Below are 118,616 nucleotides of genomic sequence, written 5' to 3'. Positions count from 1 at the left end.
TTATTTTTTCACAAGCTCAACATTTCACGAATTCAGCCAAAGACCGAGATTCATAACGTTCAAGGCAATTTAATCTCGCGGATCAAAATTGGTAGTACCTTTAGTGCTTTCCGCTTTTCCGTGACGGTAGAAGTTTTAGGATGCAGAAAATGCAGAAATTCATCTCACCGCTTCATTATGCCTCTCTCTCACGGCACTGACCGCAGGACAAGCTTAGTGTAGATAACGAGAAATCATCTCAAGGACTTCTCTTTGTGAACAAAGACATTCTTAGAAGTCACGCAAACACTTCGCAATTTCCGCGGCCTCAGCCATTACTCTAAATTTTCTTTTTTTTTTCTTCTACGCATTCCGTACACGTGGAGAATTCTGATCTTTACTTACTTTTTTGCCCCAAGCTAGGAAAGATTCTGTGCTATTCGCTGTTTTCTACATCATTGCCACAGAGAAGGCCTGCTCATAAAGACGGAAATGGAGGTAAACGAACGCTCAGAAACGGCGGCATCGGTTGAGGAAGGTTACTTTTTGAGTTCTTCTCTTTCAGCCTACATTCAATGAACAAGTTGTTGGGAGTGAAGAGAACTGCTTCTAAAAATGATGACCTACTCTCTTTGTGAAAAGAACATGCCCACATAGTCTTAACTGCCGATTACTCCACTCGCCGAAAGCACTCGTATTTGCCAAAAAAAAAAACGAAAGGGAAATGAAGTTCCAAGGCGGAGTAAAAATTCGATCGATATGCCTGTGCAGGCGAAATATATGCAACAAAAGCTGCTGACGCACATTTGCAGTGTCATATAGTATGAGTGCCTGAAAGTTTTTTCTCTCGGCACGATATTACAAAAGCCGCCCGTGTTCAGCCCACTTCAGGAAGGGGAATGGCGGCAGGGGTTGCGCCTACGCGCGCCGTTTCTCTGTATTTCTGGTACAGCTTATCACACCGCCAAACTTGTTAGACGCCACTTACCAGCAGAACGTTTCGAAACAAGATATGGGAAACGCCAAACCAACATTTCTAAAACAAAATAGTTTTTTTTTAAATATGAGCTTAATAAGAACATGAATTATTTGAAAACGCAGCCTGTCGTTCACGATTCGCATTACAGCATATAAATTAGTGGCACAGCATCAATGAACCCGGAAAAATGTCAAAAGCCACAGCAGACGGTGGCGCTCTTATTCCTCCGCTGTCGGAGCAAGAAGAGAGCCCGAAAGTGTTTGCCCCTCCTTTGCAGGCTAGTCAGGTTCTGCAAATCAGACAAATTTTCCCAGCGGCCCAGATGTCGACAGGGCGCCTGTACATCTTTCCACGTTGGAGTTGTTGTTGTTAGCCTATCAAAAGATTGCACATACCCACACTGAGGACATTGTTGTTGTTAGCCTATCAAAAGATTGCACATACCCACACTGGGGACATTGTTGTTGTTGTTGTTGTTAGCCTATCAAAAGATAGGGACGTAGTCAAGGAAGCATCCTTTTCTTCCTTTTTTGTTTCAGTCTTTATTGATGCTGTTAAAGGTGTAAACGCAAAAAGGCTTTGTTCGTCCGTTTTTTTTTTCTTTTAAAAGAGGCCTCCGAGCTCAGTATTTATGAAAATGAGCTCGCATTGTTATTAATTATTTACACAGGATTTTTTTTGCATGCAGTTTTTGGCTTCTTCGGCAACAGCGCTGAAGTGCACCTTGACGTCACGGTCGACAGGTTAATTTGTACTACCACAATAATGATGACGTCGGCGTCTCCGGCTAGCACTGGTTGTTCATGAGGAACAACTGGATTTGCTGACTTCACAAAAAATTAGCAAGCGCACCTTGAACCTACTCGATGTGGGTGGAAATGCCGAGTGGCCCTTGGACAAAATTTAAAATGATTTTAAACTGTCACACAACGCCTCCGAATCAAACTTTCCAGAATGCATCTCTTTGCGCCCCTAAAACAAAACATATCGTTTGTTTGCGTTATATATTTTCTGTATCTATTACCTTAGAAACAAGAAGAGGAAACGAGGTTGCACTTTGCGAAGAAGCGTGTTCGGAACATAAAAAAAAGGCTGTGACTCTCCTGTAACACTCGTCCTATGGTTAGTGACGCATGAAGAGGATGACTGGCACTGGAATATTTTTTTTATTGCGTTAGCTGTACACTCCTTTCTCGACGAAAGCCGTTGTTACCTTCTTTTCGCGTGCGTGTGTTGGCGGATCTGGGCAACTGCAGGGCAGAAAGATGCATGATCCAAGCAAGCACGGGTAAAAATGTACATCTGACATAGAGGCACTCGTTCACCACTAACCAATTCTCTTTCACCCTCCTTTCTCCAGAACGCTTTAAGCGCACCTACCACACATATTCACACTCCAGGAGTCGTCCACCCGCCACTAACCAACAAGCCACCCTTCAGATGCTCCACCCACTCCATGCTCCAGAAGGTCTCCCCTCATGCCCACCTTCAATCCAGCAGCACCCATAACCCGTACCCGCCCTCCATAAGGCTCCACCTCCAGGTGCGCATTCGGCAGTGGAACGAACGAGAGACCACGATATCAAATTCGGAGACCCAGTGGAAGGCGACGAATGTAAAACCGAAACATGCAACCAACACTGCTAATGCAGATATTTCGCATCGTATTGTGTGATCGCATGTGCATTTTGCTTCATCGACTTGCTTCATTGGTCTCTTGCAGAATACTAGGGGTACGGTTTAGACACAGACGAGAGACGAGTGAATTAGGGAAGAAACGCGAGGCATTGACATCCTCGCTGAAATCAATTGCATGAAACGGGCGTGGACAAGACACGCAATGCAGGCAGCAGAAAATCAACGGTCACTTAACGTAATGGAGTGGATTCTAAGGATAGGCAAAAGTAGCAGGGGAGGACCGAAAATAAGGTCGGCTAATGTGTTTAGGAAGCCTGGAAAGAAAGGTTGGCGGCAGAATTCGTATGACAGAGTTAATGGATGCATTAGCAGAGGCCTTCATCTCGAACTGGTCGTAGACAGGCAGGTGATTGTTACTTCCATAATCGAGCGTTACATCCCCGATCCCTTTATCTGCTCTCCCCGGAGTTCGTCGCGGCCTTCGGTGCTGTTCTCTTCTAGAATCACTTTATTTAGTCCCTTAAGCTAGTTTCGTCGTTCCGTCTGTCCTTTTCCTGTGTTTGTCTCTAATCTGTTCTTTCATTTATGTTAACTCGCACATTATCAGGCATGTCCGCTTTGTTTAGCACAGCTCTCGAATATCCGAATTTTTGCCAAGAAGGACAGTAACCTGCTTTGAACCAGCTACCAGATACCGTGACGAAATAATATCGTCTCAAGAGCTAAGACCGATAGAATGTTGTTCGCATGCGGAATATCTTTAGCCGTGTTTTTTTTTATCGCTGCAAAAAACATGGAATTTTAGGATGTTAGTCGTATCCCCTTATGGACTCAAAATGAGCGGTAAGTGCATGTTACGAGTTGTCAGTTAGTAAAAAAAAAAAACAGATGATGGGCTGCAGCAATAGTGGGGCTGAATTCTGTCCAGAACTTATTTGGAACGGTGCCGATCCAATTCCATTGCACAGAAAAATATACGGTTGGTTTGGTTCCACGGGGAAAAAGATACAAGTTCTGTTCCGGTTCAATTTCCACATACAGGTTGAGACTTTTGCACTAGTTTTGGTCGCCTCTAGACAGCAATCAGCTGGTAATATACATGTGGGAACTTGCATTGTTGCATTTTCTTTATGCATGAGAATTTGAAAACTTTGTAATATTCAAGGCTATAGTCTTTTACGCAGTAACACGGCGAGTTGGTACATACTTGAACAAAACCAGCGCAGCAACAGCGACAAGAAAGACGGACAAGCGTTGACTAGGAACAGAAGGTTTATCGAAAATAAACACATAAAATATTCTCTCTTCACAACCAAGAGCGCGCATGAGCTGCACCAACAATACCGATAAGCTGACAACTTCAGTCATAGGGATGAGCGAGGACGGAACGAGGACTCGGAACGAGGGCGCGAAACGAGGAGGTCATTCTTAAGCACCCCATCCGTGGTCATTCATGACTGTGGACTATTTTATCTCGATCCCCATGACGGAAGTTGTCAGCTTATCATTGCTGTTGGTACAGCTCATGCGCGTTCTTGGTTGCAAAAAGAGAACATTTGACGTGTTCTTTTTCAATAAACCTTGCATTTCTAGTCAGCGCTTGCGCGTCTTCTTCTTTCTTGTCTCTGTTCCTGCGGTGGTTTTGTTCAAATATCCTTTACGTACCCGGAATATAGGACCAGGCAGAATACTCATTAGCAGCCCACCCTTCGCCTTGATGATGTTTTTTATTTATTTCCAACAGTACCCTACGTTGATTACGGTGAGACAGCAGTAAGAGAAGGGGAAAAGGACATCAACGAAAAGAGCGCGAATTGAAGTAAGATAATCGCAAGTGATCGAAATTTATCCCGAGAACTCCGCTGCCACGTCCCTTATAACCAACCTACGGCTTTAGGATATTAAACTGCACATACCATACAACGTTACTCAGCTGGAGAGACAGATATATGCACGGAAGCGTAGAAGAGAAGACAGAGGTTGTGTTGGGGTTTGTTCACCGTGCGCCAAGCCACAGCGCTGCTGCTGTAAGGTTGGCAAAAGCCTTGAGCGTTGGCTCGAGGCGCCGTCCTGGCTCATGTTCCCGTCCACGTGAGGCTTGCCTCGAAGGACGTCACGGGTGCGGCTGATGCTACCGGTGGGTTGACATCCTGTTGAACTCCTTGGTATTCGAACCACATGCTCCCTTTGTCAATGTAAGTGCTATCTTATTTGTTGTCTTATTGTGAATGCACTGGTACAAAGCGGTAACTTATAACATTTGGGCACTATTACTTACCACCTGTAACCAAGGGGTGTGTTTTTCAAGCCTTCATTTTATAGCCCATTTTATGTTGGATTTACGAACGCTTGGATTTGATAGCAATCGGTGTTACTTGCTGTGAGCTTGGACTCTAACTGGGACGTAAAGAAAAACGTTTGGATTGGCTCGCTTAACTCGTGAATTGAGGTAGCCGAAAATATGTTCAGGTTACACGGTAGATAGATAGATAAAGAGAAGGAGGGAAAGGCAGGGATGTTAACCAGAAAGGGGTTCCGGTTGGCTACCCTGCACTGGGGAAGAGGGATTAGGGGACTAAAAGGGTTAAAGAGAGAAGGGGAAAAAGGCATAACACACACACGCACAACGCTGTCACAATTTGTCACTCAATCCAGTCGCTCTCAAGTAGGCAAAGAGTGCCTTGTATGCCTTGAGGGCAGTCGACTGCTGTGGCCACGGACCGAGGATCTTTTGCTCTGTTAATGGGCGAGGATCGAGGCGGTCCGGAGCACAACACAGTGTATGTCTGGCACTCGCAAATGCAGGGCACTCACAGAGAAGATGAGTGATGGTCTCCTCACAACCACAGCTTTCACAGGCAGGACTGTCGGCTATCCCCATCCGGAAAGCATAGTGGTTGGTAAAAGGACACCGATCCATAAACGGCATAACAATGTTGCTTCGCGACGTGCTAATTTATTTGGAAGACGAAGGCGCAGTCTAGGGTCCAGTTCCTTAAGGCGGAGGTTGCAAAACTCTCCCGTGTTCCACGCTGAAAGCGTTACATGGTATTCTGCATTATATTATACTACATTAGCTGCGCAGAAGCAGCAACGCTTATGCCCCCCGAGTAATAGCCTTCGCGGTTAAAATGCCTAGGAGTACATGTGTTTGAGTACGGAATTGTTAGCGCCGCCCAATCGGTGCCTGTCGGGAGAGTCGATCCTGCTTTGCCGTTCGGCACGCTCGTATTTGCCCTGTTTGACTGATTGCTATATATCTAGAAAATTAAGAGCCGGGAGTATCTAATTAAAGGTTGCCGTAATGAATTTCTGCCTAAATCATTAATCGATTCATAAACGGTTGTACGAAGTACAAATATGGCCGGTCGTATTCGATCTTTGGAGTATGCGTATGCCGCAGAGGAAACGCTCTTAAAGCTCTACCGGTCCTACCTTCGTTCCCCACTCTCACGTAGTCGGTGTCGTCCTGTCAGTACGGCGATCTACCTGGATCATGTGACCCCTCCGTGCGCTATGCCCGCCCTTCCTGTTACTTTCATCGTCATCGTAGGCGCGCTGTAGAGGCCGCCGCAATGATGAAAACACGACCGGCGATGTAGAATGGGAGTTACATTGCGAGGATGAAAAGGACAGCAGCCAAACTCAAGGCTATTTGGAAAAAAAAGAGCGCACCTTCAGACAAGAAGTAACGAAGATATAACGACGCAGCGCTGCCTCAACTAGTTCCTTTATGGCAAAGCGAAACATAAGTATAGCAAAGGTGGGCGGGAAAACATGGGGAACGGCTGCTTGGTTTGCACGTAGCAGAAAGATAACTGAGAAGAGAAAGACACGAGATAACGATGCTGCCCCTGGGATTGGACTAAAATGTAAGGGCTGGTAAAGGATGGCTGCGATACGTAGTAACGGATTAACAAATGACGATATGCGATAACTACATGAAAACAAAATGGAATAAAGTAGCCAAAAGGCCGTTAAGAACAGAATGAAGATAAAACGCTATAAAAGATCGAAAAAAGTCGTTAAAAGCAGAATGAAAATAAAATACATTAAAAGAGACAGAAATACCTGTATGAGCAGAACGAAAAGACCGATGCGAAAAGGTTCATTAAAAGCTAATAGCCGACTTCAGAAACCCATCCATTAAAATATGGACAGCACATAAACTCAAGGCTATCTGAAAGAAAAAAACAGCGCACCTTCAGGCAAGAACTATGAAGATATAACGACCCAGCGCTGCCTTGAACTAGTTCTTTTACTGCAAAGGGAGACATAAATATAGGAAAGGTGGGCGGGAAAACATGGGGAGCAGCTGCTTGGTTTGCACGCGACAGAAAGATAACTGAGGTGAAAAAGACGCGAGATAACGATGCTGTCCCCGGGAATGGACTAGATTGTAAGGGCTGGTGAAGGATGGCGTCCATAGGCAGATACTGATTAACCAATGACGATATGAGATAACAACATGAAAACAAAATGGAATAAAGTAGCCAAAAGGCCGTGAAGAGTAGAGTGAAGATAAAATGCATTTAAAGATCGAAAAAAGCCGTTAAGAGCAGAATGAAAATAAGATCCATTAAAAGAGCCAGAAATACCTGTAAAAGCAGGACGAAAAGACCGATGCGAAAAGGTCCATTAAGAGCTAAACGCCGACTTCAGAAACTCGTCCATTAAAACATCGAAGTGAGGGTAGGACGACGTAACGCTAACGGAACCTGACTCAAATAATGTCATTTCGTTTCGTTACAGCTATCGATGGTGGGATTACAAAATCTTCGCCTAGCTTCACAATGTGGGCGGCTTCTTTCCATGTTTAAAGCCCACCTTTCCTCTCTCTCTCTCTCTCTCTCTCTCTCTCTCTCTATATATATATATATATATATATATATATATAAATATATATATATATATATTTATTGTCGCTCTGCAGTAAAAGAACTAGTTGAAGTGAGCCCCGTATTGTTATATCTTCCTGAGTCCTTGTCTTTAGGTGCGCTGTTTTTTTTCTAAATATGAACTGCAAAATAGCCCATTCGACCACCCTTGCAAAATCAAGGCGCAGCGTCATGCTCGTGACGCTGCACGCAAGCGCCACACAGGAGCCCACACACATGCATTCGGCGAGGTGTAGGGAGAATGTGCTCGGGACTCTCCCTGCGAATCCACTCCAAGCCAGAGACTGCCAGTGCGTCAACACTCATATCTGAGACCATAGGGTGTCCGTTCTAACTCCGGCATAACATAAACACAATCGTCGCCGTAAGATGCGCGGCGTGATCACTTCGACAATCGTTTCGCGAACGCGCCAGTGACGATCGCAACCCATTAATTTGTTTCTATTGGTTGGGAGGGGAATGGGAAGGGCTGTACGCGAAAGCATTTTCTTCTAACAGAAGACAGAAGAAACGGCAATAATATATATATATATATATATATATATATATATATATATATATATATATATATATATATATATATATATGTATATATATATATATATATTTGTGTGTGTGTGTGTGTGTGTGCGTGTGTGTGTGTGTGTAGTATTAAGGGAAAGCCTTTCATGGCTCATATTCGCTGTGTCCGTCTGTCTGTCCGTCTGTAACACTCTTCAACTATATAAGCAACTTCTTGCAAGATGGGATACGAACCACCATTCTTCCGTTCTGCAGCTGAGCGTGCTAACGCCTACGCTACTTCCTGTCGACGTATGCAGTTCTCCTTGACTCGGGCTAGAGAGAGTTTGCAGAAAGGCATCAGACCATTGCGTACTTAATTAACATCTTAACCACACCTCAGTGACACTAGCAGTAACACCACGCCAAAAGCTTTCGCTTCAGTGCACTTTAGGTCAACAAAGTGCCCCCTGAATTTTTACGATTCATTGTTGCTCTTCTATCTAAAAGGAAACGCTTTTGCGTATATTTATTTTATTGCGTTGCTGGCGAGCTGGAAGAATGTAAGCGCTTTTGCTAAGTACCTGGCATGCATTGCAAAAATTTTTTCAGGACATAACTTTAAATTTTATTGTAATTCTATTAAGAAATCGAAATTCGCGGCATCAAACACTACTCAAGTTACGGGCTAGTTCAGCATTAGTCCAGAAACAATAGGGTCCAGCCAGTGCATGCCTATGTTAAATATGCTCGAAGCCATCGCACTGACCTTGTAGAACATATAAAAGTGAAAGGAAAACCAGAGTCCTGACCATTATTCTCTTTCGATTCCTACACAAAGAAGAGTAAGGAAATCCAATATATGGGAGCCACCTTATTGCGAAAGCTGTTGCAATTCGTTTTCTTAATGTGTCTTCTGAGCCGGTGAGACACGCCCCAAAGGAAGGTAATAAAATTTTTGCGGCTCTGTTGGCGCCTCTTAGCTTCGTTCCTCCTAGACAAATTCGATCGTTAAGCAGGCGCGTGGCGACGATTGCCGCACAGGCAAACAGCCCGCAAACTGCCTCACTTAGAAATAAAAACAATACACAGACACACATAAACACGGCCCCAGTGGCACAGGCGATTGTTTGTCGCTCCCCAACCCCGTTTCCTTTCCTTCCCTTTCGGCCGTCGGGACGCGGTGTCTCTGACATGTCGCGGCTCTTCAGAGGCTCCAACAGTCAGACCCAGGGTACCAGTCAGGCGCCCAGATGGTTCTGTGAATGCTGGCTTGTGTGCGTGTCTTGGAAGGCCATAAATCTCACTCCGCTGGAAATAATAATAATAATAATTGGTTTTCGGTGGAAAGGAAATGGCACAGTATCTGTCTCATATATCGTTGGACACCTGAACCGCGCCTTAAGGGAAGGGTAAAGAAGGGAGTGAAAGAAGAAAGGAAGAGAGGTGCCGTAGTGGAGGGCTCCGGAATAATTTCGACCACCTGGGGATCTTTAACGTGCACTGACATCGCACAGCACACGGGCGCCTTAGCGTTTTTCCTCCATAAAAACGCAGCCGCCGCGGTCGGGTTCGAACCCGGGAACTCCGGATCAGTAGTCGAGCGCCCTAACCACTGAGCCACCGCGGCGGGGCTCCGCTGGAAAGCAAAACACAGAAACACACCCGTTCGTTTGCACTGAGAGGGAAGATCAAAAAGCATTCAAGCTCTTCGCCTACACATGGGATGACTCTAAAAGGCTGTAATCGTTACGGGGCTGACAGTTGCGAAGTTGATACTGTATTTGAAAGAACATTTGCTACAAAGACTGGAGATTAACCGCGTAACCACTGGCCTAAAAAGGTGGTCGTCCCTTGGTCGTCCTTTGAAGGTAGGAAGAACACAGCTAAATATTTTGTGAGCAAAGAATACGAAAAAGGAATGAGAAGAGGTGTGTAGCCGAAGCCTTCAAGTAGTTCTACTTTAAAATGTGGACACGCGGTAATGGAAAGAGACTAGAAAGCTTGCGACGGATTACGCAGGGAACAAGCAAAATGAAGTTACTATGAACGTAAAGAATATCGCGAAAATGAGACTGCTAATTGGAGGCCACACTAGTGGCGCGCATTAATCGCCACCGTTGTGATAAAACATCGATCGGTGGAACGTGAGTTCCATGAACTAGGGAAAAAGCACTCGGGACGCTGCCCTCAAGTCAACTGCGAGACAAGGTTCCCCATTTCATGCACACGTATTTTTTAGGCAATATTGGCCGCATTGTGAAACCACAATACACAAACGCAATCGTGCCGTCATCACTGCGTCAGTCACTTCGGGAATCAGCCGGTGCTGATGCATTTCGCTCATAAATAAAGAGCAAATAAAAACAGTGCTAAAATATATTTTTGCCCTATCTGAGCGGATTAAGAATATGTAAGCGCTTTTTCCACACGCACGCACACACACACACACACACACACACACACACACACACACACACACACACACACACACACACACACACACACACACACACACACACACACACACACACACACACACACACACACACACACACACACACACACACACACACACACACACACACACACACACACGCACGCACGCACGCACACACACACACACACACACACACACACACACACACACACACACACACACACACACACACACACACACACACACACACACACACACACACACACACACACACCCTTTTGCTTAAGAATCAATTCGTCTCCGGCTTCATCGAAAATCCAAATTGGCTTACTATTTATGCGTGTTGAGCATGGGTCCAGAAACAGGGGTGGGGGCAGCGAGTGCATTTCTCAGCAAATTTAGATTCGAAGAGTTTGGTCGAGGACAGTGCACTATTAAAATCAACAGAGCTGTTGATGTTCTGCCCCCCGCGTCCTAATCTACTCCTTGTGCAAGTAAATTAAAAACGAAGCTAGCTTGGAAAAAGAGTAAATATATCCGACCTTCTCGCGAACGTACGCTACCGCAATGCGTGTTATGAGTCGTGCTGGACAATATAAGCCCACTGGGCGCGCCTCAGAGGAAACTTGTGTAACCTGCCCAGCTGTAAAGGTGCGTGTCGCGAAACTTCCCAGGTAAACAGGTCCAGGCCAGTGGCTGGATGGAAGGGGCCTCGGGTAAACGACTGGTTTATTTTTCTCGAGCGAGCTGCACAGTGGAGACATATTTACTCTAGGGCAGTATCCATCGTAAAGAAAGCACGTTGCGACGATTGCTTTGTACGCAAACAGCTCAGCGCTTTGCCTCGGATTGTGTTCCGAAATATTGCTATATTTTGTGGGCGCTGAAACAACGCCTCTTCTCAATAACAGCCAGCCACATCGATTGCGTCGCATTATGATGCTTTTGGACGCCTCTATTCGTTTACCTCCCGCGATACAGCGCCAGTATTGGGAGGAGTGGTGGTCTGCGCAATACCGTAGGCAATGGATTGTCTGGCGGATGTTCCTCCATTAAAGGCCACCTTGGGAAGAAAAAAAGAAACGAAAGACTGTTGCTTCCTTTCCGGCGGGATGCCACTAATCGCAAGGCGCTCACTCCCGGTCATAATGGTTCCCTAGGAGGCAGAAACGCCTGCGAATGAGAGACCATAAAATACTGTTGAGCAAAGGGCTTGGTCTGTCGAAGCCGAATCTTGCTGTCATTGAAATTCATAAAGCGTTCTTTGTGTATAAATTATTTCACGAAAGAGACAAAGAGGACTAGCATTCTCTCAAGTAGGGAGAGATTGTCAAAAACTTGCACAGCCCAAAAATCTTCAAGCAATTACATGAAGTGAAAGTCGTTTAGAACCAGGGAGTAATTGCTATGCCACAGAATTGGCATCTGTCACGCGTCCGTGCTACAACTAACTTTGCTTTAAAAAACAGGCTTTAATGCTTACGGGAATGTAAAATAACAATAAAACTAGCAAAAGCGATAATTACTGAAAAAACGCAGAATGTAAAAGTGCCGCTATATTGGCCACCAACATATCTCGACGTCTACCACCAGCTGTTGAAGATTTCTCAGAAAAGCGTTAGGAAGGGTGGCTTATTTCGGTTATGATGTAAAGGACGGAGATAGCAGCAGGTGCATATTAATATTTATGAAATGTACACGATCTCAGTACTGCACAAAGTATGATATGTCAATGTGGCGGAGCGGAAGAAAGTCGTTTCAAGCTAATTGTTATTCGCAAAACAGTCTCCTTTGTGTCATCACATGGTCTCTTTTTCCAACTGCCTGCTTTTCAGTATGCTATTTGAACGCTGTTGCGCTAAATTTGTTGCAGAATGGCACCCACGTGACACCACGGTAGCAGCCCTTGGAAGCACCGCATTCTCGACCCCAACTCCCCTGACCTGTCGGCGCGCACATAAGCCGCACCCGTGGTCTAAATATGACGAGTTTTCCGCTCTCAAACATGAAAAAGACTGGGAACAAGGTGTACGTGCGACGCTACCGGCCGCCACCCAGCAGCAGCAGCAGCATATCATCCATCAGCGACTTCAGCTCCAGCGTGCAGGATGGCAAGAGGACAAAAGAGGAAAACAGGCAGGTTAGTGGTTGACAGGAATGCTGGCCTCTGGAAGCACAGCGATTTCATGACATGCAGCTTTTTACTTGAAGTTAACACCATAAGCGCATTTCAGAACTAGAATTTGGGCATGATAACAACAAAAAGAAAGTCATCAGAGACGCTTTAGAATACTTACGCGTGAGAAGGCGTAAGCCCACCCGCTCACTTTGTGAACGCCGTCGCCGCACGTTGCGGCATGATGCAACCCGATGCCACACAGCTGGCATTTCGAGCTCTGCATGGCTCTACATAGCCGTCGCGTTGACGACGCCCCTTCGATTCTGATGGGTTAATGCCCATATTTGCAGAATTAGACTTTCAATACTTGACATTCGTATGCCCCTGGGAGTCCTAATGCCGCTCCTGGAGTCATGCTGCAGGAATTTAGTGGGGCGCCACTGCCTTGGATCGGCAGGTGCTGCCGCCGGTTGGACTTGTGCAATCCAGGTTGTCCCGAGGAACATCGTGCGACCAATCATTATTTGACCGCCACCTACCAATTTGCTTGAGGACGCCATCTTATACGGGTACCGTCGAGTGTTGACACAGACGGACACACACAGACGGGTTTTCACTTTTTGGCTTAAGTAAGGCTTACGTCTTAAAAATATAATGTACTTGACTGACACATAAGCCGGGTATATATCGTGTTAGGAACGTGGCTTTGATGCGATAGGGGGCCTTTGGATTCGCAAGGCGTGTTAAATTGTAGGTGTGTGGGAGGAGTTTTGCGCAGAAGTGCACTTCACCATCTGGGACAGAATATGATAGTTGTCCTCATGGTGGTGATGATGCTATGGCTACGACGACGAAAGATGTCAAGTTTCTTGAGAGGTAAAAGGTATGCCCTGCGAAGCCAACGGCCGAATTAGAACAAAAGCTATCAAAGAATAAGCTCCGGCATTTACACCAAAATGATTAAAATGCCGACATGAACTATATTTCGAGTCAATTAAATTTGCCTGGCATGAAAACAGACACCGCTCTTCAGTTCAAAATTCTAAAATTTAATTGTGCATATGAGACAGCTATTAGTTTTACCGGAACCAGCCGAAAAAACAATGGGACTCGCAAGTCTCCTTAACAGTGGAATGCGTGAGTATTATATTACTCATTTTACTAAGATTCTATTGAAACTTCTGTGTTTGCGTCAGTTTCTTTGTAATGGTCAGTCCATCAGTCGCGATATTCGGACTGCTGGTGGAATTACTAGGCATCCTCTATGTTGTGATGATGCCTACATTTAAAAATATCGAAATATTGTTTTTTTTTTGTCTGATTTCTTACTCTGATTTTCTATTAAGTTAGTTTCTATTATGTTGAAAGCGGATTTTTCTTTGGCATTCACGCAAGCGCAGCCATACGGCTACAAAGAAAAGGTTTGGAGCTTATACATAAACGTTAGAGTTACATAGAAATTAGTTCTTGTCCGGTGTTTAAAACCGGTACCTCCACTTCATTGGAGCAGCCGCTCTACCAACGGACTTAGCGGGACGGCTAGCAAGTTTTAGGGCGCTCCTGTACTTAAACTTGGTTTCCGCACAAACCGCAGGGAAGATTGTGATTCGTGAAAAGATCATGGCACCTCCCTTGACCAAATAATTGCGTTTCCATTTATAGGTTCTTAGGTGTCCTATTTGAGGAAAACTTAAGCTGGACTTCTCATATAAATAAGGTTCACACAAATATCTCTAGATCTCTAGGCATTTTGTATAAAGTGAGATATTTGGTTCCCAGCTCTATTAAACGTCAGTTATATTTTGCTTTAGTACAGTCTCATTTACATTACTGTCTGTTAATCTGGGGCACCACTACCAAGACAAACTTGCGCAGGCTTGAGATATTGCAAAAACGAGCTCTGCGTTGCATAGAAGATGTAGGTCCGCTAGAACATACATACCCATTATTCTTAAAACATAATTTACTCAAGATAAACGGACTATTTCAACTAAAGCTTGCATATCATATATATCATGAAGTCACCCGTGACCCTGTTTCCTTTTTTGCATTATACTTCCCTAACAATAAACCTTATGATTTCAGGTATAGTCACTTTCAAATGCCTCTGATGAGAACGAATTATAGTATGCAGCACATTGATTACTTAATTCCTGATTTACTTAATAAACACCCACGTATTATGGAACTTCTGCAGCAGCCTCGTTCCCCCCGTAACTTCAAGAACAATGTTAAAATGTACCTTCTGTCCCTGTCTCCTCCATAAAGTGACCAGTTTCTAGTTTTTTTTTTTTTACTCGCTGGGTGTATGTCCAGGTTCGCTATTTTTGGTCTTGTTGTCCTAAAGACGTAGGAGATATGCGATGCGGTTTTCATTGTTTTTGGTTTGCGTGCTATTTCTCCCCTTGCCTGTATGTTAATTCTGTGTATCTCATTGTTTGCTATGTCAATTTTTTTGTTTTGTCCTAGAGACATTTTAGCTATGCGTTGTTGTTTCCTTCATTTTTCATTGCATTTGTGTTAATTATGTGTAACTCATTGATCCTTACATATAATTCATGTAGTACGTATGCGATGTTGTTACTTTTCTTGTTTTGCTTTGTGTATTTTGCTGTATAATTTGCCACCCCCCTGAGCAATGTAACGGGTGACGGGGCCACGTCAGGCAAAAAATGAATTGCCTTTTGTCCCGTCACCTTTGACAAATCGATGTCAAATAAACTTCAAACTTCAAACTTCAAACTGCCACTGCCGTTAATGGACAGGCCTTCATGACGGCACCAGGTTTGTGACCCCTCTGAATAAAGATAGTCCGTCAGGGCACGTTGTGAAGATTTCACTATTTCACGTCACCTCTCTCAACCAACCAGCGAATTTTGTGACACCAGACATTGGCTGAGTTTTAGCAGGTTGCTCACTCCCGGTGGCCAGGTGGCCACCTGTCACTCTCGGTCAGCTCTGATGACGTCACAATGTCATGTAACCTCTCTCAACCAATGAGGCTGGCCCATCAGGCAAGATTGTGATGATGCAAGAGAATAACGGTACTTCGTTTGCCCAATCAGTGATTTGGTGACACTCGACGCCGGCGGGGTTTCTTTGCGACGACAACTCTAATGCTACGACATGAAAGTCACAGTCATCCTGAAAACAATGCATATTGTTTACTAGATTTTCTCCTGGTTTTATCAAAATGTGTGTTGCGCTTCGTTGTCATTTAAAACTCGTCAAGTCGTGATAGCCGGCCTAAAAATTGTTAGTGCGATAAAAATAGTGCCCAGCGCATGCCATTGTAAAATTATGAACAGCAAGATAGTGGCTACCAGAATTTGATAACACCCCTCGTGAAATTTTCTAGAATAACGCTGTTGGGTTAGCGCGAAACGCAGTTGAACTGAGAGAGGATTTTGTGGTGCAGATACCTCATCTTGGCTTCGCATGGTGGTGGTAAGTATCTTTAGTGTATAACCCGATAGCCCATTTCTAGTTAGCAGAAATAGGACGAACTACCGTTGTTGGCCGTGGCTGGGATAAATTGTATCTAGCCAAAGCGCAGTGCCAAAATAGGGTAGTCAGAATCGCACCAGAGACCACGTAATGTAACGATTAATTTTATTCTTCCCGCAGCGCTCTCAGTGCTACCTCCTCCCAACATCCATAAGCGGCCCCTTAGAAAAATTTCCTTACAAAGTATATGCTGCCCATAGACTTTTCCCTATTAAGTCCATTGAAGTTCTATGGGCAAATCTTGTAACCTTGCATTTGGCCAGTACCAATCGTGCAGACGATCTGTTGATTTATATATATATATATATATATATATATATATATATATATATATATATATATATATATATATATATATATATATATATTGTTGACTCTGTTCTTGGAAAGGTTGTTCTTTAGAATTGAGCACTTCGAACTCGTGTCAACAGCTCGGGGTAAGAAGGCATCAGTCCGTTCACATAACTATCGCCATGTCCGGACAAAGAAACGAACGGAGACATCGAAACGAGCCATCCCACTGCGACTCCAGCAGAGGGAATAATATTGATATAGAGGAGGATTTCATTCACGGATTCAAGACTCTTCGCAGCCTTTCACTGTATGCCGGTATTTATACTATCTTTCAAATATGGGAACGGTTTGAAACCGTCGAATGGCGCGATCGAATTGGGACTGAATTTTTAAAGATATTCTCACGTCACAAGCAGCGTGACACTGCTCGGAACCGGGCTTTATGATGATGCTCATTTAACCACACAGCTTATCTTCCGTGAAAAATGAAACAAAATATGTCAAATTTTTCTCAATGATTTAATGCAAAAGCCAGTGTTCTGCTTCTTTACAATTCGCGGCTGCGGCCTCTTACGTCAGTGCTGAAAACCAGTAAGCGTTATTGTTTGGAAGCTCTGACGAGGAAGGAGGGGCTCACCAGTGGCAATAACGAGCCAGAAGAATGGAACGAAAAAAGAAGTTTGAAATATACGGCTGCGATTTTGACCTGCAAATTAGTTAAACACGTCGACTAGCAACCTGCCTTCAAAACATTAGTGAGCGTAGAGTGGTCTCGGGCTAGTATTTAGTGTTCCGCCACACGATTTGCACAAGTATAAATGACGATAACAAGAAAAAAACAGCCATCTCACTTCGCCTATACCGTTAATAACGTGCCTCTTTCGAAGGTCGATCAACATAAATACTTAGGCATAACATTTACATCTCACCTCAAATGGGAAACACACATAACTAACATTACAACTACTGCACTGCGAAAGCTGTTTTATCTAAAAAGACGCCTAAAGCTCGCTCCAATGAATATTAAGCTTCTGGCGTACAAAACCTTTGTGAGACATATTTTAGAATACGCTAACACAGTTTGGTTTCCTTAAGGGCCTGTCACACTAGGCCAACAGTCGGCCGACTCGGTCTGCCAAAACCATGTCGTCGTGATGTCTGGCTCTATGTCACACTGCGCCGACGAAAACAGTCGGCCGACTGTCGGCGTCGGCGCCATGTCTCCCACAAGACGGCAGTTGGCCGATGGTCCGCCAACTCCCATGTCACACTAGCGAGACCGCGTGCGAGACCTCCCACCGACTTGACCCTTTCTCGTTCTCACTCTTTTGTCATTTCCTGCTATGCGAAATTCATGGGCCGGGACGCTCTATTTTTAACTCTTTTAAATAAATCCCACCATAGTAAAACACTCTTTAACAATCGTGATTATGAACCTAGGCTGAGGGCAGCCCAGTACTGAGCGGCACTTATTTCTGGGTTAGAAAGGCATGGCTCGAAAAAAAAAAAATCCAGTCGCTCGCGGGTAAACAGGACGGGAGAGATTATTTAAGGCTAAAATAATAAAAAGAAAAAAAAGAAATTCTCGTTGACGCGGATTCGAACTAGGTACCTCTGGAATCTACTGCCATACCCACGACGCCATGGAGAACAGAGCAATTTTCGTCCTTCAGAGGCGCTGATAATAAGCACTCCGCAGTGTTGCACTCGCGACAGAAGTAAAGCCGGCGACCCGTGTGCGAAAACTCAGGCGGCGCGATGCACCGGTCGCTGCTTGCGCATTGCAGCCCCACTGCAAGCAGGGACACACGGAGCAGCAAGTATCGTTGCGCCGCTCGACTCAAGCACTCGAGCTCAAAGTGTACGCTTTGCCACCCGCAGCGGTCTGATTACTGCGTGTTGAAGTTCGCACCAGAAAAGACAAAATAGCCATGTTATCGGAAAGACCGCCTGCTATACACGAGCAGCGACAAAGCATGCTTGCGCTAGTAGCGAGCTTTCGGCAACGGCACCGCCCGCGGTCCCGCCAGGCGACGAACTGTGCTGCTGCCTGGCGCAGCGGACGCCGCTTCGCAAGTAGCCTGCGCTATATCTCTCAATATCGGTTGGCTGTTAACAGTATAATCGCACCATGAACTAAAATTATGGTCAATTTCCGCGACACCTTCGGCTGCGGAGCTAGCGGACCGCTGCGGGCGACAGGCGAGCCGGACCACAACGGCGGGCCAGCGGCAGCTTGCGGGGCGATTCTGGTGAGAAATTTTGCTCTTATCAAAGTTGTTGCTTTTACCAGCAACTCGGTGTTGATCAACGATCCTCAGAAATGATACATTTGTCACATTTTTCAGTCTCAGCGTTTATTGCTTACGTCAAAAACAATCTTAAGCTGATTTTTATAACGGCGGCGGACGGGATCCATGCTGGCCTGCCGGCGAGCAGTCTCGGTTTACTTCACGTTCGCACAAGAAAAAAAAACGAAACAGCCATGCTATCAGAAAGGCCGCATGCTATATTCGAGCAACGACACCATGCCTGCGCAACAGCCGCGCTATCGGCAACGACGACGCCTGCGGGAGCGCCAGGGCGACGAACTGCGCTGCTTCCCGGCTGCCGTACTCGTCGCTAAGCCTAGCTGGTTTCGCATCGATGCCGCAGCTCAGGGAGCTTTGGAACTAGCCAGCGCAGTAATAAAGGAACTCCTCTAGTCACACCAACCTGTCCGATAATAAAATAAAGTTATGCTCGATTTCCGCGACGGCTTCAGCAGCGGATCTAGCAGACGTCAGGCGAGCCGCACGAAGCAGCAGCAGCAGCAGCAGCAGGCGGCTATAGGATGAAATTTGCTTGTATCGTAGTTATCACTTCAACCAGCACCTTTGCATTGGCCAACGATCCTCAGTAATGATACCTTTTTGGACATTCATCTATCCCAGAGCTTGTTATGAACATAAACAAACAGTACTATAGCGAAATCGTGTTCGTGTCTCGTGAATGTTTTTGCTCAGCGACCGATCTCGCGACACGGTCGGCAGACCGGTTTTGTCGGCGTCGCGGGCGTCAAAGCATGTCACACTACGAAGACATCTGGTCGTCGGACGAGTTGGTGTCGTTGTCGGCCTAGTGTGACAGCTTGGTCTGCCACAGACAAGGTCGGCCGACAGGGTTGGCCGATCTTTGGTGTCTTTGTCGGGTCGGCGTCGGCGGCGTGTCGGGCTAGTGTGACAGGGCCCTTACACATCAGCTAACATAGCTAGACTTGAACGCGTACAAAGAAAAGCCGTATGGTTCATTCACAGCAAATACCGTCCTACTGACTCACCCTCGCGTCTCTTAGCTTGTTCTGGCCTTAACACACTATTGACGAGAGCAAAACAAGCTAGACATAAGTTCCTTTTTCAAATTCTTCATCGTCAGTATAAAATGGATACCACCCAGTACATTTCATATTCGCAAGCTAGAAAAACACGGTATCAACACGAGCATACGCTAACTGAGTAGTCTTTCTCTAACGACACATTCAGGTACTCATTTTTTCCTCGCGTGATCAGAAAATGGAATGAACTTAGCTCATCATTAACAACGACAAATTCATTATCTGGGTTTGTCTCACAGTTAGAGTTAATCACAAAAGATAATTAAGATCTTCTAACGTTTGTTCGCGATTCTATTTTAGGTAGCACTCTCAATAAGTAGAATTGAAATGCAGTTGCTTCTTTAAACTTTCTCGTTTTTGCTTATGACTATGACGTGCACAGTTGTTGTCATTATATACTACGTTGTTTTCTATTGTATGCTTCTATTACCTTGTCGCTTGTATTTTGATGAATTATGTTGTTTCTTCGTGATTTGTGTCACTCACACGTATACTTGTAGGCGTACAAGAAATCATTTTTTATGCCCTTCTGCTAGGCTATCGGCTGAGAGCGGCAGTATTGTAAAATAATAATAATAATCTAAATCCGTAATGCTAAATCCGTAAACACTTTTGTGAAGTATATATGCGCTCTGAAGCAAAAAAAAAACAGAAGCGTTGTCAGCGCACATTCTCAATTTATAAGTGCCTTTTCCCCGCATCACAAAAATATAATGCATGATCTCTGTGGCAGAGCGCATGGTGAACTTTGCTGCCTTCTCGAGCAGAATTGGTTTAAAAGCTTCACGGGTAATGAGATTGTGTAAAAGCAGTTTCCTTAGAGTTTTCTTTATATGTTGAGTTAAAGCAAGTCGTTTAGATGCCAAGCTCTTAGAACCGCTTCGGATGACTGCTTCTTGATGGTCGCATTCTTTACCCATTTTCCGAGGGACCTCAACTCCGCCAACGACAGGCATTACAAGATTTGTAGCCTTTAAACTGCACATAACTCTGCGCTGCTGTTTTTTTGCGTGTTATTCGCTTTTTAATATCCACGACGGATTTTACGTAGGGTTATCTTATTGGTCCTCTTGAAAGGACGCGCGATTTCTGCCGCTGAAATACAATTTAAAATCGACTTACTTGCTGCGCTACCGTGCAGTTACTGTTTAGATACTGAAGGGCCAAAGTGGGACGCTTCCAGGACTGCGCTGTTTCAGGAAGGCTGCTCTGACAGCCCTAGTGGTGCCCGCGGCGGCCAGGAAGTACCGAAATCTTATTTTCTAGACGAAAGTTAACTAACGAAATTTTAGTTTGCATTAGACTGCACGTTATGAAATGTCACTGTCAATTTTTGAAAGTATTGAGAACGATGAAGTAAAACACGCAGACAAATCACACATGAAATTTATGGACGCATGCTCTGGCCGAAGTTTTGGCCTTTATTCTCAGAAAATCCAGCCTCACAAAAATATTATTTATGCCGCGAAATTTATATATTGGTAATTGTAGAGATGACATTCACGCCAATTGTGTTTTATTTCGCACGAAAAAGCTTCATAAGTGCTGATGTATCCTGCTTCCTCTTCAGGCCGGTTTGAAGCAAAAAATAAACATCTGCTCACTTGCCGGCTTCCCGCCAAATGCGGACCTTGCATCTTGGGGTTTGGACCCGGACGCAGAAAAGAAATCCAGAAAAAAGAAGAAGAAGAGGACGAGAGAGAAAGAAAATCGGCGGGGTTCGAACTCTCCCGGAGGTATTAGTCCCGCCGGCGAGTTGGGGGGCACCGAGACTCTCTCGCCGTTCAGCACGCCGTCCGGTCCGGCATCGGCAGCGCCTGGCTGGGCCGCGTACGTTTACCGACTTTGTATTGTGCTCCTTGACTTTGTGCGTTTCTTCATGCTACCGAACATCTTTCAGCGGCCCCAACACTTTCTTCTCCCCTAGTCTAATTCGAGCCTTCAAAGCAAAACGATTTCCCTGGAAAGGACGTGAACGTTCGAATATGGCGTTCGTTTGTTCATTCGATGATGATGATGATTATGGTTTTTTTATGACGCAAGGTATTTCAGACTTCTCAAGGGGGGAGGTTGGTGTCAAAGACGCATTTCCCAAGCATTCCATCCTAAACAAGCCGAACACAAGACCAAGGGAAAGCTCGTACCCACTGTATCACCGGTGGGTACCCGGTGGCACTGGGGATCCAGCCCCGCACCGCCCGCATGCGAGGCGGATGCTCAACTACTCGGCCATCGCTGCGGTTTCGATTTGTCGCCGTCAATATTTTTAACCGCAGACGAGGTGGCTCGGCGACAGACATACAGACGGAGAGACGGGAAGACAGGCAGACTGATAAACGCAGAGAAAGAGGGACAGACAGACCTACAGAGAGCGGAAGGCAGGGGCAGGCAGGCAGGCAGGGGCATGCGGGCAGGCAGCATTATTATAACTATGTTTTAAAATGCTACCTCATCCCGACTAAATTGCCCTCTCGCGCTTATCCACCAGATTTCTAATTACCTTTTATTCCATTCTACAAAACTTTAAAATTGAACTTACCCGTTGATCCCATGGCTTGCAAATCTAACGGCGGATTTGGTCAGTGGAGAAAAAAGCCCGCTTTCCCTTTAAGTTGCGTTTAAGGTGGTCTTTACACTTTGACATCAAGGAAAGGGGCGATTAGCATTAAGAGCGGATCTGCGTGAAGCAGCGATGAACGGAACCGAATTGCTTGTGGCACTGTGGCTACTTCGACCCTGTGGCGGAAATTGTCTCGTTAGAAAACTTGATAGCATTACACAGTAGGGCGTGAGATTGTGCGCTCGTTCCAGCTGTTGCTTTGCAACGATATTGACAATAATTTTACTGCTGACAAACACATAGTTCGCGCAGAAGAGTAAACCTACACCTAGTGGGCATTGGCAGAAAAGAAACATTGACGCAATACAACCTCATTCGCAACTCATTACCTAGATCAAAGAGATTACCAAGTTGCAGGAGAGTCCTCAACTGGCTGGTTAGTGCATGTTGACGGAAAAGATGAAACAGCGCTAAGAGGTGAAAAGGACCGACATATGCTCAAGTGTGTGCCTCGCTTCATTTTGCACCTAAGACGCCAATACTACTCGAGCTCAGTAAAACACTTAGCGGGACAAGTTGGAGCATAGCTTCCTGAATTCAAGCGCAAGAAAGACAGCACAAAGAAAGAAGTGCGGTGCGACATGCGCAAAGGTGTTGGAAGAAGCGCATGTCCTTGTCGTGCTCCTTTCTTTGTGTTGTCGACGTTGTGTTGGAATTCAAAAAGTACTACAGCTCCTTTCTTTGTTGACAAAATGCACTTAGTGCGCCTGTCGGCGCCTTGTAGGCGTACCTTTGTATTGCTTTGGTCAGTGTTTTTAGGTTAGGTAAAAAAATGAAGAAAAATACTTGATAAAAGTTTTCCTTTCGTCTGCCAGAATATGCCCTGGCAAAACGATACTATACACGTAGCAAAGCAGATGGTAGAAGCGAAAAATAAAATATAGCGCGGAAATAATGCTTCAAGGCATACACGAAAGGCCTGCCCCAAGACTGAGGATTGTACATTTTTGCTTTTTGTTGTTGTAGCAGGCTTTTGCAGGGATAAATTGCAATCCGTGGGTGGTTATTATAAAAAAAAAACAAATCATTTGGTCTTACTGTTTTGGCTACATGCGTTTTACGACATGCTCAGGACAAGCTTTGAGCTACGCCCCTATGTTTCTGAGTAGTTTCTCAGTACTGTTATTGCGCTTAATTAGACCAGCAGCGCCTCCTGATTATTACTCGCTTAGATTTCGGCTTTACAGGAAACCGAGGCGGCGCCATAAGAAGGATTAAATTCGCAAAAACATTCAAAATATTCTTTTCTTTTCCTGTGTCCCTAAAATGGTTTCCAGCACCAACAGGACGCACTGCGTTGTGTCACGAGGTCGTATTACATCCTGTGTTTGAGTATGCTTGATTGAACATAAATGAAACAGCACTAACAGCTGTCCAGACATACTGACATGTAATTAAAGCCGCGAACAGCGCGCAGCCGTTTTTTCACAATTTAACACCTTATAGAATAAGCAGGACAGGGTTAATCAAGAGATATGGGAGAGGCCTTTGTACTGCAGTGGGCGTGCACAGGTTGTTGATGATGAAAATAAGCATTAAACCGTATCATATGAATGGCCATAGCGTCTGGGATTATATGAATGGAGTTTGCGGACAATGCCCCTGGCACGAAGAAAGAAGTGTAGTATTGTTAGTCGAGCGCGTAAAGGGCTTGTCGGGCCATTTGGTGGTCTTACTGTCTTGTCTGACAAGTGCTTAGGTCGTCGCTGATGATGTCGCATATGATAGCTGCCTCAATTACGTGTGATACGTAGCCATGACAAGCGTGTCATGTCATGATACTTAAGGACTGATCGAGTGGGACGTCAAAAACCCCTTAACGTCACCAAACTGGAAGTGACGGCTAAAATGATGCTACCGAGCCGGCAGTGTTCGGGCAAGAACTGCACATGCTCCTTGAGCTATCGCGACTCAGAGTGCGCATTGTCTATTACTGCCTTGGTCATTCATTTCAGTTATTCTATGGAGCCACCTCTAGAATTGCCCACCAGCGCTAACCAATCTGGTCTGCACGGCTTGCCTGTCACCGAAGATAAATCCAGGTGATTCTCTTACGAGTGCTAACCGAGTGCGGCTTAGAAGAGTTCTCAAACTGCGGCCGTATCTCTCGAAAGCATGATTTTGTCTGTGGCTATGCAGTTTATTCGCAATAAGCTTCCTCAACTGTGAGCCGTTATATCTGCGATAGTGTTAAAAGCCTCATCGTAGAGAAAACCCGTCTTCGTCCGGCATAGTCTGTCATAAAATTCGCTGACTGGCCGACGGGCTGTGTGACATCATGAAACCGTGCGACATGACCGAATTAGCAGGTGCTCGAGCAGTTGGCAGGTTAGCCGATAATGCGACATGGCTGAGCGAGCTGGCAAGCTGGTTGTCAGTTGGTAGGTACGTTTGTTTGTACGCATAGGTGTGAATAGCTATCCTCGTATCACGCCGGAATGAAGCCAGGATCAACGCCGCGTGCGGCTGCCGTAGGAAGAAATCCTCGCAAGCAGAGAGGGTGATAACGGATGTATGTCGCTGAAGATGGACTATCGACGGCTGCACAAGCTCAGCCTATAGCGGCGAGCACCAATAGCGGAAGGAGAGAAACAGGACGAGTGGGCTTCAAGCTTTTATGCTGGTTCATTCTCAAAACCTGACATAAATATGTTATCCCTAGATTGTTTTCACTAGAAGCTGTAGCCAACCTGTGAATGTACTCAACCTTGAGCAGTAGTCGTGTTGTGTGTTCACGCTTTGTTAACGCTAGCCCATGGTTCCTCAATACTTCTTGCCCTGGACGCGTAAGGCTGGGCATTATGGCACATTTGTTAATTGTTTTTGCAGTTAATTTGTCTTACGGTTGGGAGTTGTCAGCTGTTTAATGCTGTATAGTTTATTTATCAACGATAGCGCATGTGAACATGATGAAACTAATGCTGAGCAAACAAATGTAAGCATGATTGATTGTTTCGCGTGACCAGAACATGCAGACATGGATAGGGGCAAAGGCTTGTGCAGTGAAGAAATGCCACTTTTCATAAGACCAGCAGGAACCTGAGAGCAACTTTTCCTATGAATGTGCCTGTGGAACTCCATCTGTCTGGTTCACTGGTCGCCTTCATAAAGCGCACCCTACCTCCTAACTTGAATTAACAATGTGTATCGCCCAAGTAGGGATGCATCATAGCGGCAGACTGTATAAAAAACAGTTCAGTAGCCCCGTGAATCTGGTGGCTGGCTCATGAGCAAAGTATCGGAATCGAATACCGGCTGCGGCCATTTCATTTAAATGAAGACGAAGCGCATTGGCGCCCCTCTTATGCGCCGCATCAACCCTAATTACAGTTCCCGAGCTAGCTGAAATCAACCGGGAGACATCGACTATAGCGTCTAACATAGAACAAGGTATCTCCCTGAACTGAGAAAGGAAAGCCACCTTTCGGTACCAACTCATGCCGAAGAGGTGCATTTATACGGGCACGTGATAGCAATTCAAGCAATCATCGCTGAAATTTCTGGTGTTTATGTAAACCTAATTTTCTGCTCGTTTTATTTAAAGGAGAGCCTAAGACAAATTGAAGTGGACCTGTACTGATAGCTTAGCTCTTTCAAACGACATATAAGCAACTTTCACTGAAATCTGAGCTTTTTTAAGTAATAGCAGGTAGAAAAAAAAATGAAAAATCAGCAGTCGGCACCCTTGTTTATTTGGTTATTCCCTGAAGCAAACTGCGATGACGCCAATACAACTTTTTCACACCGCATTTCTGCTGTCAGGCCGCGCTCCCATTTATTGTGGAAAACGAAGTGTCTATGTTGAATCCAAATTTTCTCCGCAAGAAATATGCCTTCAATAGCTCCACTAGAAGCAAGACAGCAATACAGGGCCATAGAATTGTTGTTGATCAAAAACGAAAATTTTATCGAGTTGTCCAGCTTATCCCCTAAATCTTTGAATTTTACGCGTAGGTAGCCACGGATGGACTACAGGTCAGTGCGAACGGTTCCCAAGGGAGAGAGAGGAAGTTGATGCAAGCCAATCGGACACTTTTCGAACCGTTTTGCGAGCTCCAGAAAAAAGGATTATAGCGATCTGTTTTCAGCGTTTCTGTGCGAGAGAATTTTTGAAGGTTAAAGGGCACTGTCCTGTTTTGCACCCGAAAGCTCCTGCGCTCCCGGCTGGCTGAAATACAACGCTGCCTACGCAGAGGGCACTTGGTACACGAGGGTCACGGAGTGCTGTAAGCTCGTTCTCAGAATCGCTCCAGTTCTATGATTATGCGCTGTGATAGGGGACCATTGGTTTCTAACCTATGAGACTTTTTATAGAATACTTTTTGACGTTCCCGTGTCCAGTGCTCTTTGTCCACCCGTCGTTCGCACAACTAAAACGGTGCACCAGTGCCAAGGCTATCTCTCCTCAAGAAAAATGCATATCCTGTATTCAGTGGATCAGAATGCATACCTGTGCGCATGCTGAGCGCAGTGAAATGCGCCAGTGTCTCTTATGGAGCTCTCGCTGCAATACACGGACTTCACTGAGTGTCCACTTAACGAAAGCACGCCTAAGCAGTCCGGAATAATTGAACTCGTGTGTTTACAAGCGTAGACGGTAATCTGAAAATTATTTGGGCCTTTTTTGCAACTCTGTCAAGCTGTGCACGATTGTGTTAAAAAATGCTGCAGTGTATTTCCTGCAGCATGATACTCCTGGCGTAGCACGAAGCAGCCTGAAACAATTTTCAGAGCTCCTTGGTGTGTTATTAACAATGGGAACGTGAAATGACGAAAATATTGAACTAGAATAGATCTGCCGATTGTTTGAAAAATTGAATGCAGGATAGAAATAATGAAAAATCGCATTCAAATAAGTGCGCACTCGCGTTTTGCCTTAATTTTTGCATGTTGGTTTTGCTTGGTTGTGGAGAGCTCAGAGCTCTTATGATAACCCAGCAATTAATTAGTATCATGTGTCAGGAACCATCAATGAGTAAAAGAGAGCGTGATGCAGTTTTCTATGTCTTTTCAGTGCGTGGGAAACCGAGACGCCTCTCCTGCACGCTGTTCTCATCGGGATCCTCGTGCTCAGCCTTGTTGGCCTCGTCGTTCTGGCGTATCTAATGGCTTCGAAGTCAACTGTTCCAGAGAAGCCAATAGGCACGTAGCGCTACAGAGCGAATGCGGTCCCAGAAAAAAAACAGTAGTTTTGGGTATACAGCCCACAAGCTATAGATGCTAAAAAGTTTGAATTCTCTGCTTTGCGGATGATCTGCTTTTGCGGATTCTGCAGTTTATTATTTTTTGTCTAATATCGCCGAGCGTCGCAAAAAATTAACAAAGGTTTTTCTAAGACGAGGATTTGTGAGCCTTTCCCTCTGCGCGGGTTATATCTTTATGCACGGGTTTTTATGTGAAGGGTGGAGACAATGCAGAAAAAGAAATAATTTTGCGCCTATTGTAAGCTTTGTGGACTGTACTCCGGGATTGGACTCTATACTGAAATTGACAGTATTTCTGTTTGTGCCGTCATAGAATGCTGATATTGCTTTCCTTCTTAAGCATAGGAAGTGGACCTTCGTCAATCATAGATATTACCTAGTGTGATAGCATTCACCCGCGTTTACCTATCCCAATTTTTACATTGACCAGCACCGTTCAAATGTTTAAGCCTACGCGGTATACAGTAGTGAACAAAAAGATGATGTCCTTTAGTTGTTCGCATCCATAATTTACTGCTTTAACACTTGGTTACGAGCTCTACGAGAAGAAAAAAATATCTGAAATTGTACACGTTGGAAGCAATTATTACTCGTGTCTTTAAAACTAGAATTTTTTAGCAAAGAAACAGCTATTGAAACAAGTAATTTCAGTGGTGTGTGAAGGCGTCAGCTTTACCATGAGTTTTTAATGACAAAAATTGTCAGCGATTACAAATAAACGTCTTCCCAATAACATACCGAGGGCAACACTTTGTAGGAAAAGCTTTAGAGTCAATGTCTCGTTGACAGCGCCAAGGCATTGACTGCAGCACGCTGACCACGACAGCTTAATTTATGATTGCCCACTTCTGGAGCAGCTGGTAGAACTTCTCGTCTGTGCTGCCTGCAATGAAGTCCTTGAAACAAGGACTCTTAGACGACGGGAGTAGTGTGACCTGGAAGGTTCAACTGGATCAAAGTGAGGAGATCGGCCCAAACGCTCCTGAAGGTCGACCCTACTCACCTTGAAGTTTTTTTCACAAGTGTAAAAATGTGTTTTTTGTCACTCACCTGCTGAAACATGAAACGACACAAAAAGTTCTTGCTTTTCAATAATAGTTTATTCCTTTCACCAATTTTCCCGCAAACTTCTCTCATCTAAGTACCTTGAATTATATTGAAAGGACCATTTTCTACTAGCGGTAAAACCACGCCGTATTCATTGCGTTCTTGTCTGCGTTCAATAAAATAAAGTAAAATTTTGTTTAACACGACGTAAATAGTCACTCTCACTACTCGCAAGCAACGCGTGCTTGAAATCGTCTGCCAAAATGGCTTTTTCTATTGGTTACCTGCCGACTACCCGTGTTGTTTTGCCCATTTCATCCTGGCAGCCAGATTCTTCTTACTGATATTCGGTACTTTCGTGCTGGCTTCTTTGTATTAAGCCCAGGAGATCACAAACGCCGTCTCACAGTGAATAGAACCCCTCTAAAGCCGGGAATGAACATAGCAGACAGTCTGGGTATTTTTTTTATTTGCCTTTAGCAAACAAGTGCAACCGTGGATGCACCAAAGAACTTGCCGACAGGTTGGTTGGTTGATCAGGTGCATCACGATTTGAAAACTATAATCATGCTTGCCCTGACTGAATGCTTCTTCAAAACATCTTAAACCTTAAACCGAAAATATTTTGAACTACATAGAATGTTGGTGCTGCTTCATCGCAGACTCATTACCGCAGTCAGTTCGCATTTGAGCACTCTCCTTAAGTAAAGTTTAGCTCGCCCAGTGCCCTCTGCTCATAACAACGCTAATAACATATAGACAGTGTGGGACTGAAATTAATACTAAGCTAATTCCAGAAAACATCAAAGTAAAATGAAAAAAAGGCTGCTAAAGGACGAATGTGGAGATTTAACTGAAACTCAACAGTTACACGTTCAGCTAGTCTTATTCAGAATTATGTTCAAAAAAATTGAATCAATATTTCATGCGCTGTTTAGTTTTAATTTTCACGAATAAATTAAAAATTATCCTTTTACTCACTACTGTATTGGTATAAATGTCAACTGGTGAGTACTGCACAAGCTGAGATTTCGCATACTTACACTGTGAGCGCACGCCGAAGTACGAAGCACGCCAGTCACATGATCTTATGGTTATGAATGACACAGATCATTATTTCCAGGTTGGAAACAAAACAGTCTTTTATCTTAGTGCAAACACGTCGTCAGCACCATTGTCATTTCTAATAGGTGCGAAAAGCAGATTAGTTGACTAAGCCGCAGTTTTGTCTTTCCTGTACGTATAGCTGGTCAGATTTGAATTTTAACGCCAAACAGTGAATGCTGTTGTACACATTGCGCTCATATTATAGCGACCGCAAGCACATTTGGTATAACAAGCATTCCTGCCGAGTGTAGGTCGGAAGCAGCGTTAAAAATAGCCAGGACTTGACTGCGCAAGAGTTATTCAGAACTCATTTTCTCGGATTATTTTATTGCTGAAAAAATAAGGACTCAGTACAATTGCGATTAAAAGAATATACCTCCGTATAGAGTGTCTCTTTAAAAAGTAGCCAAAATTGGAACGTTTCAATAATTCCCAGTGCAGTCTACGAAAAGCCCTTTATGTGAATCCACGGATTGCGCAGAAATAAAAGAAACATATATTAGTTTGAAAATAACAAGTCAAAAGTTGCAAGATTGGCTTAATTGTACAGTCACTCTAAATGACTTTGTGGAATACGAGCATTTTTACTCTGAGCTTTAAATCTTCTGATATCATAAGCCTTTTCTACAGCAATACTACCCCTTAGACAAGCCATTTTTGGACATTTTCTATTTGCACAGCTTATACGAAGCATGAAAACTAATTTTTGGCAAGGCGGTTTTGTTATGACCACATTAAGCGCCACTGCCGTGATCGGCCAACTGACTTCGCGCTGGTGAAATCAAAGAGCGCTAATTTTGGTTTAAACTTAATGAGGACTTGATCAACAACCGATTGCTTTATATAGATGTCATTCTGACGTTGTCATACCATGAATTTTGGTCATTCCGTGGTGACGTAATAGCCAACAATAGGAATATCTTTTATTTTTTAGATACAATAAACAGCATTCCTATACTAAATGAAAAACTCTGTGCGAATTCATTTGTTTTGCATTGAAGGAATTACGTTTGTGCCGCAATTAATTCGTGATATATGTTCTTAGCGTGATGCACCCCCTTGAAGTTATTAGAAAGAATGTACTGCTCTTGCACTTCGCCCCGGTACGCAGTGCTGATGCTGAACAGAAAATACCGCAAAAGTGATTGTTGTTTCGGAGATTATATATTCTATTGCAGTATTTTTTTTCCTTCTTCGTCTTTCTTTCTGGTACCTGTGCCCCCCCCCCCCCCCCCCACGCACACACACAAAAGAAGAGACGCGGTCCCATTGCATCGACATCAATTTATGGAACGGCAATCTTTTGAATAAAGTCAAGCCTTAGCGTATATTAAGGACAGTTCATCCTGATTGCTTCAGTCTATTGAATATTACTTTCCAGTTCAATTTCTATTTCCCATAGAATATCAAGGACTTTGAAAACAGTAAACAAGGTAATATTTGGTAGATGGAGACAAAGCAAAAAGAGGACTTGTACTGTTGTCTTCGCGAACTTTCCTGCCCGCCAGAACTGTTTAGGATGGCAAAATATATTGCAGTTATAATTTATTCGACCATGTCGCAAATCGCTAAATTAAAGTGCTCCTTTAATACTACGACTAAACATCTATACCGTTAATTACTAGGAGTAAGCATGTGTAATGTTTGCGTTCCCAGAGGTCTACTGAATCATTTAGTTATTGCAGATTCAGTTCAATACAGATGCAAATTTCTGCTCGAACCTCTGTCTTGAACCATTTAGAGACCAAGTTGCCGCGTAAACTACATTGAACAGTTCGGTGCTCCATGCGCAGCCGCATCGGGCTCAGCCAATGGGGTGCTAATGAGGAGAACGATGCAAAAGTACGTGCGGCAGGAATTCACTATTGCCACGTCGGTAGGATAAAAAAAGTGGCATAAAACTATTAACACCACGTCGGCCCCCTTAACTCAGATACACTAGCTCTTGGTATAGGCACTCGTCTATTAGTTCCGTAGTTGCCAGCGTTTCGCAGCGATTTTGGTTGCGCGCCTAATCACGGTCTCCCTAATTGAGCATTCAGTAATTTCAGAGGCCTTTGAAGGCTGCGGGCCAGAGGACGCGCGCACAAGAAACTAGTGTAACAAAATATAATTATTTCAGTTGATTATTTTTGAAAAGTGTTGTCACGAACTATGCAATCATGGATTAGGCGACAGACAAGAACTAAGGATGCGTTTCCTCCTCAATCACAATATAGAAGGGAACATAGAGGAATTAATTAATGTTAACGAGAGGGTGTCAGTTATTGTATTTAGCCTTAATAAGAGGTACAAACTAAAGGAGCTGCAGGGCTACGCTCCTACATATAGCCATTATGACAACGTGAAAAGCTTCTATGGGGACCTGCAATAGGAAATGAACAAAGTAAAAAACAGTCGCCTGATGGGTGACTTCAATTCGAAAATGGGTAAAAAGCTGACGGGAGTAAAGGCAGATGACCACTGCGGAATAGGGTCGAGCAATAGCAGGGGGAAGTTATTAGCAAAGTTCGCTGATAGGAATATTTTATGGATTATGAATAACTTCGTCCGTATGCGGAAGAACAGCAAGCGATCGAGGATGAGCCTCCAGTGCTGAAACTAAAAATAAATGAAATACAGATCATAGTATGCGCTCACCATGGCATCGTGCAGGGCGTGAAGGTGCTTGGAAAAGTTCATTGTAGCGAGGACAGGATGGTAAGGTCTCCACATAGGCTGGACCTGAAGCGGAAACGGAATAAACTAGTGAGGATAAAATATAACCTATCAACGAGTTAGCGGCAAAGTGGAAAGTAGAAAAATTCTGGATCTTGCTGCAAAATAGATATTCTACTTTAACTGAGGACGACGATCTTTTTGTTCAAGTAATAAACGATGTCACAGCTATCATTACGCAGTCTGCTGTACAAGTAGGCGGTCGGTGGCTAGAAAGAATACCGGGAAGCTCTCTCAGGAGACGAATAATATGATTACGAAAAGCCAAACCACGAAAGTCTCTAACGCTACATACAGAATGAAAATGGCAGAACTCTTAAAGCTAATGAATAAGCGCAAGGTAACCGACATAAGGAAGCATCGTATGGATATAATCGAGCACGTTCAAAAGAACGTAGGTAGCATAAAAGCGCTGAAGAGCATATTAGGCACAGTCAAAAATCTTAAGCGCGAAGAGACAAGGACGGGAACGTTACTAGGAATATGGATAAGTTGGTTAAAATAACCGAACAGTTCTACACAAATCTATTAAGTAGCCAATGTAACGAGGGAGTTCACAAGAGAGACATTAGTGCGCCGCAATTGAACTTCCCACCAGAAACAAAATAGGAAGTAAGGAGAGACCCAGGAGCAATGTAAAAGGGGAAAGCAGCTGGTGAGGATCAGGTAAGAGCAGATCTGTTGAAGGACGGTGAGCACATTGGGATTGAAAAACTCGACATCCTATACAAGCAAGGCCTTAAGGCTTCGAGTACACCGGCAACTTAGAATAACGCTAATATAATCTTAATCTATAAGATAGATGATGGCAAGGAAACAAAAAATTTCAGGACGATCACTTTACTTTCTGTCTTCAACAGGGATTTACTACGGTAATCGCTAACGTAGTGAGGACAACCATAGGTTGAAGTCAAGCAAATTGTCAGGCAGGTTTTTGTAAAGGGGGCTCGACAACAGACCATAGTAACACAGTCAACCACGTGATAGAGAAATGCGCAGAGTATAACCAACTGCTATATATAGGTTTCAGAGACTGCAAGACAGCTTTTTACTCAGTAGAAATCTCAGCAGTAATGCAGGCATTACGGAATAAGGGTGGAGATGAGCCTTATGTAAAATTACTGGAAGATATTTAAAACACCTGCAAAGCCACCATAGTTCTCCATAAATGCAGCAATAAAACTTCAATAAGGAGGATGTCAGGCCTGGAGACAGAATCTTGCTATTCACCGCATTTTTACTGGAGGTATCGAATGGCCTAGAATGGCCTAGCTGGCTATAAACGTTTACGGAAAGTACCTTAATAATCTTTGAAAGACAGATGAGATTACTTTGCTGAGTCACTCAGGGAATGACTTGCAATGCATTAACAATCATTTAGAAAGGCTGAGCAAAATGGTGGGTTTAAAAATTCCTATTTTGAAAACGAATGTTCAACAGTCTCGGGAAGGAACAGCAGTTTACGATTGGTAGCGAGGCGCTGGAAATCGTAATGGACGGCGTGTACTAGTGAAGGTAGTGACCACATATCCGGAACAGAGAACAGAGAAGCGGTGGTTCCGGAGGGTCAGGAACACCTCGGCTAAAAGAGAGCAACGCCGGCTACTGCTCCGATCATCTCGAGTTCTACGGTGTCGCACCGTGCACTTCCTGCCGTCGAGAGATTTGGAAAGATCTGAGACAAAACCAAACGAAACAAGAAAATGAATCTTGGCAGGCTCGCCACTTTGCCACGGATCCCCGGAGAACACTTGGGCGGAGAGAATGAACTAGGCGACAGGTGCACCCATACATACGTACATTTAATACACCCCACGTGACACAAACACTAGCACACAAATCTAACAAAACTAACACAAAACACAGACTACCAATACAGACTGCCCGGCAACACCCAGTCTACTAGTGTTCGGAGTTCGTGCTCCCGGTTCGGTGCTGATGAAGCGTTGCATTTGTCCGATCAGTGGCATATAGGTAGCTGGCGTCGAGGTGGAGGTCGAAGCGCTCAAGCTGGCGCAGCTGGCGGCGTCGTTGGTGGCATCGTACAAGCTCCCGATCCAAGTGCCCTTGGAGGCGTCGTGGGCACCACCCGGATGTGTAGCAAGAGCGCTGGAGGCACCCCTGGCCGTAGCAGGTGGTTGCGTCAGCCGTTGACACCCCGAACTTGGCTCAGAAGCGGCAGGAAGTTCACAGTGCGACGCCGTAGACCTCGAGATCACCAGAGCAGTAGCCGGCGTTGCTCTCTTCCCGCCGAGGTGTTCCTGACCCGCCAGCACCTCCGCTTCTCTGTTTCTCTCCCCCCTCCCCTCATGTCACGCTATCCCTCGCGCTTTTATAACGTTGGCGTTGGTACACATTATCTTTGTCGTCGTCGTTTTCGTCTTCTCTTCTCCACCAATCATCTCTTCCCACCTCACCGAATACCTCTTCTTCATCTTCTTTGTTCTTGGGTTAATACATGTCATGCCTATCGTCATTCTCGTCATCTTCTCCAAAGTTTTTTAGTTCATACTTCTATTTCAAACTTCCTGTCGCATGCGACGGTAATGGAAATGCAATATTAGAAACGATCATAAAGTTAACGCACTGGATACCAAGGGAAGGGTACAAGCAGGGGGCTTCCGAAACTTGGGTGGGTAGGTGGATCAACAAATTTGCAGGATAAGGTTGCTTCAGTTGGCACAGGACAAGGGGAATTGGCCTTCGCCCTGCAGTGGACGGTATCATGACGATGATGAGAGTGATGACTGGAAGGTGAATAAACTAGAAAACGATTCGAAGTATACCTGCAGAGCACAGAAAATCTTCATTCTCAAGCAATTTTATGAGATGTACGTTTAAGTTTCCCTCTTCGTGAACGGTTAAGCCATGGCCGTGACTCAGTTGTTATGGTGCTGGGCTGCTGATGGTCAAGACACAGGTTCGATGCAGTTCTCTGAAACTGCATGCCAAAAATCAGAGGTACTCGAAATGATCTGGAGCCCTCCACGACAGCGATGCCATAGCCTCAGTTGCTATGAGGCGATAAACCTCATAAACAAAATCTTCTTGAATGGTGATCGCTGGCGTCCTGTTCCACCATTGAAAACCGCAGTATAGGGTAAATCGCTTTCACTTCGAGCATTGAGTCCCTTGTATCACCGTGATATTAAGTCTGCAGTTGGATTTTAGCTACGCATAATAAATATTTTCGGGGGTTTTGCGGCAATGTTTTCCTTGACCAGAAGCGTCACGTGTTTCTGGAAGGTTTTTTGTTCCGTAAATGGGTGTTTTGAAACAGATGTAGGGATATGGGAACTGTACTACAGAAGTGCATAAAATGTCCTCTCTTAGCTATAGAACTGTAACAGTTTCTCTCAAACTGTGACATTAAGGAGCCAGCCTCGTCTCTTCCTGATGTACGAAAAGTACCTACCTTCTTTGGATATTGCTTATGAACAGCCTTTGCTATATGCTCGTTTCTTCATCCCACTCAGACGAAGATCTTGACTTTTCATTCAGTGAAACCAATGATGGAAATATATTGCGAGAGGTTCCGGTCGCAGGTCACCTTATAGCTGTGGCGCTTTATGCGAGCGCAGATTGGACAAGCCTCCTTGAACTCTTTTTTTTTTGCGTCCGAGGAAGAGCCAGAGCAGTGGTACTATCTCCCGTACTCTCGAAGGACGCGTTTTACTCCTTAAGGAATTGAGCTGTAGCGGATAGCTGCTAAATAAAGTCTGGAAGCGGGTTTACTCCTTTTCAGAGACTACCAGTTTTAGAGTGCAGCGCTACAGAATGCAATGTGGGTGTCAACCCGACGCCCGGTACGTGGTGTCTGTGCTGGGTCGATGTTGGCACCAACGATTAGGAAGATGTTTTGCTCCAAGGTCGGCCTTCCACTGGACTACGTTTCAGAGGTTTGGTTCAGAGTGGTCCGCTGTGACTTATGTTTTTTGGTGGACGTTGATTTGCAGTAGCTGCACTGAAGGGCATTGTAATTGTCAATTTTTTAAAAGAGTAGAGCTTCGTGTAACCATTCTACGTTATAAGATGCAGAAAAAGGTGCCATAGACTACATAGTTTTGAAATTAGATTTTCCTTACGCATACTTTTCCTGATCTTCCTCGGCAAGGGCTTCAACGTCGTTGCTGTAAATCAGCTTCGCCTATTCCATGATAATTTAGAAATGTATCACCAATCATTGTATGCACCAGTAAAACAGTGTGAATATATAATGCTAAAAGCCATGACACCAAGATCAACCGCTTAAGGACAGTCACCGTCCATGTGACGGTAATTTCATGGCAACGCACCAAGTGACTCAGAGCTAAACAAGCCTTGGGGCCTTCGTTCCCGCATTCTTAAAGAATATAATGCGATAGCATTTAGTCCAATTTCCTCTAATCTCTAGTGAGCATGAAATGTTCTTGCAATTTTTCCGCCAAAACTCTCCTTGTGCTTATCAGTGGGATATTATAGTACTTAGATTAATAAATCGCTTAAAGAAAATTTTCTTTAAGCGATTTATTAATCTAAGCACTATAATATCCCACTGATAAGCACAACATATAAAAAAACATTCCCCTGTACGCCTTGGTTTTTGTGACTGTTGGCTGCCTTCATAAGTTTGTCAAACGGGCCCCTCATTTCCTTTAACTTATTTGCTAATAGCTTAACGATCGAGGGTCTCGGTTCGGGCAGTCTTGATGCCATAGGTAGCTTAAGAGGGCTCTCGCACAGTTTCTGCCCTCGCCATTAGATGACGTTCCACGTCACGCTCGCGGTATTACAGGACGTGCTACGTCCGCCGCGATGGTCGAGGGTGGCGCTGGTGAACACTCTCAAGGTTCGCTTACACCCAATGAACATAAATACCCACGAGAGCAGCAGATTGGACAGCCGTCGCCGTAGCTCAGTTGGTAAGAGCACCGGACGCGATATTCGGAGGTCGTGGTGTCAGATCCCACCGGCGGCATGGTATATATATATATATATATATATATATATATATATATATATATATATATATATATATATATAATATGACTACGGCGTAATCTCAGCCCGGTAAATTTATTTACCTCTTTGAAACAGTTTAAATATACACGAGAGATTCTATGCTGTTTCCTATCGAGCGCATTCAAGGAAACAGAAACCTGCGTTGGTAATAAATCACCAAATACTCCTTTGTGGCAAACATGGGCACAAGTGCCTGTTTGAAACACCTCTTCTTTTCACGCAAAAACAATTTTATCTCTGTGATATCTAGAAACTCAAGGAAGTTTCCTACGCGACGGCTTACGTCCCGTTATGCGAGGTATTCATAGGAGACCTTGAGGGCCAGTAAGTTTGCACCGATCTTATTTCAGAGGCCTTTTTGAATATTATCTACAACAGAGGAATATTTAAAGAAATTAATCCTTAAAAATAAACTTCATAAATTTACTTTTATTGAGACTGCCCGCGAGGAAAGTCAATAGATTATTCTGATCGTCGATACAAAGCGTTTTCTTGGTGTTGAAACTCAGAAGCATGGTTAAATGTATTATCTGTATTATCTCTGTGAGTTCTTATTGGCCGATACGGATGTTGTGCTCCTTCACGGATTCAGAGCTGGTCGCTAAATCCACGGATCGAGTAAGGCAGTGGAGCTTAGAGGAATGTAAAACTCATTTGATTTTTCCTTTATATCTTGTCAGCACAGTTTTCTAAGAAGCTTTATTCACTATGCGCGCATAGGCCTGGCTGCCGCAGAACGTTTATACTAATAATGAAGGACAAATCCCTCTTAGACCGCTGAAATCATGTTCACTCCTTAATAAACTCATTATTGAGAAAATGTTATCGGTTCATTGTTTACAGCGCCATTTGAGCACATGCAATAGGAAGTTCACATGAAAAACAATAAAACTTATGAAAGCAGGAAAAGGCTACTCTCGAGGATGCAATATACGACCCTCCTCACACGCATGCATTATAAAAGTTATTAGCATATCTCGACTATTCGGGCTTATTGCCGCCCAACAAGCTCTCTGACTTCCGACGTCCTGGCCTTTGATGATAGCGCGCATGTGCTTAATTTAAAGAGGATGTAACCTTCAAACAATGTCCGGTAACTTGCAATGATGGAAGCTGTGCGGTTAGTGGTGAAATGAAATTTTCACAACATACGACATAATGGGTAAAAAATAAAAGGAATACGCAAGTTAAGGTTCCCCATCCCATGTGCATAAACAATGGGCTCAAGTGCCGAAAAATAAAAATAAATATATTGGTACGGAATAAAACTTTCAGCTAAATGGAACAACGATCAAAGAAAATTACATGGATAGCTAACGCACCCAAGAATGCACACTCCCTGAAGACAGAGTGTCCAAAGGCTTTATGATGTTTTTTATCAGTACAAAGTGCTTTTGTCATTGTTTTGTAATCAGTTATTTTATTTTCTGAATGTTCGCGGTATTCAGTAGTATTGGGGCCCATTGTTCTTCAGTGTGTAATCTTATCGGTAAGCATATGGGCGTTTTGTGTGTTTTGTTCCTGCATTGAACACTTTTTTTAAATGAAATTTGGGCAGTGCCTTTGGCGTTCTCATAATTTTTCATTTCGTTGACAGTTTTATTTTGTGGCAGTATTTCAACTGCCCGTCCTACTTCTCTCTTGTGGGTTTGGCTAGACGCCCTAAAACCTAAGATAGCGAACAAACATTTTCCTCATATCTTTATTTCTTGAGCTTGGACTTGTAGTTTCACTTTTGTGTTTCTAAAAAGTAACAATGATTTGTGCATGTGTGTGCATCAAAACTGTTCACAATACCCAGATCTATGTCTTGAATTTTCACTTTCTCTCTTAATATTCACCCTCCTCTCTTTTAGAAATGAAGATAAAAATTCAGTTAAACGACGCCCTGCAGCATAAAACAGAGTAGGAAGGCAAAAGAGATAAGCAGTCAGGACAGCACCTTTCCATTCTGCTCTTCCCTTATGTCTCTGTTATTAGTTTATAGTGCTGCTGGGTCTTGAAAAGCACGAAGACCGACTAGCCTGAAGATAATTACTTTGGGTTTACACTGTGAAAGATAAGGGCAAAAAAAGATAAGGAGGGCTTATTGGATACTGTGCGGAGGAGTCTATTCAATGTTTTATTCACTCTCCTACAGCTTTTGTTAAGTTCGTGATCTTTTAGGCTTCAGTGACGTTGAAGATAATTTGAGTTGGCTCTGAATTTTCATCGGAATGAAGGCTCTTGTTTGAAGGTACCTTCACCTGAGACGGAAAGATGGTTCAAAGAGGGAGCGACAGTAAGTTTAGAGACATCTTGCTTAAGTTACTTGGTCAATATTGTTTTGATAAGTTTCTCATAGTATACCATCTATTATTTCTTTGTGGTCACATAACCGGTTTATGAATGACACATAAGAAAATCGTTAGCAAGCGGTTCTCTTTAATCAATCTAAAATGATGTTGGGTCAGCCGATGATGAATTAAAGTACAAACAAGGCTTTCTATTTGACGTCTTAGGCCGTCGCGGTGTCTCAGTGGTTATGGCGTTCGGTTGCTGACCCGAAAGACGCGGGATCGATCCCGTCCGCGGCGCTCACATTTCGATGAAGACGAAATTCTAGAACACCGTGTACTGTGCGATGTCAGTGCATGTTAAAGAGCCCCAGGCGGTCGAACCGGAACCCTTTACTACGACGTCTCTCATATCCTAAGCTGCTTTGGGACTTTAAACCCCTATAAACCATAAGCCAAACCATTGAGTTCTGAATTTGTGTACGAGATGATGCGAAAATGCGAAGGACTGATAGCAGGACAGAAAGAAGCAAAAACGATGCTCCGTGGGTGAAATTGCGGACAATAGGCGCAGGGTTACATTCCAAAATCTTGTAGGCAACTTGAGTTCAGTCGGGTCGAGCCTGTTGAATCATACAACGTCATTTTTCACCTTTCGCAACTCGTAAAAGTGGAAAGTCTAATTTTTATTACCCGCAGTTGTGTACAGTGCAACAACCCGGACCGGAATAATAAGAGCACTAGTGACACATTTTGAACGACAAGTATCAAGCGAAGCACGCAAAACAATAGCCAGCTATTATATGTATCAAACACAGCGACACTCAGCCAATGGGGCAGACCTAGGCTTTTGAATAGTGCACTTCGTCTGCTGTTAATTTAGTAATGGTGAGTCATCAGCTATTTTAAAGACAAGAACGTATCAGTAGCCCAAATAACACTAAAATTTAGCCCGGCATGGGCTTTATTACTATCAGTACTGCGGGAGTCATCAGTCGAAAGAAGGTTTCGGGAACACAAAAACCGAAATAGGGGCACAACATAAGCCCGGAACGTTTTCGCCACAGTTTGCGCTGTTTTCCATAAGTTTGCATAAGAGAACGCTGGCTGACTGTATATATATGTATGTACGTGGTTTCCGTAAATTAGACCAGTTGTGAGTGGCGCTCTGTCCCGTTCTCTTCTCTCGTGTGTGTGCGTGTGTGGTTTTGTGCCTTTAAGTTACAAAGATCGAGAAGACTGCAATTTCTTCTTTAATGTCTATGGGTTCCTGCGCTTTGATGATGTCGCACATTAGCGTTGGCAAAAAGTCTATAAGAATGCCATACGGGGCTATAGAAATTTTGGGGAAAGGTGCAGGGTTAAATTCCAAAATATTGCAGGCAACTTCAGTTGAGTCGGGTCGGGCCTGTTGAATCATACAACGACATTTTTTCACCTTTTGCATAAAAGCACATCGGCTAGCAGAAGATAAAGAAAGGCTGATGCTGCGAATAAGTTTTCTTTGAAGGTATTGTTGCCTTGAAGGTATTGGTGAGCGCTACCAAAATACGGAAAGGGACGAACACACAAGACAAGCGCTTGTTTTCCCTCATAGTTTGTATTGTCTCAACTGATGATCCGCGAAAAGCAGATAACAAAAAAAAATGCGAAATGTGAATGGGCTTTAAGTCACTGACCTGCATTTCCAACTTGTTATTGATCCCTGAGTATAGTTTTCGGCAACTTATCCGATGCTCAGTTGCTTTCGGATAGCAAACAGTGTTCGATTGTCACCACCGCTCTTCTGATGTTTCCCTTGAGAACCCAAACTAGTCTGAATAGGCACGAATAAAAAAACGTATTTTTCACTCTTACGGTAAGGAATTTATACATGCTCAGCTGCTCTACGGATAAGAAAAGCTCGGAGACTTCAGACTGTTTAATCCTTATGTAGGGAAGAACTGGAATTAATAATAAATGGATTAGGTTGGTATGCCGAAAACTTTTGCTACTGTGGGAAGAGCGAAATAGTGGCTACCCATGTTCACTTCTTTAAAACTCTTACAGATTGCATCGTGGTGGAAATGCGTTTTTTTCTGGGACCACGATGAAAATTGGTTTTTTAAGAGATTCCTTTTCTCACCTTCAAGCATTAAAGTTCATTCCATACTGCAAAACTCTCTAGCCCTGTTTACATGCCAGAAATGCATTAATCATGGTATGTTGTATGCCATGTTTCTGAGCCCCAGCGTCGCTCCAGTTAATACGCCATTCTTGATGAAGTTAATTCTTTTTCTCCATAAACTGCCCAATTTGTGCGGACTGGGATCCCAACTCGTTCTTTATTTTTGGTGTACTGTGTAGTTTTAATTATCATATACCACCTACGCTCTACGGGTGGCCTGATTTTGTTGTGCTCCCGTTTCCACTGGCCTTCTTTCGGCAAGGGCAACGGTAATACCAAACAAAGTGCTTCTTTTAAAGATTCCAGCGGAGACTGTCACACACCCTTCACGGAGAGACTAAACTTTTAAAAATGGGTATGCTCGTGCATTATTTTAGTCCCGTTCACCAGTGGTTCAGTGTTCTCAACAAAGCTTAGTCGTCACTTTCTTGTGCTGGTGTACCACGAGGAGGTGCTCTTGGCGCCTTCACTGTTTAGAACACATATCACTTATTTGCTTGTAAGTAATCGGCAAGGATAAGGTGATTTGTAGTTGACTGCGTTTTGTACACTTCTACGGCGCACTAAAGATTACTACCTCATTTTTCAAGGGCACCTTCAATTTTTGACGAAAGGTACAAGTGACAGATGACCGTAAATTTATCTGAGTTTTGAATTATTTTGTTCAATAGTGAGCTTGCTATTCTGAGCATGCTATCGTGAACTCTCGTGAGATATCGTGCAAAAATAAATAGATCCGTTGGCGTTCGTTGTCAATTTAAAAAACGAATAAATATCTGCTCTTTCCCTTGCTTCTATTTCAGGTGAGACTGTGATGACTCTCCCTTCAAAGTACCTTCTGAAAGCGGCATCTAAGTCTCGCCACCTACTGCAACGTCATGACGCAATAAAGGCTTGAAGCGCATTGCTCGTGTCTGCGGATATCCAAAATTTTGCTCCTTTTCCCGCTGCCTCTCGACAATAGTCCAGCTGGTACGAAATGCACCTAAAATTGCCATCGACATGTTCAAAATGTTTTGCAACATCCCATAGCTCACGTTATTTTAAAGCACTAAACCACAACCACCAACCACGTTATAACAACATATTAAAACCACAAATGAGCATAAGCACCGACTTGACACAATAAAAAGAATTTACACAACACTAAGGCACACTGAAAGCATGCTAAGCCTTTGTTAAAAATATGCATACCAAAGGATCTATTTCTAAGGCACGTGAAGAAAGACGGGTTGCATTTGTGGGTTCTAAGTTGTGGATAACTTAGGGCGGGAGCTTATCTTCAATGCTGGCCACGCATATCGCAAAACGCGGCGTAGACAAGAATGAAACTCCCTTGAGCTATATACCTTGACAAAGAGTGCACGCACTTAATAACGCGATAGCGCTAAGGGCCAGTTAAGCAGAAAATGCAGCGTCGCCGTTGGTGACATCAGTGTTGTGAGCGAAAAAGCACTGGCATGGCTCAGGAAGGTGATCCCCAGAGAGCAACCTGCGAGAAGGAGGCACGTGAGCCACCTATGTCACGTGCCCTGGCAGCGTCATCGCAACTTGACCACCGTAGCTTGTGGCAATTAATAATTGGTCGCTAGGGGAGAACAGTCTGCGTCGCTCAAGGCCCACCGCTGGGAGCACCTGCTATTGAAGAGGATTGGCGCCAGCAGGGGTATGAAGACTCCCGCGGATCTATAAATGCAAATTAAATGATTATTTTCAACGGGTATTAAGCTATTACACTATCGCCTGAGAATGATATCCTTAAGGCGGAGAATAAGTGTTCCCTTTAGTTTTTCTGTTTTTTCTCTTCCTATTTTTAGCGCAGTGGTTTGGCGCTTATCCGCGTGTGATCATCTGCTTACTTTACTTAGCTTTCTGAGTCTTTTTGCAGCCATATATGAAGCAACAACATCAAAGAACAGCACGCATTCTTATAGTACTTTAAAGTCTATAGCACTGCTAGGAAGAAACTGCTAGGAATCGCTTTGGTGTACTCCATGGAAATGCGCACCGCAAGGGTACCTGAATAGACCGAGGGAAAATAGGCGCACTTAAGGCTGAACAATATGCAGAAAAAAGGCTTTCATAATTTTTTTTAGGCTGACTTTACGTGAAAGTTGTTTAAAGTTTTAAAAAAGCAGTCTTGCATCTTTCCTTGCGTTGCTGTATCAGCTCTAAAAAATAGTCCGAGTGGGTGAGAAATGGCTGCAGAAAATCAGGTAATGAAGGCGATGATCACATAAAGTACAGCGTCGTGTAGAGCTAATCTTTCTGAGCCTGAATAATAATAATCATGAACCAAAGCAAAAATGGTTGCCAGACTACAGCACAGCAGTCCCAAATCACAACCTTGTCTTCTCTCCACTCACCTACCAGGAATAAAACACATGAGCTTAAAGCAGTATTCTAAGATATTTTGTTTCTATTTGCACAAAAATTTCGGCGATTTAAAACTCTTGAGTAGGTCGTTTCTCTATATTCCTGCACGACAATGCTTCATCTCTCTTGATTCCGTAGCTAATAGACGACGACGGCGACCTACCTAGACAGGAGCATCCCAAACGCCTGCGTCCGTTGAGAAGCACGACCTTGTGTAAGCGCTGCGTAGCCAGCAAAACCAGTCGCCTCCTGACTGCAGCTACGGTGTCTAGTGCGAGCCCACCGGTCTCTCAGCGACTACTAAAAAGCGAGGACCGGATACTGCTTGCCAACTTGCACAGCTGAAGGAAGGTAAGCCAGAGCCACACTTGCTGGTTGATATCTGCGCTACGCTTCTGCGCGGAGCACCAACTTAGAGACAAGGTGTGTGTATAGCTCTGTTCAGTGCAGCCTAGCAGTGACCGCAATGTGGTAGTTACATCAAACGTCAGCGAATCCGAGTGTGATTTGTCCGCTGCCCACGTCCTTTTACCGTTTCTAGTTTGGCTGCGGTTTATTGGTCACCGCACAACGATTTTCGCTAAGGTGATTATTTAGACCTAGTTACCTGCATGTACTGCGTGCGCAAAGCACAATTTAATCCTGGGTTTGTTTATGCAAGCACGCGGACGAAGCTGTCCCAATTTTTTTGCGAGCAAACAATCTATGCATGCATAGTTGTATGCGCCACAGTAAACTCTAATGACAGATCAAACGACACCATGTTTTCATGTGTAGGCAGCCAGCAACCTCAGTACTTTAACATGCTATGAGTCAAAGCGAGCAAGACAAACAATACAAAATGAACTGAAATGAAGCAATAATAGCAATAGGTAACCTTAGCGCTGTGCTCTTGTTACCTGCAGGAGTTATACACTAGACACCTTGGTATGTAAATTATTCAGTGTCTAACGAAACGATGTGAAAGGATCACAGTTATGAGAGTAAAGCTAGCTTTCTGTTCTAAGACGTTTACCTTGAAGTGAGCAGCACTTTGCAGGTACCATAATTTTATCTATCCATATCAACCTGTTAGCTTAACTCTGACAAACTAAGCAGGCAAAATAAAACGGCTAGCTTGAAATGGTTAATAATAAAACAAAAAAATTCTTTAGCCTCATAGGAAACAAGAGTTCATGAAAGTAAGTTTCGTGCTGGAAGTGGTCAGCTAGTGCTTCTGCCTGGGCTAAGGACGGATCAGACACCCGGTTCCTGAGAAAAATCATAGATTGGGAATGCGGGTGGCGGACACTTAAAAACTAGTAAGAGTACTTTGGCAGAGTTTCTGTAGATATAGGCGCATGAATTCTGCACCCTGCCAGTCGCCAGTCGAGTATTCCCTACTGTCTTTGTTAAAAGGAATAGTCTTGAGTTATTGTATATTGCTGCAAGAAATAGAAATCATCACAAGAGAAACACCAGCATGGCCATCCTAGGAATTTTTCATCAGAATTTCGGCGGTTTTCGTGGTCTTGTCTGGAGCCGGGCAGAATTAATTAGATATCATGTTGAGAGGCCCTTGTTATCCAATAATCATAAAGTGGTCATTAATGATGGTGATTTACTTGCCTGCAGCCTTTCCCCTAGAACGAAGTATAAACTTAGCGTCAAACATTTATGGATTAGTCGCTTTGTTTTGGAAGTTTGTTATGCGTCTCAAGATAAAAATAAGCGCCAGTCTATGTTTTCAGCATGTTTTAGGTTTGTTCATTACCAGATTCATCATCATACTCATCCTTGTTGCAACGAGACCCAGTGCTGCAAAAAATATCTGTAACTGACCTCCAATTTTGTCTGTCAGGTGCCAGCTGCCGCCACACTGTCCTCGCATGTTTCTTGACCTTACCTTCCTACCTGGTTTTCAGCCGTCCTTTGCTACGCATTGCCATTGTTTCAGAATATACCCCTCTACCCCAGCAGGCTATTAATTTACTTCGCTTCTGTCCATATCTTTTTCATCTACATTATTACAGCCCGGATATCATTAACCCCCTTAGTCCGCTCTTCTACTCTGCTCTCATTTTCTCTCTTAGAGTTACTCTTATCATTTTCCTATCCTTAGTTTTCAACATTGCCTTCAATCTAATTAGGCCTTTTCTCAAAGTTTAATTTCGGCTTTAAGTTCTCCTTTACCCTAAATAAAGGGCATGTACATTGCCGCAGAATATTCAGTGGTATTAATATGTTCAATTAAAACAGGTGCATGTCTAGAATCTTTGCACTTCAGGTTTAATTGTGAGACAACTGCGGTATATTGTTACGCAGTGTTATGAAGACAATAAAGGTAACTGTGCGATCTTCATATGCTCCGCACAACGTTTTTTCTTAAAATTTCTCCGTCGCTCGCATCTAATTAGTAAAACCAGCATAGAAAACCAATAGAGATCGTCTTTCAGGATTGTAAAAACGGTAATAGAACATGCGACCCTGCAGAAGGGAGATCTGTGGATATAATGATTTTTACAGTAAAATCCTGCGATATTTGAGAAAAGTGGACTCGTTAAGTTTTTCTAGTAGAAAAATTGGCTTGTCCACAATATCTGCCTATGATGGTGCCTACGCTCTCGTTTATTTTTTATTGCATAGCAGGAGAGGGAGAGCGTACAGCACGTGGCCACGAGCATAAATGTCATTAAGAAGCGCTCTACGCCCTGCGGTGGCTCATATGTCGATGCGTAGTGCTTGCTAGCATGACATTGCGTTTAATTTAAAACTGCAGCTGTCGCATATTGGTGACAATGAAAGGCAAAAACACTCCCATACGGAGTTTTCAGTGAACACTGAAAGATATATACGTGGTCAACAGCAACAGCAAACGGTGCAATTTGATACGGCCTCGATAAAGACAAAGATGTTGGCTTCTGTTGTTAAATATGCAAAATGATGGTAAAAAGGCAGAGAAGTCAGTTAGAGCGAAGTCAAATTAAAAAGCTTTACATGAACACTCAAGTTAGTAAAAGCGAGGACCATGAGCTATGAAGTAAGGAGAAGCATGCGTTGATTATAATATTACTGTATATTATTAGCTTTTAAAATGGCAGGAGACGAGAAATAAGTCATAGAAGTGAAATTTGATTTTTTTTGAAACGCAACAGGTTAGTAAAATGTTGTAGCAGCCTTGAGAAATTCGATGTAGTTGTGATCGATTTACTGTCGACATATTACGGAAGCGCTTGAACCGCAAAGAAAATTGTGAATTATGAACAGGAATGGTTGGAAAAGTTAGGCTAGGACTTGATTGTAACTAACGCATGTCTAGGCATGAAACAACATTACAGTCGGCTCTTGGCTCTGCTTTATCAGGAGCGCAGCCAACCACACTACGCACTTGGAGCTTTCTATCACTTGGAACAGTGACATTGCCTTTAATAGCTAATTAAAGACAATGTATAAATTCGGCCTCCTGTGCCACATGCTTTCCCGAACATTCTTTCATCAGCTGTTGTTATCGTAATACAATGCTTGGTTTCAAAGGTTCCTGAACAAATATGCGTAAAATGTACGAAATAAGCACACAGGCATCATTTGCAATGCATATATTCTTGAAACAAAGAATCGTTCTTGAAACAAATGTACGTTGCGCCAAAATTAGAGAAAATAAGAACTGCACATGCGACTAAGCAACATGGCCCCCGTGCCTGTGTTCCTCTTTCTCCTTGCTTTGGTGATCTAACTTGTGCTTTCAAAGACTGTTGAGTGCTTCAAGCAAACTTCAGTTCCTGTCATAGGGCACTGAGGAAAGCTCCTGTGAACATTTCTTGCTAAATATCGATTATGTAGCTTTTTCTGGCCACTTTGATGTTAGTCCGGCACTAGAAACCTATTAATTGCTGCAGAACACAAACTTGATCCTAACTTGTGACGATAGACTGAAAGACACTCCGTGTTCACCGCCGGGAGGAGAATCGTGGTGCAGCGTAGCCTCACGGATTCGGGAACAAGCAGCTGTGTTGACGTAGCACAGTTTATTGCAAACATGGCCGGTGATAGCGACACCTGTATTTAATTTTTCTAGCTTTTCTAGCTTAAGAAACTTCGTTATCAGGGAAGGTAGCGTATTTTATTCAGAGTGCCGTAATTTATCTTTCAGGCCAAATTCATTTTGTCCTAAGTGTGTCTCTAAAGATATCTTTTAATGGGAAGCTGGGAAATGCGCGCTTGTAAGCGTACTCAGCTGTACATTACGTCTCAGGCAATGGTTACTCAAAAAAGCACAGACTTAAGCAACGCTCAAGTGGCATGTCTTGGCACGACCATTTAAGATTACCTATGGTCTCGCCATTTAACATAAGCAAGCTCACTGGTACCATTTATGTTCTTTGATGCGACGTAACACACTCCGTTTTCAACGGCGAACGAAGCAGCTATGATGCGAGAGTTGCCGTTCTTGCGCATAACTATGAGAAGCACGGTAGCAGAGTGCGCCGTATCGATTTCAACCGCACGAGGCTTTCTAATTTGCACTTACAACACATAAAACATTGGGGCGGATTTGGATTGCAGCTGCGCCCCGCTGCGATAGCCCATTGGTAAGGGCGCAGCACTGCTGCGCCGGATGTGGCGAGTGCGAGCCCTGAAGCGGCAAGACATTTCTTTGAGGCGAAGCGCAAGGCGCCAGTGCGGTGTGCGATGTCAGTGCACGTTCAAGAGCCCTAGGTGTTTAATATTATCCTTAGTCCTCCACTTTAGCATCTCTAATAGCCCACGTAGCTTTGGTTTGTTAAACCCCTACAGTATACCATACCGATGACGCCAGCATCGATATGAGGCCGTCACAGCGGTTGTTTGGTTCCGCGACCTCGGAATGGGCAGCCGAACGACGAAGCTACTCTATCTGTGCACAGGTTCAAACAAACTCTTTTGCTTCCACAGCCGGACACAGATTCGGTGCTCGAAACAGTGTTTGAAATTTTAATTACATTTTTATTTTTCGTACCTGCAGTAATGCTGGAGGCCAGATTTTGAACGCTGATAGGGCGACCTGATGGGGCCGTAGGACCGAAGTAAAAGGTCGCACAGGAATAGTTCGCAGCCACACAGCGAAGCAAATTTTATAAAAATGCATAAATCAGTATAAAAGAATTAAATACAACTCTTGGGATGAAAAGTGATTGCGAAAACTGTTGCAGAGTACTCCGTGACGATTTCCGTCTTTCCGCTGCAATTTTGCCAATATGCAGTGCTCTCATTTCTATTTTTTTTTTGCTTCAGCAAACAGGCGGTCGCTATGCAGCAGCAGGACGTGTCCATGTTGCGGAAAGAGCAGCCGGGCACGAATATGGCGATGAATGTGTCGTCAAAGCAGAACGTCGCAGGCGGAGCTACCGGCAACGCCGCTCTGGAGAGAGAGGATGAGGATGACAGGGGGTCCAGAAGGGACAGGAAGAAGAAGAAAAAGAAGAAAAGGAGGGAAGTTGAGAGTACCTTTAGCTCGGACGATGAAGAAAGCGACGATGACGCGGATCGTTCAAAGTCCAAGAAAAAAGCCACAGCTGGCGTGACCACTCGAATTAACATCTTCACGGGGACTCAGGGACCTCCTGGTATCGGCATGCAAAGCGGCCTGACCGGACCGAACGTTTTGTCCAACATTGCTGCTCCGATGCCCATCATGCAGCCAATGCCTCCCATGATACAGCAGTTGCCGGCAGGAACGAAGAAGCAAGGTAGCAAGCGTTCTTCCAAGGCGTCGAAGTCTAAATCGTCGCAAGGGGAAGCCAAGAAGGTCGCAGCAGGGGCCCCAGCTGTGATTCCACCGGCCATGGCGGGTCTCATGTCCGGCCCAGATGGCCAAGACGTGCTCGTGATTCCGATGCCGCCAGGCATGAAGCTGCCACCGTTCGATGCGGCTGGAGGAGGTCTAGATCAGTGAGTTTTCTTGTCAGTAAAAAAATCTTTTAGCGGCCAGTGCGGTTCATAAAAATCGACAAAAGCGTCTTGCAAGCAAATGTACAACTAAAGAGTTACTTCACTTAATTTCTAACGAACAAGGAAGGGCTGAAAAGTTGTCTTTAGGGAAACTGCCGTTTTCAAGGAGAATAGTACGGCTCCAGTAAAAATAAAGGTGCTCCTCCTTAACATTCTACTCAGACATACTTGTACAGGCATACACCTAGCCTGAGAGTATCGGCACCAGAGATAATTTGCGTACACCATAGAACATACAAAGCGACTCCCTTGGTTGGTGCTAACTTAATACTCCGTATCGGAGATTGCCCCGGTCGTGGCACTACAAGCAAATGCAGTGTAATGAAGAAAAATTTATGGGCGAAATTATTCACGTCGATAAGCTCCAGAGAAAGAAGGTGTTAGGATGTAGAACTGACTGAGCTGAGAAAACATTTTACTCTAGGCAGGACCAAAGCTGCAGGGCCTTGATACTTGTGATAGAAAAAACAAACCAAGTGATTTTTTGCAGTGCTTTGAGATTCTCATTTTAAAGCTGCGAGAGATAAGTCCAGGAGCTTTGTGCAGGTAGTTTGTACAGTAACACTGAGATCATGTGCGTGATATGGCTCGATAATAAGGTGATAAATGAACCAAGGTACCTAATAAATGTTATTGTTTTTTTAAGAGGCAAGATGGTTTCGAAATCGAAGGGCATCAACATCGGAAGGCGAGCCCAGTTGTTTTGTTCTTTATTCGCAAAGTGATTTGAAATAACAAAGGAATAAACATTTGAAGCTTGTTGACGCTGCTGTCACATTTAATATTCATCAAATGGCCGTGGTGGGCGTTGTATCGTCGCCAAAATCAACCTAGCTTCTCCTACATTATCAAATACACAAACAAGGCCGGTATTCGATGAATAAAAATGTGTGTGTTGCCTTATTATATATATTAAACGCGGGAAAGCTTACCAATGGAGGATTCAAGCGTTGATTTTATACAATGAATATTTCAAACCTCCCGGCAGATTAAGAAAACTTCGAAAGCTGTGCTCACATTTGTTGCTGACCGCCTTCAACTTGGCAATATCACCCTGCTCTCTGAAATCACAAACAAGAAAGTTGGTTATCTAAGTTTAGTTATTTGATCGCATAATTACTGAGCTTAGTCATACAAATAATTTCCGCCTTGCTGTGCAGAAAACACGAGCACAAATCCACAGCGACGCAAATTTCACCGTTTTTAAACTAAAATCTGGGAGCATTACAAAAATACCGCTGTATAAAAACACCGTAGCCCAAAGACTGCTCTTTAATGACTCCGGTGTTCTAACCGTTTCGTGCTGATCCTGAGTCACCTTGAGGCGTTAAACCCCCATAGACCATAAGACACCGCTCTACGTAGAGAGCTCCTTGAGCGCTACTCTACCTGTAAACATGTGAGAGGTCGCATCATTTTCTAGCTGTGTGTACTTGTTCTACACTTAGAGGAAGCTTTTCAGGATCGTGCAGATGGTGTAGAAACAGAGAACCATTGACCAAGTCGAAAGCTGAGTAATAAACGGCCTCAATGCGTTGAGTAGAACACGTTCTTGGGCAAGTTGGTTCATAGCTTGAGTAGATGAAGCGCACAAAAACGCAGCACACAGGAAAAGAAAGACACGAGACAGGCGCTACTTGCAACTGTTTATTGAATTCATGAACGGCTTATTTATAGCCAAGAAGAAGGCGTGGTGGAAAGGGAGATGAAAACAATATAACAAACAACAGGTAAATGACTTGTTCCCTCCTTTGTAGTATTCTTCCCCTCGCACTAGTCATTCACCTGTTGTTTGTCATAATGTTTTTGTAGCGCCTGTCTCGCGTCTTTCTTTTCTTGGGTGCTGTGTTTTTGAGCGCTTCATATACTCAGTCAGGCGTTGAGCCCGGAATAGCAAACTATCGGTGCATTTTATTTTCTGAAGAAAAAATGCACAGGGCTAGCTAAGATTCGATTTCAGAATATATTTACCTCTTCGGTAAACGTTCAACCACTCGCTCAAGGTGCAAGTACACATGCGCATGTACGATGTATTGGATAGAGTAAGCATGCTGAGCAAGTGCTGTTAGTCTGGCCCAAGCACCCTCTTTGTTTTCGGCAAAATTGACATTGAATTTTTGAATGCCATTGCCTCTTCTGTATAAATCTTTGGAAATAGAAACTAGATTGAGCTGCACATTCTTCAAAAGTCTTGTAATTACACTGAAAAAAGCTATGAAGTTTGTCGTTTCTCTAAACCCCCATTGCGTAAATTTTGAAAAGTATTGAAACAAACCTTCGGCGATCTGCCGTGATCATTCTCTGCCGTTGTCCCCATCTTGTTCGCGGTACATAAAAATTTTCATATGAAACCTAAATCCTGTGAAACAACCTGCTTGGTAAGGTGCACGATTAGTTAAACCGAAAAATGCGAATTCTCCTAGTAAAACGACACAGGGCACAAGAATTAGCGGCGTTAACTATATGCTATTTCAAAATCTTGACAACGTCTTCGGTACAAGCAATTTTCAAATGGTCATAGGAAAGCTACGCCCCAACAGTGTGCCGAGTTGCGGAGCACATCTGACGACTAATTGCGAGTCGCTTTTTAGCGTGCTGAAGTTGCTGGAGACGGCGGTGGGCTTAAAGAGAAAGGTGCATTGCGTGAGAGGAGCTGGGGCGCTTCGTAGGCAAGGGTCAACGGTGAGAACATCTCTGCGGTGCACATGAATGGCATGGCTGGCCCCTCAGGGTACATACAGTCTTGGTCAGAAAGCCTCAGGCCGCTATGAATGGACCAGGAGCGGCTGCGCTCCGCTATCGCGGCGCTGCCACCGCCTGTGCCAAGGATAAAAAGGATGAGGAAAGCATGCCCCTCATTCTCGGGCCTCGCTTTCGAAGCTAGCCGCAGGCGACCTTGCTTGGCCACACACATGGTATATCTCATGTGCCGACATCCAGCCTATCTAAAAACTGGATTTATCTGTCAATATCGCACACGCAACTTGGGCGTTCTCTAGCAAGCGTTTTGCGATTTCTTCAGGGTGTTCTCTTCTTTTATTGCGAAAGCAATACTACACCAGGTCTAACCGCCCGTCGCGTACGCCGTACGCCAGAACCGGCGCTGCGCTTGGCAGGTGATGTGACGCCTGCTCTCTCTGTTCCTATGACGACGCGTGATGTCAGCTTGCTCCCCGCCGCAGCTAGAAGGAAGCCGCTCGTCGCGTGTGCCGTCGCCCCCGAGCCGGCGCCGCACCTAGCAGGTGGTCTCTCCGTTGATATGACGACCACCTCGCCTTGCGCTCGCTCCGTGGCGGCTTCACTGGGATATATAGCGGTGCGCTACGAGTTGGTTGATCAGTCTCGTAATGGAAGTTGCACACGAAAAGTATATATTTGAATCTAGTTGCTCTACTGCTTCGGAACAGTTAAATGCTAAGGCGAAAGCGAAGCAAGCTTTCGCAATTCAACCAGGTTTAACCAGAGATAAATCTCAGCCAATTTTCATCTCTGGAGTTTGTCACACACACTGAGCCAGACTCCTGTCAAACTGTGACCGCTGACCGGTTAAACTTCATGGTCGCGCTGTCCTTGCGAGGCGGCCGCAGCTGGCGCCACATTAGCAATAATACAAAGTACTCAAATGTTCCCGCTATGACTGATCGATCCTTCATGCAACCAGGCCCATACTTTAGTGAGCTTGAAGAAGAGCTATGTTTGGCGACTGCCTCTACGCAGGTTATTTGGTGCCGGCTTTCCTTTCACGGACGCTCAGCAGCAGCCGAAAAAGAAGAAAAAGAGCACTGACGGTGCTGAGGCTGTCCGCCGCTCCTCTTCCCGCACGGCCGTTGCCGGAACGGGTTACCCGGCAGAGGGTGCAGTGGCCGGCACCGGTGTTGTGGTCGGCGAAGAGGGGGCAGCTCTCGACGCTGCGGAAATGCAGCGCACGGATGTGGAGCCTCCACCATCGGCGGGAAATCAGGAGGAAGGTCAACAGGAGCAGGAGTCTAGCATGCCTCCATCAACTGGTGCTGGAGATCGCAATGCTGGGTACGATCCGTGAACGTTGACCCAAGAGAAGACCTTCATTCTTTGTTCGTTTCCTCGAAGTCCCAGCCACGCAGGCATTCACTATAGGCTTCGCGTCAATGAGCCGTTGGGTGGACGCTTACTCTGCGCGGAGTAACACTGCCGCGTCGTATTTATACAGTGCAGTAGTTATGTTCAGTTCCAATCATTGTTCCAATCATTTTTTGTTCGGCCATGGATGGCCGAACAAACAATCCCGTGGTGTTCCAATGAGCTCCCTTAGTGCTCCACAAACTCCAAGTGTATCATTTTCAACTTGTTTGCGCGACAACGGCAGAAATTCAGGCGAACAAATAAACAGGAACATTTATGCCAATCTAGAAGAAGCATTGGGATGTAGTAGGCTAAAAAAGAGCACGGTGAATGATTATTCTTCAATTTGACCACAACCTCCTGTCTACAAATGAAAGTGAAGATCTTGTATAAATTCACTACGTTGTCTTTCACGGTCGTTAAGCTAGTATTGCGCTCGAAGAGATTAGCCGCATCTGAAAGATGGCGCTTGCCGATCATCGCCAGTGAGTCACGCAGCGTGACCATGTGCACATTGGCCGGGTGTCCGATTGCTGCAGCGGAAAGACCATGACGTCCGAGGACGACAGCAACACCATGGGGCTGCTAATCTTCGCTGCAGTTGTCGGCATCATCGTCATCGTGGTCATCGTGTTCATCGTCGCTACCGCCAGCACCTCACCGGGAACTAGTGAGCCTCGCGAGATCGTCTAGCACCGTGCACACGTCTCCTTAGAAACTCGCAGTATTTCGCACGCATCCGCAAAGTAAATTCCGTTCGTGGCGAAAAAGTTGCTGTGAACGTGAAGAAAGATTAGCCAACTGGACAATAGCATAATGTGCAGCCCACAGTCACAAAGCTGCCTTACGTCTGAAGCGGTGCCGAATTATAACATACCACTAGGTCGTCTAACTCAAGAATGTGTCCAGTTTTACATTGCGTAAGTAGGATATTTTCAAAGCGTACATAAAAGAGAGATGTGTCTAGAACGCGCCACTTCATCAAAACTTGACGTAAAAATGTAATCACAGATGAAAACTAAGTTTTAATTTAAAAGAGAAGGCAATTTTCACCAGCAGCACTTTCTAACAGCCAGAAATTACTTTCAAAGATATCAAATCACGTAAAAGTTGGAACTGGTTGTCTTGACAGGCAGTGTATTGCAAAGCACCTGGAGGTTTCTTGAACAGAATACACAAGATGAGGTACAACGTGTTACACCAAACACCACTCGACAAGGACTGTGCCGAACATTCCTGACATATGCCCTATCGCCAACCCGAACACTTTATAATCAAATAGCGCTCATCTTCTCTGTGAGTGCCCTGCATTTGCGAGTGCAAGAAATACACTGTGTTGTGCCCTGGACCGCCTCGATCCTCGGCCATTAACAGAGCAAAAGATCTTCGGTCCGTGGCAACAGCAGTCGACTGCCCTCAAGGCATACAAGGCACTCTTTGCCTACTTGAGAGCGACTGGATTGAGTGACAAATTGTGACAGCGTTGTGCGTGTGTGTGTTATGCCTTTTTCCCTTCTCTCTTCCTCCTTTTAGTCCTCTAATCCCTCTTCCCCAGTGCAGAATAGCCAACAGGAACCCCTTTCTGGTTAACATCCCTGTCTTTCCCTCCTCCTTTTTATCTAGCGCGGCTGGCTTAGAAGAGCCTACTGTCCGGCTTCGTGCGTGTATTTAGTATAATAGTCGCGGCAGTCCGCTCTTGCGAATAAAGTTAAAATTTCATTCTATTGCGCCGCCCAGTGACGCGAAATTTCAGCATATATTTGTGCATTTGCACTGGAAACTTTACATTTGCCTCAGTCATCCGGCAATGTTCGTTTGTTTCAAATCGCCGCGAAAGTGTTTTCATCAATTTTAAGCATTGGACTACTTAGTGATCTTCCAGATGCTTGAAGAAATGTACTGTCAGGTATAAACAGAAATGCAGCTGTTTTTCAGGCTAATTAGTGGCATGCTGTTCCCCTTTGGACGTTAACACCCGTCATTCACAATTCACGTTTTGGAGTGCCTTAAAACCCGCAGGCATTCAACACAGATGATGGCCTTCAGGGGCACGAACCAATCTGTGATGTGCTCTTGCTGCCTTATTTTGCGGCAACAAAATTTAAGAGATTCTCCTAATATATGGACGCGTTCAGGCGAATCTGTCCAGAGATAAATACTCATTAAGGCGCAAAAGAATCCTCTTTTAGAGCGCACCTTTGACGCCGCTAACTGTTGTAATGGTAAAAATGTAATCACAGATGAAAAATAAATTTTAATTTAAAATAGAGGGCAATTTTTGCCAGAAAATGGCGTTAAACATTGGCACACTTGTGTATGGCTCTGCCAACTTCCCGTGCGTGTCTGAAAGAGGCTTTGCTACGGATATGTCGGCATGACAAAGTGTCCATGACGCACATTATTGCACAAGTGGCGCAAAGAATATTTTCATTTACGACGCCAAGAATAAAATGTACTTTGTCTTCAGTTTCTGTGGAGGAAAAGCGATATTTTGCTGCGGAAACTGCATGTTTCAAAAAAGCAGCGAAGGAACTTTTGAAAATTGTTGCTTTGCTGTATTCAACAATGAACCAGGAAGATAAAATTTAAAAATATTGGTTGGGGCGTTGTCAAGCCGTCTGCCTATGTCAAATTTTTAAATTCGGGGCAGCGCACTTTGTACCTCGTGAGGGCTCGACCAAAGCTGGTTCCTAAATCTTGTAACGTTCTCATTTGCAGGCGCCGCCCCAGCTACCGTTGACGGACCAGGGAAGGCTCCAGGTGAAGTACACTCTACATTAATTTATTCTGAAAATTCTATCTTTATTACTGCTTTCAGTGCAACATGAGGAGAATGTTTACTGTTCTCTGCACAGTAGCCACCTTACTAAAAGATGAACCCTGAAAGACAGGCATACTATTTAGTATTAAACAATCTAGTAATAGCCCAACCAGCCTAGCTGCGTAATCTCGTTCATGTATTTTATGAGCGTGGTATGGAAATTGGTAGATGGCAGGCTTCAACCAAGTAACGGAGAATTTCTGCATATTTGAACCGATCATCAACAAAGAGCTGGACACAGCAGCAGCAAGCATGGCCCTTACGAACAGATGAAGTTTCACAACAAATGCGACTAGGCACAATAGGCATTGCGAACTGAAAGTGGGTTGCCCAGTGTTCGCAACACGTCGACTCCGCTAAACATAGGATAAAAAGTTGGGGTTCTTAGTGTCGTGCATCAAGCAGGGTGCCGTTCCCGGATTTTGGTGGTGCAATATGGCAGGGAATATAGCAATTCCTGTTTTTCCGTTCTAGATTTATTCTTTTTGGTCTTGTGAATTTCTCAAGGGGCACCTAGTCGCAGCTATTGTTGAAATTGAGCCACTGACAGAGAGGGAAAGACTCCTTTGTTATCGCTTGAGCATAATACAACGGCACAATAAATACAAAATAAATAAGTTTAAAAGAGAGTCGTTCTATTCTATCGGAAGGGTGTACAGTGCGGTAGATGTTTATGCCAGCGCAAGGCGCGCTTATACAGCCTCCTGTGTTCTATAACGAAGACCGGTAGTGAAAACTCAGCTCGCAGCGGCTTTTTCTTAACGTTCTACACGGGCTTTATCGTCCGGCAGCTAAGGTGGCACTCTGTTGACCCGCGGTTTGTCCAAACTTCTTGCAGAAAAAGCGTAACTCAAAACGTTGCTTGCATAAAACGCATTTGTTACTCCGGATGCCCAAGAACCTCTTCCCTTTGGCTGTCAGCCAGAAATGTGCTGGCTCAATTGTTAATATTTTCAATCTGTGGATAGAGGTGGGCGCGCGGTGCAAACATCAAACGAGCTTTCAGCTATAAAAGATTCTGCATAAATACCAGGCGCCTTCTCTTTCTATGTAGAAAGTCACACTCTCCCCATCTCCGGCCAAGAAGAACTCAGCCGACGATACTTGTGGAAAGAAGTCTTTGATAGCTGTGACACCTATTATCACGGAAAAAAAAAATATACGAGAGCGATGTTTGTGAAAAAAGAATTCCGCTCTAAAAAGTGCTGCCAGCTTCAGAACTTTCACGATAGGCACACTAACATCGACCTGCCCTACAAAGCCCTAATGCAGTCCTTACTTTCAGTGACTTGTGTTATGTTGTTAGCGCAGCTGTGTTTTATTTGTCTCCTTGTATCGCATTTTCAGTTAATTTTATTAAACTGTTAAGACATTATGACGTTCGTTAATCTTTTATTTTTTGAACAGATGGTCAGACAGAAAATCCGACAATGCCCCCTGGTAAGGACATTGCGGTGTAACAATTGGTTACGAGCACTGAAATGTTTTCTTCAACTGCAGCTTCTCTCTCCTTCATTTGTATTGTTTATGCGCTAGTCTCACATGGAAACGATTAGGAAACCCTGCTTTAGGTATGCAGCAAAAGAGGCCACCTATGTCAAAAGCCTGCACGACAACAGGAGCAAGCCTTCTTACCACGTACCTCCTCGTTAGCACTTCCCCTAGCAGCAGAGGTAATCAGCCCAATATTGTAAATGTATTGTCAAAGCCCGGTCCTACCAAGGAACAGAGTGAAACCATTCATTTCCAATATTTCATTTCATTTCATTTATTGGTTTTGCTTGGCCAGTACAGAGACTGCAAACAAGGAAGAGCAAGCTAAAGGCGCCTAGTAGCGCCTCACAGAGGCCTGCCCTCCCCATGTAAAAAAACAAAAACAAAGTGGCACTTGGCAATGGTACAAAATTTCCATAAGTAACAGAAACTAGAAAACCAGCGGATATATTGACAACGAAACAGAAATCAGTCATGCATAGAGCTAAGCACAACAAAACTAAGAGCAAAACATAACAAAGACAAAAACTGATTAGGTAAAAACACACCACAACTAGCTATAACAAAAATATTCATGAACAGATTTCCTAAATCTGACCCCGGACATATTTTGTACTGACAATTCTGTTAAGTATGGATAGGTGTTTAATGTATGAGGAATTATGTGAGTTAGTTTTTGGAACCCATAGTTTGTACGGGATTTTGATGCATGGTATTGAGGGTGCCTTAGACTGTAAGCTGTTTGGGCAATTAAATATGTGCTCTCGAAAGTCTGCCAGTTTCCTTTCATAAGGTTTCTGATATAAACAGCAAGCTTCTTGTGGTAAGCGGCCGTGATGGTTAGCAGTCTATGGTTGAGGAAGGAAGGACCCGTACTCTCACTGTAATGTAAATTATCAATCGCTCGCACAGCTCTTTTTTGTAAAGTAAGTACTTTCACAAGATTGGTTGAGGTAGTCGTTCCCCAGATCAACAAACAATATTGTACATGCGAAAAGAATAGAGAGAAATAAATTTGTAGTTTGAATTTTCGAGGCAGTATTGTGCGAAATTTATTTAGGATACCAACAGAGCGAGCCATTTTAGTGCAAACGTAGTTTACATGATCTGTCCAGAGTAAGTGTTCTTCAAAAATGACTCCAAGGAACATTGTAGAGCTGACACGAGTTCTAGGAGCTTGTTCGAAGTGAATTTGGAAGTTGTTCGGAACTTCCTTATTTTTGGCTCTAAACAGTATGTACTTTGTTTTCCTGACATTAAGTTCTAACCTATTTGATTTTAACCAAACAGACAATTGGGATAACCAACTATTGGAGGCTGCTTGCAAAATATTACTATCTTGCCCTGAAAAAAATACGTTAGTATCGTCTGCATAGATTATGATGTTGTCTGCTTGACGAAGGTTGACGATATCATTAATATATAATAAGAACAACGTTGGTCCTAGAACGGAGCCCTGTGGCACACCAGACACAATCTGACCAATCCCAGATGAAATACCGTTAATAATAGTTGTTTGAGATCGGTTGTCAAGGTAGCTAGCAAATAAGGTTAAAGGAACGCCTCGTATTCCATAACACTACATTTTTTCAAGCAATATCTTATGGTTAACCGAGTCAAACGCTTTCCTCATATCAAGGAATATGCCAACTGTTAGCAGTTTATTTTCTATGTTTCCAATTAGCTTTTCTTTGATTTCCAGTAAGGCGGCCTCAGTTGTTTTGTTTTTTTGAAATCCGTACTGTTGCTTGGAGATGACATGGTTTTTGTCGAGATACTGAGAAAGACGTGTGTTGATTGCAAGTTCCGCAATCTTAGAGAAAACTGAAAGAATGGAGATCGGCCGATAATTATTTAAATCATTAATGTCACCCCCTTTATGAATGGCAGTGACACGAGCTATTTTCAACTGATTTGGAAATGTGCCTGTCGTGAACATCAGGTTGACTATATGTGCTAATGGTATCGCAATGACATCTGCTACTTTCTTGATCGGGACTGGAGCTATGTCATCTACACCTGGAGCACTAATACTGCGTAAGGAGTGAATAATGGTAATTATTTCTGAGTCAGTGTATGGTAACAAAAACATGGAATTACTTTGTTTACTGGTTATATAGACTGAGGCATCTTGATGTGGACCATCAGTTGATTTTCGTGGAAAAACAGATAAGAAATGCCCATTAAATTCATTCGCTAGGTCAGCGCCATCATAGTTCGCACCATGAATGTGGAGTGAGACGGGTGCGTTGGTTCTGTTGAGACGGGTGCGTTGGCCAATTACCTGTACAGCTTCGGTCAGTGGGGCCTACCACACTTCTGAACATCGCAAATAAGCTCGCGCAGTCGTTAGATCGCATTGATGTGAACATCTCGGGCAAACATCACAGTTCTACCAGCGGCAGAGGGCACAGAATCACGCCCAAAATTTTCTTCGCTCCTTCCTTTGACCTTCTCAAACTATAGCCCCTACTTTGTGCAACTAGTTGCTTCCCGTAGGCTTAGAACCGTATATACCTCAAATGCAGCCTTTGTCGAAGCATAGAGCTCAAGGTATTTTTTTCTGAATTGTTTAGATATGGTTTTCTGGCAACTCCTTAAGTGTTTACTTTTTAGACGACCAAAGAAGAGAATTCGCCTCACCTTCAAGATAATTTGACAAGGTCGTGGCATAAATACTGGCCGCGGCGTCCGTATGGTCATGACGACGAAATAGAAAAAAACGCTTTCTTGTGGCACAAAGAGCAGCTTAAGGAACTCGTTGTGGTCAAAATTAATTCATATCATTCCTCTGCGGGGTCCCTCACCGCCACGCCGGCACCCCCGGAAGTCATGTTTATATGCGCCGGTGTCGGGCGCAGCTGCCTCACTAAATATATGCAAGAAATGCTTACATGATTACATCGCTTATGACGTGTCAATGGAGAGGCGCACAGGTTCCAGCCTACCAGCAAAAAAGAAGGGAGATGTGTGACGACAGCGAATGGTAAATTCAATCCCCTATCAACGCGCTTCAGAAAAAAAAACATTTACAAAGTTCTTGCCGTATAAATTTTACAAATAGGTGTCCTTTAATATGCATTCCATATCACACCGTTCCTAAAGAAAATAAACTTTTAGAGGCCATCCAAGACGACTCCCACTTTATTGTAGCCTGGAAAACGGGTTCCTCCCACTGCACACATTTTGTGCAAGTAAGCCATCCTAATGTATAAGAGAAGTGCCCTGTTGAAGCCGTCAGTGCTAAGGGAAAAAAAAAGCAAGTGTGAAGAACATATCTTGAGGCAAGCAAGATCATTGTTTGTATGCTAAGACGAAGTTGAATGGTTTCCAAATGAGACAGACATGTAGTCTTAAGAAATTACTGAATGCGCGAAAAGGCCTTGCCGAGCCAAAAACCGTTTCCACGTGCATTCCTCATTCACTGCACTTTCAACCGCTCTTCTTTGATTACATCTGATTGTTTAATGCATGACAGAGTATCCTTGAAATTTTCCTTTCATTTTTAATCAGTGTTGATTTGCTATATTTTCTAACATCGAAGCCCATGTACTATTTCTGTACCCATTAATTTCTTACTGCAGCAACATGGAATGCGTTGCACTCAGGATCCGAGCATTCCATGAAATATGTGTATTCGGATGATTTTTGATTGTGTGTTAAGTTATCAAATTATGTTTCCATAAATCACTGTGCTCCAAACTTTCGGGCGCTGACACGGGAGCATCTGTTTGGATTTGGCAGACGTGTTGCTTCCACTCTTGCTGATGGGAAAAAATATATGCATTCCACCCTTGCCAAGTGGCGCGTGTGTCCCCTCTACAATGCAGCATGATTAGCGCTCAAAAAGTAACTCAGTATTCTTAATTTGTGATAAAACTGCAATATTAGTAGTTTAGAGGCGGGTATGGAAGGCCGCTTCGCATTTGATAAGATCGAGATGGATGATATGCAAATGTTCGAGGTGTTTTCTATACTCTCAATGCTTCGCCGCACTTCAGGGCCGCCGGAGACCCAGCCACCAACTGGAAGGCGGCGCCGACGCCGCATGGGCCGCAGGCATCCACGTCCATACAGTGGCTACATAAGTCAGTTTCGTCGGTTCAACCATCCTGCCCAGCCGTACTGGTAAGCGTGGGGATGCAGCGGTACTTCCCGGCTGGTGTGCTCTGACAATGTGGCGTTCTGTTGGAATCTGTATGAAAACAAACCAGTGCTTACTTTTTTAGCAGTTGCATGTTTCAATAACGCAAGTCGTATGAGAACATGAGTGCTAACAGTGAATGCTTGAATGCTTGGAAAAAGTTCTACGGTCGTTGCCTTTGCTGCTCCCCTTAAGGCATTGACTGGGTCTTCCACTTTCACCGAAGTGACTACAGTGAGGTGATTTGAGACAGAATAAGACATGGCTTAAGATTAATTTGGTTCATTGCTTGTGTTATTCCTTTTTGGACTTTCAAAAGCTGGCTATTAAGATTTTCCAAGAGAAATAGGATCCATCTATCTGGCTGTGTGAAGATATGCGGAATTCATGTCGGATGATCTTAAAAAGCATTCTAAATGTCTTACGTCACACTTTTTCACTGGATAGGCTTAAGATGCGCCGCGCGACATGGCGCAGCTTGTGCCAACAGCAAACAGCGGAACGTGTAGAATAAAGCTGAGTTATAATTCATGCATTAATGCGATCAGACGGAGCAAATTGTTAATATATACTTTCGCGCGCGTCTCCTGCTTATGAAAAATCATTAAAATGACTGCATAGTGCTGAAATAAAAGATAACCTTGATAGAACAGCATGTCACAAATACGCACATAGCACTAAGACTTAATAATTATATATTAATTGGTTTTGGGGGAAAGGAAATCGCCCAGTATCTGTCTAATATATCCTTAGACACCTGAGCCGCGGCGTAAGGGAAGGGATAAAGAATGTAGAAAGAATGGAAGAAAGGAAGAAAGAGGTGCCATAGTGGAGGGCTCCGGAATAATTTACACCACCTGGGGATCTTTAACGTGTACTGACATTGCACAGCACACGGGCGGCTTAGCGTTCTGCCTCCATCAAAACGCAGCCACCGCGGTCGGGTTCGAACCCGGGAACTCCGTATCAGTAGCGGAGCACTAAGACTTCGCAAGTTTCATTTCGCGATTTCGCAACAAGTTTCACTTTCGCGTTCGACGTTGTCGCAATCTTGAACATCAATGCATTTACTTAGCAATTCGATGTTATCACCGTTATCAGGGTTGCACTAAGAAGAAATGAAATGAACAGCTGCGCAAATCAGGACACAGACAAGAAAGAGACACCACATGCGCACACTACCAACTGTTTATTCTATGGAAAGGTGGCATATTTAAACAGTTCCGCTCAAGCATGATACTCATCCCATTATCACTTCGAACCCAGCACGTGGTATGAAAAGCCGCTACATCAGATTAACAAACTATATACTGCAGATTAGACTAACAGATAACTCTGATCAAAGGAATTAAAAAACCGAAACAAAGGGGCCATCTCTTAGCAAAAGCAGTGTAAAACAATCGTAGCAACAGCAGAGTCATACAGGAGAAGCAAAAGCAGCCAGAAGCTAAAAAAACAAGATATAAAAAGTAAAAAACCAATAACAATCGTAACAAAAGCAGAGTCAAACGTATGAAGCAAAAGTAGTCAGAAAAAGAAAGATGAAACCAATAAAACAATTAACAGCTCACCTAAACAAATAGCAGACGGCCGCTAGAAATGCTAGGCTGAAAAGTAGCACAGAACATGACGTCACAAAAAACTGTCTAGGAAGGAAACTTCATTTCTACGGAGGAATACCAAGGCGTCGCTGACACATGTGCTTCCTTTCTTTTTTATCATAAAGGCCTCAAGTATTTCACGCGCCACCTGATTGCGACTCCTGCCCAGAATCCTTATTCCGTTAAGCACCGGCTCACACTTGCAGTCTCTACAATGGGGAGGTAAATTTGACCCGCCTCCGCTTTCTAACGTTTTCTCATGCTCTCGTGCCCTGTCGTTAATGCAGCGACCCGTCTGGCCTATATAGACCCTTCCACACGTCAGTGGGATTTCATAAACCACTCCGACAGCACAAGAAACGAATTGCTTGCCGTGCCTCTTTTCACAAAGTGCTTTCTTCTTCTGTCCGATCCGCGAGCATAACCCGCTCAGACTTTTTGGCGCGGTGAAAACGACAGGAACGGCGAACCGGCCAGCAACCTTCTTCAAACTGTGCGCCACTCGGTGTACATAAGGGACCACTCTCTGCTACGCTGCGAACGACAGAACACGGGAAGCCAGCCATTTGAAGCCTTTCGATCTGATGGTTGAAGCTAGCTTCAGCCATGTTAGCACAGGACTTAAGCAATGCAGACTCGAGGCAAAGAGAAGCGATAGCCCTTTTTACTGTCTTCGAGTGCGCTGATGCGTACGGAAGCAGTTCCTTTTTTTGCTCGGGGGGAATACATCCAGCACACTCCCCAATCTGAAAACTTGATATTAATATCTAAAAACTGCAAGCTGTTGTTGTCTGGAAGTTCGTGAGTAAAAGCCAGTCCTTTTCCTTGTTGTCTAAACGCGGATAAGATTCTTTCCACTGTGCTGGGGAGCGTCAATGCGGAGTTAGTAGTTTTTAGTATCACCAAGAAGTCATCCACGTATATAAAAATTCGCAGGACTGGGCCACTGTCAAGGGAAGAAGCTTAAGCACGGTCAATAGTTGATAAAATATATTACACAACCCCGGGGCAACACAGGAGTTGATGCAGATGCCTCCTCTCTGCAAGTACATTTCTGTTTCAAAGGAGACAAACGTAGACCTAAGGTTAAATTTTAGTAGTGATAAAAAGTTGTCCACACTAAGTCCAGCTGAGTTCTGAAATGCAATGGCCCCATTATACTCAATACACTCTCGTACGGATTTAAAAATGTAGCTATGCGGAACTGAATAGAATAAATCTTCAACGTGCACAGAAAACATGTATCTGATAGAGGTCTGGTCTTTTAAAAATGCTGTCACATCTGTAGAATTCTTGGTGGTACACTAAGACTTCACAATTTTCATTTCGCAACCCTGATAACGGTGATAACATCGAATTGCCAACTAAATGCATTGATGTTTAAGATTGTGACAACGTCGAAAGCAAAAGTGTAGTTTGTGCCAGAGTGGGAAAAAACCTTTCTTTGAAACCGGGTTTCTCAGATACTATCCAAATAAATTTTCTAGTGGCATCTTCGGTGAAACAGTTTGAGTACACTTGAGGCTCAGATAATGCAGTGAAAAAAAAGGACGGCCATCAGCCAGCAAAGGCAAGAAGATAATCTTTAGAACTACGTACGAATCCACAAGAAATGAAAAAAAACTGTTCTCGGAGGGAATTTGAAGTGCCGCATTGAACACGATAGCGTGTCGTTTGCAAGCGCTGGGAGTTTAAGTCGCACCAAATTTCTCACAGGAGGAGATAAAAGACAAAAAGGAAGTAAGAAATAACAGAGTTCCGTGAAGGTTTACAATCACGCGTAGAGGTTTCTGGTTTCATTGAAACAATCCTGTTTTCTTACACAACCGCGTCTAGCCTAACTACCCATCTGAACAGTGGTATATTTAGAGTTCACGGGATTCTTACACACCTGTTGCATTCAACCTTGATTTGTTAAATTGGCGCGAGCGTAATGTACTGGACTCATTTCTTCAAGGCTTGCCTGCCACAAAAGTTGCAAAAAACCAAACTATTACGGAAACGCCTATTTTGATAGAAAGTGCACCCAAATTGAACATCAGTGGCCTGTTATTTAAGTTTAAACATTGAAGCGTTGAGCCCTGACTAGCTTCCCGGCATCTGATTATGCAAAACTACTAAATTTGGCATTGTGAACGGCATTTGAGAAGTAATATATTGGGTTACCTTGAAGTTGCTGTTTATTAAGGCGTTCCTTGTAGTGTCTTCGTTTCTGGGGTTTCACACCGGGTGTATTAAAGCGAAACACGGGCTACCCAAAGAGTAGGGGAGACTCTTTACGTAGGTAATTTTTCTTCAGAGATACCGAGAGGTTTAGTCAACGCCCTCCGAGAAGGTCGGCCAGCACGCGATATTTATTCATTTATTTATTACAACCTTGAAGGTCGCATTAAAGGGGTATTACTTGAGGGAGTGGAATTCAGGGCACATAGCTTATTCGAATGATTGTTTGAATGATGATGGGTCGGAGTGAAGCACGACGGCGTTGGCAAGTCATTCCAGTCCTTTGCAGCGCGGACAAAAAATGATGACAGATGAGCACTAGTCCGGGCAGGGGGAGGGTAAACGGCCTTCTGGTGGTTCGTGCGGCTGGAGATGCGGTGGGCAGGGCTGATAATAGACTTGATCATGGGGTGATAGTAAAATTTATAAAAAAGGCATAGTCTTGCAATAGTACGGTGGTCTGCTAAGTTTGTAAGATGAGCATTACGTTTTAGTTCAGTGACACTTACATGATTGGAATAGGCCGAGTGGATGAATCTTGCTGCGTGGTTTTTGTGTTGCTTTCAGTAAGTTAGAAAGTTTACTTTGATAGGGGTCCAAAACCGCGCATGCGTATTCCAGTTTGGGACGAATGAATGTTAAATAAGCTAAAAAGTTTACTGATGGAGGAGCTAGGCGAAGGGTTCGGCGAAAATGACCGAGAACACAATTAGCATCGGTAATAATCTGCGTTACGTGATGGGACCAGTTGAGATCGCGGGTTAAATGAACACCCAAGTATTTGCACTCCATTACAGCAGTGATTTCGGAAGTGGAGATTGAGTAGCTTGAAGTAGATTGGGAGTGACGTCGATGAAAGGATAGGAGAGATATTTTCTTCCCGTTTAATGACATTAGCCATTTGTTACACCAGGTTCTTACGCAGTCAATGTTGGATTGTAGGAGTTGGATGTCACTACTGTTGGTTATTGGGCGGAAAATAACGCAGTCGTCTGCAAACATGCGCACGTTAGAACACAAGTTAGCTGGTAAGTCATTAATATAAATAAGGAAGAGAAGTGTCCCTAGGATGGTGCCTTGTGGCACCCCAGACAGAACGGAAGCATTTGAAGATGTACGCTTATTAGCTAAAAGAAACTGTTGTCGGTTAGTAAGGAAGTTCCGTTCTAAAACAAAGCAATTAAGAATGAGGCGTGAAAGCTTTAGAAAGAGCTGTTTATGAGGAACTTTGTCGAAGGCCATTTCAAAATCAAGGAACAGAGCGTCAACTGGAAAGTTAAGGTCGAGGTTGGAGCTTAAGTCGTTAACAAACAATTTTAGTTGAGTGGCGCACGATAAACCTTTTAGAAAACTATGTTGAGCAGGCTGAAAAAAATTAACTGAAACTAGGAATTTCATATTATGAGGGTATATTACATGCTCCATTAACTTTGAAGGAATGCTAGTGATGGATACCAGTCGGTAATTATGACGAGAAGATGATGAGCGCTTTTTTGGAACTGGAATGACTTTGCCCACTTTCCAGTCATGTGGTATGACACCTGATGAAAGAGCCTGGCGAAAAATATGGGACAGTATGGCGCAAGTAGTATGCTTTGTGTTTTTGAGTATTTTTGCGTTAATTCCGTCGATACCTGCAGATGACGTTAGCTTCAAAGAGTCTATAATTTTTACAATACCATTACGGTCAAAAGTAATATCAGGCATGGACGGGAAATCAAGGGAAAGGAAATAAGGAAGGTCACCATCTGGTTCGCGAGTGAAAACTGAGCTAAAGGTTAAATTTAAGATTTCTGCAACGTCTTGCTCCGCGATTGGATCGTTATCATCGTCGCAAAACGTTAGCGTATCGCTCGACTTAGGAGTAACGTACTTCCATAATTAACGGGGGTTTGTGCGTAGCATATTGGGCAATGTAGATGAAAAAAATGAATGCTTGGCTTTGAGAATTTCTGAGGTATAGGATTTTTCACTTTCATAATATTTATTCTATGCGATCGGGCTCTTAGATTGTGTAGCGGATCGAAAAAACCTTTTTTCTTGTTGTTAAGGTGCTTTAGTGTATTATTATACCAAGGTGATGTAAGGCACTCAGTTACGGTAATTGTAGGAATATATCTTTTAATGAGGCTGTGAATTTTGTCCTTAAAGAGTGCCCAGTTAGTCTCAGGAGTGCCTTGTTCAACGTGGATTAGAAACCAACTACAGAAAGCTTCGAGTTCGTGGTCAATGTAATCGCCTTTATCATAAAGTGTAATTGTTTTGGTTACTTTCTTTGGTTTGGGCAGGTGACTGAAAAATGTGGCATGGATTATTGAATAATCACTAAGCCATTGCAAATAAGGAAGCGAAGATAGGGTTTCTTGGTGCGATGTTAGAAATAGACAAAGTATGCTAGATGATTGAACAGTTTCCCTTGTTGGAGAGGATATCAGCTGGGTTAAAGCGAAGGTTTGACACGTGTTGATGAAATCGCAATCAGGGGAAATTGATGACGTCTCAGACGGGTTCACCCATGACGCCCGAAGGATCCAATTCTAAACAACTCCCGTTTGAAGCTATTATTATTGCGTAACCACATGCCTAAGTTTATCTTCACTTTTATTTATCAGGATGCGTAATAAAGACTACGCATACCTAAAAATTATGTGTCCTCACTTAGAGGCTGTTTGAAAATTAAATACGCCTGCATATCCTTCGATCCTCCTTTACTCGAAATGGCTGGAACAAGTAAGAAAAAAAAGGTTTCATGAACAAAAGATATCGTCAACAGAACCAAGAAACTTCCGAGATTCGAAACTTCGTTGAAAGTGCGCCAAAAAGCGCTCGCTTGAATTTCTGGAAATTTCACAGTTTGTATTCGGTGCTCGCAGCGCTTGGCAACATTATAATCATTACTTGGAAATACTGGTCCCACGAAGGCGTGGCTACTTATTGGTATAGAGCTTGAATTTTGAGACCCACTATTTCAACTTAAAGAGTGGCACTGCTAAGAAAAAGAAATATCTGAACATACCGTCGGGTCTTGGTGAAAAAAAAGGAACAACCACTAATGCAAGCAAGCCTTCGACCCTACGCTATTCGATCAAAAGCAAACCCGAGGCTTATTATTACGTACCCAAGCATACGTCCCCAGAGTTGAGAATATTGCACAACCTAGGCAATGAAATTAACAGCCGATAAGTTTTCAAAGTTGTTTTTCAAAGCACGGATTACGCCAGTGCAATAAAATTTGAGTGCACCAAACTAAAGACTAAAATGCAAAATATTAGTGGGTCGCACTCTCTTGCTTTTATGCTAAGCGCTTACTCACCAGCAAATTTTCAGTCCCGAGATATTGGGACAAAATAGTTTCGTGCAGTCGCCGCTGATACGGCTAAATGGTTATGGTGCTTTGTTGCTGACCTGAAAGACTTGGGTTCGATCCCGATCGCGATGGTCGCAATTCGATACAGGTGAAATGCTAGAGACCTTTTGCTGAGCGATTTGAGTGCAAGTTGAAGAACCCCAGTTCGTCGAAGTAATCTGTAGCCGTCCACTGCGGCGTTCCGCATAAAACAAAACCGATTGCACGTGGCGCGTACGCTCACTTCATTTCATTATTGTTGGCATTGTTAATCGTATTGGCTATGAATCGCTTACATCTGAATTCTCACTTTTATGTTATTGTGACAAGTTGCCCTATTTTTACTGTTATAATTTTTTCCAGGAATCTCAAATGAGAAAGGACCCTCTGGCCGTCTACCTCGCAAAAAACATTGTGTGGGGCTTTTGCTGTAACGGAGGAGGCATCTAGTCTCGACAAGTGCTTGCGTACATGTAACAAGACTTTGCATTAAAAGCTTTTTTTTTCTTTCTGCAAAGCACACATTCCTTCAACCTTGATAACACTCCATGCGTTCAAGTTCGCGCGCTCCACACAAGCTTCTGAAGCAATTTTCCTGAGCCCAAAGGAAATATTTTGTTAACACCTAAATGCTTTCTTCGGCTGTGCGTACGCGTTGAACCAGTTTCGTTTCGCTTTGCCCACACTTTAATAAGTAGTGTGCAGCCGGGAGCCTTCTATTAAAGAGAACTTTCTCTGGGTTTGTCGTAGAGTAAGGAGTAATTACCTCGAGACACATAATTAGCCTTGGATGATTGCGACTTGTTTTCTTAAAGAGAGTTCCGAGAGTTACTAGGGATGTAGTTTTTCCAAGCTGTCACGCCTTTTTTTGTTGCTCTAGGGTTTAACCTGCGGTCGCAAGTAAATACACATTTCTCGGGTCTTCTGCAAACCCTGACGCGTGCTCAAAATTCTTCTGAAGTATTGTCCAATTCGATGTAACTAAGTAGTACTCGTCGTGTTCCTTCCAGATGGGTGCAGAAGTTTTAGCAACACAGGCTGCCTTCAAATAGTTTTTTCGTTGTGTAACATGCATCCACTTTCTGAACGGCAAGCACTTCCATCTGAGACCTGCGGGTCGCTGTCGAAAAACATAACTGAATTTTTTCTGCCATCACGACTGATATTTTCATACATTTTTAGCCACGAACTTTTATTACCTGAAAATTTTTACTGCTGTAGTATTGTGCTGCCCCCGCTGTCATAGCGACAGCACTGCAAAAAAAAAAACACCCGGAATGCTATAAAAAAAATCTGTCATGACGACCAAATGACAGAAGATTTCGAGCAGGATTTTGTAGTTTTTTTTTACTCTGCTTAGAAGCGTTATTGTCAATCCATACTTCTATGCAGCGATGAATTCCAGTTTTCTCGTAGACGCCACGTTCGATAGGCTTGTACAACATTGCTTCTGCAAAAATGCCGTTGCTTTTCCTCACTGTGCTGCACAGATCTCAAATTGTTGTTGAAACAAGGTTTCACGAAGTATGTTTCAAAGCGAAGCAAAAGAATTGTTTTTAATATTGCAAATTTAGAATATTTACTTAGTATTGCTACTTCTCGACTTGTACTATCGCAGACAAAAGTTCGCAGGTCGCGCTAGAGGCCGCAAAAACTACATCGCTGGCATCGTTATATTTTTGTATCGCTGATTCTATACTTGCTAGTAGATGTGGCCGTCTGACAATGTCCTCGGTACGGTCTTTCAATCGTTCAGCTTGATATGCGAAGCAACTCTAAGGCTGCCTTAAACGGAGCTGTAGGTAGAATACAAAAAGAAATGCAGTATGTCTGCGTCTGATCATAGTTCTGGGAAACGCTTTGATGCACACCAGTTTGTCGACTCATCGTGTGGGCTACTTCTTGAACCGCGCTCAAAGGAGGTGGAGCAGACGCTTCCAGACGAGCACACCATAGCGCCTGGAATGGACGCGCCATTCTCGGACCGCTAGGCGACGGAGGTGGACCAGTTCATATGAGCCAGCGGCTGCGCCTCCTGGGCATTTCTGTCCCCTTTAGTACATGTACATGAGTGCCGTTTTAACCATCTGCCATTAGTTTATTGTTTTTGAAAGTGTCGTGCTCATCTTGCGGACCTTCTTCTGCCCCCCCCCCCCTCTCTCCCCACAGGACTCTTAGGGTATTTGAATAAATAAATAAATAAATAAATAAATGACACCACAGATATAGTAAGTCAAGTGGACGATCTCTCACTGCTTAAGCAAATCCTCCCCGCGAGGTAACCGCATTTCAGCATGGCTTATTTCTTGGCTAATTGGTTTCACTGAGTCGTCATGAAACGTACCTCGCTTGTCGACGAAAGCACAAAGGCGAGAACGTCACACTCACTGGCAGTGGCGCGTCACTCTCTCCTTTGTGCCTTCGTCTGCAAGGGCAGTAGTTTCCATGATAACACTTTGCTGTGTTTACAGCTAGATTCATTTTCTAGGAAACGTATTTATATTCGTCTACTGTATGTGCCGAATACAAAACTAATACTTCCATGGAGCACACCCGCTGTATTCAGGCGCTAAGACGAGCAGGGAGGAAAAATGAAAAAAATGAAGCCTGGGAATCTTGGTTAATGCGGCGAGTTGGGCGTGTTGGTACATGGTTTTCTGGAAAAGCAGCGCTGAACAGACGAGGACCCGTCCTTGTCGCCTCGTCTCTGTCCTCGTCTGTTCAGCGCTGCTTTTCCAGAAAACCTGGGAATCTGTTACCGCTCTCTTCAAACCACGGACGCGAGCTGAAGTGGATTTTTGAATGGGCAGCACGATAGGGAATAGATAACAGATATCCGGCCTTTATATTGCTTTTCGTGTTTGTTGCTGGTCGTATTATGATACTTTTTGTATTCGTTTCCGTAAGTGCAGAATAGAGTGAACCTTACTATTAATAAACGTTCGAAGTAAATGGCGCCCGTGATCTATCTCTTTTTTCTATGTTTCATCCCTTGTCCAACTTTGTTCGTGACTACAGAATGCCGGCTGCTTGCAGGGTAGACAGCCAACTATCTGTCTTTGTATCCTAGCTAGAACTACAAGCTGTGAACTGGCGTTGTGCAGTACAGATCATGACAACACACTTATATCGGGAGCTCAGTTTTCAGCCGATATGCGTAGCACGGTTCCCAAGACGCGATGCTGGTCTATAATTCGGACTGAGGACAACAAGACGGGTGCTGTTAGGAATAGCAGCATCATCGAACGACTCTACGATGGCTCAAAGTATCTAAGCTATTCTGTGCCGCTCCGGGACGCACTTATTCGGCAGGATTGCATGCTTTATGTGTCGGGTCTTGCGTAGCTGCACAAAGGACTAGTGTTGTCAATAAAGACATTTATTACTTATCGGGATGCGCTTCAATGCATTGTCGGTGCCCAGACTGGCGTGTTGCTGGAGATCGATGCTAAAGAACGACAAACGCATTCCCTTTAAACGGAAGCTTCCTTTTATTTCAGCTGTTTTAGCGAATGTGCCAGGTGCCTCCACAGTTCAGCGATCGAATGATATGCAGGAAAGCTGTGCTGATGCAGCGTACAGACTTATATTTACTGGCAATAGAGCTGGAGCTCCTTTACTCTTCATTATCTAGTATTTTGAAGATACAGTAGCGCCGCCTCGGGGGGACAAAAGAAGTTGGCTTGGTAGTACATCGCAAGGTCTCCCTTTGATGCAGCGTGCATCTCAACGGCTTATTGCGTCGATTCCCGCTCTGTCCAGTGCCTTATCGAGCGCGAGAAGAATTCGTAACACAGACATTGTTGTCAGCTTCTGTGAGCCCGCTGCAGTCGAACGTTTTGAAAATGAACGCATCTGATGGATTTTGGGGTTGTGTTGCTTACCGAAGGGATCGGTGACGTCTGTTTGACTGCGCATTCTTTTGTCTCAAAAACTCGCCGCCGCCGCCGCCGCTGCTACGTCGTAGGCTGCAAATAACAAGGTCTTAGTCTTAGTTTTCGACCCTAATATCTGACTTCAAAGTCGCACGAACTGGAGCGAACAGTGTGCTGCTATACACGAGCACTTTGATGCACTTTATTCGTGGTATGGTGGGCGCTCCGCCCTACTCAGAGCTGAAATGTAACGTGAATGGCCAGCTTCAAAGTCGTGTTCATTCACAACTGTGAAATAACATGTTAAAACACATTTTTCAGCGGTTGCCCAACTAAAATATGTACCGCGCCGACCAAAGAAAGGCGTGTAGTATGCAGCGAAACACAGTTTGCGTGAAGCTTTCTTGATCATACTGCTAGCAATCTTTCGCTGCCATGAAAAAACATCAAGAAACAGACTTTGCGAATTTATGACTGAAAGGGCGTATGTAGCCGCGTGCTTGAGCTCTCAGTAGATGCTCAGGAACGCCGTAATGGCAGAGTTTTATGAGATACCTACCATGGCGCCGACAGCGCTGGCTACAAAGTTGACTATATTTTCAATGGTAAGACAATTGGGCTCTAAATCTAAGTTTGCGCATTTTCGGTGAAAATTGTATTCAGCAACAAAGCGTCTGAGACTTTACTGCAGGGCGATTCGAACGATGCCGCATGATCAGATATGCTTTCATCGCCACTTACCAGTTGCTGATTTCTAGAGGAACAACTTAGTACACGCTACACTGGACTTTATATTTGCCAGCATTAGAAACGGGACCGTCTTTAGTGGCATGCAGAAGAAAGAAACCGGCGGAGACCCTAAAGATTTTTTAAATTTTTGCTGCTTATCATAGTTGCTGCTATCATATCACAAACATTTCATTGTATTCACACTCCTGAACCTTGCCGCGTGCCTACCTCTCCTAGCTCGACTCTCTGTGCACTAGCCTGGCTTGCGAACGGCAGGGTGCTGAAACTTCACCTCTGATTTTTCTAATGTTGTTTGCACTGTACACTTGGTCTTGTTTTCATCTTTTCACAGCGTGCGAGCCCTGAAAGCACTTTCAAAACTAAGAAGCACTTCCAGTCACACGCATTGAGAAGTAGGCTGAAGGGTTCTTTGTTGTAAAATGTAGAAGCGTATTGGATGCTCTTAACTGTTTTCGCGATACATCCTAGGAAGCGCAGGGTGCCCACTGGAATGCTTCAGTGCCCAGGTGGCCTTAAATGTTTTCAGCGCAGGCCTAAAAACAGTTGCCGCCAGCCACTTGGGCTTGACGAAAGCGAGAACGACCCTGACAGGTTAAAGTGCGCATTGGGCTGAGAACGTTTCTTCCTTACCTGCATTAGACTTGGTTTACTAGTCTGATACACGCAACGTATGTCATCAATAGCACGTACGAACTCATACTTATAAGCGGAGGAAAGTGGCGTGGGAAAGCAATACAAAAGGGCCTTAAAACTCCTTTCTCCGCTGCCAATGCAGTGCGTTATAGAGCTGCAATATACACGACCAACGTCACTATACTTTACGCCTAGATGATCTCGCACTTTTTCCAGCATGTCTTCTTCCTGCCTACCATGTCTTCCTCTTTTTGATTTTCTTATACGCTGACCACAACGGCACCATCTACTCATATACGACCTTGTAGGCCGACCTGACCAGATGATCTGCTGGTGCTTTTTTGCCTTGTTTCTATGCCTGTGTTTGCCCACTGAGCAACCGTGTTACTTCAAGCATACGACATATGTGGGCCCGTATAGATACAGAAACGCACATTATTTGAGTGCAGAGGAATGCAGCGCATGTCCTCCTCTAGTGGTGGCCATGCAAAATTCCTACTTTCAACAAGACCATGCGCGGAAAGGGCGCGACATTTAGCGCGACAATCCCCAATGCTGTTCTTACAGAAACTCCAAAAGAAGCAAGTCAGTACTGTTGAGGCTATCTTCATCTTCTTCTGCTCCGCTGACTTCCTCCAAACTGTTTTAGATAACGAGGGCCAGATAGCTTAAATAGGTGGCCATACATTCCAAGCATGCTATGCGTGGTGATTGGTACAGATAGTAGGTGAGTCCAATAGACGATGACTCCCCACTCAACTTGAGTACCGCGGGTTTGGTGATGGGTACTGTGCATGCTTGTAAAGATCGCTTGCAGTATCTTTTTTTCTACAGCGTGAAAAACTCTCTCTCTAGCACCGAAGAAGTTTCGATCGAAGTCGGTGCTCGAAAGAAATTGTCGCGCCGGAACAACACCTTATTCATAACCTCATTAGCTTATCTAGTTTTAACTATTTCAATGTTCACTACAACGCGACTTACCTTACAACAATGAATGATCAAACTGTAAAATAGCATAAAGCAACACTTCCATTGCAAAGAGTGCCATTGTAAGCGAATGTTCAGTATTTTCCGGCGCTCAACGCTTTTGAGGGGACGAGAACACCTTCTTCGGTTTTCATGGCATAGTGTCAAGAGCAGCCTTTCATGTAAGCTAATAGCAAAATTGTCGTCGTTCACCCGAAATTTGCACAAAACGATGCATATTTATCCGATCTATTGACTTGTTGGACTTTTTGTATGACTTGTTGGAGAAAGAAGATGAATTGTAAGCTCAATGAAACGCGTGCCATGCAGAGTGGAGAACCTCTTTCTATGCAGCGACGCACCGTGCGCTGATGAGTTCATGGAACGTTCAGAATACGCAGCGCTAGTGCTGCGTGGGAAAGGAAAGTAGGAAACGAGGAAAGATTCTGCAAACTACGTGTATGCACACTACAGTGGTGACTCTGAGGAGCCGCTAGTGCAGTCGTTTAAACACAGTCGGCGGTTGTGTTCATTTCAGCACAGCGAATAGCCTAATTGTCGCTGTCGTTCCGCTGGTACTTTATAAGAATAAAAAAGTGGGAAGCCGTTTAAAAAGGCTTGCTTAAAGTCACCCTTTTACGTGCAGCTGCTGAATCTCTGAAAAAGCTTTTGAACTTGTCAAAAACTACGTCGTTCTAGGCAGTAGCTTTTGAATTCTTTATTTTTGCAGAAATAATGGATCCTAGAAAGGGTTAAGAGCTAAAAGTTGTCTCGACATCTTGACAAGGCCTTTGACCCCTTCTACAAGGTAATAGTGCTTTACAGCAAGAGGTAGTGCGCATATTAATTGACATCAAGAAATGCGAAGAACAATGAGTTATGCAGTAGCAGAAGTGCAATTAAATTAATAAATAAACAGCATATGATTTCTAAATGTGTCTACAATATCTGCACCTATAGTTGTGAACACATCACAGTACCAGAAGAAGAAGTTAGACAGAATATAAAGAAAAATAGCATACATACATGTTCATGAAAAACAGCACTTGCAAAAGAAAAGGCATGCACACATAGCCATTCATTCTTTGGATTCAAAATATTCTCAGTTCTGTTACACCATAACTGATCAGACATTTATGCTTATTTAGAATAAATGGCAGGTTATGCTGTAATGACTGAACTTTAGAATAATTTCAAAATTTCTGGCGGATCCAAACATCATCATTGCGTGTGGATAGTGTAACATGTCTTATTCTTAGAGACGCTAGATTCTTTAAAGAAAGGCGGCCACCATCTGGAAGACGCTGAAGTAACGAGCGTTAGCTGTGTGGTTTACTAGATGAAGAAAGCGGTGAAGAACGCGCCGCTAGTCTGGAGAAACGGAATGTAATACGTTTTGAAACGGGGTGGATTGTCAGCATGCTCGGCTACGCCTGCACGCACGCCGCCTAGCGGAACGATCGCTGCTTAGCGCCATCTATCAGAGAAATTACAATGCACGTCTACCCAATGTCGAGTTGCACCCACTCAAGATACGTCCCAAACAGAATTTGCTTCGTTTGGGGAGGTCAAGTTGGGCCTAGAATTCGGCTTGCGGTGCGATATGGTAACGCTTCAATTACTAATTGCATGTATACAATGTTTAGATATTATTTAATTGTGGTTTATTTCTATACCACAACCCATAGTGCTTTATTTGCCTACCAAATTCGGTATACAACTGTACCCGGATGGGTGCCCGTTGTTGTCGGAGTATATATGGCGGAGCGAATGTATAAGTGTATAGCGGTTTTCCTACCCGTTTTAGGGTATCTTTTGGTGAGGAGGGAACGAATGAGAAGTCACTACCAATTTTATTAGCCGCCATCTTGAATTCGAGAAACCGAATCTATGCCGCTATTTCGTCCCATGACGTCATACTCAAATAGTTACACCTTTATCCACCATAATGGACCGTGACGTCATCATTGGCACGCGGTAGGTGGTTGTTTCTACAGTGCTATTGTAGGTAGTGCTACAAGTCTCAATACAAGATGCGCTGTTTTCTAGTTGCTGCCGCAGAGGGCGCTTTGATCTCACGCTGGTAGGAGGCCTCACGAAATCTCGAAACGTGATGAATAGTTGCTGCTACAGATGGCGATGTGATCAAGGGTAGTAGCAGACCCCACGAAGTCTAGAAACGTGATGAGTAAGAGCTCACGCTCTTAAAATCTTGTAAAGCTACAGTGGAAAAGTAAAAAGAGCGGTGCAGGAGATACGGATATATATATTCAGCACTTATTATATTGTAGCTTATAAAAGCACTTCGCGTGGGAGACAGGTAATCATGGCGAGCAATATGTCGTTTGATCATCTTTTGAAGTACAACTATCTTTGCACCGTTTCCTTTAGTCGTTGTGGCCCATACTAGAACACAGTAGTTAATATGTGGAGGAAACAGTGGATGATAAATTTGAATTTTGGCCTGTGTTGGAAGAAGATGTCGGCAGGGAGATAAGATTCTCGTCACTGCGGCTTGTTTTCTACAAACCTCTTCTATATGTTTATCTCAACTTATGTTTGAAGAAAACGCAACCCCGAGAATTTTATTTTCATTCACTACTTGAACTTCTTGGCTCCGGCATCTGACAGCATGGCATATTCTGACTACCTTATTTTTAGCTCTAAATATTACTACTTTCGTCTTCTTAGGATTTATCCTAATGCAATTCAATTTGGACCAGAGGTGTAATTTGTCAAGTATTTGATTACATTTGATAATTAAATCGTCTGCATTAGGACCAGAGATCACTATGCTGCTGTCGTCTGCGTATATGATAAATTTTACGGTTGAATGAATGCTCATGATATCATTTATATATATATATATATATATATATATATATATATATATATATATATATATATATATATATATATATAACAAAGGCCCTAACGCACTGCCGTGTGGTACATCGTTTTGTACTGGTAAAAAACAGGATTGTTGATTATTTATATATACTGCCTTCTTCTTTGTTTCTACGTAGAACTCTATTAGAGCAAGAGGTGTACCGGGGATTCCTCTGAGTGAAAGCTTGTAAATTAAATTATTATGGTTAATACAGTCAAACGCCTTACTAAAATCGATAAACAGGCCGAGAGTGAAAAGGTTGTCTTGAATATTTTGCACAACGATTTTCTTAAGGGTTAGCTGTTTGGTTGCTGTTGATCGCCCTTTCCGGAAGCCGAATTGGGCGTCACATATAATATTCTTACAATATAAAAATTTAGACATACGAGTTAATATCCTTTCCTATTCCTTTGGAAAAGATAGGAATGACAGAGACTGGCCTATAATTGCTTGTGTCGTTTCCGTCACCACCCTTGAATATGCCGCTCACCCTACTTTTCTTCATTTCAACAGGATAGACGCCAGTTTCTAGAATCACGTTACAAATATGGGCAATCACAGGAGCTATGAATTCTATGACAAATTTAACTGGTTTTATTAGAAGGTTATCTGTGTCTAAGGCTTTGCTATTTTTTAAGTTAATGAATATTCTGTAAACCCCTAATACGTCGGTAGGCTCAAGGAAAAGACTGTCGGCGCATGTGTTTATCGACGTTTCTGAATTCGGTACCTGATTCACAGGTGCTCCAAGATTCGTGAAATGACTATTGAAATGGTCAGGAAATGCTTTCCCCAACAGCTCAGTTCCTTTATGGTTTATTCTTCCGACTGACGCGTTCTTTCTGCCGAGGCCCATAACGGCGTTTATCAGTTTCCAAACTACGTTGGGCTGCTTCCTTGTAAGTTCAGAAAAAAGTTGCTGAAAATATGTTCGCTTGGTGTGTCTAAGCTCAGCGTTTAGTTTCTTTCGTGCGTTTTTGAATCTAATCAAAATTTCTGGCGATCCAGGTACGTAGGAACCGGGGTAAAGTTTATTCTTGTTCTTGATCATTTCAATATGTGCAGGTGTGACCCACGGTTTTCTGATTTAATAATAATAATAATTGGTTTTTGTGGAAAGGAAATGCGCAGCATCTGTCTCATAAATCGTTGGACACCCGAACCGCGCCGTAAGGGAAGGAATAAAGGAGGGAGTGAAAGAAGAAAGGACGAGAGAGGTGCCGCAGTGGAGGGCTCCGGATTAATTTCGACCACCTGGGGATCTTTAACGTGCACTGACATCGCACAGCACACGGGCGCCTCAGCGTTTTCACTCCATAAAAATGCAGCCGCCGCGGTCGGGTTCGAACCCGGGAACTCCGGATCAGTAGCCGAGCGATCTAACCACTGAGCCACCGCAGTGGGTTAATTCTGATTTCTTGAGTGTTTAATTTCTTTGCAAAAAAAAATGGAAGCGTGTCTTGTTACGAATTCGGAAAACTTTGTGTACGCAACATCCGCGTCTTTTCTCCTGTATAAGTGGGAACAATCGTGAATACTAACGTCATACTTAAATGTTTCCAGAGCGCTGTTTGATATATATTGAATGTAAATTGGCATTTCGAGCATTGATATGTAAAATTGAACTAAGAAGCTGGGTTGAAAGCTGAACGCGAGAGGGTAAAATGAAATCGTGATATTCCATTTTCACCGTTTATTAAGACGTACCAATAGCGGAACTTGGTTCAGAGCCCGTCTCTGCTGAGTCCACTTCTCCAGATAAAGGAGCACCTGGAGCTTCAGGTACGGGGCCTATCATTGCAAGGCCCCCTTCACAAGATATATATGTAACTTCAGAGTAATCAGCCCGCATTGCAAAGGTCTTACCATTGCTTATCTAAACTTCCCTTCATTGTCATGCTTCCTTTTCACTGCCATTCGTAGCAGTATTCCCTGTTCCGGACAAAGATGTTTGTTCACATACACCGGTGTTTCGTCCACTAGCCCCATGTCTTTGTTAGTGAGCCGTGCCTTCTTTGCTTTCCTGAGAGCAGCATCACGCATTGTTCTTGACTTAAACTGAAACACTATGGTGATTATGCAACGCTTCCAGGTGAGAACACGATGGCATGTTTCGATGTCAGATTCAGTGATAGGATCTTTGATGACGTTACCAATCTCGGACAAAATGGCCACACCGTTCTCGCTTTCCTTCTCGATGACCCCAAAAATCTCAAGATTTACTTTCCGCGGGTAATGCTTTGAATGAACAACTCGTTTTCATAGGTCAGAGGCTGTCACTTCAGGAGTAGAGCATTTAGCCTTAAGCACATAATTTTCACTTGCTTACTTTGTGCTTTTTGATTTTTCGTCCTGCAGTTCTTTCTTCATATCACGGATTTCATCATGAGCACACTCAAGACTCTGAGTAAGATTACGTTGTTCATGGCGTAAACCCCTGATTTCATTCCGAAGTTCCCTTTCCATCAATTCTTTGAATGTTTTAGCTCTTGTTTGTTGAGAAAAGAAAGTACTAACCTGCAGCAAAAAAGGCACCAGGAGCTTAGACGATGCTCTGTTGTCGCCACCACTGCCAAGCCAGCTGGCCAGTGAACGATGTCTTCTTTTATAGCCAGCTGCTCGCCGAGATGCCGCAGATTCCTGCACAGCTGACGTATACGCCTCCTGGTGATAACAGTGCTCGGCTACGGCGCGTGAGAGCTAAATCGGTAAAGGGCGTCGGATGCAGCTGCGGTGACCGGTGATCTGCAACAAAAAAGGCAGCAGTCGCTTAGATTATGCTCTGTTGTCGCTACTACTGGCTAGATTTCAGGAAATAACTTTTTTAATTTTTTTGTGGCCAGTTATCTTCCAGTAACCTAAAAAAAAATTTTTCTGAATCAGGTCCAGCAGAATAAAAGGCTAAGTACTCCTCTTCACACCCGGAATTTAAAACTGTTCTGAATGCGCCTAATTGGACGACGCTTCGAGTAAGTCGCGCAAAATAGCGCGACGTCCGCATATGTTTCGAAAACGTCTGCAAAATATATATGTTCCAGTTAACTTTAAAAAGCCGCTAACTAATTTTCACAATCGTGAAGCACTGGCGTGCGCTTAGGACTACGCTCATTAAAAAGTATACTTTGTACACTGCTCTCAGCCGAGACTCGCGTAAAAGCGCTTAACGAAGCCATTGAAGGGTAACTTGTGAAGAAGCTAATTTCATGTCACGCGGGGCAAGTTTTGAACGTGAGCATACGACTTGCTTGTTTTGGAGCTAGCAATGGTGCTTGCTCATAAGCGTTCTTTCTTCTGACGCTGGGCTTTGTTTTATACGCTTTTAACAACGCACTATCGCGATCAGAATATTACGGTACGCATGCCCTCAGAAAAAAATTTATTGCAGCTCTACCGCACGGCTCAGTAGCGTGGAATTGTTGCCAGCAGATCGAGCTTGCGTGTGCCTTCATGCTTCGACGCATTTCAGAAGACATGACTGCTCTGAAATATTGGTTTTACCGCACACTCGCGTCCCATAAACTTTTGATCAAGGTAGTAGGTTGTAGTTTTGCTCTGTTTTGTCGAGCTGTATATTGTAAGTACCAGCTGCTTCTTTTAATTTGTTAATACGATTAGACGGTGCCGCCGCTGACAAGCACCAACCTCTTCTTTAATGTCAATGTAAATAATAAAAGGCCTTGGGCCTAACTGAAGCGGAAACTTTGGAGTGTTTAACCTTTTCCTCATATATGCACGCAAAGCGCCAGTCATGCGTGCACGTATTACCGCAAACAATTAATAAAAGCGCACCAGTTATACACTTGTCTTCTCGAAGATTTGATCATCGCTGCGCAGAGTGAGCAGATTGTGCGGAAGGTACTGTGCTGTGGAACCAGAATATTCTGGAGCAATCTTCTAGAGATGTGTTTGTGTTTACTTTGTGTACGTTCTATCCTAAACTATAAATAAAAGCGCGCCAGTTATACACTAGCGTTCTGGTATATTTGATCATCCCTGCATAAAGTGAGCAGATTATGCGAAGGGTACTGTGCAGCTGAACGATAAAATTTTCGAGCATTCTTCTAGAAATGTATACACGTTCAGTTCGTGTACCTATTATACCAAATTATACATAGAAGCGCACCAGTTATACACTTGCGTTCTCGTAACTTTGATCATACCTGCGTAAATTGAGCTGATTGTGCGGAGGGTACTGTGTTGGGGAAGCAAACAATTCTCCAGGATTCTTCTAACGATGTGTTCACGTTCACTGCGTGCGCAGTGAAGCTTTATCAGAAGATTCAGTTGTGTTCCGGAGCCTTAATCAGCCTCTAAACCATCCTCCGCAAGTGTGTGCATTGAATAAACGAACCATTTGTTTCGACGCCTGCCAGCGTGCAATTGCAGCCGACTGTGAGGATGGGCAAAATTTTCCCATTTGAGGATAGTGTAATTAATGATCCACTAAACTAAAACTCTACCTTTGAATCACACAAGTTTGCTGTGTCATCAAGCGGACGGATATGTGGGCTTAAGACAATCACAGCGCTTTATGCCTATGAAAGTGTTCTGTATTTGTAACTGCGCCACAGTTTGGAGGGTGGGTAGCATAACGTGATTCTAATACATAGGTCATCAATACGGTGAGATGTGGGGTTTAGTTGGGAGATAAATACGTTCTCTCCGCTTAACCGCGCCTGACACAGTTCAAAACCGCCCGACCCCACCCCGTGATCGCGTATACGTTGCCGAGCGCATGTCGACTACGGCGGGCCTTGCTGTGAGGGAACAGAGGAACGACACATTGGCTGACACAAACACGCATTAGCTGCTACAGCAACAATAACGCCAGCTAGCAACAAAACACACTAAGGAATCGAGATCGACCAATTCACTAGCAAGGTTACGAGCGAATGTTCGCCCACAGTAGGGCAAGGGATACTCTGAGGCCGGACGGGACGAGATACGGGAGCATGTCTCCCCGCCACTTCCTCTGCCCGCTGGCGAAGAGAGGAGCCGCGTGCGACACGTCCGCTCGCAGCGGCGAACCCAGCCGAAGAGAGTGATGCTAGCTACGTACCGCGAGCACGCAGTCTCTCCCGCTGCAACGCTAGCGCCCTTCTTGTTAGTTAAGGTAACTAACCGGGGAATGTCACGCGGCGCGCGTCTCCTGAGGCGAAGCCGTGGGAGGGTGCACCGCGGGAAAGCAAACCACCAAGGCAGGCTGCTGGGCAGTCCCCACATCCCTCCAACCTCGCGCCTGAATGTACATGCTATGGAGGGGTCTCCGGGTCTTCGTGCACTTGAGGCAGGTCTTGCAGCGGAGGTCACGCCGACAGCGTCTACGCAGACTTCCACAGTGTTCCGAAGGCGGCGTGAACATCTTAGCTGGGATGACTCGCATGGCCTGTGGACTAAGTGTCCACAGGCCAGCGAAGTGAAGCTGGGTTGAAAACTGCTGGCCAGGATTCTGCAGTAGTCGCCAGAACAGCAGCCCGAAGTGTGTGCTCCTTGCTTTTGCCACGGCTGCCCCGGATGGATGCGGCGAACAAAATACTGTCCGCTCCGTCGCAGCAGGCGGCACCGAGACGATGTGCAACGGACAGCAAGCCTGGATGGCTGCACCGGATCTGCAAAATTGCCGAAACACTCTTGGCGTGCCGTTAACGAAGGTTACGGGAGGGAAACGGCGACCGCAAGAGATCTCGTGGAAGAATGCCTAACTCGCTAACAAAACGTGTGGGGCGGCTCTGCAAACGCAAAATTCGAGTGAACAAAGCCTTCTCTTGAGTTGAACGCAACTGCTCAGTTCGTGCGAGGTTAAAAAAATTAAGCGGACAGCAATGTGCGCCTCTCCCAACTCTACTGTCCGGTGGTCGTGCAACTTCTGACGTGGAGCAGGCAGCTTCGAAAATCATTAGGCCTGACTACCCCTGACAACGTCCGTGAACAAAACAAACACCCCTGACTGGTCACGTGCGCACAGCCGCGAGGAGACATCAGATATGTGGGGTGGTCATACCCCGCTCACTGCACGAAGCAGCTTCTGAGCGGTCGGCGCCCACCGTATCGGACGGTGCCGGAGCGCCCGGTGTCGAGCTGTAATACCAGCGAGCTCGAAGGAGCACCCGTGGCCCAAGGCCACCTGGCTCCCAGAGCCGCTATTTCCAGAGTCGTAAAAGAGACAGCAGAGAAAAATATATACAGCAAACTTGGACCACCCACGCGGCTTCCGTACTCACTCACTTCAGGCTCGGCAACTCGTCGGGCGCTATGCCTCGCGCTCCCTGAATGAGGACCAAGTGGTTATCGCGAAGAAACGCCAGGGAAAACTTGATGAAAAACGTGCTGAGCATGTAGAAAAGTTCAAACATACTGCAGCGCACTACACCTTCTACTCAAGAAAGCATGGCGCAAGGCCTAGTGATCAAAATCCCATCTAGGCCTAGCACTGGTGAAGTCCGGACAAAGAGCGTTCCTCGAACAGGACAGACAGTCGTCCAATGTTTCAAGAGCAGGCCGCACGTTGTGCTGCCAGATGTGCGGTTTAATTGGGAGAAAAATACGTTCTCCCCGGCTGACACAGTTCAAAACAGCCAGACCCCATCCCGTGATCGCGTATGGACCTTCTTCACCCCGCGACGTCACGAAGATGCGGTGGCGCTGATGTTAGCAGCGACTTTCGCATGGTAGGCAAAACAGGTTCCGCTTGCCCGTGTCTACCGCAGCTGCCGCAGCTACCGGCGGCTGCTTCAAGCCTGTGCACCGCAGAAGCAGCATGTATTGACCAGCTGCGTGAGTGCTGGATCCGCGTAGTAGCATAAAAAATATTAAATTAGCCTCGATAGGTTTCTCGCGCATAAATGCCGCATTCAGAAACTGGCTAACAGGCATTGGGCCACGATAGTAAAGCGCGAAGTCTGGGAGTCGATAGGCACTGCCACTCAATGCACTTAATAGCGTGCAAGTTACTGCGTTCATTCACCTGAACTTCAGGACAGTAGGCTGATAATTGCTCAAGGAAGAAAAAGACATATGCAGCTGCACACGTACTTATCACCTTGAGCCGGAGTGCACGGGGCGCCGACAGGTTAACTCGCCCCCAAGTAATGCGTTTTTTTTTGTTAATAGCACACCATGTTTTAATGGCGCGTTTTATGACATTTAATATTTACTTGAAACTGTTTCTTGATATGACGACGTAATTATTTCATTCAAGTAGAAAGAAGTCTGGTAAGTTGTGTCAATCTTGCGCGGTCGCGATGGTGTGCTTAGAATAGCGTACCTTAAGTGGGCTAAACGCCATATGCTTTTTCATTGCATCATGCATGTGTCATGTTTCATGAGGTAGTACATGATCGCGAAGCTTGTTTGGAAAGATGCAGCCGCAGGCGTGCTACTAACAGACACGTGGCGAGATTGAGAGGGGAGGCGGCAATGAAAAGTGTTTTCGTTATTCATGCATGCGATATGTAACTAAACTTGGTGCAAATATGAAATTCCTACGCTAGTTTCAGTAATTCCTTTTATTTATAGCTATACCTGATGCAGTTCTGGGTAATTATAATTAACACCGTCGTCAAGTCCCCCCAAGGTCTCAAATAAATGAGTAGATAGTGCGCAGTTTTTTATGCCAGCATGTACATAAAGCCCTGTTCTGTACGATGACGCGATTAGTTCTTTTTCTATATGATCAGCACTTATGCATGCATAGTTACATGAAAACGTTTCTTACAAGAAATAACTAACACAGTACTGCACGTGTAGGGAAAAAAATCGAGATTTATTACGCTCCACAACGTCTCAGGAATAGTTTGCGACAAATGGAATCATTTGATTTTCATGCGAATTACGAAGATGAGTGATCCAGTCGCAGAAAATGTGAGAGGTCACAAAACGAACCTTAAAGTTTATTCCCTCGTTTATGGCATCTTCGCTTTCGCTTTGGTCAAAGAAATGCGGCACTGAAATCAAAGAAACTACCTCACAATTTTTGACGACCACACTTCTAAAATGCGTAATTTATAAATTTGTACTCAATATTTTGCTATAATTTTTCGTCACGAAACTAGACTTCAGGGCTAGGAAAAAAAATAATTCTAGAAATCAAAAATTTTCACCAAATCGACCAGCTTAACAGCTTAACAAGAGGACAAGTCGGCCTGGCTGGTGCGTGGTCATGCGGCTAAAAACAGCGCTAAGCTAGACAGGAGATCAGGGACACGACGCTGTCCCCACTTTTCGCACAGCGCGACTCGTACGTATGTCAGTAGACGATGAGCGCATGTCTGCTCCGACGAAACAAGGCCAGCACTTCCCCTCACTATTGTCCCGAAGTAAGATCATTCCGTCTAGTGCAGAGTGTCAAAACTTGTTTTATTCAATGCCTAGCGCATAAATAAACTGCAGGAACGCTTTCTACATGTTTACTACTAAGCATATATACAATACAGTGGCAAACTATTTCTCTTTATAGGCCGCACGTGGCCAACGCGAGCTCGTGTACTTTAACAAATTACTACGTTGGAAGCATCGACCATTGCTATGATTCGCAGAAACTGGAAACGCGCCTACAAGCCTTGAAAACCCGCGCTCAACACCTATCCGCGACGCCACTCTCCGACCTTTTGCCTACCACGAGCTCGCTAGCTACTGCAGCGCCACCTCGTTTGTTTACAAACATGCAGGAGGTCTATACGCTACCGAGAGCACGTCGACCCCGGCGGGGCTTGCTCTGACCGAACAAAGGAACGACACATTGGCTGACACAAACAGGGATTCATTGCTACAGCAACAATAACGCCATCTAGGAACAAAATACGATGAGAAATCAAGGTCGTCCAACTCACCAACAAGGTTACGTAGCGAAGGTTCGCCCACGCTAGGGCAAGAGATACTTCGAGGCCGGATGGGACGAGATACGGGAACATGTCTCCCCGCCACTTCCTCTCCCCGCTGGCGAAGAGAGAAGCCGCGTTCGACACATGCGCTCGCGCCGACTATCCCAGCCGGAGAGAGTGATGCTGTAATCTACGTCCCGCTCGCACGCAGTCTCTCCCGCTGCAACGCTAGCGTCCTTCTTGTTAGTTAAGGTAACTGACCAGAGAAAGTCACGCGGAGCGCCCCTGCTGAGGCGAAGCCATGGGAGGGTGCACCGCGGGAAAGCAAACCACAAGGGGAGGCTGCGGGGCAGTTCCCACGAAGAAAAGCGCTATTCTTAATTTCCTCTTCCTCTTCTTTGCCAGGTGACAGGTGCTGTTAATCAAGGGAATAAGGCTCTGGTTTCTGCGCTGGTTTTTTTAAATGTCACAGCGCTTTCCGATGACGCCGCCTTTTGGTGAGGAGACTGAGAGATAAACAAATACTGAGGACATGCCAATTGCTTCATAGTTACAGGAAGTATTCATCTCGTAAAGCTTTAGCGCGAATGAAGACAGACCATATCACTCCAAAAAAGTTTGAAGCTTTAGGAAGAGTTAAGGCACATATCAAACACCAAGGCAGAAAAAATACACGGCGCAAGCTCTAAGTGCCGGATAAAAGCTAGCGCTGCCCACGTGTCTTACTTCCGCTTTAGTTTTTGTCGATTTCCTACTTCCTGAAAGTGATCTATGGATTTCAGATAAAATTTTTGCCCTCTTGTGATGAAACAACTGCTAATCGTTTTTTACTCTTCCTTTTTCATGCATCCATTCTTTTTTATTCTTTTATTTCAGCACCAGACGAAACAAAGGACTTTATGCAGGGGCAGAAGCTAATGGCTGGTGGTGCCTCACGAGGCCTCTTACTCTAAACAGTCCACAGCGGTACAGATACAATAAAAATTTTAGAACAAAACAATAAACTCTGCCTCCTCTAATCAAAAAAGATAAAAACGCAACATTTGACTCTTGTACATAAGCGTATTGCATAAACTGTTTCGCACAAATGACACACAATAAATCACACATAATAGGACGGTACGCAAATTACATGAATAAACCAGCACAAACAGCTGTTGCACAAAATCATGCAATGTTTGGTAAAGTTTGAGGAAGAGTTAAGGCATATATCAAACACCAAGGCAGAAAAAAATACACGGCGTAAACTCTAAATGCCGGATAAAAGCTAGCTCTGCCCACGTGTCTTACTTCCGCTTTAGTTTTTGTCGCTTTCCTAATTCCTGAAAGTGATTTATAGATTTCAGATACAATTTTTGCCCTCTGCTGATGAAACAACTGCTAATCATTTTTTTACTCTTCCTATTTCATGCATCCATTCTTTTTTATTCTTTCATTCTTTTATTTAAGCACCGGACGAAACAAAGGACCTGATGCAGGGGCAGAAGCTAAAGGCTGGTGGTGTCTCACAAGGCCTCTTACTCTAAAGAGTCCACAGCGGCACAGATAAAATAAAAATCTTAGAACAAAACAATAAACTCTGCCTCCTGTAATCACAAAAGATAAAAACTCAACAGTTGACACTTGTACATAAACGTATTGCATAAACTGTTTCACACAAATGACACAAAAAATCACACATAATAGGACGGTACGCAAATTACATGAATAAACCAGCAAAAATTGCTGTTGTACAAAATCATGCAAAGTTATATGCACTTTTTTAATTATCAGGGAAACTCAATAATGTAGCTTGAAACGACACAAAAGCCGAAGAAAAGCAATTTATAGTCATTTTGTGTTATGCACAGTTTTATGAATCTTTTGTGAGACTAGAGTAAAACATGGAACAAACTGTTCAATTATGGCCATAATTAAATTGGCAAGATAAAAATAGCTCCCTAAGTTGCCGTTTAAATACTTTTTTTTTGCATTCAAAATTTAGCTTACCTTCAGATTTGTTTAGTATCACAGGTATTTAATACACCATTGTTTGCCTTGCATAATTTGTTCGGATTTTTGGTGTTCAGTATTTTCTCTGCATCAAAATGTATTCAGTGTTTTCGGAGTAAATAATTGCGCACAGTTCCTCCTGATATATTACTTGCAGTGCTTTTAAATATTATAACTGGTCTGCCTTTAGGATGCCATGTTTCTGCCTTTAGAATGCCATGTTTCTTAAACATGTAATAACGACACTTTTTCCAGAAGTCAAAAACTGTGAAGTGCTGACAATAAAACCTATTCCTACATAGGTAGTGCTATAATTTTTATTCCGGTTCCAAACAGTTCTTAAATAAAAGCACCGTCGATAGAGAAATTACGAAGGAGAATCATTGGAATCTAACTATTCTGATACTCCGCGACATGGACCACGAACAAGGCCCTCCGATAGTTGCCTTACCATGTCATTGACCACAGCTGACTTCTTTTGTGCTTATACCGAAGCAAAACCGTTTCCATCTTATCAGAATCTGTCGTTGTTTAAGAACACCTTAGCTTGTTTACGTTTGTGTGAAGTGTTAAACAAATATTCTTTTTCCAAGGCATTTCCCAATTCTCCTAATGTATTTTTCTTTATCGTTCGCTTATTTTTATCGATCGAATAGTTTTCATCTGCCGCTGACGCATATTAGCTGAGTTGGCGCTATAGATAAGCAGAAGTAGTGTTTTTGTCCCACTACGTGAAGCTTTACGCAGGAGCGTAAGAACCACAGGTCCCTATACCCACAACCGGCGTCACATTTTGCCTCCTGCAAGGTGTTAAGGGGCCCCTTCGCAAGAGGCAGAGCCACCTACCAAGGTTAGTGCTCTGGAGAGGCACTTGCCAATGGTTGGCACGTGGCAGAGCGAAAAGAGAATTATGCCGCTCTTCTTTTCTGGGGGAGAGGAGGGAGAAGAAGAAAAGTGGCTGACACGAGAACAACCTGTCACTTGCCAAGGTTGGTACACGGAAAAGCCCTATCACCTGCCACTGTTGGCAGCTGGCAAATAGGAAGAGGAAAATCCCCCTCTTGTATGATGTGTGTAGTAGTGCGTGGCAGCCTACAATGAGGCTCATATGCTCATTACTTTGTACTTGCATTCAGAGTTTTTTTTTTCATTTTCGCCTTATATCATACGTCATGACTGGTCCCATTCACGTCGTGCATTTCAGTACATCTTACTGCTAGACTTCCTTTGTACATCGCCACTTTAGTGCACTTCTAGAAGTAACGAAGTGAAATACATAGAAAAATAATAGCCTTCGTTGTTTTCAGATCGACAAGCACTGTCGCGGGACATAGCATTACATCCCTCAAACATTCGTAATTCTTTCCAACAACTGCTGAAATCTTCTCCTAGGAACGGTACCTGATTTAGTTTGGTTTGGTTTGGTTTATAGGGGTTTAACGTCCCAAAGCGACTCAGGCTATACCTGATTTGACTGCCCCGTTCCTCGCGCGCTTGGCCCGTTTTTTGTAACATAACTTGCTTGACCCAGTAATATCATCGGCACTCAAACTAGACGTACGTACTTGCCACCCTGTTTTCTTTACTGTTTCCCGTTTTCTTCAGTTAAAACTTCCCAATGCACCGCGTATAGGTATTCTTACCTCAACACGAAAAAATAGGGCCTTTTGCATTTAGTTTTTTCTGATGGAGCGCTGATGCGGTCCAGCGAAAAAGCACCGTCATCAGTTGGCGGCATGGAACGATTGGGCATCGACACGTATTGACAAACACCGCGGCTGCAAAGTTAAATGTACAACATTGACCTCAAAAGCCGTGAAGACAAATAGTTCAGCTTAGATAGCTAAAGAAAAATGTTATTCCGACACATAGTATGCTTGCAGCGAAGGCGAAGCATTCACTTTCGACGAGTAGTCAAAAAATATTATTGCAGGAGAACTGGAGGGATCCGGATTTATATGCAAATGCCAGTGATGACTAAGCAGTGATGTTATCATCGAAAGTTTATATGAATGAAAGCGCAATTTCGTAAGAACTAGGCTGAAATTCAATATGAAATCTAAAAAACTTCCTATCATTTTTCATCTTCTGTATGATAGGGCCAAGCGCCACCACGCTTAGAGTTTTAACGCGAAAGCGTTAGAGCGGACCTTCAAAAGAAAAGAAGTGCGCATTGTCACATAAATCCAGAATTGGTCGAGAAGGTTGTCCCGTTACAAGTAAAGACGTGGAATGAAAATGATAAAAACTAGTGGTAAATGGCAACTACGAGGTCCTAGCCTGGTTGAAACTTCGCTTTTACATATAAAAATAGAGATCAAAATTTCACTAAAAAGAAAATTTGGGTAATCATGTGGGAATCTAAACCATGACTTTTCGTTTGCGAGTACAACAGACTAACCCTAGGCCACGCAGGCAGGTTCGTTGGACTTGCTTAAAAGGAAACCTGTGTGTCGTATGATGTCCAGCATACTACCGATGTTTCCTTATGAGTGGTGGTGTGTGGGGGTTTAACGTCCCGAAGCGACTCAGGCGATGAGGGACGCTGCAGTGAAGTGTTCCGGAAATTTTGACCACCTGGGGTTCTTTAACATGCAATGACATCCCGCAGTACACGGGCCTGTAGAATTTCGCCTCCATCAAAATTCGACCGCCCCGGCCGGGATCGAACCCACGTCTTTCGGTTCAGCAGCCGAGCGTCATAACCACTGAGACACCGCGGTGTGTAGTATGCTAATTTGCGTGTGTAATTAGAAAGTTCTAATTAAGAAAGAAAGTAGCAAACATACTATTAACGCTTCCGCGCCTACACTTAAGGCGGAGCCTGTGTGTCCCGCTAATTGTTCTTTTTGTCTTTTGCTTAAGCTTAGAAGACGAGGGGTCGTAGCGCCACTTCACTCAAGCTGGAAGATGAAAGAAAATAATACAATGAAATCGAAAAGTCATTATTTTATTGTACCAGCCATGGGCACTCGACAAGGGAAGAGTACTCTCACCCGTCCACTGCTGAATGTAAATTCAAACTGCTTCTTTGCCTGCCTTTGATACTTTTTAGTAAGAGTAAAATGCATCATCACTTGAACTCATAAGGCTACTCCCGTTTGTCGTAGCAAAGACCACGACACGAAATGTGCTTTTCGCAAAGTAACTTGCATCAGGATGCTGGCATGCTTCTTTTAAACTGTTTCGTGGCTACGTCCGAAAAAAGGCATTCTCAGCCGAATATTGTGCTGGGAGAGTGAAGCTGCACAGAGTCTGGCAAACAGCTACGCCGAGTATGAATCACGAAAGTTTCTGTTCTCCTTTCAGAAGGCGCTGCTGATATGCCTTTAAGTTGTTGCGTCCTATAACGAGAACAATTTAAAAACAAGGCAGGGAGGTCACCTTTAGGAATTATTTTCTGTCTTGCTATTCGGCACTGGGGAAGGGGACGAGGAGAAAAAAGTGTTATGATGGGCGACGATGTAGAGCGTCTTTTACAAATTCCATTTCATCAACTGGGCTTGCCTGTGTCTTCCGCGGTTGTTCTTTCCATTGGCGCTTCTTTGCTTGGACGAAGCGACAGGAGTGTGCGCTCTGCTGTGCAAAATTTTCTTCAAGAAACGCAGCGACTCCCATTCTAATTTCTTTTTCCTGATCTCTGTCAGTAAGACATTGCAACATTACAGGCATTGTGTACTATTATGCACATTAAGCAATTGTCCCGTCTTCGATCTCCAAGTTAACTGGACCCATTTCCTTCCCTCTTCCAATCTATCAGACTACATACTATTTCCACTGCTGTTCCCGTCAAAAATTTCCTGTATCCAGTAATTAACCGCCTGTGTCTTGGCCACTCCCCCGTAATGGGTATGTGCCAGCAACGTCTGAGGCCTTCCTTCCTACAGAAGAGGAATGCGGAGAAATACAAGCACCTGCGATCACGCCATATCACAACCGCTAGTTGAGACCCGTGTTGCGAACGAAATAAAGGAATGACCACGTTGCGCCGACAGCTTTTTAAATCTCCAGTAAAGGTGCCCAGTGCTGGGCAAGATACAAAGAATTTACATTGCACATTTATAAGCAGAAAATATGCTTCAGGAGTCTCTACATAGTGGGGCAGAATGACCAGTCATACCCAGACATTCTGGCCAAGAGTATTTTTGAACGGAAAAGAGTTTATGAGCGCTTTTTTGTTACAATTATTATTACTCATATCACTATAACAGTCAATCATATTTCACTATAGGAATGAATATATCAGCAGATCTCTCGTCAGAAGGGTTGCATTTTTTTTGTTTTAAGATTTTTGCGTTCGTAAAAAGCGTTCCCAATGTTTTTCTACTGTAAGCTAGACTGCTCTATTCACCAATTTAATTCAGTCGCGGGTTCGATCCTGGCGACGACTGTCGGATTTCGATGAAGGCGAAATGCTAGACGCCTGTGTGCTCTGCGATGCCAGGGCGGGTTAAAGAACCTCAGGCGACTGAAATAATCCGCAGCTCTTTACTGGTTTACTCATATCCTGAGTAGCTTTGCGGCATTTAACCTTACAAACCAAACCAAAAAGAGCAGATAGCTGTCCTAATGAGGAGCTGAATAATACAGATAACAGAACTCTTAAGAGCTGCAGCTCCTACACGCCCTTAGGTAACTGCGATAGATGGACATGAAATGCAACTTTTTGTGGGGAACATGTCTCAGACTACTCGGTATTTTATTATTCGCGAACGGGAAACCAGATTGAAAATACAGAATTGGCTCCAATAAAGAAATATCTTGCAAGAAAGCTTTTAAGAGAGAAAAAATGTTAAGAAAGCTTTGGGGGCGAGTCCATAACACAGCGTAAAATAGTTAATGAAATAATCAAATAGCAGAAAAACTGGACGACAGAATAAGTACTCTCTCCGATGCGACTAAACTCATTTCAATGCGTGGTTTCCGCGTTCGGGAGCACAGCCAGAAGCTTGTAGCTGAGAACCACACGTATACTTGTATAATAATCACGTCCAAAGAAAGCTGAAACAGCGCTAATTATGGCTCAACTAACTGTATGTTCTCAGCGCGAAATATAACCGCAATAAGTTGCTACAGTCATTAATATCGTAGTTGAAGCCAGAAACCTTTGCCTACTGGCGCGGTTTATATTGGTTGCTGGCATCCTCATAAATCATTCTTAGTGTCTGTTCGTTACGCAGAGTTAGGTACAATCGTTCAGATTCAACAGGTTGCTTACTGTAGTACTCCGCTGTATAGTTTCGCAGTTGATACACGGTCAGCTGCTACCATTAACTGCCATCAGCAGGCTTTGTACCAAAAGAAATTTGTGCGCGTATTAGCCGAGAGAAAAAAACTACTCTTTTACAGCCCTAATTGGGGTTGAGTTTATACTGCCCACTGTCCATTTCGCCAGTAAATATGGTATATCGGGCAGGCTTTATTTCAGGTTCTAACAGCATCACAGGAGCCGGGAGGAAGTGCAGTGATTACAAAACTGAGTAACTATAAACATACATTTTGGGTGCTTACTGTGGCGCTCGCCGGCGTTCAGTGAAAAAGTCGTGGACAGTCTTTACAAATTTGTTTTTTCGGAAATGAAGAAATGCAGGCAGCAGAGCATTCACTTATTCACTCTAAGACGTTTAGTGGATCGCTGCATTATCATCTGGTATATGGAAGAACCGACTCAAAATATCCGCGCTTACCTGTCAGACTTGTCCTTTCGCAGAGAAAGTACTCTACGCTCTGTTCAAGCAGCAAGCCGGGCGAACATCATCGAACGCACTTTTATTTCCCATATATCCCTTCACTGCCTACGTACCAATGCAAAGTATTGATTGATGGAGGTAGCGACAATTCTAATTAAAAATAAAAGCAAGGTCAAGAAGGTGTAGAAACCGTGGAAGGAAGAATGCGCTCCGTGACGAATGAAAGGAAAAGGGTCACTTGTCGATAAATTGTTATTAGTTAAACAAAAATAGCGCTTTAGAATTGGAGGGGAAAGAAAACAGAAAGCTCGACCGCTGGTGGAAACAGACACTTGTGTGATTAGCGGAAAATTCTATGCGCGGAAAGTTCCCACGATGAACTGACGTGGTGAAGGCGGTTTGAGCAGCGGGTTAAATGAGAATTGAAACCAGCGAAGAAAACAAGAGCAAAGAGAAACGAGAAAGACGACACAGGGGGCACCTTGCTAGTTCTTCTTGTTTTTTTATTTAGTTTTGTGTTGCCCTCGTCTTTAATCTTTCTCATGAACCAGCTTGCTCCCGACACAGCACTTCAACATTTTTTTTGTACTGATGGTTCTGTTGCTTCATCACCAAACTTTCTCGACTGACTCCCGCCTTTTCGCTGTAGGCGTGTCATCCGAGGAAACAGCACAAAAAAGGTTTGCGCGCTCTCTGTTTTATGCTACGCAAGTTCCCATTTTCTCATATTACAGCAGTCATTGCATTTTTGTTTTGTCCTGTAGATTAAAAAGAAAGCCGCTTCCACACATCATCGTTCGTCCTATTTTTTTTTTCCTGTCTTCGTAACGCTTACAGGAACATAGCTTGTCTGTTAGCGCGCGCCTCTTCGCGGCGCTCGGGGCTTACTGTTTAGAAACCCCACGGTCAAAGGCACACAGATATTTGGGCACAACATTTCCGGCTCCTTTTGCATGAATAACATAAAAAGAACAAAAATGGTCTCAGTTTTATCGCTTGTACATCTTTATTTGTCCATCGACGCCGTCACACCTTCGCTTTCCTTGAAAACTTTGCGTCATCAAGCAGCTGGTCTATTTAAAACTGCCCCTGAGTTTGCAAAAACAATGTCTACTAGGTGAACGCACCTCGAATGAAAAGCTTATTTAAAGACATCCTCAGGACGGTTTCATTTGTACAATGCAGATATTTTGCGCTAGCTGTGATCTAACAGCACGAATTTTTTGTACGGTGTTCTGTCCTAAACTACTACGTTCCCGTCGAATGCTCGGACTGCACGCACTGTGAGCCGCGTTGCCCTGTGCACCATGCTACTCCGCCCAGTTTCGCCGGCTTTCTTAGAACATATACACTGCCGCAGCCGCCTGCAACAGCGTCGTGGTGCGCTGTCTAGTTCACTGAGAGCGCCAACACCGCCGATGTGGTTCCATCAAAACATTAACACGCCATAGGGTCCCTGATGTGCACCATCATCGCGCGATATCATTGTCGGTGCTGTGGACTACGCTGACACCAATAGCTCTATACTGATGTGGGAGCTAAGAGCTAAGGCACAAAAACATCATTATATTTGAACAGGAGATATGGCGATCGTGAAGACCGCAAACACATTGGTCAGCTAAGACAGATCGAGCAAGAACCACCAGCAAGGTGCGGACACCTAAAGCAGGGGACTCCATTGCGGGTGATGATGATTATTGATGATGATGTCCTCAGGCGGGCGATCAGGGATGATGTAGTAGCGCGGTTGGTGCTTCCTCTTTAACGTTTTCCTTAAACTTTCTAGCCAGAACTAAGTCAGGAGAGCAAAATGCCGCATTTTGGAAGAACTCTGCATGCGATCAATGGCCCTTTCTCAAATAGCTTCCCTGAAACTTCTTCATGGACAGTTAAAAGCAGATCTGCCATTTTCGTCAAATTTACTTATTTCTGTTGCTGCTATATACGGTCAAGCCTGCAGTTGCGAAAGTCTGATCTTATGCGTCTTCTCTCAAGAACTGTATTCGCCTGTACGTAGCACAATGCGACACCGCGAACCTCAATGTTACTTTTCGCTAAGAGGGTGAGCGAGTGACGAAGTGGACAAAGAAGAAGTCAGCCCACTTGCAAGCCGCCGGTGAGTTGCGGAAGCTGAAGGAATTTTTACGCCTGCAGCGACATTAATACACGTCTGTTGTTGGGCACCGATTTCTCTCGTTTTTTAGTATCAAATCATGCAACTCCCACTGTATTGGTAGCTGCGAAACCATCTTTCACGCATCAGAATAGTGCACTTATTTGCCATTACAAATCAGTGGATGAGAAACAGCTGAAAATCGTCACAGCTTGTTCTTCAATTGGCGTCGTCGATAAGAAATAATGCTAGAGAGTAAACGTGTGGGTTGAACTTCAGGACTTGAAGTGATGGCTTTCTAGGGTGTAGCGATACTTAGGCTGCGCGCAGTGCAGGAAAACAATTGCATAACCTCGCTATGATTGTAATATGGCATGTTATAGTGTTTTAAAATCTTTGAAGGAATGCAAGCTTCGTTGATATACCTGAGGCGATGATTTAAACCTCTGGTTCAACTTAACTAGCAGTCTTAGCGCTTTTTCAACAGGCAAAAACTGCACTTGCGTGTTTCATCTTGGTATTTGGCAGTCGGTGGCACGGGGTGTGCATATTGACTATAAACGGCTAATGTCCTGTGCATTAATTTGTCTCTGGCGAATTGGATACCAAAAACTTTAGTAAAATCGTTCTTGGAACGCGTCAGTTGGAGCTTCAGTAAGTAATAGCTGTGGTAAAATGCTGTAGGCTTAAGGTAATTCTTTTCTTCCCCAGGCTCACACGCCCGCGCAGAGAAGGGTACAATGCAGGCGTCACCGACAGGTCCGCACATGCCAGAGGAAGAGATGAGCGCCAGGTCTACTGATGTTGCGCCGAGACATCTGCCAACGAGGGCTCCCTTTTCAAAGCGATCTGTGCATCACGATGCCCTCTGTTCCACATCGCTTCAAAGCGGGGACTCACTCCTGTCGTCGAAACACTCAGTCTTCTCGCCAACATGCACGCGTTCAGAAGGTGAGTGGCAGAAGAGATTGGAAAAAATAGCAGCTGCTCATTTTGCACTATAACAGTGCTGCTAAAAGAAAAAGGTCCCAGAATACTCGCTTTCATTCCGGGCAGTGAACAGAGAGGTATATTTGCAACGGATTTTCTTCCCCTGCAAGCGAGTCAACTTCTCGATCTGGAGAATTCGCATAACTGAGTGGCTGATTTATATGAACTCCTGGTTAGATTCACCACTCCAGATAACAAACGGAACAGAAAATATTGACAATGCTAAACGCGCCGGAAGCTATCGCACCCTCTTCAGACAACCTACGACCATGGGGAACGATTTAAGTTAACAGAGTATACTGAGGGGCCAGTTGGTCAGACATATTATAAACGAAAACGTAGCATATGGACGGGACGTAGAAGGGTGAAGACAGGACGATTGCTACACTTACAACTGAAATGAATGAAATGCGACAGTAAACCACACCCCATCACAGAGCAACAACACGCATGCGCATAACATAAAACAAGGTAAAACAAACTGAAAATCTTAAAACGTGTGGAAAAAGATAAAGGAGAAAAGAGAAAGAGCGATAGATAATAAAAGGTGCTAAGAAAACTCAAGTGCGTTTTAAAAACTTCAATTCCTTCTCCATCAGATACACAGATGGGGTACTAATGCACGTACCTTCACTACATTTTGAAATTTCCTGGGCTTCCAAGATTTACCTAGCCAATTGGGTTTTACCACGCCCAACAATCTTAGTACTATTAAGCAGGGGAAAACAACCATTGCACTTCTTGCAATGCACTGGTGCGTGTTCTCCAGTTTGTTGGCGAAGTGAAGAGGCATGTTCACCCAGCCTCACGTTTAGACACCTGCCCGTCTGCCCAACGTACACAGACCCACATCGGAGAGGGAACTCATAAACAATATCTGTTGTGCATGAGACGTACGGTTTTCTATGTTTTGTGCCACAACCTGGTTCTCTTTCCCTCTCTCGATCTGCTAAAGCACATAGCATTGCCAGCTTGAGGGGCGTAGAAAACACGACGTCAACCCCAAATTTTGCTTCCACTCTCTTCAAGTTGTGGGAGAGTCTGTGTACATAGGGCATAACTTCAAACTTCCTATTCTTTTGGTCACCTGGTGTGATACGACGTAACAGAAGCTCTTGTTTTTCTTTTAGCAGTTTCTTTCTGTGAGCATCTGCAACTGCCACAAGAACATCGGCAGGGAAGCCTGCTTCCTTAAGTCTCTCGACCTGAATGTCAAAACTTCTTCCCACTCTATGAGGGCATGACTTTATAAGTGCTGACCTAAAACATGTAGCTGCTATGCCTCGCTTTATGAGCTTCGAATTGGAAGAGTCGTAAGGTAGAAGCGCTTTTTTGGATCGAGGTTCGTGAGCCCAGCAAATTTGCCCACCAGTATTAAAATACAGGTGAATATCTAACAACTGAATGGAATCATGAGCCGGTAGTTCAATGGAGAAGTTCAATGAATTCATGATTCCTTTGAAACGAGTTAGGATCGAGTCTGCTACTAAAACCAAGTCATCTCTAGGAGAAAGTTTGAGGACAACAAGAAAATCATCGACATATCTAAAAATACGCACAATGTGCTCGTCACTCAACTGAGACTGAAGCAATCGTCCAAACTTAGCCAGAAAAATTTCGCAAAGCACAGGGGCGACACTTGACCCAATACAAATACCACGTTTCTGAATGTAGAAATGCTGTCTATGGTTAACAATCGTGGAATTTAGGTACATAGACAGGAGTTCCAAAAAAGAATCAATGCTGACACCGCAAGAATTCTGAAAGGACACCGGTCCCGCCTCTTCAATGCACTCCCTTACCGCAATAAACAGTTCGTCGTGCGGAACCGAGTAAAAAAGTTCCTCAATGTCTACAGAAAAAGCCGAATTAGCACCGCACAAATCACCCCGCAGGATGTCAACTAGCACAGCCGAGCTGGCGACTTTGAAAGGGTCCACAGTAACAAGCCTGCTCAAGTGACCCTGGAGGAACTTGGCTAGTCGAGCTTGCCAGCTGTGTCTCTCTGTGATGATGGCTCTGAAGGGACAGTCCGGCTTGTGCGTTTTTGCGTTGAAAAAAAAACTTTCAAAGCATTGCCCTTGCAGTTTCTCACTTCCATCTCCAGTTTGTCCAGCTTACACTCTTGCAGCAACTTCAACGCTCAGGTCCTAGCCTTAGCCGGCTTAAGAAGCGAGCGCCTGAAGTTCTTCTCAATAGTGTTGGCCGCCTTTGCTTCATACATCTCACGAGGAAGAACTACAAAGCCTCCATCCTTATCTGCGAGCATCAAAGCCAACTTTGAATCACGAAAGTGCCCAACAACACTCTTCACCTTTGTGAGGCTCTTTTTTCCCAGCTTGTACGTCTTGTCAACTGTGTAAATAGCCTCCGAAATGCAATGGGCTCTCTCATCACGGCTCGCCTTGTCGGCAATTCTGTGAACTGAATCAAGGATTTCATGCTTGGGAACAGTTACCTCAAGGCCAAACTTCGGGCCTTTTTCTAGAACCCGCTGAACTTCGCTTGGTACAGAACTATCCCCCCAGAACGTAACTGGAACCTTGCCTACCTGCTTCTTGGACTTCTTCGGAAGGTCTTGAAGGTCTTGAAGGAATTGAAGTTTTTAAAACGCACTTGAGTTTTCTTAGCACCTTTTATCATCTATCGCTCTTTCTCTTTTCTCCTCTTTTATCTTTTTCCACACGTTTTAAGATTATCAGTTTGTTTTACCTTGTTTTATGTTATGCGCATGCGTGTTGTTGCTCTGCGATGGGGTGTGGTTTACTGTCGCATTTCATTCATTTCAGTTGTAAGTGTAGCAATCGTCCTGTCTTCACCCTTCTACGTCTCGTCCATATGCTACGTTTTCGTTTATAATATGAACGATTTAAGGACGGAGTAAAAGATGGGCAGAGAGAAAGAGGCGCATATTTTAGGGATCCGGATTAATTTCGGCTCACTGATGTTCTTTAACTTTCACTGAGATCACAAATCACGCAGATGCCTTTTGCATGTCTCTTGCATCTAATTGTGGTCACCGCAGCCGAGATTTTATTCCGCAAACTGGCGATCAGAATCCGAGTGCTATGACGACTGAGCCACTGCGTCGATTCTCAAGGTGAACGAATTTCTTAGCCAGGTGAGCGACTAGTTGGCTTTGTGGCTAAACATGATCGCAAGACTCTTGAGACCGCTAGCTTGGGTATCGAACTCATCCAGACCCACACGAGTGGTCTGCTTGCTTGAGGCACTCTCAAGGGTTCCTGGTCCCAATTAACCCTGATAGCATTGTAATAGGCCAAAGTGGCAGTGCGACAGCTTTTTGGTACGTTTACATCGCTTACTGAGCCAGTGGCGCCGACGCCGTCTTTGAGGAAAGTCTAAACGCAGCTAATGTAATAAATGTAACGGAACCTGCTGTGAAACGGAAGCGTTTCTTGGAAGCATTCTAAGCGTCAACTGTTTGTTACGAGTCTAGTCAGGATTGCGCTAGTGTGCCGAAGATGGCAGAGAATGCAGGTACGACGCATGGGTGCACCTTCGATGAGCATGCCTTTCGCTGGGGAAACATATTTTTCCTGGAATATGCCCGGAAAGCACGCCTATAAATTGCAGCTCATAACGGTGGACCCGAAAAGATTTCGCGCCGCAGTCAGCTAACAAAGATATCCCCTTGTTTGCTCACGCATTTTTCCAACGTTCCTCTCTTCTGCGTTAAGCATCATTAATGCAATACAACTGCACGGTTCCTGTTTCTTTTTTCTTCTCCATTCTCTTGCCGGTCTCCTATAAGCACTGACTGCAGTGGTTACATCTGTCTAGTAGAGACAGGCTCGTAAACGATTTGTTTAGCTGTACGCATTTCAAGAGAAGCACAATGCGATCAGAAGTGAGCTATACGGTCAGGGTGCGTGACGCATGTGTGCACATTTCAAAAAGAAATAGCACGGATACTTTTCTTCTCAAACATCTGTGTGAGCTGCTACATCTCTTCCCTGCTGCACTTTCGGGACGTAATTAGAGAGGTCTATTTGGCTCTTACTTACAGAGCACTTGTCGCTCTTCCAGCATCACTGAGCTCGTTAATATTGCGAAAACGCGTACGCAACTGTCTACACCACGCGCTGAGAGCATGCTGCTCTTAAACTCCTGCGCCGTTTCTCATGTTTCATGTCTTTACGAGAAGCAGGGGATGGCACGTGTATATGTGCAAGCCTGTGAGTGCGTACTGAGGCACGTGAATGCTAAAACCTTTTTGTTTGGTAACGCTGAGGAGGAGAGTAATGTCGAAGGAGGGGGGGCAGTGGACACAAAGAAATGAGAGATGGGCCTGAATACATTAGGATAATTTCCAACGGGGTGCTTAAGCTCGGGGAAGGCAACCTTAATAACTACGGCTAAGCGTGCATATCATAAATTGTATCAAAACTTGTTTTCAGTGAACGTGAAGTTGCGAGCGCCAGCTACTGGCTTCCAACCACTGTCCTAGGCTCTTAAATATCATAGAGCATGAAATCCGCGTAAGCCGTTCACTCGGGCTCACTCTCTGCATACTACTGCAAACATGTTTCAAGACTCGGTATAGCTATAAGCTGTGAATGTACGCAGCCGCAGAGTACTATGCCAGAGGTTTCCTAACACTAAAACTCCTAGAAGCTGGCTAACCTTCTGAGGATATAGATGCGCCGAGCGCGTAAAGTTCTGCCTTTGCTGCAATTTTGGAATCACGTACTTCTCGTTTATACCCTAATATGGCCTACTATTTCGAAAGAAGAAAATGAAATCAATACGCGACTCTCAACGAAATGCGCCCCTTGCATGAATGGCCAACGTGAATATATGAGCACTGCATTCATGGGGCTCTCTCGGGGCTTATTTATAAACTCTGCTGCTATGGTAACTACAGGTCCTTAGTAAAGACCTTTGCGGTGATGAGCCTGCGGGGGATGGTACGGGCAAGGAGAACCCGAGCTTTCTACTTTTGTGTCTCTGGAGAACGTGGGAGGCATTCCACTGGACATTTGAAAGATACATTCAAACAGATATAAACGCCAGCAACTTCAGTATGTTTACAAGAGTAAAAAGGGCCGTGGCTTAGCTTGGTTAAGCATGGTGATTGCGAAGCAATAGTGTGTTGTTCTTTACATCGTTCTACTGCAATGTTTCCTTCGGGTTGAGTCGGGCCAGCCTTGGTGAGAGATTTCTCCTCTCTTTTCTTCGAACGCTCTTGTCTCTGCCGGGGTGTTTCTTGCGCACGCTGTTTTCTTCGCTTTTCGTTTTCCTTCTCTCGAAACGCACGTTCCTTCTCGAGCCGCTGCTGCCGCTGTTCCGGGGTTTCTTGGACACGCCTCTGCCGTTTAGTCGCGTTCCAGCGTTCTGAACTATTAGAAGGAGACTCACTGTCGGGCAAACTCATAATTTCTTTCTTTGCTTCTGCTGTTTCCACAGAGGAGGTTGCACGTTGTCGCCGAGGTGCATACTGGGCACGCCGCTTAGAAAGTCGTTCTTTTCGTTCTTCTTCCGTCTCCGTAGCTCGCTGATGCTTTCTCTTTGCATTCTGCCGAGCTGCCTTGTTCGTAGGCACCATCGTAACATCTGGCTGTATGACTGCCTTGGCGAGAGGAGCGGAGCTGTTTTATACAGCTGGTGTGACGTCACTCTGACCGTAGCGCCCCTGGTGAGAGGAGCGGGAGTTAGGCCGCCGTTGGTGGCTACCGCCTCGCCTCGCGACGGCGTGAGATGGGGCCCCGTTTTTACACAGCTGGTGTGACGTCACTCTAGGTCACGTGGTGTGACGTCACGCAGCGAAGTCACGCTAAAGGTCAATGGTGCCTACCACCGCCTCGCCACGGAACGGGCTGAAGTGCGACCTAAAGTAGTATTGCTTCGCGATAAAAAGAAGCGTCCTTGGAAAAAGTGGGAACATGTAGAAGTGGACGGGTTCATGCGAGTGAGGGAAAGCAAGTAAAATAGGCAAACCATCACGATACAAGAAGGAACAGCGAAGCTGGTGCAATGCTGAAATTAGGGAAGATAACTTGGAGAGAAGCATGGCTTTGAGAAAGCATAGAGAAGCAAGAAGCTACCTTTAATTCTCTGAAGGCAATGCGTAGAAAAGGAATTTAGTCGGCAAAGGGAACTGCGGGAGAAGATATATGGTCAGAGTCAAGTAAAACGCCGGCGACTGCTGCAGAGCGCAGGATAACGAGAACATGGGCCTAAAAAACCTTGGAAACACACACACACACACACACACACACACACACACACACACACACACACACACACACACACACACACACACACACACACACACACACGCGCGCGCGCGCGCACACACACACACACACACACACACACACACACACACACACACACACACACACACACCTGTGAAGGTAGTACGCGTATTGAAAATTAAGCTTGAAGCTTATATACAAGCAGGTTACTTATTACACATCTGTAGAATGGAACCGCCTTCCCCTCGATATTGCAGCCATTTCTGATAATAGAATCTTTCATGACACTGTAGCTAATATTTTTTATTCTGAAGAAAGTTGATTGTGTGTTTTATCTGCTTCCACTGTATCGTATACATTGTTTCTATACTATTTACATTTTCTGGATGTTGTTATTTGTTCTATTCTGGGGGAAATTTATTTTGTAATACCTATTTTCACTGTATTCTATTTCATTTTTGTCTATCCTAAACCCACTCCCCTCTGTAATGCCTTTGGCCCTGAGGGAACAATAAATAAATAAATAAATAAATAAATAAATAAATAAATAAATAAATAAATAAATAAATAAATAAATAAATAAATAAATAAAGGACGGGTACATACTGTGCTACCGCGGATAGACGAGAACTAAGTGTGGAATTCCTCTTTAATCGCGATACAGCTGGACGTAGAGGAGTTCTATGCTATTAACGAGAAGGTAGCAGCTATTGTAATTAGGCTAAAAAAGAGGTACAAGCTGAAAGTTGTGCAGGTCTGCGCACCTACATCTAGTCATGATGACCACTGTTGAATGCTCATATCAAGATGTGGAATCGGCAATGAACAAAGTAAAATCACAGTACACTCGACAGATGGGCGACATCAAAGCGAAGGTGGACAATGAGCTGGCTCGGTTCTGGGGACAGGTTTTAGGAATAGCCGGGGAGAGCTAATAATAGAGTTTGTAGATTGAAATAATTTACGGATCATGAATATCTTCTTGCGCAAACGAGAGAACATGAAGCGGACGTGGAAGAGCCCCAATGGTGAGGCTAAAAATGAAATTGACTTTATACTGTGCGCTCAACCTGGCATCGTTCAGGACGGCGAGGTCGTCGGAAAGGTGCGCTGTAGCGACCACAGAAAGGTAAGGTCTCGAATTAGCTTACATTTGAAGAGAGAACGGAAGAAGCTAGTGAAGATGAAGTCCATTAACGGGTCAGCGGTAAGGGGCAAAATAGAGGAATTCAGTATATCGCTGGAGAAGAGATATTCGGTTTTAACTGATGAAGACGATCTTAATTTGATACAATGAACAATAATTTGACAGCTATCATTACGGAGTGCGCCGTAGAAGTATGCGGTAGGACGGTTCGGCAGGATACCGGCAAGCTATCACAGGATAAAGATACCTGTTTAAGAAACGTAAAAGCATGAGGCTGTTTAATCGTACAGACAGAATAGAACTAGGAGAAGAGCTCTCGGTAATAAATAAGCTCAAGGGGGGGGGGGGGGGAGGGGGGCGACATAAGGAAGTTTAATATGTAGAAAATCGAGCATGCTCTAAAGAACGGAGGTAGCCTAAAAGCGGTGAAGAGAAAACTGGGCATAGGTAAAAACCAGATGTATGCGTTAAGAGACAAGGAGGTCAATGTCATTAGCAATATGAATAAGATAGCTAAAATAGCCGAAGAATTTTACACAATTCTATACAGTGTCCAATGTAATCAGAACGTTAATAATATAGACAGCAGCGCACAGCAATCCATCATCACCCCAGTAGAGAAAGAGGACATAAAGAAAGCCATAGGAGCAATGCAAAGCGGAAAAGCAGCTGGTGAGGATCAGGTAAGAGCAGATCTATTAAAAGACAGAGGAGCGATTATGCTAGAAAAACTAGCCACCCTGTATACGCAAAGCCTTATGATCTCGATCGTTCCTGAAGCTTGAAAGAACGCAAATATAATCTTGTTTCATAAGAAAGGTGGCGCCAAGGACATGAAAAATTAGACCAATCAGCTTATTGACCGTTCCCTACAAGGTATTTACTAAGGTAATTGTGGCGCCAAGGACATGAAAAATTAGACCAATCAGCTTATTGACCGTTCTCTACAAGGTATTTACTAAGGTAATTGCTAATAGTGTGAGCGCAACCTCACACTTTAATGCACCAAATGATCAGGCAGGCTTTCGCAAATGATATTCTACAATAGATCATATTCACACTATCAATCAGATGATAGAGAAATGCGCAGAATATAACCAACCCCTATATATAGCCTTCATTGATTATCAGAAAGCATATGACTCAGTGGAAACCTCAGCAGTCATACAGGCACTGCGGAATCGGGATGTATATGAGCCTTAATTATGTCATAATACTGGATAATATACATAGGAACTGCACAGACGACGCCATGGTGCTTCATAAAGTCAGCAATAAAATTCCAATAAGGAAGAGCTTCAGGGGGAGACACGATCTCGCCAATGTTATTCGTCGCCTGTTTGCAGGAGGTATTCCGAAGCCTGAATTGGGAACAGTTCGGGATAAGAGTTAGTGCAGAATAACTAAATTATCTGCAATTCGCTGGTGACATTGCTTTGCTGAGTCACTCAGGAGCTGAACTGCAAATCATGATCAATGAATTAGTCAGACAGAGCAGTAAGGTGGGTCTAAAAATTAACAAGCAGAAAAGCAAATTAATTTTCAACAGTCTAGCAAGGTAACAGCAGTTCACAATTGGCAGCGAGGTGCTGCAAGTGGTGAAGGAATACGTCTACTTAGGACAGGTAGTGACAGCTGATCCGGATCATGAGAGGGAAAGAACTAGAAGGATAAAATGGGGTGGAGCTCATATGGCAGGTTCTCTCAGAGCATGAATAGCAGGTTACCAATATCCATCAACAGTAAAGTGTAAAAAAGCTTTATCTTACTGGTACTCACCTACGAGGCACAAACGTGGAGGCTAACGAAAAGGGTTCAGCTTAAGTTGAGGACAACACTGCGAGCCATGGAAAGGAAAATGATAGGTGTAACGTTAAGAGACCGGAATCGGGCGGCGTTCTTCTTGATTTATAGGAGAGAAATGTAAAAAAAAAAGCCACAAGAAAGAAGCCATGGCCTTCATTTGCCCCTCTACGCTTATTGCAGGGTAAAATCTAATGAACCTCGAAGAATTTTTAATAAAACCTATTCTGCGCCAGCTGCGGAGGCCCTATCTCTTCAATATGCTTGATCTTACCTACGTGCCCTATTCACTGGGGCGCCCTTCCACGTTCACCTCCCATTCAAGCAAATTGCATTGCTTCAGGGGACCATGCATTATCTGCCCTGCTAATCACACGCATTCCCCAATTCAATTGCTCTTTCTAAAGTGAGCAAATATATCGTTGCCCTTCTCTGTTTAATATACTAATCTGCTCTCTCCCGGTCTCCTCATGTTACTCTTATAGTTTTTCTTCCGATCACGCGGTGCTTTGCTCTGACTTGCATAGCCAGCCTTGGCCTTATGCGCCAAGTTCATCATTCTGCCACTATAATACTCATCACGATTTGCAATAGATGGTCGTGATATGCGCACGATAGGAGCACAGATATATATTTTGCAGTATGCGTAAACGGGGGAACGATGCTGATGAGAAAGCACGAGTAGGACAAGGAGAATGAGTAGGAGGAAAGGCAGGGAGGTTAACTTGAAGAATAGCCGGTTTGCTACCCTGCACGGGGGGAAAGGGGTGAGGGGAGAAAAAGATGGAGAAAATACAGTTGCAGGAAATTAAAGTCACTATGCAAAGTCATGGCGTTCAGAAAAGTCACAGCCTATCGTGCAGGTCAGGAGTCCTCAAAAAGCAGAGCAGTGCCTTGGAGGCCTTCACCGCCTACGACCGCCACGGCCAGAGGCCGAGAATCTTCGTTTCCATCATTGGGCGCAGGCCTAGATTCTCCAGTGCATGGCAGAGAGACTGCCTTTCTGCGCTGTAGGCAGGGCATTCACAAAGAATGTGGGCTATAGGCTCATCACACCCGCAGATGACACATGCAGGGCTGTAAGCCATACCTATTAAGAAGCAGTGTGCTTGCTGAAAGCTACACCAAGCCACAGGCGATACAAAAAAGTTGCTTCACGTCGTGGTAGGCCAGATGGAAGCCGAAGCTTCAGTTCGGGGTCCAAGGTTTTTAATCGAGAAGCGAGAATAGTCCTGAATTCCACGCGGAAGGCGTGATGTCCCGTGACCATGGTCTAAGCCTACCCGCGCGTCGGCTCTTGAGATGGGGATGGATACACAATCACCTTTTTAGCAGTTCGCGCGGCCTCGTCCGCGCTGTGGTTGCCTGCGATGCCACTGTGTCCTGGCAGCCATTGGTGAACAATATCGTGCCATTTGTGGATGGTTGTGTGGTGGATGTCTAGAATTTCCGCGACAAGTTGTTCATGGGACCCATGACGAAGAGCATATTGTAACGCTTGGAGGGCTGCCTTTGAATCAGTGAAAAAAGAGCATTGCTGGGGTGTTTCTTCACTGATATGCTCAATGGCGACACGAATAGCAGTAAGTTCTGCACCAGTCGATGAAGTCCGGCGTGATGTTTTCACTTTTTTAACTATGGTCCTTAAGGGGATGACTACGGAGCCCGAGGAACTGGAAGGGGTCACTGAGCCATCGGTGTTTACGTGCAGTCGGTGTCCGTGTTTCTCATGCAAATATTCTAGAGTGGTCTGGTTTAGTGCTTTCGTCGATAAATCAGCCTTCTTTTTGATTTCCCGGTATGGAAAGAAACGCACGAGGTTGGTGCAGACTCCATAATGGAGAAGACGGTCTAGAGGCTGGCGTAAATTGCGTTGGTAGGAAGTCGCAATGGGCATCAATAATTTTCGCAAACGATGTACTCAGCCGGTTAGCAGCAAGACTGGCAAGATGGTGTGCGGGAATCCGAGAGAGGTGACGAATATACGCTCTCAAGGCTTCGATTGTTACATAGGCAGTGACTGGACTCTCCTGAGCGATGAGTACTGTTGCAGCTGTAAACGCGAAATTTGGCAGTCTTAGGCCCATCCGCAGAGCTTGAGCCTGCACACTTTGCAGACACCGTATGTTTGTTTTGCTCATGTTTCCTAGCGCAGGGATACTGTACCAAAGGAATCCCATGAATAATGCGGTGTACAGCTGGAGCATCGACTGCACTGATGCTGCCCACGACTTCCCTCTGAGAAAGGAGAGAACATGAACGATTGATGTCAGTCGCCTTTTCATGTACGGGACTAGTGGGCTCCATGTCAGATTACGATTGATGATTACTCCAAGGAAGCGATGGCTTCTTTCGTAGGGTATTGTTGACCAATTTATGCGTACATGGTAATGGGACATGGTCTTGCGTGTAAAGACAACAACGAAACATTTTTAAGTAGAAATCTCCAGGCCTTGCAGCCGGAGGTAGGCTGCAAGATTGCTTGCTGCCTTTTGAAGCCTTGCTCGAACTTGTGGTCTCGTAACTCCTGATGCCCAGATATAAATATCGTCTGCATAGACTGAGACCTTCATCGACTGTGGTAGTACATCGTCAAGGCCGACAAGCACAAAATTGAAAAGCATTGGGCAGAATACTCCACCCTGTGGGACCTCACGGGAAGCGTAATGTGAAGATGTTGGTCCGTCCTCAGACTGCATAAATAGTGATCGGTTGTATATATAACTGCGTATCCAGCAGAACATGCGACCACTAAGTTTTGCAGCTTCCAAAGAGTCCGAAATAGCTTGATCAGTGACGTTATCATACGCCCCTTTAACACCCAGAAACAACGCCGCGGTCAAGCGCTTGAGATGCTTCTGATGTTGAACAGATGACACAAGGTCAATCACGCTATCAATAGACGAACGTCCGCGCTGAAACCCGGACATCACATCAGGGTATATTTGATAGTGCTCCAGATAGCAATCAGTTCGCGTAAGTGCCATACTTTCCATGAATTTGCCCACGCAACTAGCCAGTGCGATTGGACGGTACGATGCTAAGTCAAGGGACTATTTTGCAGGTTTAAGGACTGCAAGCAGATGGCTTGATTTCCACGCGTCCGGAACTGTACCCGCACATTATGATGAGTTGAAGTGGTGTTAAAGAACACGTCGAGCCTCCTGACCAAAGTTTGCAAGGGCAGAGTATGTTCTTCCATCGGGCCCCGGCGACGAAGACCGCCTGCAACCGGCCATGGCGGCGTCTAGTTCTTCCATGGAGAAAAGAAGGCCCATTCGCGAATCCCTAGATCTAGGCACTTTGCAACAATTCAGAGTTGTGGATTGGTTCCTGAGACCTGCTTTTCTTGCGCAAAAATCTTCACCAATCTCCGCTTCGCTACGTCCTTGGTGAAGTGCGAGAGACTTCTATGGTTGGAGCTGCCGAGGAGATGTTCGCAAACCACGCGTCACAATCCAGATGCGTGAGAGAGGCTTTCGAGGATCCAGTCATTCACAAAATGCTTTCCAACGGTCAGCCTGTAAGATTTGAATTCTGCACTGGATTTGCTTCTGTGTGCGCCTTGCATCCCTGAAGTCGTGAGCGACTTTGTGCGCCTGCATCTTCTCTCTGCTCTTCGTCGAAGAGATCGGAGGCGCTGCAGCTCCACATCGATGTCTGTGAACTTTGCATCAGAGTGAAGAAGCGTCTCGCGCGTTTCATAGTCTCCTTGATGCGCTCTTCAATGCATGCTGTAATGTCTTCTCTGCAGGCTTCTTCCACAAAGGCTTCAAACATAGACCAGTCTATTCGTTGCAAACGTTCCGAAGATCTGCATCCAGCGAGATCAGGAACGATAATATATGTGGGGATGTGGTCAATTCTATGCGTTTCGACGTCGGCAGACCACCGGATGCGTCTCGCAAGGCACCGAGACAAACGCCAAGTCCAGACAACTGCTGTAAGACAGCCCGCGAATGTACGTTGGAGAACCGTCGTTAAGGCATTCTAGGTCGTGGGCAGAGGCGAAACAGACAAGACTTCTCCCCTTCGAATTCATTCGGATGCCTCTCCACATGGCGTGGTGCGCATTAAAGTCACCAGTGACGATCCAAGGCCCAGGTGTCACAGCCAACAAGTTCCGCAGTCTGTCGGCGTCAAACCGTGTTGTTGGAGATAAGTACGTGCTCAGAAGCGTAAACGTCAGGGTGCGACGCCTTTTCACCGTTATACAGAAGTACTGGTTATGGTTGTGAGGGGGAACCATATGGTGCCCATTAGTAAGCTCCCTTCGAATGTAGAGCATGACCTTACTATTTCCCCTGTGCGTAGAGGATGCAAACGCTTCATAAACAGAAATTCGAATAGGATTTTGTAAATTGGGCTCACAAACCAGGACTGGAAATTTGTGTTTATAGCCAGAAATTCGAATGGGATTTTCTAAATTGGGCTCACAAACCAGAAGGATTGGAAATCTGTGTTTATAGACGTATTCGCAAATGCCCTAAATGCGGGAATTCAGTCCACGGGCATTTCACTGGGAAATGGATGCCTCTCTGACTTGGATTTCAAATGGTAACGCTCGGAGAGCCACTGTGTCTGCTACTGGAAAGCTGCAAGGACTGGATTTAGCGCGTCTAGCACCTGCAATGCATTCCGTGCTGCTGGCGAATGAAAGCTAGACAGCATCACACGCATGGCGTTCATAACGGACCTCAAGATGGCACCTCCTCACCTATGGCTGGATCTCTGCCTTGGGCTCGCTCATCTGTAGGCGTGGGACAGTGGGGGTGTGGTGCCTGCTCAGACACCAAGGTCGAGCGTGGCTGCGGCAGTGATGGCCGTGTCACCTCTGAAGCACTCGTTCCGGCTACGCCAGTCGCCGGGCTTACATTACTCGGTGGAGGGGGAGGACAAGTAGCAGGAGCGATGGGGGCTTCCTTGCCGCTGTCAGCCTTTTGTCTAGCTGATCGTCGAGGACGAGAACGACGCCGACGCACCGGAGCTGCGGCCTCTCTGTGCGTTGAATGGTCTCGCACCATTTGCTTCAACACCACCCGCTCTTTCTGTAGGCGGGGAGAGATTTTCGAAGAAGCGTCATGAGGGCCACGGCACTTGGCGCACTTCAAGACAGTAGCGCGGTAACTGTCACCGCTATGTGGCTCAGAGCAGCGCGGGCACGCCATGGTGTTATTACAGACACCACCTACATGCCAAATTTTCATGCACTTCCGACACTGAAGAGGCTTCAGGACGAATGGGCGAACTGCATGCACGAGTAGGCTATTTCACTGAAAGGGCAGGCGGAAATGCCGCCGTAATAAGACAGAATGCTATGTGGTACAATATGCACGAAAGGCTAAGCTAATTTCTAGTCCAGTTGACAAGTTATAACAATGTCGAAGGGGCTCTTTACTTCTTTTGTGATAGCCATTACACTGTTATAGTGGTCGTGACATTGGATGCAACTGTCGACCACGATACCGGCTTTTAGTGCGCTGCCCAGGTACTTTGCGGAAGACAACACGCTGTCACCTCTCGGCTGAATATACGTACGCCAACCGAATTACACCGAGTTACTCGTGGCCGTGCCTTTCACAGAAAGCATGCACTTCACAGCTTAAAATATGGGTCTTGGAGTAATAAAGTCGTAGAAGACAAGGACAGACTGACTGACGATATTTACCTTGATTTTCTAGACACAAATTTATATTGGCTTCTATGAAATAGACCGCGCTGTGGCGATATCTTCGCCGCAGCGTTTGCCGTGAATCACTTTAGCACGCCGAGCGCAACAATTTTTTGCTTGATGAGAATGTCTTGTCGGCAATGCGTTCACCAGGCTGAAGTCTAAGGATAATTACCACTTTTGGGCGAATAAAAATTGTTTTTTATCCTTGTAAATATCGTAGAAAACGCCAAAGCAAGAAATAGAGGGAAAAATTGGTAACACTTAGGCTTCGCCTAAGGCTATGACGACACGACTTCAGTGCGTTAAAGCAAATATATGCAGAATTGCTCCTTCTCTTTTTAACATTCATGGTTCACGGCAAGTCCTCATGGTACTACCAGCGCAGCGGCGCAGCGGTTAAGCGACGCACCACTTACTTGGAAGGTGGCTGCTTCTATCACTGCCACCGCTAGGAATTGTGCAACCCATGTTGCTCTTCCGGACGAACCTGTCGCGGCCAATCATCAATTTAACTGCTACCGGCCAGTTGCCTCCCATTGACTTCAGCTGGTGCGACGCTCCTCCGATCTTACCCGAGCTTCCTCCCATTGGCTGCAGCTTACACGACGCTCCTCCAAACTGATCGGAGCTTACCCTAGTAGGTTGGGTAAGTTAAAGTTAGTTCGCAGCACACGACAAGGCAAGATTGTTCCTCGAGGTTGGTACATCTGGAGTAGTGCTTTCGAACAAATTGTTTTTAATGAAGAACGACATATTAAGCGCCCAAAAGTCCTGGGCGTGGAGCACGAGAGCACGGTGGTCATCCAGTTGGTCCAACGCCAGCCAGGTACTCCAGACAGGAGATGAAAGCAAGAATTACAGGAGGACATGACCTGGTTATATGCTTGTAGCCAAGTCTACAATCTTGAATGAAGGAAGGCAGATGAAAACGAAAGAATACATATAAGCAGCGATATATTTATTTTAAAATAGATGTACAAAACGTTCGCAGAGTCACGGTGGCGGGAAAGAACTCAGAAAATAATTAGAGGGGTTGCGGAATATGGTAACAAGAAGCCTGAACGCAGTCAAAGAGAAGGAGATCGCATGCTCAGATCGCGAGAGGTGCTCAGTGTCCTAATACGAAGTAAGATTCTAGAGCTATAAGATTCTCAGTCATGCGAAGAAATATTCCGAAGATGTTGACTCATGAGGAACATGTGGTACATGCGAAGGGAAAAATATATTTTATTATACCGTAACTGTCTGTCATCATGTTGAGGACAAAATAGCCAGTATTCGTCAACTAGTAGGACTGAGAAATACGAAACACTAAGTTAATACAACCGTAATAGAAACGATTAAAAGCCGGTTAGAGTAATAGGCGCAAAATGCTTCGAAAAACTGGCTGCGGTTCAACTACTGCTGAGTTTGAGAGCGAAAGCTGCAGAGTATCGGGTAAGTAGATGCGGCTTGGCCTGTAACGCTGAGTGCGTCCCGCACACTGGATAGGCAACGCGCCTACCCTGGCACGTGGCGGTTAAATTAATGGCTGATCGCGGGAGGTTGGTCACCCTATAAGCGCTGCGGCTTAGTGGCTTAGCTCGGCTATGCCAGGATATACTAGCGAACGGTAAGGCATAGATGGCTAGCCTTGATTAATCTTGGTTGCAAGTTCAGGTTAGTCGGGTTTTCAAGCTATGTTGTCGCATTAAAGACGACACAACTGTCGTTGCGGCGCACGTGACCTCTCCTTTTCAGTCCTCCGACATGTTATCAGGCATGCGACGCAGCTGGCGAAGCGAGCGGAGGCGAGCGCAACGACGAGGAACACGATGTGACGTCATACAAAACGGCAGCGGCGGCGAGCCGCGCGGTGTGACGTAATGTCAAATGGCGCGGCGAGCGCGCAAAGCACAGTGAACGTCTCACATATATCGGTGGACACCCGAACCGCGCCGTAAAGGAAGCGATAAAGGAGCGAGAGAAAGAAGAAACAGAAAAATGAAAATTGAAAGTTGGCCTTAGCGTGTTGGCCTTAGGCGTTGTTGGCCTTAGCGTTTTGCCTACATGAAAGCCCAGCCGCCGCGGTTGGGTTCGAACCCGGGAACTCTGGTTAGGGCGCTCGGCTACTGACCCGGAGTTCCCGGGTCCGAAAACAACTGCGGCGGCTGCGTTTTATAGAGGCAAAACGCTAAGGCGCCCGTGTGATGTGCGATGTCAGTGCACGTTAAAGATCCCCAGGCGGTCGAAATTATTCCAGGGCCCTCCACTACGACACCTCTTTCTTCCTTTCTTCTTTCATTCTCTCTTTTATCCCTTTCCTTACGGCGCGGTTCAGGTGTCCGCCGATATATGAGACATACTGCGCCATTTACTTTCCCCAAAAACCAATTATATTATTGAAAGTTGCATTTTGAGGTAAGGCGCGGCGCTTCGCAGCGGCGGAAACCTGTGGCTCGGTGCTACAAGTGGCGCATGCGCAGTAGGGACTAGGGAGCCAGAGAGAAAAATGCGCCGTGCGTCCTCATTGCTCCTCGCGCATGCGCAGCACGACCTTCTAGGAATCACGCGAAACTGCTCAACCTGTAGCCAGTAAAGATTTCGCTTTAAAAACAGAAGACTGCAGCAGAGATATTTCCATTGCCTCTCGCTGACGATCAACTGCCGTGGCGCTCGATGCGGTAGACGAACACCACTGCGCGTGGACACCATTCCGACGTTATGACCTTGCTCTATGCCTTCTTAAACCATTAAGTGCGCTGTGGCATAAAGCACCAGCCACCTGTCATCAGCGCCTGGCCATGTCTTCGTGCGCTCTAGACATGTGAGGATCGCAGGATGAAAAACGCCTCGCTACAAACTATCTCCAAGTAGTGTCTTCCCAAACCAGGAGTGGTTCGTCAATCACCCAACTGCGTATGTTGCGACGCACAGTGGTCCGCGCTGGGGTGCAGGTACTTCTCTTCACCCCCTCTTCTGGAGCACACGGAAGCTTTCTCTGAGCTGCCATAGTGGCTCCGCCGGACGACTCTTCTGCCCAAGCTAAGGTTTCGTCCGTTCTAGCCTTCTTGTAAGGAGTCTTGGAATAGTTTCTGAGCGCCAGCCTGGCGGCATAATATACAGAACAAATATATTGTAAGTAATGCTACTTATTCCCGCCGCGGTTTCTGAGTGGTTATGGCGTTCGGCGCGGATCCGAAAGATGACGGTTCGGCCCCGACCACGGCGGTTGCATTTCTGTGAAGCGAGACGCTAGAAGTCCGTGTATTGTGCAATTTCAGTGCACGTTAAAAAACCCCAGGTGGTGGAAACTTCCGGAGCCCTTTACTACGCCCCCTCTCATACACTCAACCGCTTTGGAACATTAATCCCCAATAGCCAATAACCAACCATAATGCTATAGTTATATTTGTTTTTATAAAACAAAACATCTCAGCTGTGTTGCCTAGGCTATTTGAAGATCTACGACTTTAAATGTCGCAGATGTTCTTAAACATGCCATCAACCAGCGGAATTTGCCTGTAGTACGTATACAATAATCAATTGGAAAGCTTTGGTTTTGGAAAGTTTATTGAATTGGTGGCGACAGCAGTAGAGTTGAAACCAGATGGAAACATTACCCCGTGAAGTGAAGACTTAAGTTTCATGAATAGAAAGGCTCTTTCATAAATGAAGTATTCAAAAAGGCTAGCATATTAGCATATAAAAAACTGTCAGTCGGAGTCAAACTGTTTTCATGTAAAGAAGCTGCCCTAACGGTCATGAACATTTTCATACGCTTTAAATTCGCCTTTCTGCAACTCGGTGTAATTAAAAAATATATCATGTTTTCAACATTGCTGTTTTCAGAGAGAAGCGACGCCAGATTTCAAAAAAAGGCTCTTTAGTGCATACAATCATGGGGGTGGACGTTGCCCACGAATCTTCGCGCACGTGTGCGCCATTTAGGGCACCCGCCTCGTCATTTGTGAGATTGCCCACGCTGAAATGGCACACAATTACATGCGTAAACCACCGTTTTACAAGCGGAACATGAATACTAAACGCCCATCAGCGCACCACACTACTTCCTGTTCTTTCAGAAGGCGAACTAAGTGCCTAGCTATAGCAATCCATCCCAGGTTGAATACTCCGTTAAAGCAGCGCCAATTGCGGGAGTCACCCTGGAGGCACTTTCAGCGGGCTGCAGAGTGCCGAAGCGCAGAACTGTGACAATTTCAGCCATCCGGCTTCACCATAGCAATCATTTCTGCCTTTAGGCACTATTCTGCGGAGGTATTTAGCTCGATGGCATGCAGCTGCTTAGCTCCGAATGCATTATTGCGGTGTCTCCCGTTGCCCGTGCATTCTTTTAATTGGTGGCGTCCACAGCGTGATCGACTACCTGGATTCCGAACAGCCCTCTGTTGCGTAGGCTCCTCGTCGAGGGCAATACTCAGGTCCCCCCTCCCCTTTTTTTGTATGCTTCAGTTACAGTGCGCATGATATAAAGCAATCGCGACCAAATTTTTAACTACCGCTCGGAAGGAAATTATAAACGAAACCTATGAGCAACAGATCTGTGAGTCTTTTGGTGGTATCACTTTTGCGTTGTCGAGAATAGCGGTTTTTTGTGCACTAATCCGAATCATCAGCGAAAGCCTTTTCGCTGAGACAGCATTTTTTGAACCCTTTTGTTTTTGTCTTCTTGCGTAGTCACCATTAGGAATTTTTAATACCGCAGAACTGTAAACCTGTTTAATAACTATTCGCTAATGAATAGTAGGCTGCAGCAGAGAGTATTTTCCCTAATTTTAAATACAGGCGGGACTATACTGAACCAGTGCGAAATCAGAAAAGACGAAAGACGTGTCTTGCGTGCTTCATTTTTTTTTCAGTCATGTTGCTTATGCACTGCCTCTTGAGATATTATTTTTGTCGTCGGAAATGAAGTGAGATCGCATGACGTTTCAAAGCGCATTAGTGAGACGGCACTGCGATCATTCTATAGCACAACATACACACGTGGCCAAAGTTTTGTAGAGCATAGATCATATATCTAATATCTTTCAGTCATCATCTGCATCAGCCTAACTACGTCCACTGCAGTAGAAAGGGTTATCCCATATCTTTGGAGTAATTTCAATTTTT

At 44.5% G+C, this 118,616-nt stretch overlaps 2 protein-coding genes across 4 annotated transcripts; both read left to right on the top strand.

Annotated features, from left to right (window-relative positions):
- The first annotated feature begins 4,569 nt into the window (after window positions 1-4,569).
- LOC144097211 (uncharacterized) lies at window positions 4,570-42,772 on the top strand. Of its 2 annotated transcripts, none has more exons than XM_077629964.1 (6): window positions 4,570-4,733; window positions 12,309-12,575; window positions 21,299-21,558; window positions 24,304-24,390; window positions 27,363-27,490; window positions 42,672-42,772. In XM_077629964.1, the coding sequence occupies exons 2-6, from the start codon at window positions 12,417-12,419 to the stop codon at window positions 42,764-42,766; spliced, it is 729 nt and encodes a 242-aa protein (XP_077486090.1). In that variant the 5' UTR covers window positions 4,570-4,733; window positions 12,309-12,416; the 3' UTR covers window positions 42,767-42,772. The 2 variants fall into 2 exon arrangements, with proteins under 2 accessions (XP_077486090.1, XP_077486089.1); XM_077629963.1 differs by having other exon boundaries at window positions 4,570-4,791.
- Window positions 42,773-44,399: 1,627 nt separating this feature from the next.
- On the top strand, window positions 44,400-70,439 carry LOC144097209 (uncharacterized). 2 transcript variants are annotated; one of them, XM_077629961.1, is made up of 8 exons: window positions 44,400-44,595; window positions 49,495-50,151; window positions 53,929-54,240; window positions 54,852-54,982; window positions 57,031-57,072; window positions 58,541-58,573; window positions 62,629-62,755; window positions 70,305-70,439. In XM_077629961.1, the coding sequence occupies exons 2-8, from the start codon at window positions 49,511-49,513 to the stop codon at window positions 70,315-70,317; spliced, it is 1,299 nt and encodes a 432-aa protein (XP_077486087.1). In that variant the 5' UTR covers window positions 44,400-44,595; window positions 49,495-49,510; the 3' UTR covers window positions 70,318-70,439. The 2 variants fall into 2 exon arrangements, with proteins under 2 accessions (XP_077486087.1, XP_077486088.1); XM_077629962.1 differs by lacking the exon at window positions 58,541-58,573.
- Window positions 70,440-118,616: the final 48,177 nt, after the last annotated feature.

The sequence above is a fragment of the Amblyomma americanum genome, chromosome 7 (genome assembly GCF_052857255.1).
Source record: "Amblyomma americanum isolate KBUSLIRL-KWMA chromosome 7, ASM5285725v1, whole genome shotgun sequence".
Taxonomy (NCBI): Eukaryota; Metazoa; Arthropoda; class Arachnida; order Ixodida; family Ixodidae; genus Amblyomma; species Amblyomma americanum.
The sequence above is the reverse complement of the archived record's forward strand: the minus strand, read 5'-3'. Positions and strand labels throughout refer to the sequence as shown.

Coding starts and splice junctions, on each gene's coding strand:
- LOC144097211 (XM_077629964.1), top strand. CDS start 12,417: ATGACGAGTTTTCCGCTCTCAAACATGAAAAAGACTGGGAACAAGGTG. Junction 12,576..21,298: donor CAAAAGAGGAAAACAGGCAG/GTTAGTGGTTGA, acceptor CTTCCTCTTCAG/GCCGGTTTGAAGCAAAAAAT. Junction 24,391..27,362: donor GTCACCGAAGATAAATCCAG/GTGATTCTCTTA, acceptor ATGTCTTTTCAG/TGCGTGGGAAACCGAGACGC.
- LOC144097209 (XM_077629961.1), top strand. CDS start 49,511: ATGCAGCAGCAGGACGTGTCCATGTTGCGGAAAGAGCAGCCGGGCACG. Junction 54,241..54,851: donor GCTGGAGATCGCAATGCTGG/GTACGATCCGTG, acceptor CGATTGCTGCAG/CGGAAAGACCATGACGTCCG. Junction 58,574..62,628: donor AAATCCGACAATGCCCCCTG/GTAAGGACATTG, acceptor GCCGCACTTCAG/GGCCGCCGGAGACCCAGCCA.